Here is a 117,181-nt window from a genome sequence, read left to right on the forward strand (position 1 = left end):
CTGACCAAGCCAGCTACCGGTTAGGTACCAAGACCCAGTCACCACTTTATTGATCTTAGCCACCCTGCGGAGTGATAACGGATCCAACTCCATCCCAGTTAGCAACACCTGGCTAGACTGGGTGAGGTTGTGGTCTAACCTCGCAGGGATCTCCATCATTAGACCTCCTGCACACCTCATTGACCGAGTCCTAGCAGAGCACGGCCCAATGCAGGTGCATGATGCCCTGTGGGGGTCAAGCATAAAGCACCTGACACAACCCTCCTCTCACAGGTCCTGAAAATGTATAAACTTAAAAAAGAAAGGCAGAATTTATAGCAGAGCTGTTGTATTGGATTGAATTATATTGCACAGGTGTTCCTAATGACGTTGCAGATGACTGTAGTTCAGAGAATAAAACTACTAATGTACTAAATAACTAATTACTATATAATATAGTTCAGAGAATACCTTAAATTGAAGAAGTGACAGAATGCAAGACGTGGGGTGCCTGACACTTGCATTGTGACCGATGAGCTTTTGCGTCCGTTCAAAAAAATGCTAAAAGATATCAGTATGTCAGAACATATCTCTGTCTAGCAATTAATGTTGATACATATCATTGCGCAAGTAAATTCGGGACCTTTTCTAGTGTGTGTAATACCTATGTATACTACACTACTGATATGTGTGTTCGTCAAATTTCACTATGCCATCTCTTAGCACCTGGTTCTGGTATACTGTGAGTGTGGCACATCACTCATAGAGCTCTGTATATCTCAAAGATTTTATTTTTGTATAAGAACAAAATTTGCAGCGCACGCATTACTTTGGGGCTAAGCCCCCCTAAACATAAAATCCTAGTGACGTCCCTGATGGGAACGTATGTAAAAATGCTCCTGGAAAGTCAACACTCTGTTTGCAAAGTTATCTTTGTTCCAGCTTGGACATGTACCGATATATTTGAGAAGTTTCCATGAGTAAAGATGAGAAAATGAAGCAAACCGAGCTAATTGGGAGTAGACCCTTAAAGAGAGGGAAGCTAAAATGGCCTGTTTGAGACAGAGGCTGAACTGAAGGGCTGCATACATCCTCTTTAATAGAACTTCTACACAGCAGACATTTTGAAATGTAGGAGCAGGAAAAGAACAGATGTAATGAATAACATCAATGATGAATGCATTCCATTTAATTATTGCAAATCCCTTCGGTGCGTGCTGATTCATTTATATCGCTTTCTGAAACACTTCACGCATCCATGTTACGCCAACACAGGTGTTTCCACTTACGTTGCCTGATTAGGTCTCTTCATACGACCACGTTAGCACATACAATCTGAGTTTGATTAACATCTCCGTTACTTTACTGTCAGCTTTGGGGCAGGGCAAATTTCACCTACATCATTCTTATTTGTACATGCAATTTGGTGACATCAGGTAACTCCCAGCATAGCTCCTCCAACTTCAACCTGAGCAGAGGTCTAATCAGTTAGAAGTGACAGCACCTGTGTGGGTTTACAGGGCTTTAAACAAAGAAGTGGGTAATTACTGTTACTGTTATTAGTTGCACCTGTGTGTTTCCTGCTATGAAAAGTCAACATATCTGTTGTCTGGAAGGTGCATGATAACAAATCCTTAAACATAACAACTTTAAATGCTGTGGTATATTCTTGAAGTAATAGTTTTGTTTTATAGATGAAGACATCCCCCAAATCATCTTTCAGTACAACTTCAGGATGTTTGGGTTTTTTATTAGCCCAGAAAACACAATTATTTGCTTTGTTAAACTATTTTGGGTTAAAGCAGTAATGGCTTTACTCACATGATGACATTGACCAAGGTCTCATAGCTCTCCTGTCCTTCAGTTAGGAGACTGTCTCTCCGTAGTATCACCATGCCATTAACTCAGTTAGCTTCTGTGAAAAGCTGCTGTCAAAGCACAAGTGTTCTTCTTTGACTTACATCTATACATTTTAACCTTAACCAAAAAAAAATCAGATTTTTTCCAATTGGGGTCACGGTTATTCCCCCTTTTGGACAAGCCGACCCCAAGTAACTGGTCGTTAGCCTGGAATTTGTCCCCAAAAGTAGCCTATGACAGAATACACATCTCATACACACACCTTGTTGACCAACTGCTACTTGCAAGACTATCAACACAGGCACGGATGTACAGAGCCACACGACCATATGGTGCTTTCTGTTTACTGTTGTCCACACTGCAGTATGACTTGTCAGAGCGCGACTAGCGCCATGCATGTGTGTACATGTGCGTGCGTGTGTGTAAGAGAGAGAGAGAGAGAGAGAGAGAGAGAGAGAGAGAGAGAGAGAGAGAGAGAGAGAGAGAGAGAGAGAGAGAGAGAGAGAGAGAGAGAGAGAGAGAGAGAGAGAGAGAGAGAGAGAGAGAGAGAGAGAGAGAGAGAGAGAGAGAGAGAGAGAGAGAGAGAGAGAGAGAGAAATACAGTAAGTGGCTGAACAGAGTAGAATGGTGATGTAAAAGGAAAGGTGAAAGCAAAGAGGAAAGGAAGAAACAAGACATGGCAGGAAATGGAGGAAGAGTGTGTGCAAGTGACTGTTGGACAAACTGCCTTCTAGCTTTGTATTTCTCAGTTACACCCCTGCATTGCAGCAGTCCCTGCAGGAGCTGAGCGGGTGCAGTCTTTTCCACATCCTCTCTGCTGCCTCAGAGGAGACAAATCATCTCGACCAAAACGTCCCGGCACAGCTCAGAACTGGCACCAGCTGTCCTCTGCATATGCTCGTTATCTGGGGCTTTGATAGTGGTTGTGTTCCTCTTATCGACGTCCCAGCGCAGAAGAGTCCTGCGGCCTGACTCATCCTTTGTGGAGAGGACGACTAGTAAAGACAGACAGGGGGAGTGCTTTATTTATTCACAGACACTCTGAGGAAACGAGAGCCAGGGAAGAGCAGGCATATCCCACAATGCACTGAGGATTCAGTTGAGCCAATCCTAATGTACTGCATTGTGACCTTGCACTAAACTCTGCCAGGCGTTAAAACTGCTGAGTCAAGAAGAAGCAGAGTAGTGATTTATAAGATCTGGTCATGAACATTAACTGATTAAATCCGGTGAGCACATCCAAGGTATTGAAAAGCAATTAATTTCTGAAATGTCCAAGCTTTTTTTTTTCCATTTTATAAAATTTCACTGACAAGATGAGATTCTTTTTCAATTTTATGATCAATGGTATAATTTTTTCTTGATGTTGTTTGATCGATCAGCATTCACACAGATCTTCAGATCTTACAAACAGAGTGATAATTACAAAAAAGGATCATCAGCACAATTCAGAGGGACAGAATTTAGCGACAGAGTACATTAAAAAATGATGTTGACACTCTTTTTTATGTTGCCCATTATGGATTTGTTCAGACCGCCATCCCATTGCCAACCTGTAAGCCTGTTCCTTACCACTCCCCATAGTAAATGTAATCCTTCCTGCTTCCTTCGTGTGTTTGCATTTATGTCCTCAGTCCGGTTACTTGTGACACTTTGACTCAAAACCTGCTCTCGAAATGGAACAATAATGAAAAAGAATACAATCTGGAAGCCAAAAACAAAATAATTTCATCAGACAGAGATCTTTTCTCTTCTATGTATGTGTGCAGGATGTATGACACATTTAAAATGATTATTAAACATGCACAATTACATCTAAAATGATGAATAAAACTGTTCCTCTTATTGTCCATTTCAGATACAACAATGCTCAGACGTATACATCTTTGAAATGCTGAGTTTGACAAAAAAGTTGAGAAGTTGAGTCATTGCAGCACCGCAACTGTAGACAGGTAGAATATAAAATGTAATGATGGAAATGATGGCCCTTTTAAAATATGATGTCTGTTAAATCATTCAACAACAATAGACTTCGGATTGTGATATGAAGCTCTGCAATTTTTTAAAGGAGAAATCACACCAGCTAATAGCAAATTGACTTTTCCAGTTAAATATTGCTTTCTGTTTCTATTTTGTGATATTCGCTAAGAGTCATTCACAGGCTCCTTCAGACTCAGTATTGTTGTTCTTACCCTTCCTATCAGTTTCTATCTGTCTATTGCGTTAAGAATACTAAAGATAAATGGACTGAAAATACATGTTTTTGCAGAAAAATGTGACCAAGGTTTAGTACTGAAATAATAAGCAGCACGAAAATCCCAACCCACTTAGAATAAAATGGCTATTATAGTCTTATATCCAAAATGTATTGAGTTTCTCTTGCTGTATCTAATATCTCTTCATAATAGTGTTTGGCTCTCTGCCATTATCATTTTCTCTTTTCTCTTTTTTCATAAAAAAGACAGGGTTTAATGTGCCCTCAATACTCAGATCCTGTACTTAAGCAAATGTACCAGTACCAGAATTTAAAAATACCTGCATTTAAAATCCTACAGAAGTACAGAAGTGTTATCAGCAAAATGTACAGTGGGATCCAAGTCTGAGATCACATTGAACATTTCTTATATTTGTAAACATGTAAATAAAGTGAGGTTTCAGAAAACACAAGAAATTATTATATGTAAAATAAAGAAGACATATTTATGATTCTGCACTATTTCTAGGTTAGCAAGCAAATTTGTGACACTGACCAACTTGACTCATTTGTTCAAAAGGTCAGATCCCTTCCATTGAAGCATGTGTTAAGACAATCAGGTGGATTTGATCTACTCATCAGAGGCTCCTTCAAGTGTCCACCTGTGCCTCCTGTTTCCAACAGATCATTGCTTACTAAGTAGCATTGTGATAGCAGCAAACATGGCATCAGAACTAAGTGGAGGGTCACAAGTCAAATTGTTCTTCTTAGCAAAGAGGGGCTTTCTCAGCATCAAATAATGGCTAGACTTATGGTTTCTAAGGGGGCGGTGCAGAGAACAACTCTACAACACTTTGCAGAAACTGGATCAGTTTCAAAGCATGAAAGCAGATCAAAGCACGATCAGTCAGACCAAAAGTGACCTCAACATCACAAGATCAATACATAGTTCCCTGAGAGATAAACAGAAACTTCATCACAAATACAGAATTTGCTATATAAAGAACACAAGACTCTAATCAGCAAAAATAGTGTCAAAAGAAAGTAAGTCTTGTAGTAGTGTCAGAGGACGAGTAGAAGTTTCTAGACCACTTATCAGGAGGGGAAACAAGGCCAAACACTTGGGGTGGCCTCAAAAATAACAGCATTTCACAATGGATGACAGACAAAAAGTCCTATTTACTGATGAAACCAAGTTTGAGATTTATGGCAACAAGGCCAAACAGGAGACCAGGAGAAAGAATGATAAGTGAATCAAACCGACAGTGAAATATTGTGGTGGAAATATTTACTTCTGGGGGTGTTATGCCTCCTCTGTAGTTGGACAACTGCACTGAATTGACTACACCCTGACCCAGAAGTACCACTCCATTCTTTAGAGACATGCTACACCCTCTGGTTTGCATCTTTGTGGAGAAGGATTCATACTGCAGCAGGATAATGACCCCAAACACACCTCAAAGCTTTGCAAGTATTACTTGAGGACTAAAAAAGACCAGGGAGTCCTGACACTCATTGACTTTCCTCCACAGTCACCTGACCTCAACCCTATTGAACATTTATCGGATCACTTGAAGACTGAGAAAGCCAAGCATACTGTGCCATTACAAGAGGCTCTTTGGAGCATTATCAAATCATGCTGGGATAACATGGGTCATCAGGTTTTGCACAAACGTGTGGAGTCCATGCCAGCTTCAGTGCATGCTGCCGTTAAAGCAAAAGGGTGGCATACCAAATACTAAGATATTCTGATTTTCACTCAAATTATTAAGCTGATATTGTCATATGTAATGAAAAAAATAGTATTATATAAAACTAATGCAAAATAGCAATCAAAAAGTATCTTGATTACTGGTCTCAGATTTTTAGATCTCACTGTACCTAAAAAATATAAAAATAAAAGTGCTCATTCTCTATGGAACTGATACTATACAGTCTAATGACATTATTAATTGTTAATACTAATGCATCATTGCATAAGTACTTTACTGTTGTAGCTGATGGTTTTTTTTAAACTACTTCTTTACTATCATAATGTAGTCCTGGTATTCTCTGTCTGTAGCATATACAGTCTATGGTCTGTAAAGGTCAGGCCCACTCCTTAAGGTCAATAATGTTTTAAATGAAATACTGAATACCTCTTCTAGCCACCAACAGTTATTTAAATTAAACCATGTGAGATGTTTAGGGGTGTAATCATTTGGTGGAACTGCTAACTCACAAATATCTGAAATGAATTGGAGTAAAAGTATAAAGTAGCATCAAATGGAATTACTTAAAGTAACTAAAATGTGTACTTAAGTAAAAATCCTTGAGTAAGTGTATTTTCTTTCCAACACTGGTCCTAAATCTGCTTTTGAGTGAATTAAGTTACTCTTGTTGCCAAATTGCCTTCTCTGGCAATGCAGATTTACAGTGAGTGATGTGATACTTAGCATTGAAATGCTACTGTAGAATTACTGTCTGTGTGGATGCTGTTTTACTCAGGCAGCAGGGTAGACAAGTGAGTTAAGAGTCTGTCCTTGCAGGCACATTTTCAAAACCCTGGACCGTAAACATCCACTCTGCAGACACAGAATCCCTGCCAGCTGAAACGCAGCTGTTCTGTAGCTCATGTGACCTCTGACCTTCATTTGGAAGTGGCACGGAAGTTGTCTGTAATGGCCAATGGAGTTTGAATCTGTCCCACTGCTTTTGCCACTTTTGTTGTTGTTCCCTTATTTTGTTTCCAAGTCTGTCTCCAAGACAGTGTGAGAACAATTAGAAGTGCAGTGAGAAGCAGAATTCAAGAAAAGCTAAGCTAACTGCTAACTGCCTGCTGGCTCCAGCGTCATATTGAACACACACATGACAATCGTCTCATCTAACTCTTGTCAAACTATTTCTTTAAAGCACCCCAATGTTTTAGATGCAGGTGATGTTAACTTGTATAGGTGTAACATAGTCTTAGCATCCCAGCCCTGAAACCAGAACCATAAAGCAGGTCCTAACCTCACAATGCTGCTTCAGTTCTCCCAGACCACGTCTTTTTTACCCTCCTGATGTCCCCTTATACCCACCTCAGTCTACCAATCCATTAACATTTAATTTAATTATATTTTAGCTGGCAAGGTCACTTTATTCTCTCCCAGAACCAGGATGCTAAGAGATAAAAGAGAAAATCATTAAACTTAACCAGTAAATGACTTTGAATCATGTGGAAATATCCAACCTTATTAAAGCAAAATATCTTCAACAATATTGTACAAAATTGCAGTTAAATGTTGTATTTAAAGAGGTTTGTCTGTGTCGCTTTCACTTCTGTCAAATACATTTAGGGGGGGGGGGGCAGCAGACAAATATCTCTGGGCATAATTCATAAAAGGAAAAAAAAAATCTGTGATGCAGCAGTTTTGTGTGAGGTCCCTGCCCCCCTCTGGCAGAAGGAGCTCATTGCACTGTAACCTGACGTGAGAGGAACCACATCACAGCAGCTCCTGACAGCTGCTAGCCGAACAGCAGCACACGGAGAGGTATTTCCCCAAGGAGAGTAAGGAGAGAAAGATAAAGAGAGAATGCTGAGGTGGAAGAAGTTCAAATATGAATAGAAGTAACTACATGTAAGACGTTTACATGCATTTGTTGATTGAACATTTGAAGCCGGTCTGCAGTCTAAATATAAGACCGGGCTATTAAGACTTTGTATCAAGATTTTCATAGTCGAGCCTATAGGTCTCTGCATTTGCAATGTGTGGGTCACACTTCACTTGTTTCATGATGTAATGGTTTTAGCTGGACACCGTGTGCTGCATTTTGTTTGTATTGCAACTGCCACTTTTGCAATCAGTGAATCAATTTACCTCCTATCCCCATGGAGAAGTCTCCTGAGGGATCAGCAGAAAGGGAGACAAGTTGACCTAATCATTCTTGGTTGTTCCTTTTAAACGAGTTTAACAGGGAAGAATCACTCCAGAGGGTCATATCACACTTCTGAGATCAATTGTTGGGATCCAGTTAATTGTATGAGCTCAGTATAATAAGGTTTCGAGCTGATGTGGTAAAGTCAGCACACCCTAAAGAGTTTGTGAGTCTATCGTACCACCTTGGGTAGCCACTGCTACCTTGCTTGTTCTCCATCTCTGATCTCTGCAAATTGTGGCTTTATTCATCAAACACATCCCCTCTCCCTCTTCCAAAGCTTTTTGCATATTGATCTTTTACAACTGCCCTCCAATGCTAGACCAAAGAGTGGCATGCTGCAATCAGCTGTGTGAGCTGCATCACAAATGAGGTTGGGGAGAGAGAGAGAGATGGAGAGAAAGAGGTAAAGAGGCTGCGTGCGTGAGTATATTGAGGGAGAGAGAGAGAGGGAGTAGGGAGGTGTGTGACGGGAGGGTGGAAAATGGGGGAGATGGTATGCATTGGAAAAGGAGGAGGAGGAGGAGAGTAGGAGGAGGAGGAGGAGGGGTGTAGTGCTGCAGTGGAGAGAAGTGAGAGGAGACTGCAGTCTCTGCTTATGGGAGAGATCAGACTATGCTACCACAGCTCTGAGGAACTGTAGCCCAAACAGTTACTGATATTGGATGGGCCACCTCGCGAGGGGGAATACCACATCTGACCGGTGAGTTTTGTTTTAGAGATCGTAGAAGATTAGTAATGTGATATGAATTTAATAAAAAACTAGAAGATCTTAGAGGATCTTTACTGCATTTTCAAACTAAGTGAGCCATTATAAACTGTCATCATACTGTGACTGCATTCTCTGCAGCTGAATATCCTTGTGTATCGGGATGTCACAGAGGCTTTGTGGCTGAGTGATGCTGGCAAGTGATGAGCTGCAGAAATCAAAATCAGATAAGGGATGAGTGCTAATGGAACAGAGGTAAACACTTGGCTAATACAAGAAGGAGGTGGGCATTGACATTTTTTGGGGTATTTGTCGTCAATTAGTCGTTATCCTCACCACTGCTCGTTTAAACAGAAAACATATGCTAAGTTATGGAAGTTAGAGTGTTGACTTATCCCTGCATTGAATCAGTGGATTAAGGGAAAGGTGATGAAGCAAGGAGTTAATGTATTTTATGTGTCAGAGACGGTCTTTGCCTTAAATTCACGTTATTTGCAGTTACTGACATGTTTTGTCTGAGGTGATAACCTGAGAAGTCTGTATAATGATTTTCAAGGGAGTCATATTTTTGGGAGGGACCCCTTTTGCAGTTAAAATTTTAATCATAATCATTATAGCAGAGAGGTAGCAATGTGCTTTCATTTCATGCCCACACCAACCGCTCCAGCAATGACTTGACAATGGCCTTGAGCCAATTGGTTATTTGATTGGCTGGTCACTCCGACTATAGGCAGGTTGTTGGCAATTCTAGATAGCTGATAGACACTATCAGGATTGCTTAGCAACAATGATCGGCTGGCCTTCAGCCCACCGGCCTCTACTGTATGCGAATGTCTTGCTTTTGACCACAAATCTCACCAGTTAAGATGGAGGAAACATTAAAATACACATGTTGGAGTAGAATTCTTATTGATCTGCAGCCTGTGAGTCTTAAAATGAGGTTACATCATGATTGTGCTTGCCAGATATTGACAGGGAAGTCTGACGATTTACTTTCATGTGATGATGCTTTGCCTCAGTTGAAATGACACAAATCCTCACCACAGCAAAAGGCTCACTGTGTATCTTTCTTATTTGACACATGAACTGTGTGTGTGTGTGTGTGTGTGTGTGTGTGTGTGTGTGTGTGTGTGTGTGTGTGTGTGTGTGTGCCTGTGTGTGTGCCTGTGTGTGTGCCTGTGTGTGTGTGCCTGCACTCAGTTGTTGTTCTGCTCATTTAAACATAGGATAGAAATTGTCTTTTAAACTGAGACAGATCCTTTCTCTTCCAGGGCTCTCTGAGGGTAGATAAAAACCTCTGGATAGTGCTTTTGTGAGCAATAATAATAACTGAATGTTTTGTTCTTCTTTTACTTGATTTTTTATTTTGTCTAATTTATATAAACCTACTTCTACACAGTACCTCCACACAGTACTTGCTTTACAACCGTAGCAGAGACATTAAAATGACTGATTAATCTTTTAAGGAATAAGAAAGTGAATCACATAATGCTCGTTCTGCTTGGTAGAAGATTTATTAATTTCATTGCCTTTTCTGTCAAAACACTTTTGTTCAACAGATTCTTCACCTTGAAAGAAAAGCGTAAACAAACACGGAGAGATTATAACTGCAGAATAAATGGATGGTCGTAAAGTTGCCAATTATTCCATGGCATTATGTTGAGCTGGAGGGGGGCATGAGAGTATAAAGGCGGTGTCCAAATGATGTTGCTCAGACTGGAAAAAATACCAAGTTTGTAGTGTTACTGCAGAAAAAATGTTTGCTGATAGCACATAAACTGCTGAACTGTTTGTTCTCGCAGTATCCCTATTAGTGTCTTCTGTAAGTAATCTAATGCAAATTAAATTGATGCTGCAGTTGTCAAAATGCCTCCAGGTTTCTGCATTACACAGCAAACGTCATTTGGTCCAGAGCACCATCACCTTAAACGCTAATAGTGTGCTGGTGTCACTCCTCATCATGTAAAGAGCAGACTGAGAAAAAATAATAAAATGCTCACTTGGGCCTGAGAGGTAAATTGATTTTGTTGGCTGTTTGCGGTGGATTGAATTTCCAGAGAATAGAAAGCTGATGAATTGTGTGGAGGACACTTGTTTTAATAGTCTGCAATTGGGGTGAGAGTGATTTGAATGACAGTCTAATGATAACACTTGAGGTTAATCCTCTCATTGGATTATACAAAGGATTAAATTAGGGGTTAGTATAATGAATGACATCCATATTTTACTTGTCAATGCTTATTGATTTATTTTCATAAAATATCAATAGTTGTTAAATATCAATCCAAATAAGTCAATCGAATTATTACATTGTTCAATAAATAGTTACCATCTTTCTTTCATTCACAGACTCATTTTCCATAGCTGCTTGTTCTTATTTACAGTGATGAAAAGGTAAAAACTATTTATCACCAGTGGTGATATTTGGTGGATGGCAGGTTTCTTGGCCACCATGGGGCAAACAGACAAAAAAACTCTCAAATCTACCCAACTTGCATGTCTTTGGACTGTGGGAAAAAAGCAGAGAGAGAGAATGGACACAGATTCAATCAAGCTGCAACTACAGCTAGATGCTGAAGCCAATGCAGAAGTGCAATGCCAGGGACAGCTGCTGGACGTTAGTTAGTCAATGTTAGCCCAAGTGTGGACTGCTCAGTGTTCTGAGTAAGCTAGAATGATTATTATTTAGAAGGTTGTGGCTCCAAACAGAAACGATGGCACCAACCATGAGCAGCAACTTGAAAACTGTTCCAATGCAGACAAGTGGACGATGTCACACCTCACTATGTCCTCACAGTCAATGGATTTGACCTTAAGACTTGTGTGTATTAACAGTGGAGACACCATCTACCTGTAGAGATCTCCCTGTGTCCCCACCTGTCAGAGAGAACTACTTGAATTCTGTGATATCTCAATCAGGACACATCTTTGACTCTGGGTCTCATTCACATCAGGCACTTAATTGTGTTCAGACGGGGAAGGATAATCACCTCAGCTTCTGCTCATTCCTCACACAGACAGTAAATTTACACATCATCTGTATAAATGGATGTGTTTGGTTTCAGTTTTCATGCTTTCATATCCTGTGAGATTTCTCCATTGAGAGTGTGAGCTCATTCACAGCTCTGATTTCTCTTTACTCCTTCAATGACAATGCATATGGTTTATTAAGATGACTCACAAACTGTTCATATGTCTTGATTTCATCATTTCCGAGACAATTGTTTCAGCATCACATTTATGTTTATTCTCCTATTCTATAATTTGTTCATCTCCTTGGTCCTTTCCCTGTGGACCATGAGAAACTGGATAATGGTACCAACTGGTGTATCACAAAACTGTGTTTAAATTAAAGCACATTTTAGTAACTATGTGGGCATCATTGCCACTATTTCTTTTTTCTTCTTTCATGAACAAATCTCACCACTGAAGTTATGACACTTTTGTGTAGCTTATCCTTGCTTTCTGTTTGATTTCTGTGTTTTTTAGGGACGCTGCGCCTAGTCTTTGACAATGAAGTTCAACTTGTTCAGAAGGCCACAGGCCGTGGCAGCCGAAGAGCCCACCGGTGCCACCACTGTGACCATGGCTCCCACCCCAGCTGTCATGACCACTGTGGCGGACACCAGCTCCAGCTCCAACAATACTGAAATCAGCAAGAATGACATGTTTGAGGAAATCAAGAGCAAATTCTTGAATGAAATTGATAAAATCCCATGTAAGTAACTCAAGTAACCCAAAATGCTATTTATTTGATAAAATCGATTGTAAGAAATACAAAAGTTCAATCTCAATTTTCCCTCTGTTGTTTTGACAATGACAGTGCCTCCGTGGGCTCTGATTGCTATCGCTGTGGTGGCCGCTTTGCTCATCCTTACCTGCTGCTTCTGTATAATCAAAAAATGCTGCTGTAAGAAGAAGAAGAACAAGAAGGGGAAGAAGGGCAAGGATGGCTTCAACATGAAGAACATGCAGGGTGGCGAGGTATGATGCCTCGTGCTTTCTACAGGCTGATTTTCTTTCCCCCAACTATGCTACCTTTAATTTATAATTCAATATGTTATTATTATTCATGACATTTGTTGCTGACTTTATTCATTTAAAAATGTCTCTAGCTAACCGAATTTGATCTTTTACCTGCAGCTCTTGTAGCCCAGGCTGTAGAGGACACAAGGAGAGCTCTCTTCCCCTCCATTTATTTGATGTTGTTGTTGTGATGGTTTAAACGTGGCGTATTCCATTGTGGCCCACGGTGAAAAATGACACACTTGTTATGGGGTGGCAAGAAATAATGGGTACTGTGAAGTGGAACATTTCTTTTGACAAGTCCCGAGCACAAAAAGCTGCACTTTATAATTAAAGATAATGGATGAAGGCACAAGGGCCACAGAAATATTGAGAATATTTCAGAGGCACAGTGAATCAGGGGATACATGTTAGAAAAACCAGTGATTCATTTGAGGTCTAATCAGCTGACATCACCACAGATTGCCCTGCACTTCAGTGACAGTTAATTAAAGCAATCAATTATTAGTGTCCACAATGAGAATAATTGTCCCAGGCTGCGCTGCTGAAAACAAGTATGTCATTTCTCATCCTAATTGTGGTGGTGGTGGTGTTGACTGCCTCTCTTTTGTAGTGTGTTTGGTGTCTCGTGAGTTGAATCTCTTCCTCTCTCTGCTCTCCTCCTTTTTTTCCCCCCGCTTTGTGTCTGTCTTTGTGTGTGCCTCATGTTTCTTGACCGTGGTGGACTCCCGCTCTACGGTAGGTGGATAGCTCACGCTGATGCTCTCTGGCCCCCCGGGGCGGAGGGGGGTTTCTTGGAATGAAAGTTGTAGCTTCCTTGGCTTTTTGTTTACTTTTTAGTCCCCCTCCCCCAACTATTTTTATTTAATTTTTGTTATGAAAGCTTGAGAATGTAACAATGGAAAGCTATGATGTGCTCCATAAACCCATGAGAGGAGAGTCTAACCATCTAACACATTGTTTGTGAGACAATGTAACTGTAACTCACGCCAATATGGAAAGTATTGGATCAAGAGATGATATGCAAGACGATTTTAACACTATTAATCTATGCATGTGATGAAGGGCATGGTTGGTTGTTTGGGAGACATGGAAATGGTGATGATAAAACTGCATGAAATATAGAAAAATATTCGCCAATCTGTCTTTTTGATTGTAATACTCAAGGAGGAGTTAGGATGTGGAGACACTGGATAGCCTGAGAAGAGAAATAACACTTCAAACTCAAGGTCACCTCTGCAATGAGGCTTTAATTTAATTACAATAATAGCACAAAAGCAATAAGACTGTACATTATTCAAATAGCTGGCTGTGCCCTTTAATCGTGAATGATTTATTATAATAATGTTCAGCTGAAAAGAGGCATTTTTTGTGGTGCCACATACATTTAGAGGTGAGCCCAGGCATGCAGGTAAAAAGTTTGGGATTTTTTCTTGAAATAATAAAGTTTTGAATTTAAGGTTTCATGAAATAAAACAAATTGCAATCCAGCAAAGTCTGTAAAGCATTAGGTCATTTGAAATCTCCTTGCCCTGAATATTATGTCTCTGCCCGTATCTTATATTATGCATTGGCATTAGCTGTTGTGAGCTAGTTCCTTAGGGGTTTTATATGTTCATATAATGGCAGTGCTTTCTTTTACAGGTACTTTAATTGTTTTTTAACTTATTACCTGGACATTTTCTTATTAATCTGCAGGTATTTTACAGTTCATTTTAAAGAAAGGGTCCTGCATTTGTTATAAATACTGAGGAAAAAAATAAAAAAAAAGTATTAATGTTAGTACCCACTCCTTATATTTGAGTTTATAGTTGTTGTATTTGCAAAAAATCTTAATAAATTAGACTCTTAATAATTCTTTAACAGATAAAATACTTAGTTTTCACTGTGTAGTTTTGTGTTCAGAAAAATATATTAGCATATTAGGTTTCAACAATTTCTTATTATTACAGATCCTTTTTTTCCTACTAATACCCAGGAATTTTCAACAATTGCCTAAAAGTAGCTGCAGTGTTAGGACATCCCTTTGCAAGGGATTTGGTCAAATATGGGAAATGTGCTGATTGTAGAGTTTTGAAGAAATAATCTAATTAGCTAATAACAATTTTGACACAAAACTACACTGAACACTAAACAAACTTTCTTATACTTTGATCTAAATTGCACCCTTTTGGTAAAATGTCCCAAAAATTTACCATAAAACACCTGCGAATTACTCTGAAAGTTTCCAGGAAATCTGTATAAAATGAAAAGACTTGTAAAATAAAGTGTAAGCATCTTTGTTAATTTGGTGAAATCAAAAACCTTACAAATGAGCCTTTTGATAAACAAGACAACAACATAATATCTGATTTCGTTTTGGAAAAAGTCTGCATTTATCGCCCCTCTTAGTGGAACTAGCATGCAATGCCTCCACTGACACTGGCTGTCACTGTACTGCACTGGCATGTCGAAGGAATTTCCCAATGACCCAAAAACACAGAGAAGACAAGGTGTGCAGAGTTTTTGTTGTTTTGGTTTATTTTTGTCTGTGAGTATGTGAATTTTTTGATAAAATCCTGGTTATTATCATCAGGTGCTGTGCAGGTAAGCAGTAACCGAAACATGTATCTCCCACGTAAAAACTCCTGGAGCTCCAGTGTCTGTGGCATGCTGACTGTTGTGGGGAGCCCAGTGTTCTGATTCACAGTCCACTGATTGTTAACGCTGTGGTGTCTTGTGTTACCTTCACGTCACAGATACACCAGGATGATGATGACGACGAGGAGGGAGAGACTGGACTGACGGAGGAGGAGAAGGAAGAAGAGGAGAAAGAAGTAGAGAAACTTGGGAAACTGCAATACTCCATAGATTATGACTTTGAAAATGCAAAGGTCTGTGGGTTTCTCAAGCTTTAACCCTTACATACAGTTCATATTCTGACCCTATCCTCTCAAAATTAGTCTCTGTACCAAATTTCTGAAACGCAAATCCATTTTTCTTTCATTTAATACCTCATTAGCCATTAATAAATGGGAGATTGATACTCAATGAAGCTTTCAGAGATCTATTTGTTCATGGAGAAATAACATTCATAATTACACTAGATTATTTATCTAACCATAATGATGTCAATATCTCATATCTCTATTATTCCTTATATCTTGGTTTAATATATACAAAAACCGAAGAGTAAAAACTACATTTGTGGTTTTGCAATGACTAATGTGCTGGACTATTTCTGGGTCAGCAGCAGTGACTACCTGGAGTTTTGTCATCTGTGAGGCTATTAGACAACCAGTGGAGAGTCCTGTAGTAATGCTTGTAGGCTGATTTTTTTAACCTTCCTCCAAAGCCAAGCTAGCTATGTTGCCCCCTTTTTCCAGTCTTTATTGCTAACCATCTGCTGGCTCCAACTTTGGAAGCCAGTCAGCTTTGTATGGACATGATATTGCCATATGATCACCATTATATGGAGATTAATCTCAACATTATCACATGGAGATATCAGAGTTACTTGCTTTCACAAACCAGAATGAATGAGTGCCATTACTGGGATAATGTTTCTCATTCACGCTCGTATCCAATTTGTTGTGAACAATAACATTTACACGGCTGTTGTGGACTACAAAACATGAGGTGCAATGTATTTTCTCTCTCCAAATACTGTATGATGACACATATAATCTTCTCACAGCTATAAGAACTGGTTATTGATAAAAGAGGAATTATGTGCATTACCCTACGAGGGTACATCTCCAACAACATAACTGCAATCAGCAAGAAACAAGGTTGTTCGCTTTAAAAGATGCACATACAATCACACACCATTTACACAGGCTAAAACATGACACTGCTTCTGAGTCTGAAGTATATATCATCTATAGTTTAAACACATAGCTGAAGGTTTTCAGACACACCCAATTACATCTGATCAGAATTAATTGGGTATTAACACAGTGCCATTGCCGTATGTTGCTGTAATGCTTAGACTGCTAATAGCCCAATAAGTAGCACTAGTACACAGACTATGGACCTCCTAAGATAAGAGTGAATGTCATTTTTGTGTGGTCAAAGTGAAATAATTAAGTCAACAACTAAGTGATCATTCTCCCCAGAATATATGTAAAATGATGTATATAACCTTTTGCTAAATAATGACGATATAACAAGAAAATATATTTTTAAGACAACAACCCATGTTATCAAAACAAAAGTAATTTCCTACTACACACACAACATACTGATTTTTGCCAGATCAACAAATCTTGCTGTGCTCCATGGGTTGTTCAAGGAGCAGCTCTCCAGTCAAACAGGAGGCAATGCCAGCAGAAAAGCTGATTTACCTTCACGCTTTCCATAAGCCATTCTAGCATCGTTCTCATCACAAAAAGTCCCAGCTTTTCCCTTGGCTCCCCCCTCAGTTAGCCAGGTTCAACCTTGGCTCCTTTGTTGGTTTTTGGTGTGTTTTTTTAAACAATGAATTAACCATTCAGTGCTGAGCTTGGTCAAGCCTGGCCTCAATGTGAGTGGCTAAAACTTTTAAATGTTTTCTCTAAGGGAAGCCAGGCAAAACTGGCCTCCTTTGAGTGATGAATTTCACTGACCACTGGACAGAGCAGAGGACATCAACGACACTTTGTAATGCACAAAGCAAAGGGGTGCTGTTTCGCTTGCTACATCAGCTAGACAAATATGATGTTTTAATAACAAGGGATTGGCAAAATTCAATAAAAGACATACATACATAAGGATAATAGTTTTTGTTTTCTTTATTAGAATATATTTATGGGGAGGCCAGGCTTCGTTTGGCCTCTGCGAGAAACCGCCTCTGGTTTTCAGACGTTATCACACTGTGACAACTATGTGAAATTGAAGAAAATCCTCTCAAATTCAATACATCTCCAGTCAGGCACGATGTTTGTGTTGATTGATTTTCTTTAGATGTCAAATGATGTTATATAACATATATCTGCAGCTCTGACTGCAGCTGTGACCCAGACACAAATGAACAATCTCATAAATATTGGATTTTCACCAAATAAAATGATGTTGCTGTCACCTACACCCTGCCCTCTCCTCTGCCCACAGCTCACAGTTGGTATTCTTCAAGCTGCGGACCTCATATCCATGGACTCAGGTGGAACCTCCGATCCTTACGTTAAAATCGTGCTCCACCCTGAAAAGAAGAAGAAGTATGACACCAAAGTCCACAAGAAAACACTGAACCCTGTCTTTAATGAGACATTTGTATTCAAGGTTAGTCTCTCAGCCTTTTATGTCTGTGATAAAGTACATCTACAGTTACAGAATTTGGTGCAGAAGAGGAGTGCACCTCCTACAGCCTGCACTACTTAAATATGAACCCATGCTGCTGTAAACAGAAAGAGAGACATAGAGCAAACATTTATGGATGATGGTGAGAAAGTGTAATAATAGGACTTAAGGTTAATAGGACTGTGTCTTGTCAGGCTTCTCAGGATGTGTGTACTCACTGGCCTGTGCAGCCTTCATGCTGCTCTTTTTCCTGTCCTGGCTAATAAAGCCCGCAGAGACTTCACAAGTTGCTCTGGGTCATGCTGGAAGCTCTGCTGTCTGCGAATTTGCTGCAGCAAAGAAACAAGTCTTATTTTACTGAATGCCTCTGATCGTTTTCTCCCAGACAGAGCTGAAGAGATGTTCATTGCCATATTTTAGTTTTCACTGTCTAGGTTTATTTAAGAGATTTCTTCCATTTTGAACTTTTTTCCATTCCACATGTCTAGACTGGGTATCTACAGAGGATGGTAGCATGCAGACTCGGCCTCATCTTGCTTTAAAAATGTCGGCTTGAGCATGTTGCCTAATATGTTTCGCAGATGTTTAAAAGTGTGTAGTATTCAGTGGCATCTAGTAGAACAGACTTGGCAGAAATCGATTAGAATATTTATAAGCATGTTTTAATTAGTATATAATCACCTGTAAATAAGAAGCATTGTGTTTTTGTAACCTTACAATGAGCCTTTTGTATTTACATAGGGAGAGGTGCCTCTTTCACAGATCATGCCATGTTGCACCAGCATGGTCCTTTAGTCCTGCCCAGATTGAACAAACCAACATCTGGTTCTAGAGATTTCACGTTTTTTGTTTGTTTGTTTGTTTGTTTGTTTTTGTTTTGTTTTTTAATGCAAGTTTCACAGAGATTGTAGGTTCTCCTTCATGCCTCGAAGAAGAAGAGGTGGGTATTTAGTTGGTTGCAATCTGTAACCTCACCACAAGGTGCCACTAAATCCTACACAATAGTCCTTTAAATCATAGAAAAAGACATGCAATTACATTTATGTTCTCTTTTTTTCCTCAGATACAAGGTATCTTTTTTCTCAGATAATTTGTATTTTATTTAAAATTAATTTCAATTTATTTTCGTGTATCTTGTTAGCTTTGAATATTTCATTATTCACCGTTTTCCTGTGGCAGCTGAGAAATTTAATAAGCTTCTCTAGTCAGTCTGACTTACTTGTCATTGAACTTCTTAAGAAAACACGGGCAAGTAAATGAGGAAAGTTCAAGTGTACAAGTGGTGAAAGACCCCTTTCGAACATGTTAAATCAGTTAACTCTTTTTTAACAACTTTCTCAAACTAATTTCTTTAACTGTCTTTTACTATTATTACTATTACTTTTACATCCTCCCATTTTTAAAAATGTAAAATGTGTTTGTTGATCAGGTGCCCTACGAGGACCTTGGTGGAAAGACTCTGGTGATGTCTGTTTACGACTACGACCGATTTTCCAAACATGACGTCATTGGGGAGGTGAAGATTCCCATGAACACCATCGACCTCGGACGACCGATTGAGGAGTGGAAGGATCTAGACAGCGCCGATCAAGAGGAGGTGCTGTTGAGAATCAAACTGATCAAATTATGCTTTGAAAGATGAATAAGATCAATGATTGTTATGCAGCTATTAAAAGAGGTATTTTATTTAACGGTGCAAATATACAATAATCTGAATTAATTTCTATTTTAATTTTAGTGGTATATTTGTGAGTATATAGTGACAAAAGGTCTAAAATTTGTATTGGCTGTCTTCTGTGTCCTCAGAAAAACGAGCCTGAGATTTGTCATATAAAAATATAATATAATATTATTATTATTATTATAATATTATAATAGAATTGTTACATTTTCCGCTAATAAAAACTGTGTTCTTGTCTTTAAAGCAGTAGTTCAGCATTTTTGGAAAATATGTTTATTCACCAAAAATAGTCCAATAAAACCCCAAATTGGCCTTTTTACACAGGTTTTTATATGGAGTAAACAATGAAATGAAATGTGTCAATTAGTGAGCCTTTTTTTATTTGACAGAGCTAGTGTAGCAGCCCCCAGCCTCCCATTCCAATCTTTATGCTGAGCTAAACTAACAAGCATCTGACTGTAGCTTCATATTTACTGTAAAAAATCCTGACAGTCCTAATTATCTTCTCATCTAACTCTGGGCAAGAAAGCAAATATGCGTATTTCCCAAAATGCCACACTACTTTTTAAACTATTTTGAGCAGAAATCACCATCTGATTAGTCTCTGTGAATGCTGAAAGCCTTGAGGCGCAAAATCTCAGAACTATGAATTCAAACAGGACTGTGAAATTCTGAACACATTGACAATATTGCCTCAAGGACAAGAAGACCTCAGTTTGAGCCCAAAAGAGAAAAAAAACGAGACACACAGCAGACAGTAGCTCGGAGCATTTTGCATCAGGCAGTCATATTCTAAAATGAGCAGTTTGCTGGTGTCTTATGAGCATGTGTGCCTGTCATTTCTGTCTCTTCTCTCCTCTCTGACTGCTCAGCCTGAGAAACTTGGAGACATCTGCATCTCCCTCCGTTATGTCCCCACTGCCGGGAAACTCACCGTCTGTATCCTGGAGGCAAAGAACCTGAAGAAGATGGATGCCTGTGGATTATCTGGTAGAGACATGCAGTCATCATCTCAAAGTTACAATGTTGGGATCAGAATCTATACTACAACACTTTTAATTTAGATTTGTGCTGTTTGGGAACACTTGAGGCTTCAATTTGTGTTTCTACAACTGCGATTTTAAAATCACTGCAGTAATGACACAATGATAAGGTACACATTGGTCAATTACATCAACTGTGGAGAAAGGAAGGCCAAACACACCTAGGTCCAACGCAAATATTTGATGATAAAGTATATTTTTTTGATCACTAGATTTTAATGAGGGCAACGTTTTTTGACAAAGGAAATAACAACTTATATATAATAACCCTGTGTTTTGTCATGCAGGTATACCTCAGAAAAGCAGTACACAACTGTCAGGTCCAAATACATAGAAAAGTCCACAAATATGACATGACACAAAAAATCTAATGACATTACAAACACATTTCAGAGTAAAAAATGTATGAAAATCTTGTATAAAACAACAAAGCCAAAAACAACATGAATAACTTGCCTTGACGGACTCCTTACTGATCATATTGTTGATCTTTGCAGATCCCTATGTAAAGATCCAGCTGCTGCAGGGCGGTAAGCGTCTGAAGAAGAAGAAGACTACTGTGAAGAAAAACACCCTAAATCCATACTATAACGAATCCTTCAGCTTTGAAATCCCCCTGGAACAGATGCAGGTACAGTACAAGTCAAATCAATCGAAAGCTGAACTCAGTTGTTTTTCTCCCTTAAAAATATGTTTGAAATGAATCTACATTCATATTGTTAATGATGTGAGGTCTTCATAAACTACAAATTCTCCCTTGTGCCCTTCTTAGAAAATCTTGGTGGCGGTTACAGTGTTTGATTATGACAAGATCGGTAAGAACGACGCCATCGGAAAGATCTTCGTGGGTAGCAAGGCGAGTGGTTTAGGTCTGAAGCATTGGTCTGACATGCTGTCTAATCCACGCCGCCCCATCGCCCAGTGGCATCCATTGCAGCCAGAGGAGGATATCGATGGTCAGCTGGCATCCTTGAATGCAAAGAAGTAACGTGCTCGACCAACCAGCTAATGCACTATCTCAGAAACCCTACCCCTGCCCCTACTTTGCATGAGACCCATGACTTAACACATGACTACTCGTCATGAAACCTGTGCAGCAAAAAAGAGACATCGTAGAATATCCGCTCATTCATGGTTAAGTCAAAAAAACTCTTTTAAGCATCACATTTCACACGTTAGTGAATGCTGACAAGAGTGGCATTGAGTTATCGGGTGACTGGTTCATGAATGATCGACTTTCTGTCTTTCTTTGATTTAAAGAAAACTTAGAAACTGATTCTTAGGGTGCTGACACTGAATGAAAGTCTTTGGTGAAGACAATGCTGGAATAAAGCTTTAGTTTAGTTTATAGAGCATGCTTTACGTACCTTCCCACTGCTCTGCATACACCATGCCCAGTATTGTATCTTGCTATTAAGTGTGCTATAACTTGCAATAGAAAGTACTGTAGTATTGGGTTATTTCCTGTTTAAGTCTATTAATGCAAAAAGATTTAATTGATAATGAGTGAGGTCAAGGTCACTGAACGCAGCGGCCCATGTTGCAATATGTTTTCAAGAAATATATAAATGTTTTCATTTTATCATTTCACATTTGAGAAGGAGAAACACGGTACAGAAGTAAACAGAATGGCAGGGATGACGCAGCTGTCTGATGTTTGTTGTCTTGTGTTGCCATGAAGGCACATCTATGCATTTAGGTTCAACACACATATGTGTCTTCGGACAGATCTAACGTAGGACAGGAATACAAGGGTGCCTTTCCTGATATGACACTTTGAGAAATACAGCAGGCTTCATCTCTTGTTTTATTTATAGGAGGGGGACTTTGTGTTGAGCCAATATCATTCAAAAGTAGTCAGGGACATTGTGAATGTGCCATCTGAAATCTGTCTTGGGTTGGGTTGACCACTTGGATGTAAAACCTTACTTATCCATGAAGTAAGGTTGCTCGAAGGCTCACAAATGATGTTCAAAACAATTATGACTATGCTTCTTTTGAATATTGCTGTTGCTTCATAAAACAGAATCATCTCACTAGTTTTATTTTATATCTTTCTTTGGCAAATGTTGTAGTTTATCTGACATAGTAAACTTCAAAACATTATTAGTTTGTGGTAAAATAAAATGAGGATTCCTGTCAAAAATGACATTTTTATAGAGAATTGGATTTGAAATGTAAACTGTAGCTGCACTTTTTAAGATGTGAATTCAAGTTTTAAAAAAATGCAGGTTTGTAAAACACAGCAAGAGCTACATCAAACATATTCTATGATATACAAATCCAGGACCATTTGCTTGAACCAAATAGAGCTGCAGAAACGAGCATGTATCATGCCTTGCAGTACTTCATGTTGTTTGGAAATGCTCACTCATCCTGGAGCCAAAGTGCTGCAACATGGCAGTGTTACAACTTTATCACAGACATACTGTGTTAGTGTGGTGTGCAGAGGGGTGAAATAAAAGATGAATAAGCTTAAGGATTTTAATTGTGAAGTTTAATCACTGCTTAATGTTGAAATATTAATACCCCTGAATTTACAGCATTGTAATATTTCCACTTTGAAAACCATCTCTCTGAATTTATGTGGTTAATATTCCTTTCTTTGAGATTTTAGATTTCAAGCTGTGCAATTAAAAACAAAGTGTTCAGTGTTCATAAATATAGCCTGAAATTTCAAGTGTCCAATAATTCAAAAACTATTTTCAAGTTAGTTACTCATATTTAATCCATCAGTCAGTCAATTTCTTTTATCTAAAAATTCAAGTTGAGGTCCTTAAAACTTCAAAATCACCAGCTGGAAAGAGTTGAATTCAAACCACAAAAATTCAGATAGATGATTGTCAAAGTAAACTATTTATCCTCTATAATTTCAGCAGTATTTTGAATCTAAACATTTAGTGTTTATCAGTGGTTACATTTCACATATAGGCATTCAGTTTATCATAAAACTCTATTTATTACAAGCTTCCTTTGCTTCCATAGAGGCCAGAAATAAAAAATGAAACTACAGGATTATGAGCAGCAGCACACTGATTGGTCCATTCACAGTACTTCTTCCTATTGTTAACATTATGCATCGCGCAAAACTTGTTAATAGGCTACAGCATGTATTTACAGGATGATGTAAATAGTAGCATGTTTTAAAGAGGAACCATAATTATATTGTGTATGTGTGTTTGTGTTCTGTGTCATATTTTATAATAAAACTGAGTGAAAAAAAAAGTATGCACTGACTGCAAAGTGTATGTGTTTTTGCTGAATGGGACTGAATGTATGTCTGAATAATCCATGTCACTGTATGGTTCACGGGCTCCTTTAATGCCCGTAGATAAAGCAGGGTTGCTTTGTGTCATTTGTGATAATCCCCTCAGTTTTTGCCATGATGCTGCATGATTGCTTGGTTTTCTGTCCTTGTTTGTATGTGTCGTCTGTGCTTAAACCAGTGTTACAGTACACCTGGGCTACAAGTCATGTTGTTATTGTTCATTTCTGCTTGCACTTGTTGTGTTGGTCGCTAACCAGTAAACTGTATATATTTTTTAAAAAAGGAGAACATTTGCTATCTCCTTGATTTTGTATCTGTACCATAAGTGTTTCCTTCATTTATTCCTGCCAGATGGGTGTCAAGTCTTACTTTATCAAATGTAGATACATGACTATGACTTAACTGACTTGCAGCCCTTTACCTTCCGTAATTCATTAAGCAGTACCTCTTCATCTTATTGCTATTCAAATAAACCTATTATATGTCTGATCATATTTTTTTAACATAAGAAGTGAGTCAAGTCAATAATTAGCATAATAAATGGGCCAAACTTTGTTATTATTTTCATTGGACAGTAGTATTTTTTTTTTGCTTCGCTGAATTAGATGTGTGTCCTCTTGAATAGCTCCAGTCTTATAATTAAGCAATCAATAATCTTTTCATTACAAATGCCACTTTATGAATGAACAGACGGTTTAATTAATGGATTGCAATGGGATGAGCTGGTGGTGTCAGTGTCTTGTGCATGCTCTGAGATATCAATGCTTTGTCTACCATGACATTTCAAATTTGGGGATTTGTTTTCCCCGTCAGTTGTTTTGAGTCGCTGTCATTTAGTGTTTGATAAACCTTTATTCACAACGTACAGCGCAGTAATCTTCATGACAGTCAATCTTTTAGATTATAATGCAGCTATCTCTCTGTGTTTGAGGAGCTGAGAGGAAGACACAGCAAACTAATTTCCATTTTTTAAATATGTAGTCTGTTCTGGAGATTCATCTCTACAGTTTCATGTCAAATTCAAGTGCAGATGTAATTGTGACAAAGAGCCACATCACATTCTTTTCTGCAATATGTGTGAAATCATCCTTGACCTGCTGGGCGTGGCTGGGCTCATTTGATATAATCTTTTATGAGCTGCCATCAGAGTCTGTCCGCTATTTTATGTATTCCCAATAGGACCAACAGAGCCTGTGTTTGTTTGTTGATGTTCTCTTAATGGACTACATGAGTTTGTCACTTTTCTGCAGTGCAGGCAACAAAATCCTTGTCTTCCTAGGTCTCAGAAGCTGTCTTGAACACAGAGCAGACCCAAACAGCGCAGAACAACATTCGCAATGCAATACTGCCAACCTTGCTGCTTCGATAGTGGTTCCTCTTTAGTCGGTCTTTAGTCCTCTTATGTGAACATAGCCATGATACAGAACACCCAAAGAACTGATTATTATTATCCCACTCACTCACTTACCTAGCAACACAGACAAGGGACATGCTTGAACTTCTTCTTGACTCTTGTTTTTGTCTTGTTGTAGAGGTGTGTCAATAGTTGTGTGCCTTTTTGTGAATTGCATGATCTATTTCTTTACAAAAACTCATGTTTTCCAGCAAAAAATGAAGGTAAAACGACAAAAAAAAAGTTGTGCTCATTAAGTATATCACTCTATGTAGAACTGAATTACTCAAGGGAACCAAAATATGGGATGTCGTCAGGAGATATTTGTGTGTTGTCAAAATGTAATCATAGGAAATAAAGGCATTTTAAGTAGCCTCGTCCAGTGTGGTGTGTAAATGTAACCTAACTCAGGGAGAGGAGGGGATGCTTTTCCACTAATGGTCAGTTGGTGGCATTGTATACAGCATGTAAATAAAAGGGAGCAGTTTTGAATTGTGCATGTTCAATCAGACCATTGATACAGTATTTGTGAATCAAAATAAAATGCATCACAGTCACAGAGGTTTCAAGATGTTTTTGTCACTCTGATTGACATACTGTAGCTTATACAAAAAAAAAACTTCACAGATGAATGTTTGTCAAAAGCATTGTGACCACTTTCATGGTTCCTTTTCAGTCAGACCAGTCATAAAATATATATTTCAAAAAATTAAACTGATATATCATTCAGTCTGGCAGAAATCCCTTAATTACTACAAATGTAAGATTTAAAAAAGTGACTCATTAAATCTAATAAATGAGAGACATAAGATAAATCATAGGCAGTGTGGTGCTTCTAAAACATATATAGATATGTTATTGAGTAGGAATTTATGTTCAATCATGCTTATCAATCAATTTAAAGGATATGTCTAGTGATTTTCTCCTTGATTTCCTATTTTACTTATTGTCAGCAAATTTCATGTGAAGAGCCAACAATGAACTCTTCCAGCTTACAAGTATTGTGTGTGTATCCAAAGAGTGACGTATCTTATTCCTCTCTGCCATAGACCTCTGCTGAGGCTATAAAAGCATTAAAACACATCAATGAGCCACACTGTTGCACTGGGTGACATTTTCCTTTGCCACAAAGAGTTTTAGGCACATTAGTTTGTTTAGAAGCTGCTCCAAATACTAATAGCAGAGATAATGTTTTAGTTATTTTTTTACTACACTGTAGATTTTAAATGTTTTTAAATCCCAGTCCAACGGTGTGGCTAATTTACGTGTTTTAACTTGTTTTTGGACTATAGCAGACAGGAAAAAGATATATCAAACAGGCTTATACTTGTAAGTAGGATGATTTCATTGCTGGTTTGGCTCTGCACATGGGATTTGTGGGAAAAAATATAGAAAATTGTCAGCCAAATCCTTTATGTGAGAATCCACAGAATGTGTGTTATTCCCCTTAATGTAACAGTACTTGTACTTTTAAAAAAGACAAATTATTAAGCTTTTGAACTGGCCATAAATTGACTAATTCCGTTTAGACGTTTACATTCACATACCGTAAGTCTGTTTCTGTGGTGGTGCTGACAGTTATGAGGCAATACGAGGAGCACTTTTTCACTCTGTGACTACCTTTTATGCATTTGATTGTTTTTATAGTGAGGGTTAAGGGGGAAAGCAGGTCTTTTTTACCATCATATTTGAAGGTAAAGCTCTTAAATCAGATATGACACTCTCGGGATAGTGAGATATGTATCTCATCTATCATCCCCTGACCCTAACAGCTCAGAGCTGCCTTTCAGGGTCTGCATATGGAAAGACAAAATATTTGCAGTTTCCATGGTAATACCTGCAGTAGTTTGTCCATTTATGTATGCAGGAATATTGTTGGTATAAGACTGCAGTTCTTTCTGATGGTTTACTCTCAGACAATCTGATCCTGTAAGCACTTTGCTTAAGAAAAAACACATGGACTGGTTGTTTGCATTTGCCTTTATGTAGAAATATTTTATGAATATATGACTATAAATTGTATTTTCTCTTTGGGAATGCGTTGCTACTGTAGATACAGTACCCTTAAAGGCAGGCTGAAGTTAAAACCATATTTTTCTTTCACACCTGATGTGAAATGTGTCTTTGTATCTACGGTTTTTAATCACTCAGCTGGTGATGGAAAAGAAAAAAAGGTCATCTTTTAAAGGCATCACAATCATCACCTGTATCTTCATCAACAACAACAAAAAGAATACAGACAGTAGATATAAATACGGCCTCTGACAGCCTTCCCTCTTTGTTTGTCCTTCCTGCTCCTGTCTCACTTGGAGAGTTTAGTGATGACCCGGATTAAAGCTCCATTCTCATCCTTCAGTCTCTGGTTCTCCATCTTAAGATCTGCTTTAACCTGATGAGAGAGGGCACAAGATAATCAAAGTGGTGACAGAGGTAACATCACATTTGTAATAACCTGAAGGCCCATTTCCTTGAGGGGAGACATTTTTAATCACTCTAGTTAACATTGAGTAAGAGTTGAGTCAATAAACAGTCTCACTAGAGGTCTATCAGACATGCTTTGTGTTATTTTAATAACTCTGTTGATTGGTTCTTGTTTACAGTTTCAAAATGTATTCATATGTTTTGGGTTGAAACCCTCCTGTGATTCATTTCATTCATTTGATTTGTAGTCCTAAAAGTTGCACATATAAAATTATGTCACAAAAACCTGTCTTGGAGAAATCATAAACACATTTATTCCTTAAACATATCTCCTTTTTAATTTTCCTTTTGAGATTTTCTCCAAAATCAGTTCATAGCCCCTGTAGGGAATGTGATTTACTGCATAGAATGAGAGCTAAAATGCAATTGCACACAAGCCTGCATTATTTCATTGTTCCCCATTTCTATTCTGGCTGCTGTTCCCCAAAGGAAAGTTGCTTTAGAAAAACAGATTAATCTGATCTCGACAAATGATGATGCTGAAACAAATACAATGACGTGTACAATAACACACATTGTTGTACACATGCACATACCGACACACACGCAGACACACTTGTACCAGACTTACCCATGTATATACTGTACATGTTACAGTGCTTCTCTGTTATGAACGTCTATTTTCAGACCAGCCTCGCATGTTTGTTTAGACCGCTCATTCACAGATAACAAGAGGTTTTTGTTTGTATCCTCTTGGGCATAACACAGCAGACATTTGTGAACGTAAGACTGTAGATGAATACTGATGGCTCACTCGCTCCAGTGTCAAAGTGCTCACACATTCCACAGCCAGCAGAGCATAATGGTGACAAATGATGTCAGCTAAAATCCCCGTAGACAGAGCGGCTAACACTGCAGCACAGAGTCCCACAGACACTTTACACTGTTTGGATTTGATTGTTCGCTGTTTTTCTCAGGGCCAAATAAGCTTAAGCTTTTCCTGTGTAAGAGATACTGCCACATTGTTAAATATTTACATTGTTAAAGTAGAGTGAAGGTGAATGCTGCATTAAAGTGGAAGTTAATATTATAGAAAATAACAAAAGTTAATGAATAAAATATAAAACATCAGAATTACCTTCACCTGTTCTTCCATATCTGATATCTTCTTTTTAAGACTCCAACTTTCCTATTAAAAAGAGCATTCAGTAAAAGATAGTTAAGATGACTAAACTGAGACAATTGAATTAAAAACATAGTATAATGAGTTTATACCTTTTTTTCTGTTTCGAGCATGTTGGACCCACATTCACCCTTTCGTCCCTTCTGCTGCTTTGAAAGGTTATGAAAAGAACATAGCACAGACCCTTGAAGCAGTATTATGGATACAAACTTTTTAATAACAGTGAGCACATATGTCTGTTGTTAAATGTCCAATAAAACCGCAATCATTCCAAGAATGACCAAAGGGGCTTACTCTTATCATCACCAAATTCAGAGCCAACACCTGACATCATTGACACTGCAGCTTCTATAACATCGATCTTTCATGTCACATTTCTCTCTCATTTTCTTATGACTTGATATCATCACCCGAATATGTGGGAGATATTTCTGTCTGTACTGGAGAAATATTGGACTCACTTGAAAACAAATTCTGTAACTGTCCCAGTTGACTGTCCAGCAAACTTTTCCTTTAGTTCTTTTACACATATTAAATTAAATTGTGCACATTAACTAAAGACTATGCACATTACCTGTGCTCTCTGCAGCTGCTCCTGAATCATGACGAGTTCCTGTTTACTTGTTTCCAGCCTGGACTTGAGCCTTTGATTGGTAGCCAGCGCCTTTTCATACATCTACAAAATACCAACACACAGTTAAGATTTCCAAAATAATGTTTTATCATTTCTCTTTGCAATCTTCAGCACACAATCAAACACTGACACTATGATGTACTGATGACTATTTTCATTATCTATCGACCTACTGATTATGCTCATTATAATTTAATTTGACTTTTTTTGGCCCAACCAGCAGTTAAAAAACATGAGAAGCCAAAAAAGGTATCAAGCATTTTTGATTGGTTATGGGCTGTTGTTTTGTGAATCTACAAATCATCATCACAGCTCTGGTATTTATGCAACATTTTGTTGTGTAGTGTTATTTTAAAACTGCTCTATTGGAGGTGTAGCATGCTTTAGAGGCGGCCCATTTCGTGTGTCTAGTTCTCATCAAATAATTGACAAGGACTCAGCCATCTTGTGTATATTTTGGCTGTGCTTTAGTTGAAATGTGTTGGTTGAATAAAGTGCAGACTCCTCCAACTAAGTTAATTAGTTGCTGAGTTATTTAGGTTTGACTGACTGACGAAGTGTGTATCAACATGCAAACCTTTTTATAGTCATTGTTTGCTGTCTCTTCTTCTGCCTTTTTCCTTGCAGACAGTCTGTTCTCCCTCCGTGAAAAGTAAGACTCAGCATGGTTTGTTGTCGTGTCGTTGGAGACGTCAGACGAACCTGATGAGCTCAATCTGAACACATTAAAAAAAACATATTAACCATTCAACAGAGATTATCAGAGTTTAATATCACTGAGTCATTTTGATAGCTCACGATATCCCCTTAGGTGACAATGAAGAAAGTCGTGCATGTATTGATGGTGTGATTTAAATTAGAGGAAGCTTACCTAGACAGTCGCTCATGCTGAAATAGAGGAGAAGTGTTTTAGAAATTGGCTGTCTTACCAAGGTTAAAAATGCAACAACTCCAGTGTAAGGTTTTCATGAGGACATTCCTGAAGATTAAACCTTACATGGCATAAACAAGTCCTTCAACCTCATCGTGACCCTGTTCTGTACTTCACTAGATGTTCATTACTACTCAAATGATGACATAACACAGCTTGACTTTATCTTTTGTTTGACAGGCTGTTTGGTCATGATGTGATATAGTCCAATGTACTAAACTGTATTGTATTTTGTACTGTGCAGGCATTTTTCTGCATAACATTGTAAAATTATAGTTGAGATAAACACAGGGCATTTTCATGTACAATATCAGAAAGTACAATTATTATTAACTTTAAAGTATTATGTGACAATAACCTCTTGTTATTATCAGAAAGTCTTCATGAAAGACCTTGTTTTCAGTTTTCCAAGACAAGCTTTATTGCAGTCAGAAATACCAAGCCCAGTTAAAGCAGTAGAGAGGAAATGATCCCTCAAATAAACTGACAAGCACAAATAACTAAACACAGCCAAAAAAGGTAATAGCTCTGGCAGAGGCCTTCACAATTTGATCATTATTGCCTGCTAAAGTGGGAGGGTTGTACTGTTTCTATGATGATAGATTTTCAAGCAGGAGAACAGAGTAGGAGCATCAACAACAACAGAACAAAAGCAGTTCCTCACACAATGAAAAAATGAAGCAACATAAAGCAGGGCTTCAATGACTGTAAGGCAAAGATCAGCAAAACTTTGATTTTACATTAAGAGTAGTGTAAATGCCAATCAAATATGCTGATGTAGGCTGATGAATTAAAGAGAAATACAACATAAAGTGTCTTGTACCCTGAGCCACCAGAACAATTTCATTGCTACTTGACTAGATTATACAAGTCATACAGTCACAACTAAAACTATTTTATGGAACCATCCATATTATGTTTTTCTCCACTCATTTATTCAAGTTGTCCTTTAATTTGTCAGTACATATAGGCAATAGGTGTTACCTTGGATTACATTATACTAATTTGGTGCCTTTGTTTAAAACATCTTCTAAGTGCATTGAAACTTGAAAAGAGCAAGAGATTTGAAGCACAACCATCTCAAACAAGCAACTGAAAGTGTATTCAGTGCCACAACAAAGCCATTCAAAATCCTTCAAGGCTTTAATACAATATTTTAAAAAAAACCCACTATACACAGAGAATAGAAATCATGTTTTCATACTGTATATCCTCTCTGAACATGCTGGGCCCATCCTCTCCATCATTAAATGCATTTTCATTATATTAAGAAAAGCTGATATAACTCACTCTTTCAGTTGTATTATGTTGCCTGCAAGAATTACTGTTCAAGTTATTCCTGTTGACATAACCTCTAAGAAAGTACATGAAGATCTGTTTTGCATTTTTTTGCATTTTGCCTAATTCCTTCTTTTAGACATAGTGACTTACTGTGACAGTCACATAAATGAAAGAAATGCAGAGCGTTATCCATGCTCAAACAGTTACTAAATCATGGAAAAGGCACATGGATTATTGCAAAGAAGAAACAGGCCTTTAAGATATGTGTAAACAGTGATATGTCTCTCCTCAGACATTTACAAGACCCCTGGATCTTCCCCAGACTCTGATGTCAGCTCCTTTAAAGCTCTCACTCTGGACACTTGGATGTGCTTAGTAAACGGTCATTAATGGCACTCAGACTTGAAAAAAAACTCTGGTTTAAATTAAAGGACATCACATATAAACAGATGCAAACAGAAAAGTAGGTTTATGCAACATTGTCCCACGTATGTGAGAGTCACTGAGCTGTCCTCCATCCTCGTTACATCCCATGAGGAACTTTTTGTCTGCTGACCAGCTATTCCCAAGTGGAAAATGTGAGCTTCCCGTAGGACTAGCTGAGAGATAAACATCCATAAATACTGTGTCTGAGTTCCCACAAGCCAGTCCTAAGCACTCTATCCCTCCTCCTCCTCTGTTCTCTGTCATCCTGTCTCTCACCCCCTGCTTTCTTTCTCTCGCTCTCTCTTCATCCTCTCTTCCTGTCTAACTCTCTCTCTCTCTTTGCCTCATTGATGTTCTCTGTGTCTCTCTATCCATGGATTCTTAGTTTACATGAACAGATAAGACTAACTGCTCATTACAGCTTTTCCTTTACTTCTTTTTTACAGTTTTGTTCTGCCTTGTTCATGCACAGTAATGCACAATTTTGTTTCATAGTTTATTTGCGTTATTAGTGGGACTTTTAAAATGTTATGAGAGATAAAAACACATAATGTGGGGGTCTGGGAGCTTTTAAGAATATAGGCAGATTTCCTAAAAAAACAGTTTGTAAAGTTGTAAAAACAGCGTTTCTCAGCTAAATCAGCATGTACAGTATAGGATACAGTTTGATATGCTGATCAAATTGATAAAGAAACAACACCATCTACAGTTTTTGTATATGATTGTCAATAAAGGTTACAAAAGAACTGCTTAAAAGTATATCATGGCATTACAGGAACACTTGAGGAGTCACTGATTACTCAATTTCTGATGATATTCAGCCTTTATATACTTTTACTTCATTGCATTAAGACAAATGTAACAATAGTGATAGTTACATTAGAATAAAATGTTAATTTTGGTTCCAACAGCTGTCATGAGTAAACTGTGTTTACCAAAAAAGGGATTCAAGTTCATTTCAAATGATGTAGCAAAAGAACATTACACATAATTTTGTTATATCATGAGTGCAGATTACTTTATTTAGATTGTGTCCTAAGGTTCTGTGGCAAAGTATTGAAACAAACATAAATACAAGCAGTTTGTTAAAGAGGTATTTGTTTGACACTGGCTGAGCTTAGAAAGTTGGTGTTTGCATAATGTCAGCTATGGTATTTCCTCCTTAACTAAACAGACAGTGAAATGATTAAAAACAATCAGGCCTTACCCTCAGGCTCTTGGTGGTGGCAGTGGATGAAGTTGGAGAAGAGTCAGAGAGGGACTTTCTAATGCGTGGCTGATCTTTGTTGTGAGAGAGTTGAGATGACATCGCTGCGAGTTGCTATAGCCACTGCATGCAGTTGTACTGTGATCCACTGTCCCTCAAAAAGTTAAAAAGTATTTCTCACACAAAATGCTGTAAGATGTGAGGAATACATATATATATATACACATATATATACCATATATATATACCATCCACTGAAATAAGATCCTGGTGTGGCTTTATCCTTAGTTAGCAACTGAAGTGTGATCTTCCTGCGATGGTGAGACATTGCATATCTGATGAGAGTGAAAGAACAGCACAAGTGTGAGAGCTTTGGAGGAAGTGGTGGGACTGGGGAGTAGGCGGGCTGTAGTGTATATGTGGACACAAGGATCTGACAGCAGCCTTGTTTACAAGAGCTCTCATGGGCCAAAAAAAAGCTAAAATGGAAAAAGTAAAGCCAACCATCATCTTGTTAATGTTTTGGGTGAATTACTTTAATGTTCTGATTACCGGTGTGGGACCTCTTATGAACAAACTTATTCAAACAATCACATAATGCTAAACATACTTATTTTGGATTTGGGAGGGCTATGTCTGAGTAAAAAGTACTGTCAACACCAAAGACAGATACAGATCGAATGAAAATATATTGTATTTAATTATATTTTACAACTGGTATGTCTGTGACCACAAACAGACATAATGTGCTGTTTTCTGCAGTGGAATTGTGAAACATGTCATCCGTTAAAGATAATAATTAGTAATAATTATCAATTTTCATAAAATTGGTAAGTATCAAGTAAACAAGGCTCAGTGACATTAAGCATTTTTCATTCTGATGCTCCAACTTTCATGGCAAGTTTCATTTTACTGTGGTAATCTCTCTAAATAACTAATATTTTATTTAGATGATGTCCCATTGCTGTTCATGTAGCAGTGTGTAATTTGCAGTGTAGGGAAGAACCGAGAGAGGCACCCCGGCAAGACTGGACAACGTCCTGTCACAGAAGACAGAATGACAGACAGAAAAAGATGACATCACTCAAAAACTAATGGACTTTTGAGTGGGGTAAGTCAGTGAACCGTCTCATCCACCCACTCAATCAGTCTCTTTTCACTTTTCAGAACTCACTCACTCACTCACTCACTCACTCACTCACTCACTCACTCACTCACTCACTCACTCACTCACTCACTCACTGATATTCACTCACTCACTCACTCACTCATTCACTCACTCACTCACTCACTCACTGAAATTCACTCACTCACTCATTCACTCACTCACTAATTCACTCACTCACTGATATTCACTCACTCGCTCGCTCACTCACTCACTGATATTCACTCACTCATTCATTCACTCACTCACACCCACTCTCTCACTCACTTACTCACTCATTCACTCACTCACTGATAGTCACTCACTCATTCCTTCATTCATTCACTCACTCGCTCGCTCGCTCACTCACTCACTGATAGTCACTTACTCACTCACTCATTCATTCACTCACTCACTGATACTCACTCACTCACTGATAGTCACTCACTCACTCATTCATTCACTCACTCACTGATACTCACTCATTCATTTACTCACTCACTCACTGATATTCACTCACTCACTCATTCATTCACTCACTGATATTCACTCACTCACTGATAGTCACTCACTCATTCATTCACTCACTCGCTCACTAATATTCACTCACTCGCTCATTCATTCACTCACTCACTCACTCACTCATTAATTCACTCACTCATTAACTCACTCACTGATATTCACTCACTCACTCACTCACTCACTCATTCACTCACTCACTCACTCACTGATATTCACTCACTCACTGATATTCACTCACTCTCTGATATTCACGCACTCACTCACTCATTCACTCACTCAATCACTCACTCACTCACTGATATTCACTCAGTCACTCAGTCACTCACTCATTCATTCACTCACTGATATTCACTCACTCACTCACTCACTCACTCACTCACTCACTCACTCACTCACTCACTCATTCACTCACTCACTCACTCATTCACTCACTCACTCACTCACTCTCTGATATTCACTCACTCACTAATATACACTCACTCACTCACTCACTGATACTCACTCACTCACTGATATACACTCACTCACTCACTCACTCATTCATTCACTCACTCACTCATTCACTGACCAACTCACTCACTCAGTCATGTACTCATACTGACTGTCACTCACTCACTTATTACAAACCCTTATAAACACAGTTTGGTTACAGCTTGCATTAGAAGAGGGTGATATTTTCTTTAATAATGTGTCATGTATTTATCTGTGTACATTGTTCAGACAGACTGCACTACTTAAGTAACTATGTATTTTTTTTAAATAAATGAAACTTAAGTTTTATTACCAAAATAATGCTTTGTTTTTTCTATTACTCTATAATTTTGTACAAATATATATTAACATTTGAAATGATGATGCTAAAGTGAGACATGGTTTGCAAGAAACACCTTTAAGATGTATCATTTGTCTTAACAATTTAAGTCACAATTCATATGGTTTATTCACTGTTGTAAATACTGTCAATGAGTAATTATATCTAGTCGCAAGGTTTGGGGATAAGGCAAAGCTTAAGTCTCCTCCTCAGTCTCTATAGTAATCAGCCTGTTACTCTCTCCCGTCCTCACAAAATGCTTTCTATTGTCCATCATGGCTTTTTACTACTTAATAACCATTGTGGGTTTCTAAGGTGTTGGGATGTAGCCGACGTTTCTGATTCATTCAGTACAAAAATCAATGTTTCATTCTCTGACTTAACCTTTCATCCAAAATTCTGTTTCTTTCAAATTTTGTAGAAACAAAGGGTGCTTGTTCCATTACTATGGATCACACTGACTCACTTTTCTGTCCTTTTATTAACATTTTTAAAGCTCAGAAAATTCTGACCCAACATCTCCTCTCTTTTTAAAGCCTGATAGTCATCCCATGACTAAATCCTGTTTTATTCATAACCAAACCAGGTGCTCTTAAATGTGCTCTAAGCTTTCTGCAGTACTCAGGTCACTCCCTTGGGATGGTGCTGCTACTTCCACAGCTATTCAGGGAATTCCATCCTCTTCTCTCCAACAAATGGGCCACTGGACATCTAAACTTGTGTGATATGTTTTTTAAAGATATTTTCCTTTTCTCCTCTCAAAACTGAATCATCCTCAGCATGGTAAGCTCCTGTCCTATCTTCTTAAGGGCCAATGCTTATTAAGATGTATCACATTGGTTAAGTCTAATTGCCAAAATCTCTGTATTGTAAACATTGTTTTGGTCCTTGCTTACTTAAATGAATCTTTGGAAGAAGTTCAATGAGGACGATCTGTATCATCATACTCTGTCTTTAAATATCACGAGTGAACGTTACTATTTTCGTCTGTTCTATTTCTCCGTCACTTCCACTTTCCCACGCTGTCAAAAACCCTTCATTCTCAATTCTGACATCACCACAACTGACCGATGACAACTGTTCCTCTAACTGCACTCTTCTGGACTCTGTCCTTCAGGCCTACTATTGAACAACCACCCACCTCCTCCCCATCACCATCACCATCACACTCAATCAATCAGGTAAATTGCAATTCCTTTTTTTTTTATTCTTCCAGAAAAGTGTTTGAGTGTTCAGGTCAAAGGTCAAACCGTCTCTTTAAACCACTGTAGAGATATTGCTCACTGTGAAACTCCAAAACTGTTCCATACCTCTTCCAAACTATCAAAAACATTCTCCAAAACTATCCCAACCTTCTCTTTTTGCTGTTCTGGTGAGTGAAATCTCCTCACATAATGACACGAGTCCTGCAGCAATGTTTTTAGAGTCAACTCTAAAACGATGAAATATTTGTGTGGAGTCTGGTGAGAGTTCTTAGGATTAGTGAGGCTGCAGCTGAATAAAAACAGAATCAAAAGAGGATTTTCTCTGCAAATCATTGAAAACATATTTGCAGTCTGCAGGCCGGGGGACAACTGGACAGACGGATAAAAGTTTGACATGGTGTGAGTTTAATCTGATTCCTGTGGGTGTAATCTGATTACTTATGATACTTTTTGTACTTTTGGAGGGATTTAAGTCCCAAGTGAGGGCGAGGGCTTTTACAGCAGTTTTTAGGTCTGTGACATAATCAGACACAGGGGGAGAGCTGAGATATTTTTAGAACAGAAAGAAAATGTAAACATTTCTCACTCCCACAGATTTAACTCTTTAAACACATATACCTCAAAATGTTACCACAAGCCTCCTTTCTGTCAAAATGTAAATCTATTTCCCAAAGGGGTAATAGTTTCTAATATTTTAATACTATTCCTTAATTGATAAGGACTGTCTGGCTCTCACTGACTGCAATACAAAGTGCAGTTGTTTTATAAACTTGCAGATTCTCTCTTCCTTCTTACACTGTGTTCATTTTCATCCTCAGCTAATCTTATTGCCACTAATGATGTTCAAATCTCTAAGTTAGAAGACTCATTTGAGGCAAATCAAAATCTCTCCAACAAAATGTGAATGTATGCTCTATATTTCAGGGACCCCCTGCTGGCTGTGTGGTTAATCCCAGGTAATGATCAGTTTTCTCTGTTAAATTGCAAGGTTATTGGTTCAATACTATCTCAGGGCAGAGCTCCTCATAATACTGTCCCTAGGAACTAAGTTGCTTTATGTGTTTATCATGTAACAGAATTCAATTATCATATACAACTATAATGAAGCCATGATGAAAATTGAAAAAGTCATATTTTGTCTTAAATACTATAACCAAATTGTCCAGTGGTTAATAATGTTACCATGTTAGTAGTTCTGTTAGATCCGACAGTTATGAGTTTGATCCCTGCTAAAGAAGACCTCAGTAGAGTTGAAGGTGACAAAAATGCAAAAGCATATAGATGCTCCCTATGTCCTGATTACTGATCGTGAAATACATTGTCACTAACACCCTCCCTTGTCACATTGTCTCCTCCACTCTTCAAACTAAGTTTTACAGAAACAATCTTAGCTTTTTGAATATACCTTCCACCGTGTATTGCAGTGGTAGGAAACTTATCCATAAGATTACTAATCAGCTAGCTGCAATTGCAGCATTTTCCTCAGGAAATGGGCTCATTTTAGTTTTTTATTATTATGGTGGTAATCAGGCACCACCTGCTGGCAGAAAAAGAGTATTTTAACCTTTCACAAAAGAGCTTCACGACATGACATGAGAACAGCATGTACCAAATGTAAACATATTTAGGCACATGTAAGCATGTACACTTGTACCATAAATAACTTCACACTGTAAGGCACTACTCATGTACATGTGTTCAATTTCAACTTATGAGTCCAGTCACATTCCTTTCCTCTTTCATATTGCAAAAAACAATTGACAATATACTCTGTTAATATTGTAGATAGCTGAATAAATAATTTAACCTCAAATAAATCATTAAATTCATTAAAATCGTTTTTTTACATTATCTGAAAGTGTCATAAGCCAAATTTGGAACCAAAATTGTTTATATTAGTTTTTATATATTATAATTTACAGTTTACTTTCAGTAACCTGTTGCTCTAACATACAGTACATGCAAATCAACAATGAGCCATTTTATATTTTCTTTATATTTCATCCCTCCGATCCTTTCCATCTTTTTTATTACAATCATATTGCAATAACAATAGCAACCATCATACTTGTTGTCAAGACTTAAATATATATAACAAAAAAATTCTGATAGAATTTCTCATACCATGCTGCATCTTGAAGGTCTGTAAAAACCATAAAAAGCTTTCATGGCTAGAATTTGACCATATAGACAATAATCTTCATATTTTTTAGTAATGACATCTCATGTGGAATATAACAAATACTAAAAATAGTTTCCAGCTATTAGTTAAAGAAAATGTGCTGTGTATAAAAATGGTTCCCTGACATCTCTATAGATAAGACTTTAACATCACAGTCACGTGAACTATACAGTAGTGGTAGTACTGCAATGTTTTACTAGTTTCCAGTCTACTGGAGCATTTCATATACAACTACTCATCCTCCTCATCTTCATCCATCACAACCTCACTATTTAATTCAGTTGACTCTTCCTCCACAGTCTCTGTCTCGACTACATCTTCTGATACTTCATCTTTCAAAGTCGTGTGAACCTCTTCAGAGTCTGCTGCGAGCTCCTCTTCTGCCGTCTCACCATCATCCTCCTGCTCTTCACTCTGTCCTGTAATTTCCTCTTCCTCCTCTGTAATGTCTCCCTCCACTTCCTGTTGCAGTGGCTGTTTCTCCTCCATCACCTCCTCCTCTGCCTGTTCTTCAGCGTCCTCCTGCTCAGCCTCTTCTTCAACATCTTCTAGCTTCTCCTGCGCCTCTGTGGCATTCTGTGCTGTTATGGAGATGAACTCTTCTGCTGCAGAGCCCTCGGCATCTGATTGAAGTTTAATTGGCAAAGAAGGTCCGTTTGCCAGCTGAGGTTGAAAGATAAGTTATTCATTATTCACACAAATGTAATTCATCAGTTAAAGCTTGAAATGCAATGAAATCTGACACAAAATAGTTAAATTTGTTAGGTTTTTAAAGCAAGCAAAGTAGCAGAGTTATACCTTAGAGTGGAAAGTTTGCAGCTGAGCCATAACGCTGCTATGGAGTGTCTTTGAAGTGAAAAACTGCTCATCCAGAGTCATCTGCACTGAACTAAGCATCTCTTCCAAAGCCTGAGCACGCATGGCCTGCTTTGCTGCAACAAGCTCCCTGAGACACACATGAGACAGGAATGAGCACTCAGAAAAGTGAAAATTAACATATGTTCAGTCATGCAAATAAAGTCTGTAAAATCAAACTGAACTCACTTTATTGTAACCATCTCCTGGGTGTGTGAATAAAGCGCTACATTATGAAGATACAGTGACCCTTTCAGATCATGTAGCTCAGAAGCTTGTCCCTCCAACTGTGCATTAAGAGCTTCCAGCAATGCAATCTGCTCATCAGCTTTGGAGTGTGCACTGTCCACAGCACTGGTCAGGTCAGCTACATTAGAAACCAGTGCTGAGCTGGAGCTCAAACCTGCCACAATGCTCTCCTTCATGGCCTTAAACTCCTCATTCTGGTTCTTGAACATGGCCTCGAGAGTTGAGACAGACTGAGCGACCTGATTTATCTCTGCCCATCGGGTATCCATCTCGGTGTGAAGTGCCAAAAGCTGAGACTGGACGTCAGTGCTCTTAAACTTCTCTGATGTTGCCAGGGCAACGTCAGCTGTCTGCTGAGCCTGTTTCTGAGCCTCCTCCAGGGCGTAGATCCTCTCCTCCATAACCACACCAGCATCAGTCTAGACAGTAAATTACATTATTTAGCAATGGGTTTTGAGTGAGATCAAACATTTTAAATTTGTTTATAGATAGATTTATGCCCACTGAGCTGTGATAAAGATGTTTATCCATAGCACTTTTTCCTAGTGGCAATGAATGCAGTTATTAAATATATAATGCATTTATTTCATAATAAAGGGGCTGTGAATGTCACTGAAACGTGACCATCAAGTTGTCCACATTTAGGACATGCTAAAAATAACAACAGGTGTTACCATCAGTGTCAAGTCAGCCAGTTTAAAATGCCTTACAGCCTTCGCTTTTCAAAATAAAACTCAACGACCCAACCTCTCCATTCAAATGTTATTTTTATCGGCACACACTACTTATATACTTGTGACTGGAAATTAATTTTGCCATGCACATCCTCGTTTATTAATTTCTTAGACCTATCTAACTCAATTATTAAACCTTTCTTATTTTTAATTGAACTTTTAAAACTATTTTGAAGGCAAGTATTGATTTCCGGTATCCTCCATTCTGTTTGGCTAGCTTAACGCAGCCATTTTTCTTAGCTTGCACATCTTGCTTGCTTAGTGAACTGCGACAAAATCACGTTGAAATAAACTAGTTGGCTTAATTTCACCTGGAAAACACGATGAAACAAAACAAAGTAAAACATATTAAAAGTATTTTTGAAATGAAGTGACCAGTCCAGCAGAAACACGTGTGAGAAAGTAAGCTATCTTACCTGAGAGTCCGTCATCTCAGTCATCTCCATCACCTGCTGGAAGTTTCTGATCCTGCTCTGCATTGCTGTGAAAGACTCTGAGAGTTGGTCGAGGGTGGTTTGCTGTTGCAAACAAAACCAGCCCATTATAGACGCCCCAACTGTAAAGGTAATAATGAACAACAAAGCTGGCAGAGCATATGACTTTGTCTTTCTTCTAGACTGCTGTACTGATGGCTCCAGCAGAACTGAGGTGTCTTCTTGTTGCTTCTTTGACTTTTTCTTGGCCATGGCAGCAGGTGAGGGATTGGACTGGACCTGGGGAGAGCTGTGTGTGTGTGTCTTCAGTGTAAAATGGATTCAGCAAAGAGGCTCCTCGTCTGGATGTGCAAAGGTATCACGTTTTCTATTCTGCAAGACCTCCTCCTGACCTAGTCATTCATTGGACCCCCCCCCCATAACATTTCAAAGCAACTGCTGCTGGTGGTCGTGGTGGTGGGGGGGCGTGACAGCATATTATGTAACTGCAGTGGTGGTAGAAATACCACAGTGTAAAAATACTCCAACAGCTGTAAAAGCCCTGCATCCAAAATTGTAATTAAGTAAAAGTACATTAATATTAGCAGCAGGCCAGCTGACTGTCTTGCCTGGGCCCGGGAAGAGATAATCTTAGATGGGCCCCCACGCACCCGGATTTCTCATTTTCCCTTGCTCTTCCTCTCCTCTTCTCTCCTCTGCTCTTCCTCTCCTCTCCTCAGTGTTGGGGAAGCTACTTTGCAAGCATACCTTGTAAAACTACATGTAGTTCAGCCTGACAGTAGTTTGAACAAACTACCCCTGGAGAAATGTAGTTTGTAAAACTACAGCTAAAAAAAGTAGCTTTAGCAACTACTTATACTCATTATACTCATTTAACTCAGCGTTAAATAAATCAACATGTGGTCTATATGAAACTAAATATAATAGCCTACAAAAAATTCACATGCCAGCAGAAATATGCCTCTCAACTCAGTTTTATTTTTTTAAAGAAAAAAAGCTGACATGTTGGTCAACATACTGTAGGTTCACCATAGACATGTTGGTAATATAAAGAGAAAATGAAAATCCTACCCCAATACCCACATGTAAATCAGAAATGTAAATCAGTCTACAAAAAATGTAATAAAAAACCCAAAGAGGCAGACATATTCTAGATCGGTGTGTCTTGAACAACAATGTTGGCATGTCATGACATGATTCATGCCTTTTTAAATTTTTTTTATTTAAAATAACATTTATATTATATAGGTCTTTTTTTTATAAAAAATATTTCATGTGCAGGTGGTCGAGTGGTTAGAGCACATGCCATATACGCTGCTAAATAAAGGCGTCCATGCCAACAAAAATATTTCATGTTATTGACCAAAATTGTAGTTTGTAAATTGAGTAGTTAAACTACAAAAAATGACCCAAAAAGTAGTTGAAATACTTGACGCAGCACAACATATGAATGTAGTTTAACTACCAGCAAGTTACAGCAAATTGTAATTAAGCTATGTAGTTCAACTACATGTAGTTTAAGTCTAACCAACACTGCCTCTCCTCTGCTCTTCCTACTCCTACTCTATCAGACTCGGTCATTTTAGTGGGAGGTTAGTGCAGGATCGCTGAAATACTTGGGTAAAGTTAGAAAGAGATTGGCAGATTCGAACTTCAGCTATCAATAGCTCACAAACGAAACATTGTTAAAACATAAAAAATGTCTCTTTCCTATCGTAGTAAGGTAGACTATTGACTACAAACCAGGGCCGGCCCAAGGCATAAGCGAACTAAGCAGCTGCTTAGGGCCCCGTGACCACTAGGGGGCCCCAAGAGCAGAGCAATTGACTTAAAAAAGAAAGAAGTAATTAATAGTTTTTTCCATGCGTGAGTGGTGATGATTCATATATTATCAAATGTGCGTTTTTGTACAAAAAAACAACAATAATATTATGTTAGCAGAGAGGCAGTAGGAAACTACTTCCTACTGCCTCTCTGCTCGAAATGTCAGAGCTGCGCTAGTAACGTGTGCAGTGCGCACTGAGCATCCAGGAGCTAGGAGCAGGTGAATAATGTTGCAAAAAAGGATCTACCCTTCAGGGCCAGAAAAAAGAAAAAGGAAGAGGAGGAAAAACAACAAGATAAAGGTATGTCTTGGTAATGTAACATTTGGTGTCAATGAGATTTTGAAAAGTTTCCTCAAATTAGGAAAGTCCCTAATTATTGTTGATATTTTGTTCCAACTACGTTAGCCTATAATAGCAAATTAGCTAGCTAACGTTTTTGTGTTTGTGTAATACTTTGAATAAGTTGATTCTCAGTTTTATTCTCAGTCGCTTTTTGGCATCAAAACAACGTTTTTGATAACAACGTTTAATAGCAAATGTTTAATAACTAACGTTAATTACAAACGCAGTGACGTTTGCTAACAATATGGTTTTGCATTAATGAATTAACTTAGTTAACTTATAAATTGAGGTATGTTGTTTGCAATTGTTTGCTGCAGAGCACAGTAATTTATGTGAGTAAATAAACATATTCCTTTTACATCAACTCCCTATTATGCTCCTACGTTATATGAAACTTTCCCAGGACCACTGTTAAAGTATTTTGGAAGAGGCACTGACTCAGCCCAGGAGCAACCCACCTCCTCAGGAGCAGCCAAGGCTGATGAATCAGGAGATCGAAAAACTGTCACCATATATATTTAATTTCTAGTCAAATTATCTCATTAAGATGTAATAATATAAGATATAATCATATGACAAGGGACATGTTTTTCATCTCAGGTCCATCTCTATCCTCTGCTCCATCCATTGTGCCCACTGTACCTGGTAAGTTAACAGCCTTTAATTGCTCAGTGCACTGCAGAACATACTGAGATGAATATTGTTTTTAATATAAGATATAAGATATAATCATATGACAAGGGACATGTTTTTAGACAAATGCATATTATTTCAAAACTTCTCAAGCCATTTTCAGTTGTTCCACTGGCAGTTTGTTTTCTTATTACAAGCTATAGCTGTACTTTTTTATTTAGAAAATAAGATGCATAATTTTCAAGTGTAATATGACTATAACATGGCTAGCTTTTGTTGTTGTTTTTTTATCTCAGGTCCATCTCTATCCTCTGCTCCATCCACTGTCCCTTCTGTGTCTTCTGCTAACTCAGCTGTACCTGGTAAGTTAACAATAAAACAGCCTTTATAATTGCTCAGTGTACTGCAGAATATTCTGAGATGAATAATTTTGTCCAAAAATATTAATTTAATTTCCCTATAGGTCCTTCATCTTTGGTCATCGACATTGATGTTTCATCTACTTCTTCAGTGTCCAGTTAGCAGCAGGGATCAGCAGCTCTGCCAGTAGACCCAGCTGAGTGTCCCTCTTTCCTGTCAGACTACTTTATATTTTATTTATAAACCATTTGTGTTTCCTTGTTTCAGGTGCCTCTGTTGATTTACATCATTATTTAAGTATTTGTCTGATATTTTTTTTATTAATTGTATTTAATACTGTCTGTTTTTGTACATTTGCTGTTGCAGTTTATTTAAAAAAATAATAATAATAAAGCAGATTGTGTTTACAGGAAATTATTGGTTTATTTTGTTACTTTTAGTTGGCCTAGATGACATTCAGTATCCCACTTAGTACTATATCACTTTGAATATTAAGTGTAAATCAACCCCAGGCTGCTCTTGTAGCTGAATTTGCTACCATTTCAGATTAAAAACCATATATTGGTATGCCGGGCAGCTCTTTGAGGTTTTATGTATTGATTCTCTGTGTGGCCAGTAGGGGGAGTTGCTGACTTTGCTTAATATTAATTGAAAGATTTTTCTGTAAATTTGCAAATCTGGTGTCTGTTTCCATGGCATTAATCACTTTGGATTACAATCTAACTACAACAAAAAGTTCTCACATTTAGTTTTACAAATGTTATCGTAATGACGGAGTAGAATAAGTACAATACGTTTATAGTAGGTGTGTGAATGATCAATAATCATTATTATTGGAAGTAATAGAGGGCCCCAAAATCAAATTTTGCTTAGGGCCCCATGGAGGCTTGGGCCGGCCCTGCTACAAACTCATTTTCGCCAAAACGAGTCGTCCTCCAGGCTGCAGGAAATATATTGCTCTCTATGCGTTGCGGGCGGAGAGGCGAGCGCTTAGGGACCGTCTACAAAGTGCAGTACGAAAGCGAAAAATATTCAATATCTCCACTTTTATTCACTGTAGTCTCACCAAATTCACTCCACACACCAACGGTCACCTGATAATCACACTACAACAGTTATTTTTACAAAATGTGCTTGTGTATAATACTTCAATATCATCACTGTCATGTGCTGTCGTTCCATTGATTTCCCTTCAATAGCTTCAATATTATACACAGTAGTCTTCACTATATTCACTCCACACAACAAGGGTCACCTGATAATCAAACTACAACAGTTATTTCAGAAAAAAAAATCTTTTTGCATATTTTTGGGGAATTTTATTGTGAAAAATCGTCAATAGCATTAATATTATACACTGTATACTCACCAAAATCATGCTACACAACAAGGGTCACCTGATAATCATACTACAACAGTTATTTCATAAAATTGTGTTTTTGTTTATTTTTGGGTAATTTTATTGTGAAAAATCGTCAATAGCGTTAATATTATACACTGTATACCCCATCCTGAGGAGGGCGGAAAGGGCGCAGCTCAAGAGATTGGTTGGCGTGGGACTCAGACCAGACCTTAGGATGGAATGCAGGATTAGGGCGCAGCAGCACTCCAGCATTCCCAGGCAAGAAGCGGCAGCACTCTTCATGCACGGAAAGGGCATGTAGCTCACCCACCCTTTTTGTCGACACAATAGCCAACAAGAATGTAGTCTTGAGCGAAAGCCATTTCAGCTCAACCGTTTCCAGAGGCTCGAATGGCCCATGCCGCAAGGCTGACAAAACCATCTCCAAATCCCATGGGGGGACACCCGGCCTCCTGGGAGAGGGAGCAACCCTACAAGCCCCCCTAAATAACTGAGTAATAAGGTCACAACAACCCTGTGCCAGTATACGAGGCCCAACATGGGCCGCCTTTATGGCTGCCACCGTCCCCCTCAACGTCGAGGGAGACTTGCCTGCCTCTAACAGCTCCTGAAGGAACTGAAGGATACCAGGGGCCATACAGGAGAGGGGATCCACGTGTCGTGAGGCACACCATTATTGAAACACCCCCCAACGATAGGAATAAGCAACCCTGGTCGAGGGAGCCCGGGGCCCCTGCAAAGTACCCACTACAGACTGGGGGAATCCCAAGGCTAGAAATTCGGCCCTCTCAGGGGCCATGCCCAAAGCCTGAGGCCCTGGGGAAAAGGATGAAAAAGAGTTCCCTCGGCCTGGGACGGGAGGTCCCGGCGAATGGGTGAAGAAGGGGCGGAATCTCGGCAAACCAAATCAACTGGGGCCAATTGGGGGCCACCAGGATGAGGCTGGACTCTCTGTAGGAGTTGGTGCAGGAGGAGGAACGGAGGGAAGGCATACAGGAGGCCCAGTGGCCACTGATGTGCCATCGCATCCGTCCCTAAGGGAGGATTGTCCCTCCCCATGGAGAGAAAGAGGGGACAATGAGTGTTCTCCCTGGATGCAAAAAGATCTGCCACGGCTGTGCCGTAGCGATCCCATATTCCGCTCACAACCTCTGGATGCAGCTGCCACTCTCCGGGAAGGGGTCCCCCTCTGGAGAGCCGATCTACAGCAAGGTTCTCCCGACCCGGCACGTATGTGGCCCTCAGGGACTTGAACTGGGGATGAGCCCACTCCCATATTGCCCGAGCCAATCTGCACAGGCGAGGGGAACCTAGGCCCCCTTGCCTGTTGATATATGCCGCCGCTACTGTACTGTCTGTTCTCACCAGCACATGGCGGTCCTGTAGCTCTGGCAGGAAGTGCAGAAGAGCCAAATGGATAGCCTGCAGCTCCAAAACATTTATGTGCTGCGCTAACCAGGGTCCGTGCCAAAGGCCGCTGATGCCCTTGCCTTCGTGGACAGCCCCCCAGCCTACCGGGGATGCAACAAGCCCCAGTACAGTCCCACGTGCCAAGTTGGTCGGCCGCCGCCACCAACGGAGAGCCACACACAGTCTGCGCATCACCAATACGCTGGCCTGCAGATTCCTCTGTGGGCAAAATCCAAGGTCTAGGAGGCAGCGCTGCACTGGGCGCATGTTCAGAAGAGCCAGGGGTATGACATGCACTGTGGCTGCCATTAACCCAAGGGGCGGAGACATAGCCAGGTCACCCTGGCCCCAAGCCGGAACTGAGACAAGCAAGCCCTGAGGGCGGCCTGTCTCACAGGAGTCAAGTGAAGAGTCCCTGCCCTGGCATCCAAACACATGCCTAGGAACTCCGTGGACTGTGAGGGCTGGAGCCTGCTCTTCTTCCTGTTGAGGTGCAGGCCTAGGTACTCTAAGTGCTGCTGGAGACGAGCCACATCTCTGCGGCACTGCCCCTCCGAGCGAGCACACATGTTGGCTGGCCTCCAAAAGGACCCGTAGATCACTGGAAGCAGCAGAACCTAATTGAGGTGGTCTTGGCTGTGGGGCTGGTCCCGGCCCCGCCGGATCATACCAGATATCTCTTGTGTGCGGCAAACCGGTGTCACAAGCCGCCACGCTTTCACCAGCCCGGGTAGCAAAGACAGTCGCAGCAATCCAGAGAGGGGCCCGTAGACCAGCTCTCCCAAACTCAAAGTAAGTGGATATTGTGCACACAAGCCGTCTAAACCCCCCCCCCCCCCCCCATATGGAATATGGAGAGATAGTCTTGACACGATATAGAACATGTGTTAGAATATATATTAATAATTTTTCCTCAAGCTATTTTTTTATATTCAAAGTCAAATGTTATCCACCAATAAGAAAATGTAGTAGACCTAAGGAGGACACCAATGCCCATGTTGCAAATATTTAAATCACTCCAGTTCTGAAAAGAAAAAGTTTATTGTTTCAGACATTACTGTAAATACTGTAAAAGGAGCTCACACCTGAGTCAGAGTCATTTGAAAAGCTTAATAAATGGTTAGATTGCCATCACCTATCAAATAATGAAAAACTATGTACAGATGTTTCAGTTGTTCAAATGTAGCATGATTTTGGTGAGTATACAGTGTATAATATTAACGCTATTGATGATTTTTCACAATAAAATTCCCCAAAAATATGCAAAAAGATATTTTTTTCTGAAATGACTGTTGTAGTATGATTATCAGGTGACCATTGTTGTGTAGCGTGATTTTGGTGAGTAAACAGTGTATAATATTAACGCTATTGATGATTTTTCACAATAAAATTCCCCAAAAATACGCAAACTTTTTTTTCCCCTGAAATAACTGTTGTAGTACGATTATCAGGTGACCCTTGTTGTGTAGCATGATTTTGGTCATCCTACACTGTATAATATTAACGATATCGAAGATTTTTTAATATAAAAAATCTCAAATTATATCAAAACTAATTTCCCCAAAATAAATGTTGTAGTATGATTATCAGGTGACCATTGTTGTGTAGCATGATTTTGGTCATCCTACACTGTATAATATTAACGCTATTGATGATTTTTCACAATAAAATTCCCCAAAAATATACAAACTTTTTTTCCACCTGAAATCACTGTTGTAGTATGATTATCAGGTGACCATTGTTGTGTAGCATGATTTTGGTGAGTATACAGTGTATAATATTAACGCTATTGACGATTTTTCACAATAAAATTCCCCAAAAATATGCAAAAACACATTTTTCTGAAATAACTGTTGTAGTATGATTATCAGTTGACCATTGTTGTGTAGCATGATTTTGGTCATCCTACAGTGTATAATATTAACGCTATTGACGATTTTTCACAATAAAATTCCCCAAAAATATGCAAAAACACATTTTTCTGAAATAACTGTTGTAGTATGATTATCAGGTGACCATTGTTGTGTAGCATGATTTTGGTCATCCTACACTGTATAATATTAACGATACTTCAAAATAAAATTCCCCAAAAATATGCAAACTTTTTTTTTTCCTGAAATAACTGTTGTAGTATGATTATCAGGTCACCATTGTTGTGTAGCATGATTTTGGTGAGTATACAGTGTATAATATTAACGTTATTGATGATTTTTCACAATAAAATTCCCCAAAAATATGCAAAAAGTTTTTTTTCTGAAATGACTGTTGTAGTATGATTATCAGGTAACCATTGTTGTGAAGCATGATTTTGGTGAGTATATAGTGTATAATATTAACGCTATTGACGATATTTCAAAATAAAATTCCCCAAAAATATGCAATTTTTTTTTTTCCTGAAATAACTGTTGTAGTATGATTATCAGGTCACCATTGTTGTGTAGCATGATTTTGGTGAGTATACAGTGTATAATATTAACGTTATTGATGATTTTTCACAATAAAATTCCCCAAAAATATGCAAAAAGTTTTTTTTCTGAAATGACTGTTGTAGTATGATTATCAGGTAACCATTGTTGTGAAGCATGATTTTGGTGAGTATAGAGTGTATAATATTAACGCTATTGACGATATTTCAAAATAAAATTCCCCAAAAATATGCAATTTTTTTTTTCCTGAAATAACTGTTGTAGTATGATTATCAGGTGACCATTGTTGTGTAGCATGATTTTGGTGAGTATACAGTGTATAATATTAACGCTATTGACGATTTTTCACAATAAAATTCCCCAAAAATAAACAAAAACACAATTTTATGAAATAACTGTTGTAGTATGATTATCAGGTGACCCTTGTTGTGTAGCATGATTTTGGTGAGTATACAGTGTATAATATTAACGCTATTGACGATTTTTCACAATAAAATTCCCCAAAAATATGCAAAAATATTTATTTTTTTTATGAAATGACTGTTGTAGTATGATTATCAGGTGACCATTGTTGTGAAGCATGATTTTGGTGAGTATACAGTGTATAATATTAACGCTATTGACGATTTTTCACAATAAAATTCCCCAAAAATATGCAAAAACACATTTTTCTGAAATAACTGTTGTAGTATGATTATCAGGTGACCATTGTTGTGTAGCATGATTTTGGTCATCCTACAGTGTATAATATTAACGCTATTGACGATTTTTCACAATAAAATTCCCCAAAAATATGCAATTTTTTTTTTCCTGAAATAACTGTTGTAGTACGATTATCAGGTGACCCTTGTTGTGTAGCATGATTTTGGTCATCCTACACTGTATAATATTAACGATATTGAAGATTTTTTAATATAAAAAATCTCAAATTATATCAAAACTAATTTCCCCAAAATAAATGTTGTAGTATGATTATCAGGTGACCATTGTTGTGTAGCATGATTTTGGTCATCCTACACTGTATAATATTAACGATACTTCAAAATAAAATTCCCCAAAAATATGCAAACTTTTTTTTTTCCTGAAATAACTGTTGTAGTATGATTATCAGGTGACCATTGTTGTGAAGCATGATTTTGGTGAGTATAGAGTGTATAATATTAACGCTATTGACGATATTTCAAAATAAAATTCCCCAAAAATATGCAATTTTTTTTTTCCTGAAATAACTGTTGTAGTATGATTATCAGGTCACCATTGGTGTGTAGCATGATTTTGGTGAGTATACAGTGTATAATATTAACGCTATTGACGATTTTTCACAATAAAATTCCCCAAAAATATGCAAAAATATTTTTTTTTTTATGAAATGACTGTTGTAGTATGATAATCAAGTGACCATTGTTGTGAAGCATGATTTTGGTGAGTATACAGTGTATAATATTAACGCTATTGACGATTTTTCACAATAAAATTCCCCAAAAATATGCAAAAATATTTTTTTTTTTATGAAATGACTGTTGTAGTATGATTATCAGGTGACCCTTGTTGTGAAGCATGATTTTGGTGAGTATACAGTGTATAATATTAACGCTATTGACGATTTTTCACAATAAAATTCCCCAAAAATATGCAAAAACACATTTTTCTGAAATAACTGTTGTAGTATGATTATCAGGTGACCATTGTTGTGTAGCATGATTTTGGTCATCCTACACTGTATAATATTAACGATACTTCAAAATAAAATTCCCCAAAAATATGCAAACTTTTTTTTTTCCTGAAATAACTGTTGTAGTATGATTATCAGGTGACCATTGTTGTGTAGCATGATTTTGGTGAGTATACAGTGTATAATATTAACGCTATTGACGATATTTCACAATAAAATTCCCCAAAAATATGCAAAAAGTTTTTTTTCTGAAATGACTGTTGTAGTATGATTATCAGGTGACCATTGTTGTGAAGCATGATTTTGGTGAGTATAGAGTGTATAATATTAACGCTATTGACGATATTTCAAAATAAAATTCCCCAAAAATATGCAAATTTTTTTTTTCCTGAAATAACTGTTGTAGTATGATTATCAGGTGACCATTGTTGTGTAGCATGATTTTGGTGAGTATACAGTGTATAATATTAACGCTATTGACGATTTTTCACAATAAAATTACCCCAAAATATGCAAAAATATTTATTTTTTTTATGAAATGACTGTTGTAGTATGATTATCAGGTGACCATTGTTGTGAAGCATGATTTTGGTGAGTATACAGTGTATAATATTAACGCTATTGACGATATTTTTCACAATAAAATTCCCCAAAAATATGCAAAAACACATTTTTATGAAATAACTGTTGTAATACGATTATCAGGTGACCCTTGTTGTGTAGCATGATTTTGGTCATCCTACACTGTATAATATTAACGATATTGAAGATTTTTTAATATAAAAAATCTCAAATTATATCAAAACTAATTTCCCCAAAATAAATGTTGTAGTATGATTATCAGGTGACCATTGTTGTGTAGCATGATTTTGGTGAGTATACAGTGTATAATATTAACGCTATTGACGATTTTTCACAATAAAATTCCCCAAAAATATGCAAAAAGTTTTTTTTTCCTGAAATAACTGTTGTAGTATGATTATCAGGTCACCATTGTTGTGTAGCATGATTTTGGTCATCCTACAGTGTATAATATTAACGCTATTGACGATTTTTCACAATAAAATTCCCCAAAAATATGCAATTTTTTTTTTCCTGAAATAACTGTTGTAGTACGATTATCAGGTGACCCTTGTTGTGTAGCATGATTTTGGTCATCCTACACTGTATAATATTAACGATATTGAAGATTTTTTAATATAAAAAATCTCAAATTATATCAAAACTAATTTCCCCAAAATAAATGTTGTAGTATGATTATCAGGTGACCATTGTTGTGTAGCATGATTTTGGTCATCCTACACTGTATAATATTAACGATACTTCAAAATAAAATTCCCCAAAAATATGCAAACTTTTTTTTTTCCTGAAATAACTGTTGTAGTATGATTATCAGGTGACCATTGTTGTGAAGCATGATTTTGGTGAGTATAGAGTGTATAATATTAACGCTATTGACGATATTTCAAAATAAAATTCCCCAAAAATATGCAATTTTTTTTTTCCTGAAATAACTGTTGTAGTATGATTATCAGGTCACCATTGTTGTGTAGCATGATTTTGGTGAGTATACAGTGTATAATATTAACGCTATTGACGATATTTCACAATAAAATTCCCCAAAAATATGCAAAAATATTTTTTTTTTTTATGAAATGACTGTTGTAGTATGATAATCAGGTGACCATTGTTGTGAAGCATGATTTTGGTGAGTATACAGTGTATAATATTAACGCTATTGACGATTTTTCACAATAAAATTCCCCAAAAATATGCAAAAACACATTTTTCTGAAATAACTGTTGTAGTATGATTATCAGGTGACCATTGTTGTGTAGCATGATTTTGGTCATCCTACACTGTATAATATTAACGATACTTCAAAATAAAATTCCCCAAAAATATGCAAACTTTTTTTTTTCCTGAAATAACTGTTGTAGTATGATTATCAGGTCACCATTGTTGTGTAGCATGATTTTGGTGAGTATACAGTGTATAATATTAACGTTATTGATGATTTTTCACAATAAAATTCCCCAAAAATATGCAAAAAGTTTTTTTTCTGAAATGACTGTTGTAGTATGATTATCAGGTGACCATTGTTGTGAAGCATGATTTTGGTGAGTATAGAGTGTATAATATTAACGCTATTGACGATATTTCAAAATAAAATTCCCCAAAAATATGCAATTTTTTTTTTCCTGAAATAACTGTTGTAGTATGATTATCAGGTCACCATTGTTGTGTAGCATGATTTTGGTGAGTATACAGTGTATAATATTAACGCTATTGACGATTTTTCACAATAAAATTACCCAAAAATATGCAAAAATATTTATTTTTTTTATGAAATGACTGTTGTAGTATGATTATCAGGTGACCATTGTTGTGAAGCATGATTTTGGTGAGTATACAGTGTATAATATTAACGCTATTGACGATTTTTCACAATAAAATTCCCCAAAAATATGCAAAAACACATTTTTATGAAATAACTGTTGTAATACGATTATCAGGTGACCCTTGTTGTGTAGCATGATTTTGGTCATCCTACACTGTATAATATTAACGATATTGAAGATTTTTTAATATAAAAAATCTCAAATTATATCAAAACTAATTTCCCCAAAATAAATGTTGTAGTATGATTATCAGGTGACCATTGTTGTGTAACATGATTTTGGTGAGTATACAGTGTATAATATTAACGCTATTGACGATTTTTCACAATAAAATTCCCCAAAAATATGCAAAAAGTTTTTTTTTCCTGAAATAACTGTTGTAGTATGATTATCAGGTCACCATTGTTGTGTAGCATGATTTTGGTGAGTATACAGTGTATAATATTAACGTTATTGATGATTTTTCACAATAAAATTCCCCAAAAATATGCAAAAAGTTTTTTTTCTGAAATGACTGTTGTAGTATGATTATCAGGTGACCATTGTTGTGAAGCATGATTTTGGTGAGTATAGAGTGTACAATATTAACGCTATTGACGATTTTTCAAAATAAAATTCCCCAAAAATATGCAATTTTTGTTTTTCCTGAAATAACTGTTGTAGTACGATTATCAGGTGACCATTGTTGTGTAGCATGATTTTGGTGAGTATACAGTGTATAATATTAACGCTATTGACGATTTTTCACAATAAAATTCCCCAAAAATATGCAAAAATATTTTTTTTTTTTATGAAATGACTGTTGTAGTATGATTATCAGGTGACCATTGTTGTGTAGCATGATTTTGGTGAGTATACAGTGTATAATATTAACGCTATTGACGATTTTTCACAATAAAATTCCCCAAAAATATGCAAAAACACATTTTTCTGAAATAACTGTTGTAGTATGATTATCAGGTGACCATTGTTGTGTAGCATGATTTTGGTCATCCTACAGTGTATAATATTAACGCTATTGACGATTTTTCACAATAAAATTCCCCAAAAATATGCAATTTTTTTTTTCCTGAAATAACTGTTGTAGTACGATTATCAGGTGACCCTTGTTGTGTAGCATGATTTTGGTCATCCTACACTGTACAATATTAACGATATTGAAGATTTTTTTATATAAAAAATCTCAAATTATATCAAAACTAATTTCCCCAAAATAAATGTTGTAGTATGATTATCAGGTGACCATTGTTGTGTAGCATGATTTTGGTCATCCTACACTGTATAATATTAACGATACTTCAAAATAAAATTCCCCAAAAATATGCAAACTTTTTTTTTTCCTGAAATAACTGTTGTAGTATGATTATCAGGTGACCATTGTTGTGAAGCATGATTTTGGTGAGTATAGAGTGTATAATATTAACGCTATTGACGATATTTCAAAATAAAATTCCCCAAAAATATGCAATTTTTTTTTTCCTGAAATAACTGTTGTAGTATGATTATCAGGTCACCATTGGTGTGTAGCATGATTTTGGTGAGTATACAGTGTATAATATTAACGCTATTGACGATTTTTCACAATAAAATTCCCCAAAAATATGCAAAAATATTTTTTTTTTTTATGAAATGACTGTTGTAGTATGATTATCAGGTGACCATTGTTGTGAAGCATGATTTTGGTGAGTATACAGTGTATAATATTAACGCTATTGACGATTTTTCACAATAAAATTCCCCAAAAATATGCAAAAATATTTTTTTTTTTTATGAAATGACTGTTGTAGTGTGATTATCAGGTGACCATTGTTGTGAAGCATGATTTTGGTGAGTATACAGTGTATAATATTAACGCTATTGATGATTTTTCACAATAAAATTCCCCAAAAATATGCAAACTTTTTTTTCTCCTGAAATAACTGTTGTAGTACGATTATCAGGTGACCCTTGTTGTGTAGCATGATTTTGGTCATCCTACACTGTATAATATTAACGATATTGAAGATTTTTTTATATAAAAAATCTCAAATTATATCAAAACTAATTTCCCCAAAATAAATGTTGTAGTATGATTATCAGGTGACCATTGTTGTGTAACATGATTTTGGTCATCCTACACTGTATAATATTAACGATACTTCAAAATAAAATTCCCCAAAAATATGCAAACTTTTTTTTTTCCTGAAATAACTGTTGTAGTATGATTATCAGGTCACCATTGTTGTGTAGCATGATTTTGGTGAGTATACAGTGTATAATATTAACGTTATTGATGATTTTTCACAATAAAATTCCCCAAAAATATGCAAAAAGTTTTTTTTCTGAAATGACTGTTGTAGTATGATTATCAGGTTACCCTTGTTGTGTAGCATGATTTTGGTGAGTATACAGTGTATAATATTGACGATATTGAAGATTTTTTCACAATAAAATTCCCCAAAAATATGTAAAAATATTTTTTATGAAATAACTGTTGTAGTGTGATTATCAGGAGACCGTTGATGTGTGGAGTGAATTTGGTGAGACTACAGTGAATAAAAGTGGAGATATTGAATATTTTTTGCTTTGGTACTGCAATTTGTAAACGGTCCCTAAGCGCTCGCCTCTCCGCCCGCAGTGCATAGAGAGCAATGTATTTCCTGCAGCCTGGAGGACTACTCGTTTTGGCGAAAATGAGTTTGTAGCAGTGGCGGCCGGTCAATGCGGGGCGCTGGGGCGCCGCCCCCATCAAATATCTGGCCAAAATCTACTTAAACATATTAAACATAAATGAATTAGAAAATGCTAAATAATTATGAAATAAATAGTATTTGTTAGCAAGATGGTCCTGTTAGCCTCTAAGCACCTGTCATCATTCATTTTAAATCGATTCCAAATGGTATTTTATTAATTTCTATATGTACTTCCTTTATGCGGGGCGCCGGACTAATGGAAGTCAATGCAAGCCCTCAAACTTTTGACAAGCATGTGACCTGAGGCTGCTCTCTCATTGGCCTGCGTCACGTTTCCCACGGGGCGCAGCTCAGTGCGCCCCGGACACGCCCACTTTTATTGGCAGCGAATTGTTGTTGTTTCATGTTTTTTAATCTACTGTGATTGGACAGTTCCGGCTGTCATTCACGCCTTCCCGTCAGCTGCTGTCACCCAAACTCCTGCTGACGGTAGGTTCAGGAGATGACGTTAAAGTGGAGCCGCGGAAATTAAAGAAGATTATTTTGTAATTTCTCTACAAAAAACTAATTTCACAAGACTTTCACTAGAAGAGAGAAAGAGGATAAAGCAGCAGCAGGTGATGGAGGAGCTGAGAGTATCTCCTGCTGCTGTTATGATAAACGGAGCTGGCTAGCTGGATGCAGTGTGAGTTATTCCTTTTATTGCTTAATCTGTTTGCTGTTTCAAAGTGTCAGCACCGAAACGTTGTGGACAACGACAGGGGAACGAGACCTAAAACATCTCTCTGAAAAAAATCAAACAGAAAGCTGCAGCCATCGAGACAATAGCATGGAGCTAAGTTGTTTTTAGCAGACTTAGCATTGCTGAGCTCTTTCTGCAGCTGTTTCACCACATCTGGCCACATGTAGACCTCTGCTATGCCAAGCTCCAGAAGAGGAACATAGATTCAGTCAGTGGCTGCATCCAGCAGCTCCAACAGGACATATAAAAGATCAGGTAGTAGCTGCATTGCTGTTATTAATATTGTAAAGTGTTAAAAAATACTTTATAAAAGACATAACTATGAAGTGTAAAAAACTAAAATGCATAAATTCAGGATAAGAAATTATGGAAGTAATTTTGACTATTACAGTTGATTTGGGTACATTTCATTATTAAAATAAGTTAAATAAATTATGCCTAATCACAGCAGTGTATAGTGCTTAATGCGTCATCTATTGTCATGTTTAGGTATTGCAACAACTAACAGATTACAGTGAAATCAGGACTGAAGACACAATAACTAAAATATAGGTGGTGTCTCTTTTTAAGCATATTACCTTATTGGTAACTCTGCTTTAACTGCTTCTATCTTCAGGTGACGTGAGTGAAATGGGCATTTTATCATATCTGGTTATAATTTTTTATTCCTCTCTCTGTGGGTCAGAGATACCATACTGGGACAAACCAGGGGACATTATAGTATGTTGTGTTGTTTTTAGATTAGTTTTTCTTTCTTATTTATATTTTTTTGCTGCGGTATGAAGTGGTGCTACGGCTTATTTGACACTAACCCTAGGACCACCAACCATCAAACTGCGCCCCCCCAAACATTTTTGTCACCAGCCGCCACTGGTTTGTAGTCAATAGTCTACCTTACTACCATAGGAAAGAGACATTTTTTATGTTTTAACAATGTTTCGTTTGTGAGCTTTGTGAAGTTCGAATCTGCCAATCTCTTTCTAACTTTACCTAAGTTGCTGAAATTAAATGTCTGATCAGTCTCTGATCCATCCTGCTCAGACTCTCTGCGCGGGGCAGCTCTCCCGCATCACTCTCTCGGTCACCTGACTGTAGCTGGATCTCTCTCCTCTCTGACGGAGCTACCAAACTGTTTCTGTCAAAGATAACGTGTTGTGTGTCAGGCTTTTATACAAGCTAATGGACGTTAACATTAGAGCTGACCTGTTAGGTTACGTTACAAGGCTGCCGGTAAAAGTTGGCTGCGCTGTTTCTTACCTTGCTCTACGTTGACTTTACTAGTTCCAGCTTCACCGTCACCACCTTTTTAAAACATATTTGTTTAGAAAATCTCTAAGGCCTCTATTTTCCTCTTATCTTTTCTTTACTTTTCTGAGCACCGGACTTGGTCTGACCGGACATTTTTAGCGTACTGAACTTCAAATGACAACATCAAATTTTGATCAGTGGCCAAACCATTTTTGTGTTGGGGGTGGGGTGGTTCTTGGCCACTATTTCAAGAGCGATTAGGAAGAAAACAATTAAAAGCTTTTATGTAACTCAAATATTACACATCTTTTCCACAGATAGGCCTATTTTGAAAAATTATTCCATAATTTAATGTGGGCCCAGTTCTGCCCCCCACCCTACCCTGGGCCCGGGACAACAGACCCGTTTGTCCCCCCCTATCGGCGGGCGTGATTAGCAGCACAATGTATCAAAAGAAACATATCTCAATCAAATATCTCAGATATCTCAACCAATCTCCTTTCAGAGTGTTAAAATATGTTAGCTGGTCCTTGTGTGACCATGTTAAACATGTACTTGGTGATAGTGCTACAACTTATGATTACTTTCATTATTGATTAATCGTTTTGTCTATAAAATGCAAGGAAATAGAAGAAAAATGCCAATTTCTCAGATCCCATGATGACTTCTTCAAATATCTTTTTCTTTTTGTCGGATCAACAGTCTAAAATGCAAATATTTTCAGTTCACTGTCATGTATGACTCAGAAAGGTTTAAATCCTCACATTTGAGAAGCTGCAACCAACAAATGTTTGTCATTTTTGTTCAAACAAAATGACTAAAATGATTTTTCCGTTATCAAAATGGTTGCTGATTAGCTTTCTGTTGATTGGCAAATTGACTAATCATTGCAGCCCTACTTGTTGACATGCAGAGGCATAGTTATTATAACAACATTATACAAACTACAAAAAAGGGTAAGAGAACATCACTTCCAAACTGAACATCACCACTAAATATGAGGCATTAAGTTGATGTATTAGGAAAACTGATGTTGTTAAGACAACAGAGTATGACCTCTTTCCAGAAAATAGAGAACATTATATTGAATTTTATAATATTTTAGCTCTTATGAACTCCCCAAAAGCAAATCCCTCACAAGAGTTGATATGGCAATAACTACTGAGCATGCTGCTACTGCCTCCCTGTTGACAACCCAGCTGTTTTCTAGACTCAGAGAATGAGTTTTTTTGTTTTAGCTTTAACTATTCCAAAGAATAGTTTATGTATGTTAATCACTACCAATATTTAACAATTTGGCTCGTGTTTTCCCATTTGTTATCCCAAGTAAAGGAGGCAAAGTAAAGATATGCTGATATAGGAAGTAGAAACACATAGTATTGTAAATAATAGGATTACATCTCTATAATGTGATTATCATCATCATTATTATTATAGTTTTCCTAAACAGAGGTAGTGGTTTTCACAGAAATGAACAGTAACTATTCAGTTTACTGTTTTTTTTATTTTTAGTAATACATCATATTGAACAAGATTATTATCTGCCTTCACAATAGTACAGCTGTCACATGATTAAAAACTATAACATGTTGCAGTTGAGTATGAGTACCTCAAAATACTACTTCAGCAAATGTTCTTACTTATTTGTAAAGGAAATCAGTCACAGACGTATTCATGTTTAGCAGGAGTGAGATTCACCACAAGGGGGTGCTCTTTTGCCATTTTAAAACCAGGTGTACACATGCCAACCTGGATATTTCTTGGTGTGATATGGCCATTAATCATCAGCAGAATAATGTGACACTATCAGCAGGAATGTGTATAGTGTTACCTTCATGTGTAGTAGCTCCACACAGGGGAACTCAAATGAATGAAAACACAAAACATATTTCATTTTGTTGTGTATTTCACCACACTGTCACTTAAATAGAAGCAAAGCAGGTTGATGTAATGTCTCCAAAGTTTAATAACATGTGACATTTACACAAAAATGCTCAATTCATGTTTTCTGGAGATTTCTAAAGTTGTAAAATGTTGAAACAGTCACACTATCACACTGGTGGGAAATAGATTAACTTGAATAAATCTACACTCAGTTTAGTTTAATTGATTTGAACACATTAAGGAATCTGTTGGTTTCGCTTGTATCCATTAACTGCAGCTCTTCCTCACCCTGTAAAGAAACACATACATGCTCTCAGGTTGTTTCATCTACATTAGGAGTATATGAATTTTAAACGTTGTCCAAATACGTTGTTAATACCTCTGATATTCAGCATCATTGAGGACTCAGCTGTCCCCAGTTGGTTCTCTATGACGACTTTGTATTCCCCGTCATCGTTGGGTCCCACCCTTAGTATGCGCAAGGAGCAGACACCACATACATTGGTGATGTGGTAGTTGGTGTCTGTGTTCAGGCTGATATTGTTGCGGTACCATGTCACACGTGGAGTTGGATCACCCTTAACTGCACAGGTCATGTAGCACTCGTAACCTTCTGGAGCTGTGCGCCTCTTCAGGGGAATAATAAATGATGGAGGTGACTTGAAGTCCAAAGATTTTATGTCTGGTATATTCACTTTGAAGTGTCCTGCAGTGGAAGGAAGATGAAGTTCAGGCTTTTCCAGAATCATAATTGTAAATGAGTTTGTTCTAATGGCTCTCAAATATATTTTTCCTAACCTAAGAAAGGCAGAGTTTAACTTATTTCTCACTGCAGTTTATCTTTCAGGGTGTCATTGGTCTTTCAGAAAAAAGTGAAACCTTTTCCTTGGACAACATTTACTGTATCTGTAATTTCTATGACCTAAAAATGTCTGTTCATTCCTTCCTGTCTCTCTTTGCCTGCATCAGGTAGCCTGATAGCCCACTAGTCTACTGTCCTCAGACTACAACAGAAAGTTAAGACAAAGCAATTTTACATTATATTCGAATCATGAGTAGTATAATATCTTTTTCCATCCTGGCCAAACCTTTCAAGTGATTTCTGACTTCAATTTGACTTAAATAAAGATCAAATCAATAAATAAGTTAAGGTTAAAAGTTAAAAACCCCTCTTGCTGTCATCAGGATGATCTCAGCTTTGACTTGAGACTTTTTAAGCCTACATTTGAAAACAGCGGGCATACAGGAAGCTGGAAAATGTAGGAAATGGTGTTTTTGAAGTTTGACTCATACTAGAGACTAAAAGTCAGGATATCTTTGCCTGTGCTACAATTTTGACAAAAATTGGCTGTTTTGAGAGTCCAACTTTATCAAAGTACAATACTAATTTGGTGGAGTACTCCTTTAAAAACAGCCCTGTCTACATAAATGGATTGAACTTTGCAACATGTAAGACTACGTTGCTGAACTGAGTTAAATTTTCAGTCAATATGACTGAAGTTTTAATTATTTCCTTCCTTTCCTTGTTTCCTTGCAGAATTTCATATTGGTTCTCTATAAACATGATTACAGAAATATTATATTGACTAAGTAATTCAGTTCACACAGTGCGAATTTTTAAACCTAGCAGTGCTTCTTAAAAGTCATCACGTTTTAACACAGGAACCATTGAGTGTTTCAGGCAGGAATGTGAAAATGGACAACTGGATGTATTTGTGCTTGAATTTGAGGCACAAACCTTTTTCCTTTTTGATTTCAAATGCAGGGGACTTAGATGGTGGTGAAAGTCCTATGTCATTTTTAGCAAATACCCTGAAGTAATACTCCCGTCCAGGCAAAATGTTGACAACTGTGAACTTATTGTTAAAGAGGTTGTCATGCACTGTCCTCCAAGTGCGTTTGAAGGAGTCACGCTTGGATAACACATAATGTAATCTGTCATCCCTCCTCTCGTCTGGAGAGGGAGCCCAGGACAGAGTGACTGTTCCTGGGGTGTTTTGATCCAGCTGCACTGGTCCTGGAGGCCTTGGATCATCTATAACCAGATTTAGAGACACAGAGATACCAATTACTGATGTTATAGAGTTAGTTGATTTTATGTAGGACATATAATAGTCAGTTGTAGCAATGATATCTTCACATGAACTCTAACTCTAAACTAGTGGCTAAAGGTAATAGTATGGTAGCTCCTGTCTACAACAATATAATAGTGGAAAAATACATTTAATGACTTTGCTGATGGTAACAATGTTGGAACTGCCCTCTTACACTTTATATTGACATTGCTTCAGGCTACTTCAGATTATTTTTGACCCAGTAACAATAATAGAAGACAGAAAGCAGCAGTCATCAGCTAAAAAGGAGCTGGTCAATTTTAGCCCAGGGGTCAAAACAGCTGATGCCAAAAAGGTTAGAAGAACACTGGAGTACATTCAGAAATGTTCTTTAGTATGTTCTGTTTCAGGTTTAAAAGGGATTAAAGCTAACCCCGGAAAGCTGTATCACTATTTGAGCATTGAAGTTCAGACCTGGAAATTAGTATATGAAACTAAATAATCTCAACTCAAGGTCTACTTTCTTGCTTTTTGAGAGCTTTCATCCATATCATATTATCTTCAAGTTGAGTAGAGATTATTTTGTCATACACAATCTTTCTTTACCCCTTGCCCTCCTTTCTCAATGTAGCAACAAACGTTTACTGATTTGTTTTTGTACTTCTCGTGTGTTTAGAGTAGGATTCTGGTTATACAGTATCAGGAGTGTGACAGTGAGTTATACGTCATGGAAAATCCTCACTACCTTTTTTTGTACCTAAAATATTTCTGTGCTGAACAATGGTTAATTTTAAATTTATTCCTATGGTAATCCTGCCTGCTGATACTGTTCCTATCATAACTCCTTTACCTGTTATTTGCTTACCTGAAAAACACAAATATACAATCAAGTTACAAGTTGTACAATCAACATATTACAAATTCAAGTCAAGTTATTTTTCCACAGTACTGTATGCAACATACATACCATGTAACTGTACCTAGCCCAGTTTCTATTTACTAATAACGATGACTAATAAATGTGTTAATACAGTCTTTGTATGAAGTTATCAATGAAATTAAGTAATAATTATAAATACAGTTGTAGTTTATGGATTTGCTCACTCAGATTTACCTGTAACTCTGATTTCAATGTTGAAGCTCTCCTGGCCGACAAGGTTCCTGACAGTAATGGTGTAGATGCCAGTGTCAGACCACTCAGATGTGGGGATCAAGAGTTGAGAACCTTTATCAAAGTTGCTAATTGTAACATGTTTGGCCACTGGAAAACCATCTTTTAACCAAGTGATATCTGGCAAGGGAGAGGCCTGTAGACAATAAAGAAAATATCAGATTAATATATTAATAAAAATTCAGATACCGTTACTGTTAGCTACACGTTAATTACATTCTTAAAAAATCTACTGGCACAATACCTCAAAGTTGATATTTAGACGAACAGTGTTTCCAGATCTCACCACCACAAAGGTCTTCATTTTGCAATCTTTAAATTGTGGCCTCACTTTAAAGGGTAAATTATAGAATAACATGTTTACAGTCTTGTACTTATAGAATTCACCAAACAGTTTTTCAATTTTATTAAAATTATATTTTCATTCTTTGCATTTTATGATACTCTTTACTGAACTGTGGACAGATATGAAATCCAAATTTCTGTTTGAATTGTTCATGTATTTTCTATTCCCACACAAACACTGGAACAAAGACAACTCTCTAGTCACATAAATCTAGATCCATTTCCGATTCTTTGCTTTTTGTAATTCATTGCGCTGCGGGTGCACCAGTTGTCAAAAATGCTACATTTGCTCCGTCGCTGGAACCTATTTCTATCCCACAGTGTTGTGACTGATTGAACTGCAGGGTGGCGCAACCAAATGCACAACATCCAGCAGTTTCCTATATATCCACACAGACGGCCTGTATCAGTGATGTGCATGAAGCTCCTTAGGTTAAAAGAACAATAAAAACAAGTCATTTTACCTCTACTATAGTTATGTTTTGACATGTATCATGCTTTTAAAATACTACTCTCCGTTGGAAGCTGCATTTGAACTTCAATATTTTGTTCTCTCTGTGAATGATTGGAAGCTGCTACAACTCATCTGTTCGTGGATGTTATATAAAATATTAAAAGACACAAAAGATGAAAAAGTAAGTCATGAAAAAGTCCTTAAAGATATTAAAAAAAAAAAAAAAAAAAGTCAACAACAACTAAAAACTTACAAACAAGTTTATATCTTCATTATATCTTGACATGCATTTTTCAGTATTTCAGTTGATTCATGCAGGCTTTATTTTCTTAGTGCTGAGATTAGGTCTGACAGCTGTAAGCATATTTGATCAATTTGGGGCACCCGGCAGCTGCTTTATGTAAGAAAAACTAAATATTTGTATCTGTATCTTGATCATCTGCAGATATGCAATATGAAATGAGATGGATCAGGATCAGTGCATCTTAAAGCAAATCATATACATTTCTAGAAATATAAAAGAGCAAAATGTTGTTTCATTAAACTTTAAGAATCTATCAAGTATGTGATTTAAATTCAAAGTCTTCTTACCAGGTGGAGGCATGGCAATGATGTAATTGTCAAGGCCCTGAGGTTCTCCATCACCTCCATAATTGGTAGCAATTACTCTTACCCAGTATGTGGCCATTGCCTTCAAGCCAAGCACAGTGTGGGAAGTCAGAGTAATTGGGACGGCATTACAGCGGGCCCATTCAATGCTTTCTATTGGTCTGATCTCCACATAGTAACCGTGGGCTTCATCCTCTTCCCCTTTTATTTCCTTAGGTTTAGTCCAAGCCAGCGAAAATGTAGTGTAATTGGATGATGTTAATTTCAGGTCTGTGACTTTGCCTGGGGGTTCTGAAATTACAGTAATGTGAGTTTATTGGCTCAGCATTGCTCTGCTTTTGTACCACACACAGAGCTGCATATAGTACAACGTTGAACAACAAGCTTGTCTACTGTTGAGCATGAGTTACATGATCTTCAGTGAGTTAAGAGAACTGCAGTACAATTGAAAAATTCATTGTGATTGGCTTACTCATTGGATCCCTTGCAATTACTGTGTCACATGGAATACAAGGATCTCCAGCACCAGATAGGTTGATAGCAGACACCCTAAACACATATGCTGATCCCTCAATGATATCTTTCACTGCATGCTTTGTATCTAAAGAAAGAAAGAAGAAATGATCAGTGTTACATTATAATTATGCATTACTGCTGAATGGCAACTTTTTACATTAAAGCAAATAGTGGTTAATTCTTGCAACTTGTGATAAGAGGGACATACGTGGGATTGGCCCTTCTTGGTTCACGAGGCTCCAGTAATTAGTGCCTTTCTTGTTCTTTTCCAAATTGTATCCCACTAACTTGGTTCCTCCAGTGTCGGACGGCGGACACCAAGTCAAGTTGATGCAGTCTTTAAAGGAACTGACTACTTTAAGTCCTGTTGGGCTACCAGGATAACCTGCAGGGAAACATGTTGTGTTCAGAGCATGTTGCACTATTTTATTTTCATTATCTCCAAAATTAAGACAATTCCCACAACTCTAGAACACCATCCTGTATGACCCATATAACGTTTAGTTGATAGCTGAAAACGTTTGGTGAGTGAAACAGTCCACAGAAAGAATTGTGCGATGTGATGTGGTTTACTTCTGATGTACTTTCATTGAAGCTTTCACTGGTTGCGCCTCCTTGTGTATGCTTCTCAAAGACAGATATTGACATTTTTATTACTGTACTGTTGAAACATTGTGAAAATGGTGGTCCTCAGGACAGGTAGAAGAATCCCTCTGTTTAAGATTAGAAAATCTTGGACTTATATTGGATTAATATTGGAACTTTTTGGATGTCCTAGCAAGAATGATGAAATAATTATGTTTGAAAATAAAATAAATGTAATCTGTGTTTGTATCACTGTATGGATTTTTAAATGAAAAAAAAAAATATATATATATATACAGTAGTATTTGTGTTTCATCACACAGCTGTTAAAGTAGCCCCTACACTACAAAGTTTCCTAATTGCTCAGCTAAGATGAATGACTTACGTAATATACCAGCTGGTATGTCTGTTGTCTGCAGGTAATCACTGATGCCTTCTGTGTTCTTGGCCCTGATCCGGTAGCTGTATCTTCTTCCAGGGTCCACATCTGAATCTCTGTAATTAGGGTCGCTGCCAGGGACGTCACTGAGATTTGCCCATTTATTTCGCCCCACTTGTTGGCGCTGTATGTTATAGTTTGTGACTGGGCATCCACCATCATCTTTTGGCGGTTTCCATTTGAACTCAACAGATGTTAGAGCACTTTCTGTAATATCCACAGGTCCCTGTGGTGGTGTGGGTTTGTCTGTTAAATGAGTGAAAAGAGCTCATTTCACAAACAGCAAAAAAAAAAAAAAGTAACTTCTTACGTACATATTGTACATTGCATAATATCATAGTAAGTGGCAAGTCTCTTCTTATCAACTCACCTATTACAATAAGTTTGGAAATTGCTTCTGTTGTACCAAACTCATTTTTAATTTTGATTTTGACCTCTCCAGTATCTTTCCTCTGGCACTTAAGAAGGCGTAGCTGACCCTCAGTATCTGATGTTTCAATCTTCACATTGAGGGCAGGCAGAAGTTCGTCATCGTCCTTGTACCATTGTACATAGATTGGTTTTCCACCTGAGATTGGCAGTTTCCATTCAGCATTTTCACCTGCCTTTACAATGACTGGCTTTGTGAATTTTCCTAGAGCGTCAAGGTCGATTTTTGGAGGGTCTTCAATATAAGAGAGAAAAAAAAAAGTTTTAGTTAAAAACCTAAACCTTTTAAAACCGCAGCAAAATTTATCAGATGTAACTGAAACAAGCCACCCAATTTTGATTCTGACCTTGAATATTCAATGTTGCTTCGGATTTACGTCCCTCAGCTTCAAAGCGGTACACACCTGTATCGTCTTTTTTACAGCTATCAATTACCAACTTGTGACATGCTCCATCTTTAAGAAGTGTTACCCCATCATCCTCGGTAAGCTTGTCAGAAAAAAAAAAATCAATATTCATAGGGTTATTCAATCACAAGTTGTTACAAATTACATATAAATGACACTGTCAGTGTGTATAATTTCAGACAAAAACGCACCTCTACCGTTTTAAAAGCTAAGAAATATTCCTGGTAGTATTCCTACACTCTTGTAATTGTGCTAGAATAGTTGACTTACCAGTTTCCCATCTTTAAACCAACGCCCCTCAGAATTGTCACTGCTTAGTTTGCAAGACATCTCTGCCCGTTCACCAACATTAGCACCAATGTCTGACAGCCCACTTACGAACTGAACACTGTGATCTGCATCAGTATAAGAGAAAAGTCAAAATGAATGATATACATATTGCAATTTACAAAAGGTAGAGGTTATGAGGTATGAAGATATTTAGTTTAAGTGCAGCCATTAACTCTTGAACATAAAACATAAAACATTGCTGCATTTGCTTTTGTTGTTTTTCATACAATGAGATTGAAGTGAAAAACAGTATTGTCATTAGACATATGGGACCAGAACATATGTATTACAGTTTTCAATTGCAATGCTAATGTAGTGAGTGTGTACTATTTGTGTGTCCAACCTCAGATGGGGGAAAACTTTTTTGTTTGTTTAATTCTATAACAATAATTAATGTAATATATGTAATTTGAAAACACTACAAAATATCTCAGCTTTGATACAACAGTAAACAAAGGAATAAACAATGCAGAAATACATTAGCATGCTGTTAAATATTGATTATCATTTTATAAAGACCATCAAAATTGCTTTTAAATTCCACCAAATTCTCCTTTATTCTGAGCTTTTTTTCTTCTTCTACAGTTTAAAGTTTAAATTGTGTTTTCTGATGGCTTGCTTTTTCTTCTTTAGCTACATTAAGTAATTGAGTTGTCTATTAATAGAAAATCCAAAAGCCATTATACAGTATAATTGCGCACCGAATGGAACTGTGCCCATTTCACAGTTCAAATACATTTCTTGTCATTTATTGGCGTAAAATATTTAATACACATCTTTTTGCAGTAGGAAGCTCCTACTATGAGTATCTCTCATTTTTTACTCTTACCTTGCGAGGCCGCTGGATTCATAAAATCACAAGATCACATGAAAATCCAACTTGTTAGGCTTCAAGTTTTGGGCTTGTGTCCGAACCACCAGTGATTTAGACCAATCAGCGTTCTTGAATCCAGCAGCCTCCCAAGTTAAGACAGTGATAGATGCCTCATCCAATCACCTGCCAAGTATTTTTTGAAACGCCTTCCAGTTTCCATGTACGACTTATCCGATGATTATGTGAAACAAACCATCTGACATGTCAGGTTAATTTTACTCTGGTAGTACCTTGCAGTAACGCTGAAACCACACAAAAGAGTAACAGCTTGCCCACAAAAATTAAATTTTTTCTGTGTCCGGTGGGTGTGTCCTTTTATTTCTCTCATTCTATTTGCCACAATAACATACTTCTGATGTGAACCAAAAAACATTGTTGACAAATTGTTGACATATCTCATAGGGTATGTTCTCTGAAGTGATGGGATGCCAATGAGATGTCATTGTGCTAAACTATAATTTTTTTGCAGGAAAAGGATGCTTTTAAATAGTCTAGATCCTTGATAAGAGATTATTTGGGCCAGGGAGAGAAACATCGCTCTAGCTATTGCTCTTTGTACTTGAGGAGGAAAAAGTGTCATCTGTGGGTGCATTCTCATCCTCCAGACCTGGGAGTGGAATGGAGAATTTCATGGCTGGTACAGGAGCTGAGGCTGGAGAATAAGTGTTTCCAGTGGTTGGCTCGACATCGCTCAGTTCGACATGTACTTTCTCCTGTGTGCTGTCAAATATAAGCTATGATCATGATGTTGCCTACGTTCCTGACACAAACAGCTTATTTCATCACTTGTGTACGAGGTGGATATTGAACTTGAAGCTGAAAGGCAAACTCTGGTGCACAAAGATTATGAAACTGCACGTCCAAATACTGACCCACCTGAAACTATAGCATCTCAGTTCAAACTCACACCAAACAGATTGGACATCTATGTCCATACAACCGTCTTTTTTTCTGCATCTCTGTAATTGCACAATGTGTTTTCCGACAGTATGGGTTGTGAAGAAACAGCTACAATCAGTTTATCTATCATTGTTAATGTGTTTCACGCTTGAAGAAATAACTTGAAACATAGGTCGACACGTCAGCATTGATTGGCTGCAGGTTTTCTCTTACCACAATTCACCACAAAACGTTAAGCTATTTCCAGTAGTAGTTTGGCTGCAACAGCTGCTGCAGGTTTGTTTCATAGAGATGCATGGCAGCTCAGTATAGGATACACTTTGCCTCTCTTTGGTGTGGTTTCATTGTAATACTGAGACACTTATAAATAGAGGCCTATGTAAAGCTGACAATATGTGCAGCTGCAGATACATGTACACATTTAGGATAACTTAAACTGAAACTATGAAAAATTATATATATCTCTGTCATGCATTCACCTATTATGCAGTGGACACACAATGCAATAAGCGGTTTTACCTATATCAGTGTCAGGAACCAATGAGCCTGCTCCTGCTCGTCTCTTTTTCTTATCCGCATCATCCTCTTCTCCTTTTTTGTCATCATCTCCATCTGTCAGGAGGTTCTTGTTCTTGTCTTTTCCATCACCCTCGTCTCCATCCCTCCTGCCACCAGAACCATCACCCGAACCAAAACCAGAACCAATACCAGAACCATCGCCAGAACCAATACCAGAACCATCTCCTCCATCCCCCAATGCAGCTCTAGCTGCTGCATCTGCAGCGTCCTTTTCAGCTTGTGCTCGTCTAGCTGCCTCCAGGTCATCTTTCTCCTTTTGTAGCTTGGCCTGCTGTTCCAAAGCCAGTTTAATCAGATCATCCTGATCCCCAGTTTGGGCGCCCTTGCGGTTTTTACTACCATCTGGATCCGCTGAATTACAGTGAACACACATAAGTAGGGAGTATTAGTCATTTAGTTTCATTTGGATTACATGAATCAATTTGATAGATGATCAGTATGAAAACAGAAAAGATGTCCCACCTTCCACTGTGAGAGTGGCCTTGCTGGAGATGATGCCAGCGATGGCATAATACTCTCCATTATCTGACTTTTCACAATTTTTAACCTTTAATGTGTGAATTAGTTTGTCCTCTGAGGCAGTGATCTCATATTTGTCCCCATCTTCAAGTGAGGAGTCGGGTTTTGACCAAGTAATTCTGTTGAGAGGTGTTGTCAAGACACACTGGAAGAGCGCGTCCTCACTTTCGTAAACCTTCACATCCTTAATCTTGGCTATAAACTCCACATCAGGCACTAAGAGTGGAGGAAAGAAGGGTGTGGAACATACAAATTAACTGATTGACTTCATGCTTTGATTTGTCTTGCAAATTGCTAATGCAGTCACTTCTGATTGGTTAACTGTAGCTCACCTTGAAAGTCAGTTGCAATAACATTTGCCTCTTCAACATCAACCTGGTAAAATCCAGCATCCTCTGGCTGAGGATTGTTGATGCTGAAAACATAACTAGTCCCATCTTTCTTTAGACTATGCTTTGAATTTTCATCATCACCATATTCGACCATTATGCCGTCCTGTTAAGAGAAAAGAAGTCAGATTTGTATTTATTTATTTATTTTTAGCTGTTAATTGTTGTAAATTGTTCATTTCAGGATACATTTTTAACTCACCTTGTATAAGTTAATTGTACTGTTTGGATCCAGTAAAGTCATGTCCAGGCTAAATTCAGCTTTCCCATCAGGTTTCACTTCAATTTGTTTTACATTTTCCAGTTTCTCTAACACCTACAAAATAATTTAAGTGATTAGACTACAGTGCTAAGTCCTTTCTAGGAATAGTAAAGCGTCTTTGGTCGTTTTGACATTTTTTCTTAAGCAGCATTGAACAGAGCCTTTGAATTTTTAAAATGCAAGTCAGTTTCTGCACAGGCAAGAAATGACCTCCAAGCTAAGGAAAGAAACATTTAAAAACACTTAAAAAAGCAGGTCTCATGCATATGGGTGTTAAAGTTGGCAAAATTCAAGCAACCTGAAGTTGATATTTGGGTCACCCAATATGGCTGAATGCTCGTTGGAAGTGTTATGAACTTTCACAACTCAACATGCAGATCAACAGTGACTGTGTGAAAAATGGTGAAAGAAAGTTGAAAGATAAAACTGTGAACCAGTAAAACTGAAAAGAGAAATTAAAATAACTTCACTGAAAAAAGACAGGCATGAAAAAAAAATGCCAATGCTCAATGCCAATGTTTCCCTTTTCAATTCAAGTTTTGTTTCCAATGCCGAATTTTATTGCAGATGCCAACATTTAACTGTCACTGTTCTCCATAAAAACAAAACACAAACATCACAAATCACTCTTGTTCAAAATACATGATCCAGAATTGATGTGCAGATGTTACAAACTCTTAACAGCTATCAAAGCCATGGCAGTAAGTGTAGTTTCACACTGTGACAGTGACTGTATACAGTACCTTTGCTTGTTCATCTTCCTTTTCCTTTCGCAATTGCTTCAGTCTTTTCAGCATAAAACGAAAGTCAGTGATACCATAGTCTAAACAGATTTTTTCATAGTCCTTCCTCTGGGCACTGAGAAGCAGTTCCCAAATTTTAGGATCCATCTCTCCATCTACCCTTGGTGCAAGTTGTTTTTTTCTTTTGACAACAACACTGAAAAGAGAGGGAACAGAGTCAGATGCTTTATAGAGTTTCATAGTAATACACATTAAACCTCGTCTTTGACCAGAACTCACTGTTTCTTAAGCATTGCTCTGAAATCCAGCGGTGCTTGAACAGTTTCTGTGAGAAAATGAGATGTAAATTTGAAAAAAAGAAATTCATGAGATTCAGGTTTCTGTAATGCCAAATAAGTTAATCATTTAAACTTTATACATAATTCTGTATAAACCTTAAAATGTAAAAAATAAGTAAACAAACAGCCTAACTTTCGACTTTGAAACCATAGTTGAAAGTTACCATATATGTATCCTAGGCATACATATATTGTTAATATAATTTAAGAAACAAGCAAACAACCTGAAAGCCTCTGCATTTCTGAAAAGAAAAGAAAGAAATTCATGGACTGCTGGATGATGAAAAGAGCAGATTTAAGCTTTATAGTTCTGTTGTAAATTTCATACCCAATGGTCCTTTCTTCTTGAAGCCAGCTGGAAGAAAACATGAAAATAACAATAAAACAGAGAAAGTTAAGTGAATAGTTAACATTTTATTTCATTAGTGAACAATTAACATATTGCACAGTTAGTATGTCTCTCACCTTCAATAACTTTGAGTGTTACAGAACAAAGAGCCTGTCCATACTCATTGGTGGCAAAGCATCTGTAGGTGTCAGCTTGCTCTGGTTCTATATTGGGCATCTGATAAACCAATATTGTCAAAGATTGCATCTTTAGTTCTGAGTGTCTGTTTCCCATTGATGTGAAAAATGAGCTAATTAACTGAGTAATGTAAAGAACTGTGCTGAGAGCAGAGTCATTTTAACTTTATTCTACTAGTTGATAAGTCCATGACAGAAATACACATGGATCTTTTTTTAATTTGTTTTCTCACCTCAAGAAAGTGTTCTTGCTCTCTGTCATCATATCTGGTCATGTACTTTTCTGGGTCATTGGTTTCCCCGTTGTTACGCCCCCATGTGACAGTTGGCAACGGTATCCCCTTAACCTTGGCTTTGAAAAAAGCCTTTTTACCTGAACAATCAAAATACAAAGAGGCAGACAACAGTGTTACAGTTCTACATAGTGTGATAATAGTGGTGTTGTTAGTTTTACGCTGTTGATTTGTTTATTGTTTTATACCCTCTTGAACAGTTGCTGCTACTGGCTTCCGGGTGAAGTCAGGAGTTGTTTGTCCTTCAGGGAGTTCTTCAAAATACTGAATGATCATAACCCCAGGAACTCTGGACCTTTTCTTGATAGCCACTGTTAAAAACAGAAAATTATAGTTTAATGGCACTTAAACTATTAGAGAAAGACTCTAGAAACAGAAAACACAAATGTTATAATGCTTTATTTGTATCGACAGGTGGTGTATAATAGACACACTATTAAAATATTCCTATGGAAAATCCATAGGTTTAAATATGACTAAAAGTATTTGACCAATCAATAATCATTGAATCTCTATTACTATAAGGATTTGTAAAATGATTGTACCTTATTAACAGTAATTGTTACTGTAGATGGCCATTACAAGCATGCTTTTGGTTGCAGTTATGCCTGAATTTCACAAGAGGTCACTATTTCCTTTCTTTTCCATCCATTGCAGCCACCTAGATTTAGACAAGGCTTGGATTTTGTTTTGCTGTACTTATTAAGATGCATTTCTATTAAATTATGAATCTGTTTATATCTAAAAGGCAATATATGGTATCCAAAACTCAAAGTTGGTGTTATTTTGTCCTTCATTGAGAATTTGGGACAAATGTACAAATACGATTTTGTTCACATTTTTCAATTATAACATACATTTGTATATTTTATTTAGACCTTTCAAATCATATTTACAAAGAAACATTCAAAATATCAGACATTTCAGTTTAATTGCATGACAAACAAATTCAAATCATCATTTTAGAAAAATGCCAAAAAAAACAAGTGTCTACTACTGCTAGAAGTCTGCTGCTTTGAGAATTTGAGGGTTTAAAGTACTGGCTTACACCATAAAACAGTTAACAGTTCTTTATTGTGGTGGTGTGAAAGAGAGATGAGTGACAGGATTTCAACTGTAGGATGACTCAGCACACGCCACCAACAGCTGTTGAAATTACAAACTCCAGCCCACCATCTGCTTGTCTTTTTTTCTGCACAAGCATCATATCTTGTGATGACTCAGCTGCTTCATTCACTCGGGCCTGCACATGATTCCATTACGTACTAACAATAGAAATAAATGTACTGCTGTGAGTATAATGCAGTGAGTCACTGTAGTAAAATTTAAACTATCATTTGGTCAGTAGATCTGAAGTGTCCGGAGGTGGAACAGAGGATGAGGAGAATAGAGAAATGCTTTTAAAACTAGTAAAATTATCTCCAAATCAATTCCTAATTTCCAGGCCATAGAGGGCCGCTAAAGTTTATGGGAATGTAATTAGCCGACCAGATGATGGTGTTTGGGAGGGGATAATCAAAGTTGTTATAATTTATCATGTCAGTGACAAGAATATCTGTTCAAATTCATCCCATAGTTGTTGAAACTGAAAACTAGAAATATCAGCCTCATGGCAGTGCTGTAGCTTAAGTCATGGGGATCGTTAAAGTCAGTAGGATTTATCCTCTGGGGACAAGTGATATCTTCACAGAATCTCAAGGCAATCATGTTTTCAGTCGCCACTTTGAGATTTTATTTTTGCCCAGTTTGAAATATGAAATCTAAAGTCCAATCAAGCAATTATGGCTTTTGTGTCGCTGTCTTTATGCAACTCTTTATCCATTTTATTCAGTAAGTCCTTGTAGCTTTTGTAGTTTAATAATAATTTTACAACTTTTGCAATGTATGAAGCCAGCTATCTGTGTCCAATATTCATTTACAGGTGTAGAAATGTTACAGGAGATATGGAGATATTCACAACGTGTTTAATTTATAAGACATTTAAAAATGATAAGCCCTAGTAAATATCTATTTTGGACATATATTCTTCCCTTTAATTTCTGTCCTACTTTTACCATATCATCTACTTCAGAGGTACAAAGTCACATGGATACACATGTGTGAAGGCAGGTGGTTACAGTCACAAAAAGTACAGATCCAGAGGGAAACAACAGAACGTCTTCAATAGCGTAAGATGAATGAAATTACTTTGATAATGTGGAAATGCAGCTACAAAGTGAAACCAGATCCTCCTCTGTCTGAAGTGAAGCATCTGCACAGACATACAGTAAATTCCTAGGTTATTGCTTCACTATTTCCATTGTGAGTCTCTTAAAGATTAGGTATTCTTCATTGCTTTTCTGCAGCAGCCCTTACTTCAGTTAGAAGACATGTACTGAATATTTCTATACGTGACATCTCTTAAGGGGCTGGTTTACTCTCTTATATCATCTAAATGCAGGCAGGAATTCTTGTAACCTTGTTCCTCCAGCATTGATTCACACATAATCCAAGTCTGGTAGGACATCAGTCAGTTGTTTGCTCCTGCATACCAATTGCTCCTGGAAGAACTTTTGGATTTGGACACCATCACACTTCAGGAGAAGTATGAATTTATTGGCTGTATTGAGCAGATATGCCTTTCTTAACCATTTTGTGCCTCAGTGCTAGGTGTCTAGAGAGAGCATGAATGGTGTTTCTTGGTTGAAATTTATACTGGCATACTTCATATCTTTCATATGTATCCATGGAACACTACTTTTCATTTCAAGTACCAAAAATGTGGGATTGCAGACATCAAATAATGTTTGTTTTGAAGTGGATGGCAGTAAGGAAGTATGATTAATTAGTTTCTTATTCGCCTCCTCTACCGCAATCATATTTTATCCTCTCTTACAAATGCCATCTGTTGGCAGATTTCAATAAAACCTGGTAATGCATTTAAGGCGTATATTAAAATAATAAAAAAAAAACTGGATAAAAAGTATATCTAAAGTTTTTATTTGAACAATTAGGGTAGGGCTTTGCAAAAGTTAAAATTTGTACGTGTATACAAGTGTATAATACAACACAGTACGACATAAAATGCCTTTTTTTCACATACAACAAACTAAATACAGTAAGCATGGGCACACACACACACACACACACAAACACACACACACACACACACACACACATACACACACACACACACACACACACACACATACACAAAACAACAACAACAAAAACATACCTCACATTGTCCAATCTTACCTCGGGCTTTTGGGTCCTGGTTTGTGTTTGAACTCATTGCAGCTGTTGATTGAGTTGTGATCACTGTGTATCTGAAACACAACGAAAAACTGTCACAGTTGTATGTAGCTACCTTTATACTATAAAAGAAAAGAAAATAACAAATCCAGAGACTTTAAGTATATTCTTAACTACGTGTTTTATTACTTTAATACTCAGGTCTAGCAAAGGGCAATGGGTAAACCAACTAGTCTTTGTTTACTTGTGGTTATTTATGGAAGACATAGGACATGTTAAAGGTTCCTGCAAGATATAGCCCCACAAATGATAAAATTCAGAATAACTTTTGATTTTGAAAGAGATTCAATGAAGGAGTCATGGAAAGCAAAAGCAAAACTGTATGTTTAGCATCTCTCTAGGAGCCTTCGGGCAGAGTTTCTCAACCTTTTGGTGTGGATCCCACAAGGATTTTCATGTATGTTGATATTATCATAATAACATTCATTTATGTAGTACTTTACAACAAAACAGCAAGGTAAAACAGGAGGAAACAGAATGCTATTTTAAAATAATGAGAACAAATAAAGAAAACAGAATACAAAAACACAAATATTTACAAAATATTCAAAATGTTCAAATAGACACCAAAAAGGCAGAATAGAAAAATGATTAAATTGGAAAACGTGTCATATTTAAGTCATGTGGCACACCCTCTATGGTCAGAAATACACTTTAAGTCACATGACTCAACTTGACCATGCCTGGGTCATGAGAACGTAACCTAAGGGTGGGGTCACAGACCAGAAACCCTGCCTGGGAGGTTGCACTCAAGTATCATTTACATTGGTGTATGACATCAGCCTGTTAAAGTGGGGATGCCTTGACTCCCACAGACACTTGGGGACATGCTGGGACACTGTAAACGGGGAATGTGAAATCCCACCTACTGGCTGACTCTGCCCAACTGCCTGCGGAGTCATGTGGCTGTGCCAGCAATTTAACTGCTCAGGATCCAAACATAGATAGGAGCGGAATGTCTTTGCATTAAACTGTTATGCTGATGCACATATCTGTAAATCTCTTTAAAGCCACCATCTCTTAAAAAATAATGTTTTGCATGTGTTTGGTTAGTCTAGTCTAAAGCTATCAGCAAAAGATTAAAAGGACAAACTCAAAGCTGACAAAACTGCTTTTCCTGACCTGTCATGTAGATTTGTTTGTGTTGGAAGGTGAAAAAGCACTAATTGTGTACTCCATGTGCTAATGAAGAAAGTTAATATGAGATACAGAATCTGTTTTTACCATCCATACAGACTGGTGATGACTTTGACCTACTTTGACTGTTGCACAAGAGACAGTTCGGGCAAGTACCAGCAGACAGCAATGACCAAAAGCCTGTTAGTGGTAAGATATTTTCATCTATCTTTGAGTTAGTTCAGTAATTCTTTCGGTATCTGCGGAGCTGAGAGGCTTTTAATTAGAACAGAATGGGCTGTATATCATGATAAGGCTTTTTACATGGTCCTTTAATTTTTAGGACCAAGAGGATCACTGAAAACTGTGAAAAAGGATATCTGACCTTGAACATCTACAACCCAGCATAAAATGAAGGCTTTGATGTGTCACACATTCTGCAGTGCAAACTGATCATAGGCTTCTGCTCAGCCCTTTGTTAGTCATGGGGAGTCAGTTGGATAGGTCACATTCCTCGCTGAAATATGGCGCACTGTAGTCATCTTAAATCTCAGTATTTTAGGATGATTGCAAGAGGTTAATTCATATCTTTTTGTACTCTATCATTATACAAGTCTTGGAGTCTTTAGAAACTGATTGCATTAAAATAAAGATATAAAAGCTTGATATACTTCCATGGACGGTGCTAATTTTTTACAGTTGTCCAAAATAACCAGGTGTCACTTTTTTTTTTTAATCTTAATGAGGTTATCTGACTTTTTCTCTTTTCTGTTAATTAAAGGTATTTAGTTTTTTGAAGCAGCAGAATCAGATGCTTTGGCAACCTTTAAATCCAACCTAAAATGTTTGCTAAATAAATGATAATTAGATGTATTATGCTACCTGATAACTTATAATAACTAAGTACTACAATTTGTCTTATAGTAAACTAGTGCAATGTGAAATAATCATAGAGCTGATTGCACTAGAACTAGTTTGTACTGTATGCCTCTGCTAATGTTTGTCTCTCTCAACAAATGATGCCTTGCTGTCCCTCACTTGAATAATCCTACATTTGCCTCGGCTGGTACGACATGTCGATTGAAACCTTACATAATCAAATTATAATCAAATATCACACAATTTATTTGATTTGCTTTTGGTCATTTGAGAAATTTGATGAATATCACTGACACAGGAAATTTGCAGTTTAAAAAATGAATCGAACTTACTTTAACTTCTTCGGTGTCTACGCTCAGCCTTGAGTCTTCAGCTTGTAGTCTTCTATCTATCCAGTATTTCAAATGTGACGCCCCTTTTTGTTCGGTGATAAAATTCACATAGTAACCCATACATGGATAAAATGCCAGTTGGGAAAAAAACCATATTGCAGGAGTGGTTAAGGGTGGAGGTTCCTCTTACCCATCCCCATGAAAGTGATCGCTTTGGAGTTAGTACTGGAAATACATTATGACTGTTCATTCAATCTGGTATTAGCCATATCCCGTCAACAGTTTTCCCGTATTACTGTTGACAATATAAAAACATCTGCAGCACTACATACTAATATCAAGATTCACATGACATCTGTTACATTTTAATTAAGCTATGATGAGTTCTAGCATATCAGTAATGTCAGTCACGTTAGTGTTGGATTTTGCTCAACATCATGTCCATGGTTGAGGTTTAATGATTTATGGATCCACAATAGTGATGCTCTGTAATTTCCCTCATGCAAGAGGGGAAGCATCTCGCCAAAAGGTTTCGACTGGCAGCTTCACGTGGTCTCCAGAAACATGATCACTCTATGAACTTTATTGGCCAATAAACATTAACATGAGACATTTTATTTGGTAAACTAATCCCTAGTTGATATAAATGAATTGGCTGTTCCAATTAGCCTTCACAAGTATCAACGGATATTCTCACAGCATGTTTGCGGTATTCAGTGAGTCACGCTGGGCCTGCGGTGGCATTATAAAAAGATGGTTGCTCATGTGGTGGTGGTGTGTTGTACTGGTTGCACTGCGCAGAATTTTGGGTTCATATTGTCAGAGGTTAAACAAGCGTGACTTATCCAGGCAGTTTGAATAGTCACCCCGACCTCATAAAAGATACTGTGACATTACTACGAGAAAAGCCTGATGACACGAACGGAGAATAAACACAAGTATCACCTCTGACCGCGCAGAGGAAATGAGGTAAGACCTTTTCCATAAAGGAAGTATATTAACAACTGTATTAGAGGTAAATGTTAGTGGTAAAAACATTTTGCTTTACTCCAATATTATCAGTCGGCATAAGGCCATCAGATAAAATAAGCATTTTCATCTTGGCTCTGCTGTTTAGTCAAAGGGCTACATCCAACAGCTTCCCTGCTCTGTATGGATGTCACATGACGGATGGTAGACTTGATTTATGTTGGCCTGTCAGTAAAATGAAGTGTGTAATGTGAATGTACAGCACCAGACAAAGTTAAGACACATCTTCCCACTCCCTTGTATGACAATCTGTGTCCAAGCTTTTGACTGGTACTGTATATACTGTATGTATCTATGTATGAATCCTTTATTTTAAATATACACATATGATAAGTTAAACTTAGCTGTCTCACTTAGCTGTCTCTCAGGAAGCTCGTCATTTAATGGTGATGTTACAGTGGATATAAAAAAAAAAAAATTAAAAAAGTCTACTGGGTAGCTCATGTGGATATATATGGAAATGCAATGAAAATGTGCACTCCTAAGTTCAGTTCCTAAGGGCACATGTGGTAATGTGATGTACATGGTGTCATGGACTCACTTATTAGAGCTATGTGCAATTGGAAACACATGCTTGAAACATCTGTTGCCTTATTGATGGCCACTGACTTTGTTTCTGTCAATGACGTCAGTGAAGAATATTTGCAAAGCTATTAATAAAAGCAGAATTTCTGTGATTAAACAAGACAAAAAAGAACACCACACGTAATGGGCAGTTTGTTGATTTATTGCAGTGTGTTAAAATAGATTTGTTCTATTGCTTTTCTGAAAAAAAAACCCTGACATAAGTCTTCAAATTTTAGTTTATCATTTCAACCCTGCAGTTAATGAATTATAATGGCAGGTTAACAATTGCAAATCAGTAACATTCAAATAAATTAAATAAATTAGTATTTAGAATATTTTAGACAGTTCTTGTAGCAGTTTAGAGAACAGTATCACACTTTCAATACAATCAATGCAGTACAACAAAACATTTGACATTCATTTTTACTGTGTTTTCCAAAATATTTCAGTAAGAGGAATTGTATCACAAAGCCTTTGCACCAGTTCAATCTGTAGAGAAAAAGAAGAAAGAAAAGAATCATTACAAAAATGAACTAGAATGGTTTCTTCAGAAGAAATACAAACTCTTCAGTTAAACATTACCTTTCACAGTAAGTTTAGTGGAACACTCTGCCTTGCCCAAAGCGTTGACTGCAACAACCCTATAGTCACCGCTGTCTTTTGGTCGGACTCTGAGAATATACATGGAGCACACTCCATATGAGTTGGTGAAGTAATAGTTTTTGTCTGAGTTGATGCAGATGTTGTTGAGGTACCAGGTCACACTGGGCACGGGGCATCCTCGGACAGCACATGTCATGAAGACTTGGTAACCTTTAGGTGGTGTGTGGACCTTTAGAGGGACCAAGATGGATGGCGGCCTCTCAAAGTTCATCCCCATTGAATAACCAGTAACTCCATTTGTTGGTATTGGAACTTAATAGAAAAAAAAATAATCAAAGAGGGAAATAATTGAAATGATCGTTTAGGTCACATGGCAGCAGTGATTAGAGCTACATGCTGATGTCCACATGTCAATATGTTCACAATAACAATGCTAAAATGCCTGTGTTTAGCAGTTCATGTTTACAATGGTCACAGTTTTAGTGTTTATGTGTTGCCATGCTAACATTTGCTAATTAGCTCTTATCGAATTGTACGAAATCATAAACTATTGGACACATTTTAATTTTGACCTGATGAAGTAAGAAGATAGCAGAAACTGTAGATGTCGGTTTCTAATGTGTGCCAGTCCCATGTACCTATATATATTTCACTGGATGATTATAAACCTTAATGTGCAGGTGGTGCCAGATAAAAAATCAGGGCTTTGCTACAGTCATTAGGGTTTATCTTCTGGGGAACAAAATGCATAGCTATTCATAGCAACCCATCCAGTATTTTTCATGATATTACACAGACCAAATTGCTTTATCCCCCAACTGATTGACCAAGATTTCCTCTCTTATCCGTATACAGAATATACAGAATTCTAAATAATATATAGAATTTCATCAAATTGGACAAGTACTACTAAGTGCTAAGGAAATATACAACACATGAGGTGTTCTGATGATGGCATAGTGGTGAAATTGGTACAAAATTATGGCCATTGTAAATATAACTGAATTTATAAACCCACCTCTGTTGCTGTTGATACCCCATGTAGGTGACTGAGAAGGATCTGAGAGACCCATATCATTCCTGGCATAGACCCGGAAATGGTACTCTATCCCAGGGTAAATGTTGATGACTGTGTAGGTGTGATCGAAGAGGCGGTCCACTGCCGTCTTCCACATTCTGGTATTAGAGTCGCATTGAGACACCATGTAGCACAGTCGGTCATCAAGCTCTTCGTCTGGAGAGGGAGTCCACGATACTACCACTTTGCCATGGACTGTTTGCTCCAGTGTCACTGGCCCTGGGCACTTGGGTTCATCTGGCAACAATGAAGATAAGATTTTAATCAGTTCAGTGTGAGAAAAAAAATCTGTTGCTTAACCTTTGTCCTGTCTTTGTTTTAAAATTTGGAGCAGTGCTTACATTTTCATTGCTTTCTTTGTAATGTGGCTGCTGTAAAATCTTTTCAGCCTGAGCAACCATACAAATAAATCTGACTTTTCTCCCTACAACATGTCGGTGGTGTTTATGTAATCCTGCCTTACATTTACTTAAGAGGAATTCCACTGCTATGGGGGGTTTTGTCAGGATTGCATTTGCATTTGACAGCTAGCATAAGACAAATTAATCATATCCTGTTACTGCATGTCACTCAGTAAGAGGCACATTTCTCAATGCACCTGGAAGTGTTCAGTGTTAATTGGGGTTTGACATTAGTTTGCCAATACATTGATGTGTTATTTGCATTTAATTGGCTAAATGTTTCTTAGTATTATCCAATGTTGATAAAACACAACTTCTTCAGCACAAGAACACTAAACAATGCAAAGCAATTAAATCTCATATTTAAGTTCACGTAATGGTTATTGTACAATTAATTACTAGTAGAAAAATAAATTCCTCTTTGGAAGACCTGTGGATGTTAAATTCATTCAGTTAATACTAGTGCAAAAACCGTGCTTGCAGAAGCTTCAATACAAAAATACACTACTGTTATTCCATGTCATTTTGGGGCTAATCATAGTGTAAAAGCCTGCTTTTTTTCTTACCTGTCACTCTAACTTCAATGTCAAAGCAAGCCTCGCCCACAGAGTTTTTGGCTTTAATAGTGTAGATGGCTGAATCTGAGCGCTTTGATGAAGGTATAACAAGCTGAGACATTCCCTCTGTATTGATGACCTCAATCCATGGGGATATTGGCTCATCATCCCTCAGCCAAGTGATTTGAGGTGGAGGTTCAGCCTGGGGATATCAGTGTCAGATAAATTGAATGTGAGGCATATGCATTCATGTCACACTTTAGCAAACTCATGACTCAAGAATATAACATGGCTGGAATGGGAGATTAAAATATGAAATCCAGTACTGGTTTGTTAAGATGGTTTTATGATTTATACCAAAGAGGAAGATTTTGGTTTCCATGCCAGGGTTTAGGTTTATTCTTACCTCATAAGAAACCTTGACACGTACAGAATTTCCTGCCCTGACAACAATGAAGTCCTCTGGGTCTTTAAAGCAAGGTCTCACTGGATGCAAAACACACAAAACATAAAATGTAGAGGGGAAATAAAGACTTATCTGCATGACAAAGTTAACTTCCTTTGCTGAGCATAATAATGATTTAACAACTTACTGTTGGGATTCTTTGCACATGCCATTGCAGAGGGAGGGCTTAGATCTCCTGCTCCTGATTCATTGATTGCTGAAACCCTGAACTCATACTCTGCTCCCTCAGTGACTTCTTTAACTCCATAGTTCACATCTGAAAATAAGGTGAATAACACAGTAAACAAAAACAAAAAATATAATAAGATAACTGTCCTACATAATAGTATGCTTTTATTCTGACAAACCTTCAATAGGTTCATTAACTGCATTTAGGGCAATCCACTCAGTTGTGTCCTTCTTTCGTTTCTCCAATTGGTAACCAATGATTGGTATTCCTTTGTCATCCACCGGCGGGGTCCAAGTCAAGTTGATACAGGTCTTAGAGGTACTCACCACTTTGGGGGCACCAGGTGGACCAGAAAGTACTAAAGAATGACAAGTAGTTCCGAGTTATCTAGTAAGTTCATTATCAATAATTAAGAAGTAATTAAAGTTATAGAATAAATCAACGACATTATTACTGGAGGATATCCCAAAAATTCCTCTTGGAGACACAGTAATGATAAAAGGTGGGCTTTCAACAGTGACTAAATACTGCTGGTGATAAACGATTTGAAGTGAGCACAAAACCTATCCAGAGGCATTTTCATTTATTACAACCTGAGGGAGATTAACATGGGATTTGCTGAGGAATGCTAAATGAGACTTTTTTTTAATACACTCACTCATTATGCCAGCCATAATGCTATCAGTTGTCTCCAGGGCGTCGCTGAGGCCCTCTGGGTTTTCTGCAAAGATGCGGTAGTGATATTTCTTTCCATGAGTCACATTCCTGTCTCTAAAGGAGGTCTTGTCGGCTGAGACATCCCCAAGTTTCGTCCACATACTGTGCCCTTTCTGCAGCCGTTCTATAATGTAGTTGGTTACAGGAGAGCCACCGTCATCTTTGGGAGGGCTCCATTTAATCTCAATTACACTTGAGGTGGTTTCAGTGGTCTCCACCGGACCCTCTGGTGGACCTGGACGATCTGTAAGAAAAACATAGTGTTACATTTTAAATGAAGTGACACAACTGTGACAAAGGTCTAAGTTTCGTTTATATTTGAATGCGGATGTAGATGGTATTTGTTTCTCTTAGTATTTCTCATTTTTCTCATTAGATTTCTCTGTGTTTTCGTACCAAGCACAATAAGCCTAGATGTGGCCTCCACTGCTCCAAATGGGCTTTTAAGTTGGATTTTTACTTCTCCCATGTCTGACCGCAGGCAGTCTCTGAGAAGCAGCCGACTGTGATTGGGCTCCCTCACAATCTTAATTCCTCCTCCATCTTTCATTTCGATGCCATCCTTAAACCAGCTGACCACCAAAGACTCCTGAGGCGTAAAGGGCATCTTGAAAGCAGCGTTCTGGCCCACTCTTACAATCACAGGTTTGGAGAACTTGTGAAGGTCATCTGGGTCAAAGTCAGGTACATCTGGAAACACAAGATGTAATTTGGTTTTAATACACTGGAACTGTTGTCATTTATATTTTACAATAGAAGGGAGTAAATTATACCTCCAACTGTGACTTTTGCTTCCGTACTAAGATTCCCAGATTCAAAACGATGAACTCCAGTGTCGTCATCTCTGCAGCTGTGAATAACCAGCTTGTGAGTGTTTCCATCTTTGCTTATGGTGATCCCTCCACCGGACGTTAACTAGCAAATCAAAAATGAAAATGGCATTACTTTTCAAGTTACACAGACAAAAAAATGAAAATGAAAATAGAACTATCCAAGATGGCAATTCTGTATCCAGAAGACAATGTTGTATATTACTACATACTTAAAAGTACTTAAAAGTTTATCTTATTCTTGCCCTCAGTTAATTAAAATAAAAGTGTCAGAACATTTTCAAAATGCTAAATATGCAGTGTATACTGTAGTTAGTTTAGTTATTTTATAAGCTTTACCGGCTCTCCATCTTTGAACCAAGCTCCTTCGCAGTCTGTGTTCATCGTCACTGTTAATTCAGCCGGCTTTCCACGAAGAGCATTAATATCAGAGAGTCCACAGGAAATTCCAGGCTCTGGGTAACATAAAAACAATTTTACTTTCCACTAAACAAATTCATGTGGAGCAGCTTTCAGTTCAAAACTATATATATATATATATATATATATATATATATATATATATATATATATGTGTGTGTGTGTGTGTGTGTATATATGAATATATATACGTAAGTCCATACTTCTCTTTAATCATTAAAATATAGTGGTGCAATAGTTAATCAGTATCAATTATTTGTACTTTACAAAAAAGGAAAATATTGTAATGCATATGAATTATACCACTATATAGAAACAATAGTTAGGAATCGAGAGTATAACCTTACCTTTATCTACTAGAACAACCTGTAAGAGTGCATTTTAATAACAAATACACTGCATGGCTCAAATATTAGACCGGTGTGATCTAATATTTGCAAGGAGGTTAAATTACATTAACTACAGCATAAAAACAAGCAGCAAACATAAGGCTTTGAAATGTATGTTAATAGAAACTAGATGAGCTTCCAAGATTTTCTATGAAAACATGAAAACCTTTGTACAGTGAGGGTCTATGGCTCAGCATATTAAGAATTTTGTTAAGAACACACATTCTGGTCATTAAGGACCTCCTGTTGTGTTATTTCATACCTTCACATTAATTGGTTTTCAAAGAAAATCTGTGGTAAATCTACAGGATTAAGATGTTACAGAGAATAAAATCATTTGATGAGATATTAAAAAGCAATACGCTTTTTAATATAGTTATTTGATTAGACTGTTATTAATATTTTAAAGTTTGTGCTACTATTCTACTTTTTCAGTATTACATATCAGGTATACCACCTCCTGCAGCAAGTTGAACGTCTTGGCTTGCACCGCCTTTGGCTCCCTGAGCAGAATGGGCTGACAGCAATAACAACAGCAAGTCATTTAAACTTGATTTAGGAAATTATTCCCTCATTTTTATGCTCCACTTTTATTTCTCGTACAACTTCCTGAGTCTCCAGCTTCTGCTGTTGACATTTTGTCTGAAATACCTATCAACGATCACAGACAGTGTGAAAATACTCCAGACTGTTACCGTATCGGTTTACTTTTATGGATGAATAAGATGACGTGCTAAACATCATTTATCATACCAGTCATACCACTGTTTTGGCGTGTTTTTAAGACATTTTCTAAGGATCATATATATTCATTGCAGTATTTCAGAAAGCCAAGCGGTCAGTGAAGTGGATGAAGTTCACATTTCCCCCACTGTAGATTTGCATTTTTAAAAGTTTTCTTTTTTAATTTGGTATTACAAATTACTCTAACTCTTACTCTCTGCAGTGCCAAAGTGCCAGCTGGAGCACAAAGTTGACATTTCTTTTACACTGTTCTAAGAATTTGAACAGTTGTACTTGACTTCTCTTTTCATTATAGCCCAATTGTTTTTGTAGAGATTATTATTATTCTAGTATGCTACTGCATTTGTGAAGGGCTTGGTACGGTTGAAAAGTCAAAAAATTGGAACACACGTCAGCACTGGAGAAAATTGCAATTGTACTTTCTCAAAGGATTGGACTCAGGCATTGCCAGCGTGCTCCATAGAACCCTAAATGCAGGGCCATGTTGGGATGAATGTTCATGAAAGTCAGTAGGATTATTGCTCTCACCATAATACATAATATTTTGCACCCATGTTCGAACTATAAGCATTTTGATTTCAATATGTGGATATCGCAATTGGGCTTGGTCATTGCATATCAGCTTAATAGGTCCGCCTAATTATTTATAGCATTAACTGCTAGAGGTGCTCAAAAACTCACAAAACTTTCAACATGCATTTTTCTTTAATATTTGATATGGTCTTGGGCTGATATGGTCTTGGGATGGGGTGTGGCAAAATGGCTCGAGGGTACACCCTGCTAAATTGCGAAGCAACTTAATTTTTATGGAATGCCTGTGGCATGTCATGCTAGCCCAAAACATGAAAAAGTAACTTGACTTTACATGGTCCAATCTGCTCCAGATTTCTCATGCTTGAGTCCAGGCCTGAACGCATCTGAATGTCAATATTGATTCATAATTATAGTTCCACTTACTGGCAACAGGAAGTCAGCCTTATCTGACAAACATCATCCGATTTACATGAAATTTACATGGTGTGGTCTACACAATATACAGGGAGCTGTACTGTAACACAATATGTGATTTGGTAAAATCTGACATCTTGCCAACAGTTTATCATGAGACCACAACAGTGGCTGGATTCAATAAGTCATCTAAGTCTATAAATAAAGCTTTATATATGAAACACATGTAACTACTGTTATACTTGTTCACAATTAGCATTCGTGCTTATTGCTAACATGTGCAAGTGTTGGCTAGATTTGGACATTGGACACCCTGAAAAGGTTTTAGCTAAGTAATAATTAAACAGAAATAATGTTTAGAATTAGCTCCACATATAATTTTAAATGATGTTTGTGGTTTTGTGTTGTTATACTGAGTTGCCAGTAGTTCTCTTTTTTCACAACAGCAGTGGTGATGGAGGGTGGGATACAAAGCTTGAGGCACCTCCATATTTTCATATTTATATATTCTTAAATTCTCAGCCAGGGAGAAGTTGGTTGAAACTTTTTTCTAAAAAGGCATAAAGAATATTATTCAAAGTAGAATATTAAAAAACTTATTATAGCTATGTGTCTGGAGGGGAGTGCAAAAATCAACTAGCAGAGACCTAACTTGCTTTAGATAGGTAATCTATGTTGAGATCAAGGCTGTTATTCAATTGTCCAATTAGCCTGATCATGCAACTGCACTGAAGTGATGATAGCATTTACAGCAGGTTTAGGTGATTCACAGACAAGTAGACTAAAAGGTACAGAAGTACTGGTACTGTATGGTGCTTTAAACTGTTTTTTTCCCTTCCGATTATCAGATACATTTCAATAAGTAAATAAGGTGTATATAAGCTTTAGGGAGTAAGTTGAGGAAACATGAAAATCTGAATATATAAAGGGCTAATTGATAATATTCAACTTATTTTAAGCATTTTTAATTATGAGACACCAAAACAAAAACATTTAATTAATGAGGAAACTGCAGAATGCAATACATTCATGTGCAATAGCACAGGAACCTCACTATCTAACAGCAAATCATTTAAATAAATTGGCAAAATACTAAGAAGCAAAACCTCACCTGAAAGTCACGAGTTGATGACTCAACATTAAAAAAAAGAATATTACAATGACTTCAACATTTAATGCAGAAGTTCAAAATAAAGGCTATTGAGATAAAAAAAAAACTGATGACTGAAGGGGAAAAAAAGCTGTCATATTCAACTTTGTATTCATGTAAAGGAGACCACAACCATTCTTGTTTCTTACCAGTACTTGCCACCCACACCCATTCACCTTACCTGGTCCTGTTCCTGCTCCTGCTTTATCCTTTCCCGCACCTATCATCCATTAAAGTCGGTTAGTGGACCATATCAACAACTTATTATAGCTAGTATTACGTGCAAATTGATGAACATTTTACAAATATCAGTGGGGAAAAAATGAAAAGGTAATGGACTTGATAACAGAATGCAGTTGAATCCAGAGACACTAAGTGCATTGAAACAGTAATGTACTGGTCATGTTATGGCAAAATCAATATAATATCAAGTGATATTCTATGGTATAGTTTTTTTTAATTATAAGATGCTATGACCTCAGCTGAAATACATGAGTTTGGGTTTTGTAATAAAAACCAATAAATCCTGCATTGTAGTAGTATCTGTATCTGTGTGCTTTATCCTGTAAGAATCTGCTGTGTCATTTATCTTATGATAAAAGTACAGTGTTATTTGGCATTACACTGATTTGAGATGAAGGACTCCTTATCTTTTTTTCACACTTTTTAAATTTTGAACATGGTCTCCATGCGGTTGAGAATTACAATGGCAGCAGGGTTCATTATTAGGAGCTTGTTTGTGCACAGATTTAATATTTCTATATATTACCGAAATAATTCCTGAGAGTTGGTCATTTAAAGTGATTCAACACAGTTGTTGTTTAGTCTATGCAAATGGCCATGGGGGAAAATACTCAAGTCAGGAAGTAGTTTTACTTCAGTGCGTTAAAAAGTCACCAGATAACCACATTTGATATCTTGTCTTGCCAATATGCCAACCTTGTTTTGAAATTTAACTCAGGTTTATAAGCTTTGTGGTTGGCATTCTTACCTGAGTCAGAGGCTTTTGGTGCTTTGGATTGACCGTCAGTTGAAGCAGCTCCTGTTTTGTCTCCTGAATCGGAGACATCTGCTGCAGCTGCTCGAGCTTCTTTCACAGCTTTAATTTGTTCTTTCCTTTCCTCTCTATTCTTGTCCAGTTTAACTTGTTGCTCTTGGGCAATCTTCGAAAGATCCTCCCCAGATCCTCCTGCCCTTGTTGTTTTCCTTGCAGCTTTCTTTCCCTTTGGTACACTTTTATCAGCTAAATAGAAAGAGGAAGAGATTTGTCATGGGTGGACACTTGAAAATGCCATATTATGACATAGAAAACAATGACTTGTACAAGGAATCCTGTAGCTTTTTATTTCTCTTGTTATCCAATTACCAACTATTACCTTTATCCATTACTTTATGATACACTACATTATCAGTTACAGTCTTTTTGAGGAGTGCAATATCTTACCTTCAACAATAAGCCATGCATTGCATGATTTTATTCCTGCACAGGCAGAATAAATTCCTTTGTCTATTACCATGCAGTCTTTGACCACCAGCCTGTGAATGAGCATGTCTTCTGACACTTCAATGTCAAATTTATCCCCTTGTTCCAGTGGCAGATTCTTGCCGAACCACATAATCTTGGAGAAGGGGTTTGATAGGACACACTCAAAAACAGCATCTTCTCTCTCTATTGCCTTTACTTCCTGAATTTTCACCAAGAAATCCACCATGGGAACTGAAAAATAACAAGTGAATAATTTTAGATATAATAGTTTGTTACATCTGCATGAACGATAACATTATTGAAAACAGTTAGTGTTAGCAATTTGTTGTATGTTCAAAAACTTACTTTTAAAGTCAGTGGAAAACATATTCACATCATCTACATCCACCTGGTACAGTCCAGCATCTTCTGGCATAAGATCCCTCAAGGTGAAAATATACTTTCTCCCTACTTTTTTAAGGCAGTGCTTCATCTGGTCTCCCAACTCCTTTGTGTAAGGAACCATTTCACCGTCCTGTGCGGGAAATATATAATGTAACTTCCTTCAATTCTTGAAATTGTTCTTGCAAAATACAGCTGCAAGATAACAGCAGGGAAAATGTCACTTATTTGAGTTAAAATGGAAAGCATCATTAAAGGACTTCATCAAAACATCTTCAAATTCTATAGCGTATGCTCCACTATACTGTACTATACACTAAGGGATATGTTGCAAATATCATATGTTGTGGAGATGATGAGTCTTTTTGATTTCATTGGACCTTTCATCTTGAAGGACTGCTAGTACAATTCCAGACACGTACTCTTGTTTTCACACTAACCTTGTACAGAAAGATTGAGCTGCTGGGGTCAAGAAGATCCATGTCAAGCTCAAAGGATGCAGTACCATCTGAGTTGACATGGATAGGTTTCAGGTTTGACAGGTTTTTGACGAACTGTGTCAAAAACAGAAAAAAAAGTGTCAATATGTGATACCAATCATTTGAACATTATTTCAAATTGATGCTTTCAGAATTGCCTTCTGTTTCTGGAGTGAATTTAAATGTATCCAAGCATGTACAGTTTATACAGAAAAAAGGAACTAAACCATATATGAAAATATCACAAATGACAAACCGCAGCTTGTTCTTCCTCTCTTTCTTTCTTCATTTCATTTAGTGTCTTGAGCATCCAGCGAAAGTCAGTCACTCCAAATTCTGCACAGATTCTCTCATAGTCTTTCTTGTCAGCGCTCATTAAGAGCTCCCAAAATTTAGGATCAATCTCTCCATCTTTTTTCTCCGGTTCTTCAGCTTTGGGACGTACTTTACTAGATATAAAATATATTGTGATTAGTTGAATAATTTTGTAGATCTTTATAATAAAAAAAGACTATCAACTTATGTAACACAAACCAACCTTCTCCTTTTTAGTACTTTCTTAAAATCGGTGACTTCTACTACCGGTTGCTGTCCTGTTTTGTTCATTTTGAAACCAACTAAAAACAGAAGAAGGCATTTAAATGAATAAAACAATGTAATTAAGCAACATACACGAGGGACTATTAAAGGCTGAGCATTGGAATGAGTGTAATATATTTGAGGGTATGGGATAGTAAAGTAAATTTTGATACAAGTATACCTAGTTGAAGTACATTTGGGAATACGCTGGTGTCTTCATGCTATATAAAATTAAGTTACTCTGCCTTGGTTTAGTAAAAAGAAGTATAATATGACATGCATTCATTTGTTAGAGGCATAGCAAGCAAACCACCCTTACCTTCAATAATATTTAGAACAACAGTGACCATGGCTTGTCCAAATTCATTTGTGGCAAAACACTTATAGGTATCTGCTTGGTCTGGCTTAACATTTGGCATCTGGAAGATAAAAAAAAAACACACTAATTACAAGGAATGGACCTAATGTGTGATGTAATCAGCTTTGTCAACATTTTAATGTCTACTTTAAATAAGAATAGAAATAGAAACGCATCCCTTTGTGATGTATTCCACATGACCAAACAATAGATTAGAAATACTCTAATTAGAGGCTTTTCCCACTGCTTGATACAGTCGTTGGCCTCCTGTGTGACTTTTTTTATTTTACATTATCATCCTCAAACAGCAGTGAGTTGAGGGGATATGGGAGAAGATGTGTTTTTTCATGAAACTGACTATGTTGAGTGTGCCCCTCTCAGGATGAATATAATCCCCTTTTGCCATCCACACTGAAGAAAAAGTAATCAGCAAAGCAAATACTGATAGGGTGGCAGGCTGTATGACTTTGATGTTATCAAATATGTTCTTTCGTTCTTCTCTTTCTTTTTATCTATTTCTTCCTATGTGCTATTTTTATCAGTTCCTTACATCAGCATGTTGCTGTATAGTATCACTAAGATTTAATAGCGCTAATCACTTGCCTCAAATGTATGCTCATTGGAGTTGGGATCGTATTTGGACTGATATCTTGATGCATCAGACACATCTCCGTTATTTCTGCTCCATTTTACATCCGGCTTTGGGTCTCCTGTGACAATGGCTTTAAAAAAAGCAAATTTGCCTGTAAAAAGAAAAAAAGAACAAAGATACAATCAAGGTCACCACACATTGTTATTGTTATGGAAGCACAGTAAATAAATGCAGGAATATTTATTCAATTATATACTGTGTCATTTAAGTATATTTTTTTGCATTAAAATCTACTATTTTCATTACAAATTACAAAAAAAATGTTTAATACCTTTATGCACTACTTTGAAACTTTTTCTGCTTTTAAATCAAAGTCAGAATGTGTTTAATTATATCTGACTGATGCAGGAGTCTGTGTGTTGAATGGCAGGGCTCTGCTTCCGTTGGTCTTGCACAGAATTTATGGATTCATGAATCCATTATGCAGAATCATGGAAATACTACCTTGGAATATTTTGTGATGTCAGTGTTTAAAATAATTCTTATGCATTCTGTCTTACCTTCTTGGATGGTCAAGGCAATTGGCTTGCGGGTGAAGTCTGGATGGCTCTTTCCCTCTGGCAGTGTTTCAATAAACTGAGTAATCATCACCCCGGGGACCTTAGATCTTTTCTTGATCCCCACTGTCAAGAGTTGAAAATGAAATGTCAGCTACGATATATTTGACACAAAACAATAAAAACCATATAAACATATTTAACCTTTACACTGTTGTTTTGTAAATAAATCGTCACCCAAATAAACCACACTGAAACACATTCTAATACATGAAGTATTAGAATGTTTAATGTTACACTCACTCTATCAGAGATACAGTGGGGTCCCCATCGGACCCCATTGTATGCAATATGTATGTGGTTCTGGTGTGGAGACGAGTCAGACGACACATACAATTGTGTCACACCATCAGGACATTTACATTTCAATAACATTTACCTCTTTAACCTTTTTTCTGGAAATCCATGCCTACATTCCATCCTGAGAACAGATATGTAGAAGTGCACCTACATATCTACGTACAATAGATATGTACGCTCTTACAGAATATTAATACCAGTGCATACCAGTACGTCATGCTTTTGTGAGCAGTTGGGTGGGAAAAAAAGAGCGAGACAGCTGACGATGGGCTTCTCTGCGGTATTCTAAGCCTACCTTCTTTATCAATGTAATTCTCTGCATCGGGATCTGATGAAAGCAAATGTTAAAGAGTATATACAGCACATGTCAGTATGATATTAGCACTGAATTATGGATTAGTCTTAAATAATTTTACTGAGGGACATTAAATATACTAGAACACTAAATGCATGAAATGGCTGCATTGTGAGATTTGGAAGATTCAGCTTAATTACATCAGCATAGGTTAATCAATTTCATATTTATAAGCAACTTTTGTTGTTGTTGTCAATGTCAACAATTGCAACAATATATCACATGTGAAGTGCCACTTATAAATGCACAAAAATACATAGTTATATGAAAATATGCAATTCTGCTACCCATGTTAAGGTACACAGGAAGTGTATACCTATAATGTTTATATGACTCAAACATCAGACTCACCCATTTAATTACACTTCGGGTAGGTGTCACATTTGTCCTCGCAATGGAATTTTATTTATTTGATGTTTACTTGTATAGGGACAAGTACGTACCATGAAATCACATACTACAACATTTATAGCCTAGCAATGCAATTACCCTCTGCAATTTACAGTGGTGTAATTATTTTGCAATGTACAGTATGTCTACCTACTTTATGAGCTCTTTAATAGACTATGTGTACATGCTGTTGTTTAGTCTAAATATAGTTATTAATGGACACATTTGCCTTGTACTCTTTGAATAATGTAAGTCTGGTTTTAATTTAATTTCCATTTACAGCCAATTAAAGCCAAAGTGTGAAAGCAAAAGCAGAAGTCTGCATAAGTGCATTGTAGCCTTTATAATAGCCTGTAATTAACCATTTGAACTGAATCATTAAACAGACATTACACAATTTTAATGCATAAAGTTAGATACATTTACTGTTTTCTGTAGATTTGTTCACAAATACTCTATATACTATGTCACCTTTCTAGCCTGATGTGATGGATGGTCTGACTTGTGAATGTTAATTCTTTGTCAAAGTCTATCAAGGAGATCAAGTATAGACTGAAGACATAAAGAAGACACAATGCATGTACCTGTAGACACTTTTTTCCTATTCATCATGGCAGTTGTATCATCAGACTTTGGTACTACATATAATTACATTATTGCATAATAATCATGGGTTTTATGTGGTTACTTGTCACCTCAATGTGGTATAAGATCTGTCAAAGTTTCACAGAAAAATAACAGAAACAAACTGTTGAGAAGTAGATATTGTGCAGACACACTAGCTTGATGTTGGATGGTGTTCTTCAGTGCCTGTTTCGTAAAACCAGATCATATTTTACTGCTTACCTTGGCCAGTAGCCGTCCCATCCGTCACCTTCGTTCTTTTAAACATCTTGAGTCTTTTTTATTCCTGGTCGGATTCAGCAAGACTCCTCAAACTGTAATAGATAATGGAGGGGATTTAAGTACTTGCTGCTCTACTAATCTATCCAAATAGCAGGTGTAGGAAACCAAATTTGTCTTATTATTTTCCACAATACAGTTAGGGAGTCACTGTAAATCTGAAGTATTGTTGGAAAAATATCTTTGTTTAAGGATTCTGTTTTGGTATACATGTAAGACTGGATTGACTGCCTCAATTGATGTTGAAAAGGGTTTATTTTGTATGCTAAGAAAAGGTCTGCCAAAACATTACCCTTTGCCATTATTTAACAATAGACTTAAGAAATACAGTAGCAGACACAAAACATGATCATCTGTGGCTTCAGGCCATGCAGCTGCTTGCTGTATGACGACGGTTATCACATTCCCCAAAAATAAAATCCTCTTAAAATTAGGACTGGAGTGTATCATTTCATATTAACAACATGACATGATTTTATGCCAGGCTTAAACTTACATTACTGAAGGATTTTTGTTCTCATTTTAAGCTGCAGCATGCTGGCTTAATTTTAAAATTATCACATGCTGAACAAATTAACATTTTTTTTTAATGATCTGTTGGTTCCAATCACAGCAGGGTTCCCTGCTAGTACATAGATATCTTTCATTACACCACATGATTGCTAAACTTAGAATGACAAATGTCACCTCATAAAAATAAACTGACGGAACATGTAATTGTAACAGATTCTGTCTAGCCAGGGCTTAAGTGGATTTGCAGAAATGTTAGTTTGTTTGGAAAGCAAACTACATGTGCATGTTTATGCCTGGCATAGAGTATATTAATGTCACATGACTTAGGTACATCATTTTAAGACTTGCCAAAAACGATTTGCTTCTCTCCAGTGTGTTGCACTATGATTTCAGTAGTTTTTCTAAGCAACTCTGTGTTAAGACGCAATCACACTGAAGTCACACAAAAGTTGAGTCGTGGAGTCTATACTGGTTGCTTGACAACCTCAAGATTTACCAAATGCAAAGTTACTGGATCTGGCTGCCATTTGACAATAATGGAAACAAGGTGCAATATTTTAATTAGTAAGCTTTGGAGATGAGTGGTGTATTTTCTTTAACTTTATAAACGGCCAGCCTAGTTTCCCCTGCTTCCAGTCTTCATGCTGAGCTAACTCTTGGCAAAGAAGCGTTAATTAATTGATGCTTTAGTCATGTTACCCCTAAATTGAACCTGGCCACTCTTTTGCAACCTCACGGAAAATCTAATAGAGTAAATCTATTTCCTGTGGGATGAAGAAAATTGTGTTAAGATTGTCAAGACCTTTAATGAATAAAGTAAACTTCCCAAGACCAGGTCATAGAAGGGAAAATAGAGTGAAAAAAAGTCTGTGGGGGATTTTAACTGCAGTAAATTACAGCAAACATCATATTTCCTAAGTCATTCTCTGTTGTATGTTTCAAGAATCTACATCCTAATTATAGTAAATGTTCAAATATTAGTTTTGTAGTAAAGGTTACTGTGACAACAGGAATGGGGTTTGCCTGGAGCTAGAATATATTTTCTGGTACAGATGCAAGAATTCCCTGTTATTCTCTGTACCATTTGTTGTCCTAAATCTTTTGTTGATTTTGGTGGATAGATATTGATTGTAGGCTGCATCCTCTACCTATCCTCATAGCCCCATCACCGATACACACACATTGTTTGTAATTGTTATTTGACTTAAAATGGATTAAAACAATCCAGAGGGGACATTCTGAAATAAGTATGAGCATGAACCATGGCTGAGAGTAAATATGGGTGATTCACTGGGAAAATCTGTTTGCTTAAATAAAGGTTATGATATTGTAACCCTATTTCTAGGTCACAAGCAGAGCCCTCTACTCGACTCTATGGGTAATATTCTCCTCCAGTCACACACATGCAATTTCTCCCTGAAATTTGGGCAACCACTGAAATCCCAGGGGGTCAAATGGATGGCCTGTCGCCATGAGCCCAGATACCTACATGACAGTCAGAGCTGTCACTGCCACTCTTTGCTGCAGTCTGAAGATTGCCTGCTGCAGAGCTGACCATCTAGGTTCTGATAGAACAGCCCACAGGCTGACTGAATTGAGCATGACTCCCAGATACTTTGCCTGCTACATGTAGCATGGCTTAGGGGCACTTTTCTTTCTGTTGGTGGGGATGCCTGTATTAGGTGCAGAATCTGGCCATGTGGAAAATGGCTCATTCTCTGGACCTTCCCTGGTCATGCAGGGACTGCAGTGCCACGTCCACGCACCAAATGGAGTAACCAAATGGTTGCCTGTTGTGTGGCAAAATACAGGAACTTCCTGTGTTTCAGTAACACCTTGATATGAAAAAAGAAGTCTTTCAGGTCAAAGGTGATGAGCCGGTCACCTGGTTAAATCAGTTCCAGCAATCTCCAGATGGTTAGCATGTGGAACATCTTCCGGGTGATTTATTGGTTCAGAAGGCAAAATGGGTTTGAAAACTCCTGTCTTCATGGTAACCAGGCAGACAGCTGACACTAAGCAGATATGAAGCATCCTCTTTGTGGTAAATCTATGGGTGTGAGGCATTATTCCTGTGTAAAGGATATAACAACACTCACCAACTCATCATTACCAATGGCTGGTCCAATAAATTACGGAACAAGCGAGTACAGTGAGAGACAGATCTGCTTTTGAGTGTTGCTATATCAGACTGGATGTATTTCTTTCTCATCACACCACAATCTGCTTCTTGTCTGCTTGCCAAGGGGGGCGCTGTTGAACATAGCCCTTGCTAAGGTGATGTCATTTCTGCGCTTCAGTTTCCCTGTGCATATGCCAGTTTCTGCGGGAGCCTGTTGGCGCATGGAGAATCAAGTTATTAATCCAGCTGATGGTGCCACCCAGAAAAATCTGCCTGTTTTGCTGTGGAGGAGTGTCTAGCATTGTATTAGCTCCAGCGACATTCAACATTCCCAGATTCTCAGCTGCTGCGGCCAGTTGCGCACCTGGCCGGAATATTTTTTTAAAGTATTCCAGCACATACCTATCCTGCACCAGCAGTGGCGGTGACTTCCTGCTCGCTACCCAACCAGCCAAATGAGGAATCGGGAGGGCTGCAAGGGCCTGTTCTGGGGGGGTACACTGAGCTTGTCTCTAGGTGGCCCTGCACTCTCGGGAGGGAAACAGGAAACCACTGGTGACTGAATTGTCAGCGGCTCCTTCCAAGACGCTTCAACACACTGTATCACACCAAATCTCCAGGAGGGGAGGCGAAACAAAGGTTGGTTGAGCCAGATGAGCCTGGCTGTAAAAGCCTTCGTAAAGCATTAAAGGTGAACATCTTGGTAGTATATTGGGTGGAGAAAGCCTTACATGATCTGCCACCTTGGCCATAACCTTCAGGAAATTTGAAGTGAACTGAAGTTGGCAGTGGATTTCTGAAGGTCAGCAATTTTTCAGACACAGAGGAGAGGTTGTCATCATTGTCCACTAGTGAAGCCACTTGGAGACTCTCAGCCAAGGCATTCAGTTGTAGCAGCTTCATCCGGCCCACTAGTGAAGCCGTGATCTCTTCTTTGCCGCAGAGATCAATAATGAGCTCTGGTTTGCTAATGTTGCAGCGGAGTAAGATATCAGCAGCCGAGGCTTCAAAGTGTAACAGTCCTGCTAAATGTGACTTTATATTATATGGCTCCTTTTTCCCAACTGCTTGAAGTACCTGCACAAGCACAGTAGAGGTAACACATGGCTATGATTTGCATGACTCTGTATTGTGCATGAGCTGCACACATGCACATCTTTTTGGCTGCAGCAGAAGGTCCTGATTTAATTGCAGACCAGGATATAAATACAATACAGCCAATAGCAAACCCAGCAGTAACTTAAGGCAGGTGAAAGGGCAAATAGACACATCCAACGACTGATAGGTGGTTTGAATGACCAATTAAATGATTGATTTTAATAACTGTAGAAGTCCAGTCACTGGCGGCGCTAACAAGCTGCTTTCACTTCCTGGCATGAGGTACCAGCATGCACTATTGCAGAACTAAATCTTGGTTACCAGCTAAAGAACACTGCATCTTTATAACATGGTTTCAAAGACACATGTTATATAATAATTCCACAAGACCATCAGAGCTATTTTACGGAGCCTATATTGAGTTGAATCAAAATAAAGAAATTGACAAAATAAGTAAAAATTAGTCAATTAATTCAATGAGGTGTGCTTTGAATTCATGACAAAAATGAACCATGGGCAAATTAACCTAATTGATTATATTATTTTATATTAGCACTGATAAATGATGCAAAAAACACTTCATATCAGCCCAGTGTGTTCAGATAGATTAAACACCTTGAACTTGTATCTGACATATTCTGTGACACATAACCTCTCTCATGTATAGTATTTTGTATAAACCCAACACCACCCAGTATAGGCGCGTGATATTCTAAGATGTTCCTGGTCAACGGCTGATGGAAGATGAGTAAACTGGATTGTCATATGATAGGTCACATGCCACATAAAACTGTGAACATCCCATCTCCAACATCTTAATATGCTCATAAATTACTTCTGACAGGTTGAGTGAGTTGTACTACCATGCAGCCTGCTCAGTATAGCAAGTTTAATCACTATGTAACACCTTATTCTGGGGCTTTGAGGCAGAAAAAAGATATGTAGTTGATCTTCATTACACCCCAGCTCTTTACAAAATAGTTTTAATTAGCACCAAACCGCACAAGCTTGGTTTGTCATTACAGCAACTAAATCACTGCCATTATCATAATCAACATTTTGCTTTTCAAAGTGGTACTGTGTAGTAACCGAAGAATAATGCTGAACATGCTTTAATTACAATTGTGGTGAGTGTGCTCTTCCTATGACTACAAATTGCATTTGATTGTTTTTTTAATCACGTGATTTGCTCTGAAAAGCTGCTCGTCAGAATTTTACATTTTGAGCTAAACAGACTTTTAATGCTGCACTGTTTTTTAGTTTAAGGATTGCTTAAACTTGTTCTGTGTACTTGGCGTCTGACAGCGCTAAGCGAACAGCCTCCTTGCTGTGAGAGTTGGTTTTTATGGGTTTCATGTGGCCTGAACTGCATGCTGCTAATGTGACCGGCACTGAAATACAGCACGGGACAGTATACTCATAGACTGAGAGCATCATAAAAATGATTAAAAGCAAGCCACTACTAAGGGCATGTTCAGAAAGTATGTAGCTATCTCGGGAGTCGCTATCGATGCTGAGCATGTGCAGTTGCTAGTTTACTTAATGGTTTTCTTAATATGGTTTTATTACCAAACTTTCCTCAGTTACAGAGAGATATTATTTTTTCCAATGTATATTTTTCATCAGTATTACAAAATTCACAAACAAATAAATAGATAAATCAGGTATTGGGCATTGTTGCAGAAGATATCAACAAGAAAATGTGTGTGACAGGAAAGCATTTACATTAAAAAAAGAAGCTTTTCTGTGATTAAAAATTATATTATAGCCATGAAATCATCAAAGCACTTTTCATTGTTGTTTACATATCTTATGTTTGGCAATTAGCTATACTGTATGCGTGTGGGATAAAACTGAATTATGAATGTTAATAAAATATTTAGATTTACTAACTTTCAGAAATGTAGTTTGCATAGGATTTGGTGACAACACATTTTAGTTGTTAACTAGAAATGTTGTCACTAGTCACAACTGTTGCAATTTTGAAGTCTTTTGGGTTAAATTGTAAAAACTTTAAATTTAACACTAACACAAAATATTGACAAAATTGCACACTTGTGTAAACAATAGGGCAGCATAATTGGGAAACTATTGACATAACATACAACTAAAATGCAGTACAAATCAGAGCACCTTCTAAAAACGGAGTACCTCAATTGTGTTTATAGGAAAACACCTTTCACAGTTTGCCACTTAAATGAGTGTCATCTTTGGACTATAGTTAAGAGTGAATCAGCCAAAGGATTAGCGTTAAAGACTGTAGCTGAAGCTTAATACCTAACACCTCCATCGAAGACTGGTGCTTTATGTAAGATGAATGATGAACTTACCTCCGTACTCCTCTGATCCTCTTGAGTGGTGCTGCTTCTCAGTCTGATATTTGAGTGTTGCCTCCCTGGTCCACAAGCTATTAAATCCTTACAGGAATGCCAATGACTCCGCGACAAGCACCCACGTTGTCAGACGTGTTGCCTGCCAAGAAAGGGGATTGCTTTTTTGTTTTTGGCATAAATCACAACCTCTAGCAAGGGGGAGGAGGGAAAGCCAAGGTTGGCTACAAGCCTCACAGTGGGATGACTGTGACTGTGGCTTCTTGTTGTATGAGATTCCTCAGGAGTTATGGTCAAAATGAGATTAATTTTTTTTCCTGGAAATGGAATTAAGCCAAAAACCCTCTATTGTCCTGTCCTGTTTGAAATTGTACTATATGTTTAATATGTACTATAATAGTCCCACACTGTGATTGGTTCTGTATCCTGATCCCTTCATGTTATCAATTGAAATTTTGCAGATTACTTTAACTCATTTCGCAGGGCATACTTTAAATGTGGATATCAGGTATAATTTTGAGTCAAACCAACACAAAGTCTGTGTTTGATCTTTCTGTTAGAATGTCAGTATTGTTTTACTTAAATTGTGGCGCTGAAAGTAAGAACAAGTTTGTGTCAAAACTTAGTGTTGACAGCTAAGTATGCTCGAGGTGACACTCTTGTGATTTTACAAGAACAACAAAACATTAAATTCATGTTAATGTTAAAGTGCACTTAATGTGACTCCTATTGACACCAACTAAAAATACAATGTGTTTATTGGGGGTCTCTGAGTAGTCTGGAAAAACAACTGTAAATGAGGCCAAGATTCTTGAAAAATTGTGAAGTGTGCCACTGCCACAGACTTGTCTGTGGAAATTAGATATTTATCATCTTCGAATTAATGTTACCTAAGGCTACAGTACCTTTTAAGTAGGACTTGTAATTAAAAAAACACATCTACATCCTTGATGTATAAGTTATGTTTTTCCAGCCAAAATATTGTTCACTAATCATCATCATGTTTGACAGGTAAATCCACAATAAAAAAACCCAAATGAAATATACATTTAAACAATTATTTTACATACCCATTTGTTTTAATACACAAGTAATCTGCCTATCTCTGTCTTTGAACATGGAGCATCACATATGGCTATATTATGGTGAGACCTCACCAATAACAACGCTGTAGGGCCAATTCTTTCCTACTTCAGGTGTTGGCCAACAATAATCTGTCAAGTATTAATGACTGCACTGTTCTTATGGAGTTTAAACCTATTCAAAGCTAAGTGCCAGGTGTATTTGATGGTGCTTTGTAAGTGGTATTAGGCTAAAAGACTATGGTTTATCTGAAACTCATTTAAATGTAAATATGCCTCAGCAAAGGGCTTACTAATATATGTTATGCTTCAAGGTGTTCTTTAATAGAGAAGCCCCACTATTGACGTGAGAAAACCACAAACAACACCTGCACATCCCCAAATCAGTTTTGTGTAAAGAGAAGGAGGACTGAGTGATATTTTGAGTAGCTGTCAGTGCATATCATCACATCAGACTAAAACAGTAGCTTTTATTGATCCCCCTTCAACTTTTCTCTATAAATATGCTTATTGTTTTGCAGTTTCTCTGCAGAGTTACGCTGCTACAGGTCACTTTGTTTAAAAGTTGAATTAACCAGTTATTCATTAAAATAAATGTAATAGTCACAATGATATCACTGTTTCTCTAAATCAATACCACTTGTATGTAACACTCACAGGTAATTATTTTAAAGTTGCTTTATAGCCACATCAGCCTCATAATAGGAATAAAAACAATTATATATAATTCTTAATTTAATGTTATAGTTAACAAGGACTTTGTTTGAAATGACACAGAATAATTGTTTTCCACAAGGTAAAATGTACAGTTCTGTTGAATAACACTGACCACCTTGAAGTATTTGCTGACATGTTAGAAGTCACAGTCTGGCTGCTGGCACCACAACACAGTTATTGTAGCCTTAGTAATAACTGAGCTATGCTGAGTTTGAGCACGATTGTGTGTGTGTGTGTGTGGATATTTCAAGCCATGTAATAAAAGCAGATGTGTGGCGCGGGGAGTATGACTGTTCACAGGCATGGGAAACTGATATGAGAGGCTTGATATTCTTGAAGGCATTTATTACAAAGGGTCACTGAAGTCAAGTGCTTTGAATTCTTCTCCACCCAAAACAATGACAAAACTCACTGAACATTAAATAACCCAATACAATGTGGGCAAAGATAACTCCATCTGTGTCTGGGTAGACTTGTTTTTGTTCATTTTCATATGTATTTTTATTGGAAAGTGCACTGCATTGACACATTTTGTTTGTTTCTAATTGAACTACACTAAAACGTTATCATTTAATGGTGAAAAATATCCTTGTTGTGAGAGGAAGATGGTGTCCTTCTATTTTTCTATTTTAATATTTCTAATGATTTTTCTAACCCCTAACCCATCACCTCAAAAATAATTTGTAAAAGTTATTTACTTGGTTGGATTGCTTACAGAGTTTCATATGTCAAAGACTAGTACAATAAACTTCCTGTGAAGAGTGTCAACAAAACAACAGAATGCCATGTGGCTACTGATAATATTTGTGTGCCCGAGAACTCTACAGAGGAACATAGACAGTTATTTTGAAAGGTTGCACTTCATGTCATGCACATGAAATTTTATCATTTATGACTTTCCATAATAGACTCTCAATATCCCCTGAAAGCCTGCAACCACATGCCCGCAGTAAAAGAGAAATTTGAAGCCATGTGACAGTTGGCAAAGCGGAAGCAGTACACGCAAAGTTGGAAATTGACCGGCTCAATAAATTCCTCAGAGTATGCCAGGACTAAACTGAATCTGACGGCAGCAAAGATACTTCATAGTTTATCATGGGTTTATAGTATATAGATATAAATAAAATAAAATAAATATATTAGAATAGAATTATGTATGGTTTGATTTTACGTGAATGTAACAGATATAGGCAGAGGCAAGGTCAGTGCCTGAGTCTGTGTATAGATATTTAGGAACAGAAACAGTGGCTGGGACAGTTTGTTTACCCACCACTGTGGTCCAGATGGAAAATCTCAACAATTTTTGGATGAATTGCCACCATTTTGGAGATTCATCCTGTATTCCCCAGAGGGTTAAACCTACTAACTTTTCCTCTAGCCATGACATTGACATTTTTGGTTTTGATATTTCATGATAGCTGTAGGATGTATTGCCATGAAGTAATAAATTGGCATTAAAGTTTGTTCGGATTGTTGTGATTACCAGATGATGGATCCTTATGACTGTGTTGATCCCCTGACTTTTTCCTCTAGTGCCACCATGAGGTTGGTATTTGTAGTTCTGGCTGAAGATGTCTGGGCAACTATTGGATGCATTGCAATGAAATCAGAGACATTTTATGTTCCCCTCTGACACATGTTATGCTCATTTATGTTCCCCTTAGGATATCGTGATTTCCTTTTCCTTTTCCATAATTTGTCAAATAATTTGGTTCATAATGACACTCTCATCAGCCTTAGTTGTACTTTTTGATTACATGCTAAACTGTGAAAGTGAACCTGGAAAACAATACCTTCCAAACATTGGCATAAGCGCTGTCATAGTGAGCATTCAGATGTTAGCATTTAGCTCAAAACACTGCAATCACAGCCTCATAGATCTGCCATTGTGTCCGTTACAGTATAAACCAGGCTCATGATTGAGTTTAGGTTAAAGATCAGCAAAGACAGTCCACTGTTGAACAGATAGGATTTATTTACATTTTGGCATAATGATTTATCAAACACACACTGAAACATACTCAATTATAGCCATATTATCATCAATTTTCAATAAGGTATTACTAGAGAAGCCAGCAAATTGTATGTCTTATTCAGAAAACAGCAGAGGAAATGAACTATAATCACAGCTAAGATAAATAAAGGTAAAAAATGAGCAGGTGCGGATGCAAGCCTCTGCATATCAATAATGTTGTATCTCAATGTCCCTAATCAGCACCCAATAGTTAAACTGTGATAATTTTCACTCAAATACAACCAAATCTGTTTCACATTTGTAATTAGTGCTTTATAACAATTTTATATTTTCTGTCTATTTTTTCTTTCCATCTGCCTTATTTTTTTTTCTTTCCAGTTTATTCTAATATATGACTACAATAATTCATTTAAAAAATGACACCACTGTTCAGATTGATAAGCCATTTATATGTCATTCAATAAATGGAACGGGTGTCTTCAGAAGTTCAGGACCACTGCATTATCCTAATCTGAAGGAGAAAGAGGAAGTAAAGACAGCTGTTAAAGCATACCTTATAGCCATAGGAACATATTTTAAGATTTTAACAATTAACTGTGAACGAGTTTTTACCTTTGACAACAAGTTTAGTTGAACACTCTACTCTGCCCAGAGAGTTTTCTGCAATGACTGTGTAATCTCCACTGTCCTTCGGCCCAACTTTGAGTATCACCATGGAGCAGACCCCACATGTGTTAGTGATGTAGTAGTTAGTGTTGGTGTTAAGGCTGATGTTATCTTTGTACCATGTAACATGGGGTTTGGGGTTTCCTTTCACAGCACAACTCATGTAGCACTCATAGCTTTCTGGACTGTTGTGCATTTTTAGCGGAACAGAGAAAGATGGAAGTGCCTCGAAACTGCAGTCCTTCGTGGCTGGAAGACTCAAAGAAAATGTTTCTGGAAGGATACAAGCAAAAGGAGAGAAATGTTAAAAGGGTGTAATACATTATGACGGATACATTTTTCAATGTTACATTCTCTTTCACTGTCTGTTAATTGAGTCATTTATCTCCCATTATTGTCCATATTGGAAACCTTTACATAAAATACTTAGACTCATAGGTCAGTCTCTAAATGCTTTGCTCATTGCATAAATAATCCTGACTGATTTGTACTCAGCTACACCTAACCCTGCTTGATGCCTTTTACTATACATAATGTCTGATGTCAACTTTTATTTTAATTGTTGATTCATTTCTCAATTATTTTTATTGTATTTGATTACTCCATTAAATTTACTCTATAAAGACTAAAAAAAAAAAAAATTTAACCATACGTTCTTAGAGCCCAAAGTATCGCATTCACATGTCTTGTTCTGTCTGACAGCCCAAAATCAAAAGATATTAAATTTAAAATGATATAAAACAAACATAAGCAGCATACTTTCACTAAACAGACTGAAACCAGCACATGTTTGGCCTTTTTTTCTTAATAACTGACTGAAACAATTAATCAATTATCAAATTATTTCAGGTTAAAGGTTCCCTCCAGACATGATTTAAGATCTGTAAAAGCAGGCTGCTTGGAATAATACTTTATCTCTGAAATTCTTTTTTTTCTGCAAAAGACATCAATGACCTTGGTAAAATACTTAAACTGTGCTCAGACAGAATAAAAAGCAAAGTTTTGCCTTGTGATACTGGTGTGAGTTTTACCACTGGACCATTTGTGTTTATTGGCTCCAAACAGCCAAAATACCTTACTTAGCTGTTCTGCTGTAAGTTAGTTAGCATGTCTATGGGAGTGTATTTGTGTTCAGTTTAGCCTCTCTCTCTTCCTTAAAGTCTCTCTTTTTTCCTCCTCTCCTCTCTGTACATTCATAAAGCAGTGCAATATTGCTTAAGTTGAAACATTTTCAACTCATATGGAATGTGTATTCACATTGTCTTAGGTGAATTGCCTCTGCACTGATTTCATATGCAACCACACCACATGGAAAATTCACTTCATGTTCTGTCTGAACAGACTATTACTGTAGAATTACATCTACTCCTGCCTCATTGAAAAATCCAGAATCTGTTATGAATCTATACAAGATGTCTCCTACTTCATTGTCAGGCTTCCAGTTTTCACATCACACAACTAGTTGGGATGTCACAAATCATGCAATTGAATCCAGATTTAAGGTGAAAACAGAGAAACTTCCCTGTTTGAGCAGATGAATGTTAAAACAGCCTTTTCCTATCAAACTCTGAACATACATGATTCTGCAAAGGGAAGCTAGAACATTCCAGTGAAGTTTCAATATTTTTGAGTGGAGGGTCTGTCGCCTATCCACAAGTTTTTTCAACTGTAAATGACAGACTTTAAAAATCCTGTTTTTAAACCTGCCTTTCATCCTCTTCACTTCCCAGGTTGGTGACTCAGAGGGTATGGAAAGCCCCATGTCATTCTTGGCATAGACCCGGAACTTATACTGCCTTCCTGGCATGATATTGATGGCAGTGAACTTGTTATTGAAGAGATGGTCAGCCACAGTTTGCCAAGTGCGCTTAACCGAGTCGCGCTTAGTGATCGTGTAGTGAAGTCTGTCGTCTTTCTTCTCATCTGGTGATGGTTCCCAAGAGACCGTCACTGTTCCTGACACATTCTCGTCTAGCTCCACAGGGCCTGGAGGCTTGGGGTCATCTAGAAAGAGGTAAGATAAGATTATTAGTGTCTTCTTCTTCTTATACATTTATGCTGACTACATTGAGAATGCCTGCATACTGAATCTGGCTTTTTTTTTTCTCCCAAAGTTGGAATTCATAAGCCCAAAGTATACACAGAACATAGTATAATCTAAATTCCTTTGTAAACAGAAAATAACATAACATATTTAAAACCCATCAATTGTTATTTCTGATAATATGACAACCCTTTTTGTCTTTTCTAAAAACTTGATGAACATTTATTTCACTGTACCTGTGACTCGTATCTCAACACTGGAGGTCTCCTGACCAACAAGATTCTTCACAATGATTGTGTAGATCCCAGTGTCCTGACGCTCTGATGCAGGGATCATTAACTGCGATGATGTGTCTGAATTGCTCACTGTCACATGTTTGGGTACAGGCACGCCATCCTTGAGCCATGTAATAAGTGGTATTGGAGAGGCCTGTAAACAACAGGAGATACAGGGCTAACATGTTGTTGGTTTATCTTTTTGTAGAGTGTCTAATCTGCCATTTTAGATGACCTTGTGTTTTTACACTCACACATTTTTGTATGACTATTATACTGAACCTGAAAGTTGAAGTTGACCCGCGCAGAGTTTCCAGCTCTCATTACTATGAAGTTCTTTATTTTTCTGTCAGTGAAATGAGGTCTCACTGTAACAATGCGGGAAGAGTTTTAGACAGATATACATACATTTTTTAAGCCAACTTTTATTCAACAATCTGCACATATTATCACAGCACTACAGATTCATACTATTTTTGGACAGTAATATCCCTCCCATTATCTCCCCATAGTCTGCCAGAATTCCAAAATTAATGAGAATAAGTGATCAATTGAAATTAAAATGTATCAGATTTCTGACTGCATTAGTTGACTCACCTGGTGGAGGCATTGCAATGATGTAGTTGTCCAACTCTTGAGGCTCACCGTCTCCACCCTCATTAGTGGCTATGACTCTTACCCAGTACATGGCCATAGACTTCAGACCCATAATAGTATAGGAGGACATAATGATAGCATTGGTGTTACAACGACTCCACTCTGGATTTTCTGCTGGTCTGAGCTCCACAAAATATCCTTTGGCCTCATCTTGGACCCCTTCCTCCTCCGTGGGTTTGGTCCACCCCAGTGACAAGGTGGTGTATGTTGAGTCAGTCACCTTCAAGTCGATAACTTTTCCAGGGGGCTCTGAAATTGATGTAGATCAGAACGTTACACTGAGATTTTTTCAGCATTAACATACAAAATATTTGATGTTGGCCTATTACTCACTCTTTGGATCTCTTGCAAACACAAATTCAGATGGTGTACTTGGCTCTCCCGCACCAGAAATGTTGATAGCCGATACACGGAACTCATACTCGATGCCTTCAACAACATCCTTGACTGCATACTTTTTCTCTGTTGGCATTTTAACAAATATGTATAAGACATTAAAACATAACTTTTGTTTCTTAAAAATAAACCACATTTCACTAAAGAAAGTGTAAACATTATCCATATAATTGTGGATATCATCAAAATGGCTCTACCTTTAATGGGCTCATCTGGGGGGTTGACCTGGCCCCACAGATTACTGCCGTTCTTGCGTTTCTCCACATTGTATCCCAAAATGTTGGTTCCCCCAGTATTAGAAGGTGCAAACCAAGCAAGATTGATACAGTCCTTGAAAGCACTAACAATTTTTAGTGCAGTAGGAGCTCCAGGGTATGCTAAAAGAAAGATACAGTATTGAATACAGAAATACAGAAATCATTTTTAACTGGCTCAATACCTTAGTAGATGTTCTGCTAAGACAACTCACCTTTTGTCCCTGCCTGAATATCATCGGTCTCCATCATTTCACTGATGCCTTGTTCAGTTTCAGCCCTGATATGATAGCAGTACTTTCTGCCATGATCCACATCAGTGTCCCTGTATTTAGCCTCTGGGCCAATTTTTCCCAATTTCTTCCAGCTGTTTCGTCCAATTTGCTGGCGCTCCATGATGTAGTCGGTTATAGGGGAGCCTCCATTGTCTTTGGGAGGCCTCCATTTGAACTCAATGCAAGATGAAGAACTTTCAATAATATCCACAGGGCCTAGTGGTGGTGTTGGTCTATCTGCAGTCAGAAAAAAGAATAAACCCTGTTCATATCCATGTGTTACATAATGTATTTATTCAAATTCAGAACATATAGTCCTTAAAAAACCTTACCTAATACAATGAGCTGGGAGATGGCCTCAATTGTTCCACATTCATTTTTAATCTTAATCTTTAATTCTCCTGTGATTTTGCGCGGGCACTTTATTAGCAGCAGGCGGCTATGTGAGGAAGACTTCTCGATCCTGGTGTGGCTGTCTTCTAACAACTCTTCGCCATCATGGAACCACTGTATCTTCATGGGTTCCCGTCCAACAAAAGGCATCTTGAAGGCTGCATCTTTCCCACTTTTGATAATAATAGGTTTTATGAACTCAGCGAGGTCATCTGGGTTGATTCTTGGAGGATCTAGTTAAAGAACAAACATCTTGTCATATTGGCACTTAGTGACTGAGCACACAGATATTGTGATACACAAGTAAGTGAAAGTTGAGGTGAAATTTCTCTAATCTATTCAGATTTAAATACCTTCAACCTTCAGTATAGCTTCTGTTTTACGCCCATCAGCTTCATATCGGTACTTTGCTGAATCATCTTCTGTGCAGTTTTTGACAATTAGTTTGCGATAAGTCCCATCTTTAACAATACAGATATCATCTGTAGCTGTTATCTGAAATGCACACAAACAAACAGATCAAGTAAATGTCTGACAGGTAAAGGTAAAAGCTATTAATCTATCAACTCTTATGTTCCTCACCTCCTGCCCATCTTTGTACCAGACTCCTTCGCAGTCCTCACTGCTCAGTTTGCAGACCAGTTCAGCATCAGTACCGATGATAGCAGTTACATCGGACAGCCCACTGGTGAAGTACACTCCTGGGTCTAAAATACATTCATATTGATAACTAGAAACAGAAATATATGAATATTGTAGCACAAAACATAGCATATGCTCTGATGTGTCTCACCAATGACAGTATCAGGGACAAGTGGGCCTGCTCTCACTCGCTTTCTTTTTTCTTGAGCAGGCTCATCTTCAGTATCTTCTTCATTAGCTTTATCTTCTGATGATTTAGCCTCAGCTGAACCTGGCACGTTTCCCTCCTGTTCACCGTCTTCCTCATCCTCTTCTGTATCTTCTTCTTCCTCTCCATCCTCTGTCACACTTGCTTCCCCTGCTTTTCCCTTTGCTTTTCCCTTGGTCTCTCCCTTTGCCTTTGCCTTGGCCTTCGCTTTTGCTTTAGCTTCTGCTTTAGCTTTAGCTCTAGCCTCTGCTTCTGCTTTAGCTTTAGCTTCTGCCTTTGCTTTAGCTTCTGCTTCTGATGCTGCTTTCTCAGCTGCATCAGCCGCAGCCCGTGCCTTTGCCTTTTCAATCAGATGATCTCTCTCAATTTGAACCTTTGCCTGTTGCTCCTGAGCAATCCTCAAAAGCTCTTCTCCACCACCACCAGCTCGGGTTGTCTTACGAGCTTTCTTCTTTCCAGCCGTGGCTGGATCTTTGTCAACTAATAAAAAATACACAGTACTGGGTTATTTTTAATACTTTATAGGACATTTTTAGTATTTGACATATAATTTTGACTTATTTAAACAGTACCTTCCACTAGAAGCCAGGCATTGCAGGATGATTGTCCAGCCACAGCTGCATAAATTCCTTTGTCCAATGGCATACAGTCCTTCACCACCAATGTGTGAATCAGCTTGTCCTCTGACACAACAATGTCATATTTTTCCCCTTGCTCCAGTACTGTATTCCTTCCCATCCACTTAATCTTGTTCAAGGGCTGTGATACGACACACTCAAACACAGCGTCTTCTCTTTCCTCTGGTTTCACATCTTGAATCTTGACCAAGAACTCTACAGGTGGAACTACATGAAATATAACATTTTAGCACATCATTACCGAGTTATCACAGGATTTGGCATTTTCTGTCACAGGACAACCCATGTGGCAATCATAACTCATGACTGTTAAATGGCATTGTTTACATGTTACAGTAAAATATGTAGACAATTAATTTGCTTCATCGTCTTACGTTTTAAGTCTGTTGAGAAGATCTTAATTCCATCAACTTCCACTTGGTATAATCCTGCATCCTCTGGATCAACACCATTGATGCTGAACACAAACCTCTTCCCCACTCGTTTTAATCCGTGTTTTACCTCTGTGTCGATGTCAAATGGAACCATAACTCCATCCTGTTCAAACATAAGTACTTGTAAAGGTTAAATATGTAGCATATACAGCATTTTTGTGCACATACAGTAGATATGTAATATGATTTTCAGTGCTTTTGTGTAATTTTGCTCAGATTTAAAATTAAACATCTCACCTTGTATAGGAAAATTTTGCTGGTAGGGTCTTTGAGTGACATTTCAATTTCAAACTCTGCAGCACCGTCTTCTTTCATTTCGATGGGCTTTAGGTTGCATAGTCTCTCAACAACCTGTAGCAATCAGAATCAGGTAAAAAATACTTTTAACACTGTGAAAATGTTGTTTTCTTGTATGTAGTTTGTATTCCTTGTAAGTATCGTATTCCGCTATATTCCTGTCTTTTAGATGTTTAATGGTGTAGTTTATTCATATTGAAACATGAAGTTGAAAAAGACCTTTTCTTGCTCTTGCTCCCTTTCTATCTTTTTTTCATTTAGTTTCTTTAGCATCCCGCGAAAATCAGTGACGCCATACTGGGCACAGATGCTCTCGTAATCTTTTTTGTCAGCACTCATCAACAGGTCCCAAAACTTGTCATCAATTTCTGGTTTTGTTTCTTCTTTAGAATCCATGTCAACCCTCCAAAGAGAAACAAAATCATGAAGTATGAAACACATTCAGTTCATACTGTACATGGATAGGCAAAAGCAAAACAAAACAAACAAAAAAGTAAAACGTAAAGCAAACAAATATTAGCTTGCTACTTACATGGTTTTTAAGGCCTTTTTGAAGTCCTCAGGTGTTTCTCGGACAGCTACAACACAACCAGTGACATGGTTACAATTTTCACTCAATGACTGATTCTGCATTTTTATAAGTGAAATTTAGGCTGTGTACCTGTTCTTGATTCTTGCATGGCTCTGCTCTTTTTATAGCCAACTAAAATGGAAGTAATTAAAGTTAAGTGGGACAAATTTACTTTTTTAAAGAATCAATTTTGAATATATAATGGAAAGAAGTAAGTAACATACCTTCAATAACATTTAAGACAGCTGTTACAACAGCTTTTCCATATTCATTTTTGGCATAACACTTGTAGGTGTCTGCTTGTTCCACCGATACATCTGGTATCTATGAGAATACATGATTCAATTCAATTCAGTGTAATCAATATTTTTGCACGACTTTTCTATTGATTATTCTGGCTGATCCATTGATTTATCAGTCTTGTTTATAGTTTAGTTATTTGAATAAGCTTTCCTTGTATGACATTATCATTGACCTCACCTGTAGCTGGTATTCACCGCTGGTTTGATCATGGATAACTTGGTACCTTTCTTCAGTAATTTCTCCATCATTTCTGGCCCAGCTTACAGTTGGTGTTGGTTTGCCAGTTATTATTGCTCTGAAAACTCCATGTTTTCCTACAGAAAGGATAAAGAATAAACAGTTACGGTATTTACCTTCTATTAACATTATAATATGATTAGCGGTGGTATTTTACCTTCTTGAATAGTCAAAGCAATAGGTTTCCTAGTGAAATCTGGGGTGGTCATGCCTTCAGGTAGTTCTTCCACATACTGGGTGATCATAACTCCAGGCACCTTTGACTTCTTTCTAATTTTCACTGTTGTTAAATGAGATAAAGTGTATTATTCATTGAAAAACTTGTGAAGAATTGTATTAATTGAAAGAGCTAGATACTATGTTTCAGAAAATGCTATAGTGTATTCAATCAGTTTTTTTGGCAGTAATTAAAAATAAAAGGTGAGTCATCAAATTTTACAGTTACTTACCCTGCCCTGGAGCAGTTGGCTCCTCATCCTTAGCTTTACGTATCTTAAACATCTTGATTTAGTAAACAGCTGCTCCGAAAACACAAACAATAAACAAAAATAAGACACACTAAAGACCCCACAGTTACATTTTCAATTAATAAGTTTGGTTTGGATCCAATATATTTAAGCCAAACTTATGCAAGTTGCTTTGGTTTTTACTTGAGGATTGTCAGACTGGATAAGCTGCAACGATGAATCATTTAGTAAGTCGATTTAATCGAATAATGTATATTTCGATAACTTATTTTAATTTTTTTTTTTACAAAGAAAATAAATGCTAAAATTCTGTGGTTCCAGTTTCTTAAATCTGAATATTTTCTGGTTTCTTTAGTTTTAAGTTATGATAAACTGAATATTTTGGTTTGGGAATATCTAGGTTGCATCCTTGGCTTTGGGAAATATTGACTGACATTTTAAAGACCAAGAGACTAATCAGTTAATAAAGACAATATTCAACAGATGAATTGATCCTCTCATAACAATGCACAGCATATCCTGGAATGTACAGTATTCTTGAGATGTTAGCATGGCCTGACCACTGTTGGTAAATATGAGAATCACCATCTGTCCAGCACAAAATTAATCTCTTCCAGATTATTTGTATGGTGTAATGATTATCATAGCTAATTTAATTTCTTTTTTTTGACAATTTAATTTATTATCATTATAAATTAAAGCCCATCCTTGGAGGGACTAAAGATGTAATGGGACATAGTTTATTCACCCCTCCAATTACAAAAAAAGGGGAAATTGTGGCTTTTGTTGTGTTTTGGGAAGTCATGATTGAAAATTGAGGGAAATATCTATATTTCAGGAAACTGCTGCAAGGATCTCTGAACAAGTAACCCTATCTGTACTATAAATGAAGGATTCCTGTGATCACAAAATGCTTAACATGCTCTGCATAGATTCCTGTAAGTGACCGGCCTAATTTTGCCGTCAGTAGGTCACATACCTCATAAAACTATCCATCATGATTCCGGATATGACGTCAAGTGGTTGGCTGCAAATGCTACAAGACTCATAACTATCTTTGCACTCAGGTTTTATTTTCTTTTAAGCTCTGAATTATTGAAAGAAAATGGTGAAAATATAATAAAATAATAAGTTACCATTGGCAAATATTGGTCAGTTAAAAACAGTCTCTTTTCTTTTTTCTGTAGTTGAGTTATTAAATTGTTGTTATGAAACTAGAACAAAAAATATTTTGATGATTAAGAATCACTTAATAACTTTAACAAATACATCATTATCTCCTGCAGTTATATCCTCCAGCCTGCATCGCCAAATTTGCTTTAAGAACAATGTAATTGACCATACATCCTGCTTTTAAAACATAATGTAAAACACATTTCACTAAGTATGGAAGTACTGTAAGTATATCTTCACCTGGATACTAGTTATTCTGTAATTGATTCATTTTCATTATGAAACATTTTATTTCAAATGCTGAAAAGGGTCACATTAGTACACTGATATGAATTAAAGACAGTATACTTTCTTAGTCTTCAGAATAGCATGTATTCTTACTTAAAGCGTTTTACTCTGTAAAGATTAAATTTGAAAGGTAAAATCTAAAATCGATGTAATATTATACAAACAAATATCACATATATGTGATCAAAATATCTTACTGTAACTTAAGTACTCAAGTATAAACTAATATTAGCGCCTCTATCCACTTTGCGTTCCCTGATTTTTATCATAATATTAGACTAATGAAAGGACACTTTTGTTCATGGATTATAATTAATAGCCACTTAAACTATGAGCACTGAATACATTTAAGTGATTTATACAGAAGTCTTTCAGTCACCAGCATATTTGATAGTTTTGTACACTTAGTACACTGCTGGACAGCTATATTTATCTGAGACAAAAAATAGCTCTGCCAAGGGTGTTATGATAGGACTGATTTATGAATTACTTGTCAGGTCTGTATCCTAAATATATGAGCTTTATTTAATACAACATATTATTTAATTTGACATATTCTTTGTGCAATAAAATGCTAAATAAAATATCACTTTCAAGCTAAACAGCATATTTTAACCCTTAGATCTTTGCAGCGAGAAAGTGTAGGAGTCATTTCAATATGATTACACAAGTAAGATTTAGTTTTTTGTCCAACCATAGAAACTATAGCCTGCATTTATCAACATTTTTATGATTTCACATCAGGTTCTGACAACCCTGCTTTATTTAAAATATGTAATTTGATCAACTATTAGATTACAGCATTACTGGTATTTCATCATATTGAATTTGAGACTAACTGGAATCATAAAAATTGCTGTCAGCATGCAGTGTTAATTAGAATTCTTTCTTCAAATAACTAAGTAGATCGCATTACCATATAAACCTTAAGTTAATGTACGCTGACATGCAAACAAAGTACTTTAACTGGATTAAAGAGCTGATGGTAAAATATCAAAGAATATTTCTCAGTATCTTTTAAATGTACTTACAGTACTTTTTTTAAAGTAAACTGCTGTTCTTCGCTGTGAGCTGCCAGCCAGCTCCAACTGATTCTTGAGTGTGGGCAGACTGTTTTGAGAGGCAATAAAGCCTTTCAAAGTCACTCAGGGCAACTTAACCCAGTGCTTATTCACTGTGGCTCTTGGGGATAGGTTTACTGACATGCACTTTGGCCCTAAAATTCTATAGGTTCTTGAAAAGGGGACACCAGAGGAAATGCAGCTGTGAAGTTTTCTAATCCCTCCCTCAAAACTCAAATTTCAGCTGTACTGTAGTACTGCAGCAGGGTGCTTTTGGCTGCTCTTATTAAAAAGGGAAGTCTCATGGGAAGTGGCATAGTAATAACATGGCTGAACTGCCTTGGAATTAGCTTAACTTTACGAGTAGGTGGTCTAATCTTCATCTCAACACACAGTCAAGAGGTAAGCATCAATTCAATTTTGACTTTTTAAGCTCCTTGCAATAGTTTGGTCTGCATGTTTAGACATATCAGGGTTAATGAATCATAATATCAGATTGCTGCAAGCCTTTCCCAAAAATATGACCATTTGCACAAATGCTCTTATTTACACTTACACTGTTCTGGAAAAATCAGACAGAAAATAAAAAAAGGTCAACTTCATTCTGACATTAATGAGCCACAATTATTTTTGCTATCTTTTTAAACTGAAAAAGAAGAGAAATAAGTTA

The 117,181-nt window shown here is 37.3% G+C and overlaps 5 protein-coding genes across 6 annotated transcripts; 1 reads left to right on the plus strand and 4 right to left on the minus strand.

Moving 5' to 3' along the window:
- The first annotated feature begins 12,152 nt into the window (after positions 1 to 12,152).
- Positions 12,153 to 21,633, plus strand: LOC133977529 (synaptotagmin-2). The gene is made up of 8 exons (XM_062415714.1): positions 12,153 to 12,357; positions 12,463 to 12,623; positions 15,404 to 15,538; positions 17,736 to 17,903; positions 19,351 to 19,518; positions 20,475 to 20,592; positions 21,143 to 21,276; positions 21,418 to 21,633. Exons 1-8 carry the CDS (start codon positions 12,153 to 12,155, stop codon positions 21,631 to 21,633), a joined length of 1,305 nt encoding a protein of 434 aa, XP_062271698.1.
- A 5,648-nt stretch (positions 21,634 to 27,281) lies between these two features.
- LOC133977969 (protein phosphatase 1 regulatory subunit 12B-like) lies at positions 27,282 to 33,733 on the minus strand. 2 transcript variants are annotated; one of them, XM_062416277.1, is made up of 7 exons: positions 33,390 to 33,733; positions 30,416 to 30,432; positions 30,122 to 30,260; positions 29,485 to 29,586; positions 29,003 to 29,056; positions 28,866 to 28,916; positions 27,282 to 27,695 (listed from the first exon to the last, which is right to left on the minus strand). In XM_062416277.1, exons 1-7 carry the CDS (start codon positions 33,489 to 33,491, stop codon positions 27,609 to 27,611), a joined length of 552 nt encoding a protein of 183 aa, XP_062272261.1. In that variant the 5' UTR covers positions 33,492 to 33,733; the 3' UTR covers positions 27,282 to 27,608. The 2 variants fall into 2 exon arrangements, with proteins under 2 accessions (XP_062272261.1, XP_062272260.1); XM_062416276.1 differs by having other exon boundaries at positions 29,003 to 29,059.
- A 27,056-nt stretch (positions 33,734 to 60,789) lies between these two features.
- LOC134006457 (immunoglobulin-like and fibronectin type III domain-containing protein 1) lies at positions 60,790 to 78,751 on the minus strand. Its single transcript, XM_062445455.1, has 26 exons — positions 78,729 to 78,751; positions 76,504 to 76,574; positions 73,455 to 73,610; positions 73,207 to 73,346; positions 72,914 to 73,013; positions 72,770 to 72,803; positions 72,390 to 72,431; positions 72,111 to 72,306; positions 71,308 to 71,421; positions 71,049 to 71,211; positions 70,660 to 70,932; positions 70,138 to 70,548; positions 68,949 to 68,960; positions 68,674 to 68,685; positions 67,785 to 67,909; positions 67,455 to 67,596; positions 67,049 to 67,342; positions 66,625 to 66,924; positions 65,863 to 66,039; positions 65,611 to 65,739; positions 65,121 to 65,429; positions 63,975 to 64,060; positions 63,674 to 63,866; positions 62,244 to 62,540; positions 60,885 to 61,211; positions 60,790 to 60,794 (listed from the first exon to the last, which is right to left on the minus strand). The coding sequence occupies exons 1-26, from the start codon at positions 78,749 to 78,751 to the stop codon at positions 60,790 to 60,792; spliced, it is 4,131 nt and encodes a 1,376-aa protein (XP_062301439.1).
- A 1,876-nt stretch (positions 78,752 to 80,627) lies between these two features.
- igfn1.4 (immunoglobulin like and fibronectin type III domain containing 1, tandem duplicate 4) lies at positions 80,628 to 95,384 on the minus strand. Its single transcript, XM_062445456.1, has 24 exons — positions 95,339 to 95,384; positions 94,043 to 94,075; positions 93,391 to 93,513; positions 92,842 to 92,981; positions 92,200 to 92,299; positions 91,840 to 91,918; positions 91,558 to 91,750; positions 91,263 to 91,376; positions 90,787 to 90,955; positions 90,400 to 90,672; positions 89,947 to 90,198; positions 89,137 to 89,175; positions 86,571 to 86,630; positions 85,644 to 85,759; positions 85,248 to 85,389; positions 84,871 to 85,164; positions 84,416 to 84,718; positions 83,936 to 84,115; positions 83,716 to 83,844; positions 83,529 to 83,608; positions 83,132 to 83,324; positions 82,105 to 82,401; positions 81,066 to 81,398; positions 80,628 to 80,972 (listed from the first exon to the last, which is right to left on the minus strand). The coding sequence occupies exons 1-24, from the start codon at positions 95,382 to 95,384 to the stop codon at positions 80,968 to 80,970; spliced, it is 3,693 nt and encodes a 1,230-aa protein (XP_062301440.1). The 3' UTR covers positions 80,628 to 80,967.
- Positions 95,385 to 105,212: 9,828 nt separating this feature from the next.
- On the minus strand, positions 105,213 to 114,023 carry LOC133977712 (immunoglobulin-like and fibronectin type III domain-containing protein 1). The gene is made up of 21 exons (XM_062415967.1): positions 113,972 to 114,023; positions 113,680 to 113,802; positions 113,463 to 113,599; positions 113,207 to 113,306; positions 113,073 to 113,114; positions 112,944 to 112,980; positions 112,631 to 112,814; positions 112,352 to 112,465; positions 112,055 to 112,217; positions 111,615 to 111,887; positions 110,775 to 110,899; positions 110,546 to 110,687; positions 110,132 to 110,425; positions 109,468 to 109,647; positions 109,208 to 109,336; positions 108,815 to 109,123; positions 108,500 to 108,585; positions 108,179 to 108,371; positions 107,606 to 107,902; positions 105,845 to 106,171; positions 105,213 to 105,743 (listed from the first exon to the last, which is right to left on the minus strand). Exons 1-21 carry the CDS (start codon positions 114,021 to 114,023, stop codon positions 105,739 to 105,741), a joined length of 3,312 nt encoding a protein of 1,103 aa, XP_062271951.1. The 3' UTR covers positions 105,213 to 105,738.
- Between the last annotated feature and the right edge of the window lie 3,158 nt (positions 114,024 to 117,181).

This window comes from Scomber scombrus, chromosome 3, assembly GCF_963691925.1.
Source record: "Scomber scombrus chromosome 3, fScoSco1.1, whole genome shotgun sequence".
Lineage (NCBI taxonomy): Eukaryota > Metazoa > Chordata > Actinopteri > Scombriformes > Scombridae > Scomber > Scomber scombrus.

Bases quoted from the DNA above. Each gene is read 5' to 3' on its own strand.
- LOC133977529 (XM_062415714.1), top strand. From the start codon at position 12,153: ATGAAGTTCAACTTGTTCAGAAGGCCACAGGCCGTGGCAGCCGAAGAG. The intron at 12,358-12,462 runs GTAAGTAACTCA...TGACAATGACAG, and splicing joins TGAAATTGATAAAATCCCAT to TGCCTCCGTGGGCTCTGATT. The intron at 12,624-15,403 runs GTATGATGCCTC...TTCACGTCACAG, and splicing joins AGAACATGCAGGGTGGCGAG to ATACACCAGGATGATGATGA.
- LOC133977969 (XM_062416276.1), bottom strand. From the start codon at position 33,491: ATGTCATCTCAACTCTCTCACAACAAAGATCAGCCACGCATTAGAAAG. The intron at 29,060-29,484 runs GTAATGTGCATA...AACCTTTCAAAG, and splicing joins AGCAGCTGCAGAGAGCACAG to CAGCAGAAGGGACGAAAGGG. The intron at 27,696-28,865 runs GTAATTCTGATG...CTCTCTCATCAG, and splicing joins ATATGGAAGAACAGGTGAAG to GTTAAAGCAGATCTTAAGAT.
- LOC134006457 (XM_062445455.1), bottom strand. From the start codon at position 78,751: ATGTCGTACCAGCCGAGGCAAAT. The intron at 73,611-76,503 runs GTAAGATTGGAC...TAATAGTTTAAG, and splicing joins CCAGGACCCAAAAGCCCGAG to TGCCATTAAACTATAATTTT. The intron at 72,804-72,913 runs GTGAGAGACATA...GTTTTCTTCCAG, and splicing joins AACACTCAAAGTTATTGAAG to CTGGCTTCAAGAAGAAAGGA.
- igfn1.4 (XM_062445456.1), bottom strand. From the start codon at position 95,384: ATGTTTAAAAGAACGAAGGTGACGGATGGGACGGCTACTGGCCAAG. The intron at 89,176-89,946 runs GTAAGAATGCCA...AATGGATGATAG, and splicing joins ACCAAAAGCCTCTGACTCAG to GTGCGGGAAAGGATAAAGCA. The intron at 83,325-83,528 runs GTAAGAATAAAC...TGATATCCCCAG, and splicing joins GTGTCAAGGTTTCTTATGAG to GCTGAACCTCCACCTCAAAT.
- LOC133977712 (XM_062415967.1), bottom strand. From the start codon at position 114,023: ATGTTTAAGATACGTAAAGCTAAGGATGAGGAGCCAACTGCTCCAGGG. The intron at 112,815-112,943 runs GTAAGTAGCAAG...TTCTCTTTGGAG, and splicing joins AAAAAGGCCTTAAAAACCAT to GGTTGACATGGATTCTAAAG. The intron at 108,586-108,814 runs GTGAGTCAACTA...GCATTGTTACAG, and splicing joins CATTGCAATGCCTCCACCAG to TGAGACCTCATTTCACTGAC.